Below are 118,146 nucleotides of genomic sequence, written 5' to 3'. Positions count from 1 at the left end.
CTGCTCAGCCAGGAGCCTGCTTCTCCCTCTCCCTCAGCCCCTCCACCCACCTGTGCTCTCTCTTGCTCTCTCTCTCTCTCTCTCAAGTAAATAAATAAAAATTTTTTTAAAAATTACCCAATCTGAAGATTGAAAAAAAAATTGAAGAAAAATAAATAGTGCTCAGAGACTGTGGGACAACATCAATATTGTCAACATATATCTAAGGTTTGTATCCCAAGAAGAAAAGGAGGGGAGAGAGCTAAAAGGGAAGATTTTTTTTTTTTTTAACCTGCCAACATGGGCCGCATCCGCACTAAAAGGGAAGACTTTTTAAAAGAAATACTAGTCAAAAACTTCCCAAATCTGATGAAAACATGAATCTATATATGCAAGAATGTAGCAAACCTCCAGTAAGATTAATGCGAAGAGATCCGTACCTAGACACATCATAGTCTGACTATTGAAATACAAAGAGAAAAATCATCATATACAGGGAGCATCAATACCACTGTTGGCTGACTTCTCATCAGAAACAATGGCTGACAGAAGACTGTGGGATGACAAATTCAATGGGCTGAATGAAAAATTCTCTACCCAGCAAAACTACCCTTCAAAAAGGAAGGTCACATAAAGACATTTCTAGATAAAGACAGAAAATTTGTTGCTAGCAGAACTGCCTTTAAGATACACTGAAGGAATTTGTTCAGACTGAAAGGAAATGACACTACAAAATGACTCAAATCCACAGGAATAAATTAGGAGCACCAGAAATGGTAAATATGTGGGTTAATATGAAAGACTCTAGAAATGTATTTTTCCTCATTTCTTAACTATCTTAAAAACAGATGATAAACAATTATTAAAACGCTGTATTACTGTGTGATGTGATATATATGATAATAAAAATCTTGTAAAAAACCAAATGATACAAAAAACAAGAACCACTATTTCTAGGAAGGCACAGAGAGCCATTCAATATCATTTGCAACAAAAACCAGATTCTTGGGAAGATAGAATTCTTGAGCTATTGCTGCTATAATCCATATGCTTATCTGAGGATTAAAAGTCAATAAAGGTGATAAAACCAGATAAAGTATAAAATGTGCCTTGTTTTATAACTTATACGTATCTCTTGAACATCATTTTACTTAACATACAAATTACTTATTTCCCTCTAGGTTCATGAAAAACAATTTACTTAAAAATCATACAAAAATTGGTTTCAAAAATGTCGCTTGGAGCCTTAAAATAAATAACAGTAGTGTATAATAACTGAATGCTATTATAACCACATACATACATACATACATACATACATACATACATACATACATACATTAAGGAGAAGGAAAACTTCTTACAATAGAATACCAACCATTAAAGTCAGAAGGAATAAAAGCTGGATAGTCAGAAAGTAGTTAGAAACCATTTAGTGGCGCCTGGTGGCTCAGTTGGTTAAGCATCTCCCTTCAGCTCAGGTCATGATCTCAGGGTCTTGGGATCAAGCCCCGCTTCAGGCTCCCTGTTCAGTAGGGAGTCTGCTTCTCCCTCTCCCTCTGCCCCTCCTCCTGCTCCTGCTTTCTCTTGTCTCTCTGTCTCGAATAAATAAGTAAAATCTTAAAAAAAAAAGAAAGTCACCATTTAGTAGATATCACAGTAAAAATCGATTTAGCCAAGAGTCATTATCAGATGCTAAAACTAGTTAGTAAAAGTTTGATGAGGAATAAAACACCTATATAGTTTCCAAATGCTTGTTAATTGGAAAGGGAAAACTAGTAACTTTACAGTGGAGAAACTTGACAGACACCCCTTTAAACAGGTGATCAAAGTTACCATCATTAGTAATGATACAAATTGACATCATGTTCCCCACCAATAAGAGGAACACAATATCATGTCTATGGTATTCTTGTCAAAAGTGTGTAACTCCAATTCAATCATGAGGAAGCATTAGACAAATTCCAATTGAGAAGCATTCCACAAAATAACTTTTTAAAAATGTCAAAATTATGAATGACAAAAGACTTAGGAACTGTTCCAGATTAAAGAGGACTAAAGTGACATTACATAATTTGACAAATGATCCTGGATTGGACGAGAAAATTTTTTTTCAACCTTATTGAGGTATAATTCACAAATAAAATCATAAGATGTTTAAAGTGTACAGTGTGATAATTTGATACATGTATACATCGTTAATGGATTCCCCCATCAAGGTAATTAACACATCCATCACTTCATATATTTACCTTTATTTTGTGAGAACATTTAAGTTCTACTCTTTTAGCAAATTGCCATTATACAATACAGTATTACCCAGTATAGTCATCATGTTGTATATTAGATCATCAGACCTTATTCATCTTGTAACTGACAATTTCTATACTCTTCCCAACCTCTCCCTCTCTCCCCTACCTCCCAATCCCTGGCAATCACTCTTCTACTCTGTTTTTATGAGCTTTTTTTTTCCCTTCAGATTCCCCATGTAAGTGATAACCATGCTGTATTTGTCTTTCTCTGCCTGACTTATTTTATTTAACATAATGCCCTCCAGGTTCATCCATGTTGTTGCAAATGACAGGATTTCCTTATTCCATTGTGTGTGTGTGTAGCACATTTTCTTTATTCATCCAAAAAATTATTATTTACTATAAAGGACATTAGGGGACAATTGGTGAAATATAAATAAGGTCTGTAGATTAAAGTAGCATATCAATGGTAACTTCCTGATTTTGATCATTATACTCTGGTTAAGTAAAAGATTATCCCTATTCTTATGAAACAAATACTTTAGTATTTAGGGATAAAGAGGTATCCTGTCTGCAATTTACTTTCAAACAGTTAAAAAAAAAAAACCAATACATATTTCCATAAAGATGAATGTGTATGTATTTTTGTATGAAATGATAAAAGAGAAAACTACATATGTATAAAGAGAATATAGGTGCATAATATATAGAGAGAAAAATGATAAAGTAAATGTGGTAAAATGTTAACAATTGGGGAATATAGTCCAGGGTCTATGGGAATTCTTTGTATTATTCTTGAAGTCTTCTATAAGTCTTAAATTATTGCAAAATTTAAAAAAAACTAAGCAAATTGGATCAAATGTTTTATTTTAGCTTTATTTTGTATATTTTTTACAAACCCAATTTAAAATGAAATGTCAAAGAAAAGGACAGATGATGAAGACCATGTTTTCTATCATTTTACTTACATTATTGAATGTGATGGAACCCACAAAGGCCAGAGTGGGGCGTGATATGTATAAAAATTAATGTGAATTGAGGTATAATGTTAGCAAAATTGAAAGAGCATCATACATGTGTCCAGCCTGAAAGGGCATCTAAATAAGATGTGTCTCTCCACAGATATCTCTCAATGTAGCCAGGTCCCTCTCTGTTTCCTGTACACGTGCTGATATCATCAAGTAAGAATTCTTATTTTGTGAGTCCTTTTGGAAGCTCTAAAGGCTTTGGACAATTTGAGAATGGTAAAAATATTTTTTGCCAAATAAAACTTTGGAAAGAAAACCTTCACTTTCTGCACAGATGGAGGTCTTGAGATGCTTGGTAATGCATCTAATTTTGCTACTCTCATGAAAAAGGAAACTTTTCTTATCCCTCATTGTCTTTTTTATGCAGACATACACTGACAACAAGATTTTTCTAATAACCCTGAAAAAGAAGTTTTGTCAATAGCCCTAAATGTCACCAACTTGATCTGAGGCAGATCTTTGAGTCAAATGCATTTTAAAATTTGCTATAAAGTTGAGAGCAAAATATGAATTCCTTCTCTACCATACAGAAATTCGCTGGCCTTCATGAGGATATGACTTCAAGCACTTTTTTGAACTAAGGGCAGAAGTTTTTTGTTTTTGTTTTTGTTTTTTTTAATTTAAATTTAAGTTTTAGTTAGTTAACATACAGTACAATATTGGTTTCAGTAAAATTCAGAGATTCATCACTTACATACAACATCCAGAACTCATCGCAGCAAGTGCCCTCTTTAATACCCATCACCCATCTAGCTCATCCCCCACCCACCTCCTTCCATCAACCCTCAGTTTGTTCTCTATCCTTAAGAAAAAACCATCCTCTATGGTTTTTTTTCCCTCCTTTTTCTTTCTCCCCTTCTAAGGACAGAAGTTTTACTTTAACTGAAATTTAAAAAAGAGGAAAAAATTTACCCTTGGGACATGAGAAAAAGAATTTTATCTATGTATTGTCTTACCTGGCATATACTTTTAACCATGTGAATGAGTTAAACCTTTCAATTCAATGTTACGAAGTCAACATTACAGATGCTTCCTAAAAAATTTAAAACATACCTGGTTAAATAATTGATAAAAAAGAAATTGGAGGATATGCTTGTCTAAGATGGAGTTGTGATACAAAATTCTGGCAATTTCTTTGAAAAAAGAAATCTGCAAATTTCTGGAACACTTCAGAAGTCCTTCAAAAGTTATTTCTACCTTGATGGCTCCTAAATTGAACCATAAATATGCAATCCATTTCTTTCTTATATAAGCTGAATCAAAGATGTTAAGATGACCTAATTGAAGATTAATTCATTGATCTTAGACCAAAAAAATAATTGAAGTTTAACTCAAGCATACTTGAAGAATTCTGGTATTCCCTGAGATAGGATTATTCTTGCCTTGATTTTAAAAAACACTCTAGAAGCTTTAATTCCATTTGTAACAATACATCTTTATGAATCTGCAAGTGGGACTTTTCAACACTTCTGACCATCAAAACAAAAATTAAAAATTGATTGAATGTTCAACAAAACATGAGTGTAAAGACCAGCTCACAATTCAGTTTTCTTATTTAAACTAGATAACAGCTTTCTCACTGACATACATGTATATGATATATATGGTAATTTTTTATTGAGGTAAATTTTACATCCAGCTATATCACATTGTTAACTGTGAACAGTTCTACAAATTTTGACAATGTATGTCCCTGTGTGACCACCAGTTCAATCAAAATGTAAAACATTTATAGCACCTCAGAAAGTTCCTTCACAGCACTTTTCAGGCAATTCTGTTCCAGAACCAGCCACTGTTCTGATATCACCATTGATTAGTTTCAACACTTCTTGAACTTCATATAAATGGAATCATAGCGTATATACTCTTCTATGCCTGGCTTCTTTGGCATAGTATTTTATGTTTGAGGTGATTACCAATAAAGCTGCTCTGAACGTTCATGTATAAGTCTTTTCATATGCATATGTTTTCATTTCTCTTGTAAATACCTAGAGGTGAAATGGCTGGGTCATAGAATAAGTTATTTTTAACTTCATGAGAAATTGCCACAGTGATTTCTAAGTGACGTAGGAGAGTCCTGGTTGCTCCATACCTTTGCCAACATTTGGTTTTGTCTGTACTGTATATTTAATTTTAGCCATTCTAGTGGGTGTAAAGTGGTGTTTCATTATGGTTTTTGTTGTTGTTGTTTTAAAGATTTTATTTATTTATTTGTCAGAGAGAGAGAGAGAGAGAGAGTGAGCCCAAGCAGGGGAAGTGGAAGGCAGAGGGAGACACAGGCTCCCCACCAAGCAAGGAGCCCAACACGGGACTCCATCCCAGGACCCTGGGATCCTGACCTGAACCGAAGGCAGACAATTAACCAACTGAGCCACCCAGGCATCCAGTTTTTTTGTTTTTTGTTTTTTTTGTTTTTAGAGAGGGGGAGAGGCAGAGGGAGGGGGAGAGAATTTTTTTTAAAGATTTTATTTTATTTATTTGAGAGAGAGAGAGTGCGTGAGTGGGGGGAGGGGCAGAGGGCAAGGGAGAGGGGAAGCAGACTCCCCTCACTGAGCGTGGAGCCTATCATTGGCTCTGCCTCACGATCCTGAGATCATGACCTCAGCCAAAACCAAGAATCAGATACCCAACTGAGCCACCCAGGTGCCCCTCATTATGGTTTAAATTTGTGTGTTCTTGATAACTAAAAACATACAGTCAAATTGGCTTTTTGGTGTGGGGTCCTATAAGTTTTAACACATGTAGATCTGGGTAACCACCACCGCAATCAGGATATAAAATAGTTGCATCACTCTAAATAGTCCTTCATGGATCCCATTTGTTTTATGATCAAACCTTCCTCCCCACTCCCCTTCCATTCCTAACTCATAACAATCACTGATCTATTCTTTGTCCCTATAGTTTTGTCTTTTCCAGAAGTTTATGTCGATGGAATCATACAGTATGTAATCACTGGAGCCTGGGTTCTTTTACTCAGCATTTGAAATTCTTTCATGTTGTTGCCTATGTCAGTAGTTCTTTTTTATTGCTTCTGTGGCATTCTATTATGTAGGTATACCATAGTTTGTTTACCCATCGTCCTATTGAAGAACACTTCCGTTCTTTCCAGATTTTGACACTTATGAATAGAGCTACTCACTATATAAACATTTGTATTTGGTTTTTGTGTGAACTTAAGATTCCTTATACAGGGGCGCCTGGCTGGCTCAGTCAGAAGAGCATGCAACTCTTGATCTTGGGGTTGTGAACTCAGGTCCCGCGTTTGGTGTAGAGATTACTTAAACATAAAATCTTAAAAAGAAAGATTCATTTATATGGCGTAAGTAGATAAGTGTGACTGCTGGGTAACAAGATGTGTATATGTATTAAGTTTGTAAGACACTGCCAAACTGCCAAATAAAGTATATCGAGATTGCTTGTGCCATTTTGTACACCCACCAGCAACATATAAGAGTTTCAATTGCTTTGTATTTCACCACACTTAGTATTACCAGATTTTTAAAAAATTGTAGCCATTCTAATAGGTGTGTATCTAACTGTGGTTTTAATCTGCATTTCCCTAATGATGTTGAGTATCTTTTCAGGTGCTTATTCGTCATCCATATATTTTATTTGGTAAGCTATCTGCTTAATCTTTGGCCCATTTGAAAAATGGGGTTGTTTGTTGAATATTGAGAGTTCTTTATATATTCTGGATACAAGTCCATAGTGAGCTATATGATTTGCAAATCTTTTCTCCCAGACTATAGCTTCTCTTTTCATTTTCTTAATAGTCTTTTACAGAGCAGTTTTCAGTTTTGATGCAGTCAATTTGTCAATGTTTTCTTTTATGGATCATCATGATTTTGGTGCCATATCTATGAACTTGTTGCCTAAACCAACATTATGAAGATTTCCTCCTATTTTTTTTTTCTTAAAGTTTATAGCTTTAGAGTTTATGTTTAGATCAACGATCCATTTGGGTTTAATTTTTGTATAAAGTTGCAGTTTATTTCAAGATGATGATGATTTTGCATATGGGTATTTAATTGCTGTTCTAACACCCTCTTTTGAAAAGACAACCTTTTCTCCATTGAGCTGCCTTTGTCAAAAAGCAATTGGCCATGTTTGTATGAGTCCATTTATGACCTTTATATTCTGTTCCATTGATTATGTGTCTATGTCTTTACCATCACTACACTGCCTTGATCACTGAAGCTTTATAATAAGTCTTAAAATCATGGAGTATGAACTCTCCACGTTTCTTCTTCTTTTTTGAGACTGTTTTTGGCTATCCAAATTTCTTTGCTTTTCCACATAAATTTTAAAATCAATGTGTGTGTGTATATATATATATATATATATATATATATATATATATATATATACTCCTGCTGGAATTTTTATTGGAATTCCTCTAAATCAATAGATCATTTAAGAATAATTGACATCTTAATTATACAGAGTCATCCAGTCCATGAATGTGGCATTTCCCTTTACATAGGTTGTCTTTGATTTATTGCATCAGTACCTTATAGCTGTTTTTTTTTCTAAAGACATACCTTGAACAAGTTTTGTTAGAATATTTAATTTTCTTGAAGCTTGTAGATGATGTTTTTAAAAATATGATGTCCAATTGTTAATTGCTAGCACATAGGAATGTCAATTTATATCTGTTGACATTGAATTCTGCAAACTTAAAAAACTCACTTATTAATTCTAGGAACTTTTTTGTAGCTTCTTTGGGATTATCTTTTAGATATTGTGTTGTGTGTGAATAAGATCCTCTTCTTCCTTCCTTTCCAATCATATGTCTTTTTTCTCCTGCCCTATTACATTGGCTAGGACTTCCAGTATGATTTGAATATGTCTGGTGAGAGTGTTTATCCTTGCCTTGTTTTTGACCTCAGATAAAAAAATTCAGATCTTTACTGTTAATTAGGATAAATAACATATAATTACATATCACTACATTATATTATGATAATTAATATATGTATATATATCCTTTTTAAATTAATTTTTTAAAGATTTTATTTATTTATTTGACAGAGAGAGAGACACAGCGAGACAGGGAACACAAGCAGGGGGAGTGGGAGAGGGAGAAGCAGGCTTCCCGCAGAGCAGGGAGCCTGATGCAGGGCTCGATCCCAGGACCCTGGGATCATGACCTGAGCCAAAGGCAGATGCTTAATGACTGAGCCACCCAGGCGCCCCTAAATTAATTTTTAATAATAAATGACTGCTGAATTTTGTTAAATAGTTTTTGTATCAATTGCTATCATGAGGTTTGATTTTTAAGTCTGTTAATATGATGGATTACATTGATTGACTTTTAAATATTTAATTAGTGTTGTATTCCTGGGATAAACCCTACCTGGGCATGGAGTAGAATTTTTGTTATATACGTTGCTGGATTTGAGTTGCTAGTATTTTGGTTAGGATGTTTGTTTCTAATTTTCATGAGGGATGTTGATCTGCAATTTTCTTTTCTTCTACTGTCTTTAGCTCATTTTGGTATCAGGCAGTGTTCTTTCTTCTTTTATTTTCTGGAAGAGATTGTGTAGAACTGATGTAATTTCTTCTTTATATGTTTCGAAGAACTCAACAGTGAAGCCATCTGGACCTCAATTTTATTTTGAAGTTTTTTTTTTTTAAATAAAACTATGAAGTCAATTTCTTTAACAGACATAGAACTATTTCAGTATCTATTTCTTCTTGGGTAAGTTTTGGTAGTTTGTAGTTTTTAAGGAATTGGTTGATATCGATTGGTCCATTTATATGTGTAGAGATGTTCTTACTATTCCCTTATGTTTCTAATGTCTGCAAGGTCTATAAAGATACTCCCTTTCTCATTTCTGGTAAAAGAAATTTATACCTTCTTTTTTTCTTGGTCAGTATGGCAAAAATATTATTAATTTTACTAATCTTTTCAAAGAACCAGCTTTTAGGCTTAAGGGTTTTTTGTTGTTGTTCTTGCTCTTTTTTTTTTTTTTTTTTGAGAGAGAGGGTGGGAGGGGCAGAGAAAATCTTAAGCAGGATCCCTGCTGAGTGCAGAGCCTGTGACGCAGGGCTTGATATCATGACCCTGAAATCATGACCTGAGCCCAAATGAAGAGTAGGATGCTTAACTGACAGCCACCCAGGTGCCCCTCAAAGAACCAGCTTTTAATTTCTTTTTTTTTTCTGTTTTGAATTCATTGATTTTTGTTTTTATTTTTATTATGTCCTTCTTCTGCTTACTTTAAGTTTATTTGCTCTTCTTTTTCTATTTTCTTAAAGTGGAAGCTTTGTTTTTTTTATTGCAGTTTTTCTTCTTTTCTGATATGTGCATTAAATGCATTATTTGCAATTTACCTGGATGCATGGTTTAGCTGCATCCTGGAAATTATTTTATGTTTTATTTTTATTTTGTTCAAAATACTCTTTAATGAGATTTCTTTTTGACCCATAGGTCATTTAGAGTAATTAAAATAACTACCAAGTATTTGGAGATTTTTCAGTTATCTTTCTGTTACTGATTTCTACTTTAATGTTACAGAGAGAACTTACTTTTTATGACTTCTATTATTTTAAGTTTATTCAGTTTTGTTTAATGATATGGAATATGGTTTATCTTGGTGCACATGTGTACTTGAAAGTGTATTCCACTGTCGTTGGATGAAGTATTCTCTAAGTGTTTGTTAGATCCAGTTGGTTGATGAAGTTGTTCAGTTTTTCTATATTTTTGCTGATTTTTGTCTCCTGTCCCACTGATTACTGAGAAATCAAGTCACCAACCATAATTGTGGAGTTGTTCATTTTTCCTTTCATTTCCATCTGTCTTCACTTTTATTTTGAAGCTCTGTTACATACATACATATTTAAGATTGTTATATCTTCTTGATGAATTTATCCCTTTACCATTGTGCAATGTCTTTATTTATTTATTTACTATTGAGACAGTGTGTGTGTGTGTGTGTGTGTGTGTGCATGCGCAAAGCGCGTGCAGGGAGGGGCAGAGGGAAAGGGAAAGGCAGAGAATCTCAAGCACTTCACACTCAGCACAGAGCCTGATGTGGGGCTCAATCTCAGGACCCTGAGATCATGACCTGAGCCAAAATCAAGAGTTGGATCCATAACCAACTGAGCCACCCAGGTGCCCCATGCAATGTCTCTCTTTATTCCTGATAATTTTCCTCACTCTGAAGTCTACTTTGACTGATATTATTATAGATCTTTCAGCTTTCTTTTGGTCAGTGTTTGCTTGGTATATCATTTCTCGATTCTTTTAATTTTAACTGACCCTTATATTTAGTGAATTATTATAGATAGTGTATAAGTTGGTTCTTGATTCTTTTATCCTTTATGACAATCTTTGTCTTCTAATTGATGTGTTTAGACCATTGAGACTAAATACAATTATTGATATATTTGGCTATATAGGTCTACCATTTTATTATTTATATCTGTTTGTTCTGTTTTCCATACCTCTGTCTCCCCTCTCTTGACTTTTTTGGATTATTTGAAATTTTAAAAGATTCCATTTTATGAGTGACATGTCAATCAGAGAAAGACAATTATATGGTTTCATTCAATGTGGAATTTAAGAAACAAAACAGATGATCATAGGGGAAGGGAAGGAAAAATAAAATAAGATGAAATCAGAGAGGGAGACAAATCATAAGAGACTTTTAATTATAGGAAACCAACAGGGTTGCTGGAGGGAAAGGGGGTGGAGGGATGGGGTAACTGGGTGACGGGTATTAAGGAGGGCATGTGATGTACTTAGCACTGGGTGTTATGCAACGGATGAATAATTGAACTCTACATCTGAAACTAATGATACACTATGTTAACTAATTGAATTTAAACAAAATAAATTATAAAAGTAAAAAAATTCCATTTTAATTGATATAGTGAGTTTTTGACTTTATCTCTGTGTATACTTTAAAAAATTCATATTATTTATTAAGTAAGAAATAAAAATACATCCTCTCAAGATACTTCTGACTTTGTTTTCTGATTAAGTGACAGTTATGAATTTGGCAGGGAATATAAGACAGAGAACTCTGAATGTAATTTATTTACTGTTTTTCATTTGCTTATTCCCAAAATGGATTTGAGGCAACCTTTACTGGTGCTATACATTTCTTTGTGTGGATTCAATTTACTGTCTAGTGTCCTTTCCTTCAGCTTGAAGGATTCATTTCAGTATTTCTTGTAAGGCAAGTCTGGTAATAACAAATTCTGCTTTTGTTTATCTGGGAATGTCTCAATTTCTTCTTTATGACCCCCACCCCCCCAGTTTGTTTTTGTTGCTATTTTTTTTAAGTTTTGCTGGATATAGAATTCTTGGTTGACCGTATTTTTCTTTAAGCATTTTGAATATGTCATCCTATTGCCCTTTGGCCTCCATGATTTCTGATGCGAAGTCAGCTGTTAATCTTATTGAGGCGACCTTATGACCCCGTTTAACCTTAGTTGCCTCCTAAAAGCCTTATCTCCAGATGCAGTCACATTGGGAGTTAGAGCTTCAATATATGAATTTTACAGAGGAAAATCAGTCCATAATAAGCACCAATAGTGAAATTTTCATGTCAGTTATTGTACTTTTCAGTGCTGGAATTTCTACTTTGTCCTTTTTAAAACATAATTTCTATCTCTTTATTGATGTTCTCTATTTGGTGAGACACTTCCCTCACACTTTCTTTTAATTCTTTGGACATAGTTTCCTTTAATTCTTTGAACATATTATAATAGATGATTTAAAGTCATTGTCTGCTAGGTTCAACTTTTGGGCATTCACTGGTAGAGTTTCTACTAGCTGCTTCTTCCTCCCCCCCGCCTTGAATGAGTCATACTTTATCATTTCTTTGTGTGTTGAAAACTGAATGTTTAAAATAATGTGACACCCCCCCCCACTAGTTTGGTTTTGTTGCTATTTTTTAGTGATTTTCCTGAATTAATTCTGTGAAGTTTGCATTCGTTGTCATGGATGGCCACTGAAGTCTCTGCCTGGTTAGTTTAATGATCAGCTAATGACCAGACAGATTTCCTTAAATGCCTGGAACCAATAAATCTCCTAGCCTTTGTCAAGGTTGGTGTGTGCATGTTGGGGTATGGCTTCAGTGCTCTGACAGGCAGTTTACAACTAACTCTGCCTTTATCCTCACTCCCTGCTTGTGCAGAACGTCACAGTAGGTCAGAGGTGAGAGATTAGGGCCTTCTCAGGTTTTTCCTAGGCACATGAACAGCCTTGCATATTCCTGTAGCCTTCTAGATACCTACGAATATTCTAGGGCTTTTTAGAGACCCCTTTGAGCAACTCATTCTCACATGTTTTATTTTCAGTTTTTGTTAGCTCCAACTGGTAATGCTTGTCACTGATTATTTTTGATAGTGCTTTGCAAATAGAACTGTTTGCACAGAGTAACCTCTGAGTCAGATAAAATGAAGACATGCTCTGAGAATGGAATTTTTCAGCAAGCCACCAGATAGTTAAAATAGAGATAATTCACTAGGAGGTGGGGCTTTGGAGGAGCTCCAAACCCGTTTGGTCCTGTCAATTGTTGCTAGATTGCTGGTTTTCATAGCTACCATAGTTGTGATGTGGTTGGTTTTCAAGTCTACCACTTGATAGTCGTAGATGAGCCGGTGATAAGGGGATAGGATTGGGGCAAGTTAAAATGCCACAAAATTCATTGTTCTTACTGAAATCATTTTTCCTGAGGAAACCCTCCTTCCACTGTTGCAAGTCTTTGGTTAATTTCCAAAGTTCTAAAAAAAATTGATTTTGACAAATTTGCCTGTGTTTTCTTTGCTTTTAGGAGGACTATTTTTAGAGGTCCTTATGACGCCATTCCAGAAGTTGGAATTCCTAAATCTTTTTTAAGGGGTTGCTCTAGGGATTACAATATGTGTACTTAACTTTTCACGGTCTATTTAGAATTAATATATTACAACCTTTGTTGGAATATAGAAACCTTGCCACCTTATAGGTTATTTTGCCCTCCCCCATTTATGTTATAATTGCCATACATAGAATACATCTACATCCATTGGAAACTCCATCAGACAATGTCATATTTTTTGCTTTCAACTCTCATGTGAATTTTAAAGAACTTAAAAGAAAAAAAGAGTTTATGGTATTTACCTAAATATTTGCCATTTTATCATTCTTACTCCATTCCTGACATTTCTTTTTTTTTTTTAAAGATTTTATTCATTTATTCATAAGAGACGAGAGAGAGAGAGAGAGAGAGAGAGTGAAGCAGGCTCCCAAGAAGCAGGGAGCCCAATGTGGGACTCGATCCCAGGACCCTGGGATCATGACCTGAGCCGAAGGCAGACGCTTAACCATCTGAGTCACCCAGGCACCCTATTCCTGACATTTCTGATGTGAAATTCACAGTTGCTCTAATTATTGTTTTTCTATATGTGAGACTGTTTTTCTCTGTTTTCAAGATATTTTCTTAGACTTTAGTTTTCAGCAGTTTGATTATGATGCATTTGGGAATAGATTTCTTTGAGTTTTTCTTGTTTGGAGAATGAGCTTCTGGACTCTATAAATTTATGTTTTTTTCCCCAATCATTTGGAAGTTTTCAGCCATTATTTCTTCAAATATTTTTTCTGCACCAAATATATTTTTTAAAGATTTTATTTAATTATTTTAGAGAGAGAGAGAGAGAGTGCACACTCACCCTCGCATGCACAAGTGGAGGGGAGGGGCAGAGGGAGAGGGAGAAGTAGACTCCCCACTGAGTAAGGAGCCTGTAGTGGGGTTTGGTCACAGGACCCCAGGATCATGACCTGAGCCGAAGGTAGACGCTTAACTGATTGAGCCACCCAGGTGCCCCTGTTTTTCTTTTTATTATTGAGTGTTATATATTTTTTGGGTATAAGTCATTTGTCAGATATACATATTGTGAATGTTTTTCTCTCAGTCTGTGGTTTGCCTATTCAATTGCGTAATGGTGTCTTCTGATGATGAGTGAAGCCTTTTATTTTGATGAAGTCTATTTTAACAATTTTTTCTTCTGATTAATGCTCTTTGGGTCTTTTGTGAAAAACTTTGTCTACTCCAAGTCTGCAAGGATATTCTCCTATGTTTTCTTTTTTTTTTAACTTCCTTTTTCCCCTATTAGTAGAGATATAATTGGCATACAGTATCAGTTTAAGGTGTATAACATAATGACTTGATATATGTATATATTGTGAAATGATTACCACAAATACATTAATATCATCACCTCACACAGTTATAATTTTTTTTGTGATGAGAACTTTTAAGATTTACTCTGTTGGTGACTTTCAAATATACAATACGTTATTGTTCACTGTAGTTGCCTAATATTTTCTATTACAAACTTTATCATTTTTGCTCTTATATTTAGGTCTGATCCATTTGATTTAATTTTGCATATGGTATAAGGTAGAAATCAACATTCATCTTTTCTCTATATATTTATCTAAGTGTTTCAGCACTATTCATTGATTTTACTCATATATATTAAAAACTAATTTTATCTTTAATTTTCCTATTTTTAAATGCATTGTTTAATGCTTTACACTAAAATTACAAAAAAATCACAAAATTTGTTAAATAATTATATTTCAATATAATTGATTTCCTTAGCGATTCTATATATTGTATTTTATGCCCTTCAAATTATTATTTTGAGAATGGGTCCATAAGCTTTAAGATTACCAAAGGTGTCCAAAACACACATATGTTAAGAACCCCTAGTGAGGTAGAAAAACATTTAGCTTTAGAATCAAAGAGACCTAGGTTTAAATGCTCATTTGCTGCTTCCTAGCTCTGTGACCTTGGGCACATCACTTAACCTTAATTCATCTTTCATACTTCCACAGATTCAATAAATATCTACTGAGCACCTACTATCAGCCACTGTATTAAATCTTGTGGATCTTACGGATTTAATACAGACAGACGGAGATAACCTTTCCTGTACAAAGTTTACAACTGAGTGGGGGAGGCAAGTGAGTCAAGGGGTCATTACACAACACACTGAGATAAGTGCTTTGATATCAGAAGGACAAAGCTATGGGAACTCGGGGGTGGGATTGCCAACCCAGACTTGCAGAGTCCGGAAAGATTTCCAGATAAGGATGCTAAACACATCTCAGGGGTAAGTGGACATTAGCCAAGCAAAGAGGGAGAAGAGCTATCCAGGTAGGGGGGTGAACCCTTAAGAGACATGGGGATGGGGAGAAAGGACCAGTAACATAAGGCAGGACTGCAGACTGGGTCAGACTGAAGTTTTGTAGCCATCTAAAGACATTAACTTCACCCTAAGACAAATGAAGAGTTTTAGTCATTGATAGGTTGTGACAGAATCAGAATAAATTTTTTGAATTTCTACACTACAGGCATCACCACTGGAAACAGGAACAATGATTTGGAGATTATTGGAGAAATCCTGTGGAGAGAAGGTGAGTGCATGGGTTGTGGCAATGGGGTGGAGAAGATGTATGGATTTGAGATTTGAGAAACAATTAGGTGGTAAATTCAGTGAAGCCTCATATTGGAGGCTTTGGGAAATGAGGGAGATGGGGCCATCTCAGATTTCCAGTTGGACCAACAGGATGAATGGTGGTGCCATTCACTGGAAAAAGAGCAGGCTTACAGGAAAACATAAAGTCAGATTTGGAATTTATGGGTGTGAAGTGACTGAATGAGGATGTTCAGCAGACTTTTGGCCATATTGGCCAGAAAATTGAAAGAGGGGTTTGGGATGGGAAACCATGTGTTTCCATATGGTAAGATGCCATAGGCAGCATTCCTTCTTCCTCCCGACCTTCGTTCAACATCTGTTGAAGATGTGTTATACGCAGGATGTTGGGGATACAGCAGTGAACACCACCATTAGGTTTCTGCGCTTAACCAGTTCACCGTTTACCTCTCTCAACTTGCTCTTAATCTTTAAAAATGAAAATAATAATGAGATCAAGTGAAATGAGGTGATGTGACGACACCTGCTCTTTTAATTTTTATACTTGTTTCTCGTCCCTAGAGCGAGAAGAGAAGATAACTCGGTTATTTTTGCTTTGTATCCTTCCCCCTACGCTCTTCCGCGCAGGCGCCCTGGACGGCCCTGGGTGGGGGTGGGGCGGGCCCGAACCTGTGTCTTCTTCCCCGGGGCCAGGACCCGGCCGCGCGGAGGGTTCGGGCTGCCCGTGACGTCATCAAGCTGCGCAGCCCGCAGGGCGGGACCCGAGCGCGACAGCGCGGCCGGCGGACCAGGCTGGCTGGTGGGGAAACGAAACTGAGGGAGGAGGCGGCGGCTCTGGCAGAGGCAGGGCCAGGCCTGGTGGCGGCGGCGGCGGCGGCGGCAACGGCGGCCTGAGCCCCCCCTCTCCGCTCCCAGGCAGCTCACCCTCTCCCCTCAGCGTGAGTGCCGACGCGCGGCCTGGGGGGAGCGAGCGGGCGGGCGGGCGCGCGGGCTCAGCATCCCTCTCCCCTCTATCGCCGCCTCGGCCGCGCACCGGCGGTGGTGACCCTCGCCGCCCCTTCTCTCTCCCCCACTTCCTTCAATCCTCCCCCGCCCCCCACCTGCCCCTCCAGCTCCCGGCAGCCCGAGTTGCCGCCGACAAACGTCTCTGCGCACACATTCACACACTCACGTTGTTTTCAAATGAAAAGACTGGCCGGGAGACATAGGAGCTCATCTCCTCCCTCAGTGAATAAGTGCGAAACCCACACCCTGGGAGAGAAGGCTGGAGAGGGGATTTGAAGCCCTTTCTTGGGAGAGCAGCAGGTAGAACCAGGCCTTTTGCCTTCCACGTAGAAGTTCCCTGCCTGGGCACGTTCTCCTGGCCTGTGTGGGCCACTTGAGCGGGGCGCTGGTTAAGGTGTGCGGCCTTCCCTCTCGGGCCTCAATTCTTTTCAATGGAAAACGAGAGGGTTGGAGTAGATGATTTGCAAGGCCCGCATCTAAGGTGGTTTGGAGAGGAGCATCAGTATCTCCTGCCTTTCACACAATTTACTCTCCTTTTTTTGCACCCACCCCAACGCAGTCCACATTGAGTTTCCCGTGCTTGCAGTTTCCCAGAGTCGCTAAGAATCAGATGGCCCTTTTTGCTTTCGTTATGGGCCTTTTGGGGGGGCATTTAAAACGGTGGTTTAAAGTGGAACGTCGTTTTGCTTTCTCTTTGTTCAGGGTCCCCCGTTCTTCCCCAAGATAAATAACCCCTGCCTGTGGCTAGTAAGAGGCTGCCTCCTTAGTATATGATTATGCATTGGGTTGACTGCTCATCCTTGAGCTGTAGAGAAGTGAAACATGTGATTCAGGGTTTTGTGAGGTTGAGGGGATCAGTGGTATCTTTGCATTTCATTGCTCTCTTGCTGCTGTGATCCATGTGAAAAGTCTGTTTTCTGCCTCTGCACCTCCCCTTCCTCAAGGAATTGCAGCCCAGCTGGTCACCCACCTGTTTGCTCCTATGTTTTGAGTTCTTTCTCTTTTCTGAGTCTCCTTATAGCCCATCAGTTGTGTGTAAACCACACTGTATTCACTACTACTCTTGTGTAAACCACACTGTATTCACTACTACTCTTTAACTTGATCAGTCCTTAAGGTTTCAGGATGTCATAATCACTTAATTCCCTCATTCCCCCCCCCCATGCTTACTTCTCATGTACCTACCGATGGGCGTGGATGATGGTGACATGGTGCCTGATCGTCTCCATTCTTTTTTCGTGGAGGTGTGTTCGTGCTGTTAAAATTATTTTTACACCAGAGTCCTATGATGTGGCTACCTCCAGTTTGAATAATTTTCCCACCCTTCTATTTTCTCAGTCCTGAGTCAACCACTTCCATTCCTTACTCTCATCAAAAACTGTCCCAATTCTTTAATGTTTTCAAACATCCTGAAATAAACCAAAACCAGTATTGTATCATATTATGTAATCTCTTATTTGGCAAAATAATAATGGTGATGGAGCTATCATTCTGGGATTGTCCCTTCACCTTGGATATACTGGTTGATACTCATTAGGTTTCATAATTAATGTCCAGTGTACGTTGTTGTCACACATGGCCATTGTTGCACGATAAGTATAGAATAATAAGTACCCAAGGCTTTTTCTCCCACTGCGGCTTGTAGAGTATCTGACATCAAGGCTCTTAGGCCTCTGGGTCTGTGAGCACCACACATTTTCCGGTAAAACTAACAGCTATTATTGAAGACTAGAGCTTGGCTAGCATCCTTCCTGGACCTCAATTTGAGGAAGAGGCTCTTCAAGTGCCGGCACTGGAAGCTGTTTGGAATTGCCAAATCCCATCCCACTGATGACTTATATTTTGGAATCCCTGCTCTGACAAGGGCAGCTGACTATCTGGGTTTATGGTTGCAGTAACAATGAGGAGGAGAAATGATCCAGAATGCACTGCCCCTATCAAGAAACAGAAGAAAAGAGTTGCAGAGCTTGCCCTGAACCTCAGTTCTACGTCTGATGACGAACCTCCCTCTTCCGTCAATCATGCAGCAAAAGGTATGCTTGCCCATGTGATGTGAGGCCGCTGGCCATCTGGTTATTTGAATCCCTGGTGCCTGAATTGGGCAGAACACAGTCTGCTGCCCCTTCAGGGAAATTAGGCAACTTCTACAGAGAGATGTTGACTATAGGCTGTCTTCCTTTCTGCCCATTCTACTAGGAATGGACAACTTGTTTTAAATAAAGAATTGGAATTTTTACAGTAGTGTCTTAGTTCTGTGGCTGGTCTTTCAGTAGGTGGCACTCTTTTACTGCCTTAAACCAGTTGGAAGTAGTGGTGAGCCCTGAGTGTCCTGTGCTCTTAATTGCTGTTAATGATCCTGGGGCTCTTTCACAGGGGATGGGCTCTTTGCTGCAGTGTTCTGGCCTAATTCCCCTCAGGTTTTTGCATTCTGTTTTCTCAATTCCCTCAACTGTTGTGATCAGAAACACCCAAATGAATTGGAGCATCCCTGTGTTCACTGTTGACATTAAGCTCAAAAGATTTCACTGATCTAGTTGGAACTAACAGTTTGATTTGCCTGTTTTTTAGGGTTATGGATGTACACAGTGTCCATAGGTGCCTTTCTGTGAAAGAAATTGTAGAATGCCTAGGAGCTTGCTTCAAATACTAAGCAATTAGAAGCAGCTTCATTTGCATTTACCTTGACTTGCCAGCTGTATTTATTTCCTAGGGCTGCTGGAGCAAAGTACCACAAACTGGGTGGCTTAAAACAACAGAAATTTATTCTCCATAGCTCTGGAGGCTACATGTCTGAAGTCCAGGTGTCAGCAGAGCCATGCTCCCTCTGAAGGCTCTTGCGAAGAATCCTTCCTTGCCTCTTCTAGCTTCTGGTGGTTGCTGGCAATCCTTGGTGTTCTTGGTTTATAACAGCATAACTCCAGTCTTTGCCTCTTGTCTTTCCTCTGTGTGTCGTCTGTTGCAAATTTTCCTTTTCTTAAAAGGGCAATCAGTCATTGAATCAGGGCCCACCCTAATCTAGTATTACATGATTTTAATTTGATTACATCTGCAAAAAGACCATATTTCCAAACATCATGTTCCCTGGTGCTGAGTGGACATAGCTTTTTGGAGGGACACTATTCAACCCGGTGCACCAGCATGCATTTTGGAGCCTTTGCTGGATCACTGGTCAATTGGAATGAAATTTGGCAACAGATGGGTGACTGAAAGGGTGTGAAGCATCCTTTGAGAGTGGTAGGAAATATGGTTTACAAGTGGTAGGCTAATTGAAGGGCAGGTACTCATCAGTTGCACTGAGAAGCTCGTTCAGAAAGGAGAAGCTTGACAGGCAGTACAGCTGAAGCATTTGGTGCAGCTGTGGTCCCGGCTGAATAAGAGACTCTCATAACCTTGTGTGTGGAGATATGAGTGCCTTTAAAGTTGTCACAGTGGATTCCAGGATAGCTGAGAAAGGCTGTATGTAATTGAGTTTCCTAAGTGGGAAGGCAAAAACATAGTGGCTGGTTCTAGGGACTGTTAAAGAAAGGGAGTTTTGCTTTTCACCTGGGATTTGAGCAGCTTGGTGAAGGTAGAGTCTCCTTAGGTAGAGCTCTGGTGTATTGGGAGAGATGGCCTATAAGGAAAAAAGGGAGAGCATGTCTGGGAGAATAAATGTACTCAGGTGCTGGAGGTATCTAGTTCTAAGTGGATCTCAGGGGGCATCTTCTTGGGGTAAAGAGAGGGTAACTGACAGGTAGAGGGAGACATATGGTTAAGGATCTTTTAAGGGAACCAGTCTGATTTAAATTTCAAGTTTTTAAAATTGACTGAATTGAGATTGTCCCCCCCCCCTCCCCGCCACATTTCCCTTAATTATACCAAATAGCTTTAACCTTTTCTGGAAGTAGCACCATGTGATTCAGTTAGGATTGACTATGCTGTTGTGTGTACAGAATGGAAATCTAAATGGCCAATACCTTGCATTCATTTGGCAATATGCCACTTGGTACTTTTCTTTTTTTAGAGGGAATGAAAGAAAGAGGGAGGGAGGGGCAGAGGGAGAGAGAGACTCTTAAGCAGGCTCCACGCAGAGCCCAACATGGGGCTTGATCTCATGACCCTGAGATCATGACCTAAGCTGAAATCAAGAGTTGGACACTAAACCCACTGAGCCACCCAGGCGCCCCTGGTCCTTTTTCTTTTTCTGAAAATGAGGCAGGAGGCAGTGGCAAATAAACATTGCTAGATTTCCCTGTTTTAGCTTATTTTAGCTTTTTTGTTGTCATAAAAACTGAGGGCTGGAGTCTGGTGTCTTCATCAGCAAGATTGCTCTCTGTGCCACTCCCCCTCATCCCATACCTGGCATGGAATAAATGCTCAATAAGTATTTACTGAATAGAATTGATAGAAGGCAATAGTAGGGGGCGCCTGGGTGGCTCAGTCGTTGAGCTTCTGCCTTCAGCTCAGGTCATGATCCTAGGGTCCTGGGATGGAGCCCTGCATCCGGCTCCCTGCTCAGCAGGAGGCTTGTTTCTCCCTCTCCCACTCCCCCGCTTGTATTCCCTCTCTCGTTGACTCTCTCTCTGTCAAATAAATAAAAAATCTTAAAAAAAAAAAAAAAGGCAACAGTATCTTTTCGAAGAAGCTTAAAATTCTTCACCTCTTTCATTTTGCTTATCCCTCCTCTATTCTACAGAAGATCATTTCATTAAGTACTTACTTAGCATTTATATCATCTCTGTTCTGAATTGGCTTTTCTTTCTTTTTTTAAAAAATTTTATTTATTTGAGAGAGGAGCACACGAGCTGGCGGGGAGGGGTAGAGGGGCGGAGGGAGAGAGAGAAGCAGACACCCCGCTGAGCAGAGAGCCCGATGCTGGGCTTGATCCTAGGACCCTGGGATCCTGACCTGAGCTGAAGGCAGATGCTTAACCGACTGAGCCACCCAGGTGCCCCCTGAATTGGCTTTTCTTAGGCGTCCCCTGGACAGTGTGCCCTGGTAATTTACTGTCTCACCAGAAGCTGTGTATCTGCTGAGATTTATATGCAGCTTTCCTAGTCCAGTCATTGCATTAAAGCAAACGTGTTTCCTTTTGTTTCAACCACTTCTACCTGGATGTACTGTTGAACAGATGATTGAAAAATGCTCTTTAGGGTACAAATAGAAAAACAAAAAAATAGTAGTTACTATTTCTGTCTTTCTGGGCCTTATTTGTGCTTTCACTACTAGATCAGTGTGATGACTCATTAATAGATCTGTTTAGTTTAATCAGTTTGTTTATTTTACTTTATTGACAAGGTAAGTGCATTGCCAGGTCAGAGATTGACATTTGACCAGAGTAAAGAAAAAAAGGAATGTTGTTGTAATGGCCGCTGTGGCATCATGTGTTCTTTTGAGTATTTTAAGAGTATTTTGAAGGCATTTTTAAGCCTAAATCAACTCTCGGAAATTTGCTATTAAATAACAACCTTTTGAAGTAAAAAGGGGCAGATAGAGGTCATTTTGTTCTTTCTGGTTGTTTCTCTCAGGGAAACTGTGGTCTAGACTCCCAAGACCATTTCCTTTTCTCCTTAGCTGTGTATCCAGCGTGGACTCCTGGTCCTCCCACAGCATGTTGCTTTGGAAGTTGCCAGGCCCTTTTGCAGGCACCACACTAGTAGCGCCTTCCCCTCCACCAGGTTTAATTCTTCCCTAAATAGGCTATTCTCCCTGAAACACCATTGCTTTCCTGTCAGCCCAGATTCATGACCTTAATCAAAAACTTCCTTTATCGGTATCTGTTTAAATTGCTCTAACGAGTTACCATTTGTCTGGCATGAAGGAGATATTGAGTCTTTAAACAGGAATGAGTATATTCCACAGCAGTTGTTAAGCAGGATGTGTGGTATTTATTAAAATCCATAATTTATTCCTCTCTACCTGTGTGCTGCTCACCTTGGCCATTAGTGGTTGGAGCTGCCTCTCTGTATGTGCTGTCACTGTCATTTTTAATCTTGGCATGTTTGCCCTACTGTTGCCATGTAAAAAATTTTGCCTTGCTGTTCTGTTGCTATGTGAAAAATTTTGAACTTTTCATCTTTAAAAATGACTTAAGAGTAATGATTTCTATCAGGTGGAAAGGAAATCTTAAATGAAAACTCTAAATAATGTTTTGGGCTCTCTGTTAGGTTTTAGAAGGGGAGCTCCTGGGGAGGTAAATGGGAATGCCACCCAGCTTTGGCAAGTTCTTAATGAAATGAATCATTTTAATAGACTGACCTATTACTCCTGTTAATTTATATCTTCATTACAAAATTGTCTGCTCAGTGTTTGCTGAATTCTTATCAGTCTTGGGAGACGAAATGTCCCCTTTAGTTACTGCTGCAGCCATGACAGTTGTGTCCTTTCCATCTGAAAAGTGTGGCCCCAAAGGCCCGGGTGTGAAAATGGGCAGTGGCTGTGGCTGGCTGTGGGCATCAGGACTAGTCTAGGCAACTTTGTTTTAAATCATGTCAGGCTAAGAATTGGTCTTAAATACCACATGAAATAAAAGGGAAATAAGGCTTATCCAGCACACTTCTTGATCTCACAAAGAAATGCTTAGTAGGATGGTATTTTAGCTTCCATTGACCTCACTCTCAGAACCTGTATACACATGTACACTGGGTAGCACCTAGGGAAGGGGAATGGAGTGGAACAATCTCTGTCCCAGAGTCTGGTGCTGGTATTTTGCACCAGAGTCACCACTAATTTGCCTAATGAGCCCTCCACCCAAATTTGGTTCCCCCTGTCATTTTGGTCCAAGAATGGTATGAAGACAAAGAAAACAAAAGATTTCTGTTTGAGATCTGAGGGTGGTTTGTACCGTGCATGCCGAGGAATGATGCTCATACCATTGATGAGTGCCCACGGCTGGGTCCTCAAGCAAAGCTGACAGCCTGGCAACTCCACCTAGAGCTGGACCAAGGGCACACTCTCCTTTAATAAGGATACCAGGTTTTCCTAACCTTTTCGTAGGTTGACCTATGAATCCCCAGAAAGCTGGTGAAAGGAATAATAACTGATCTAACATTGTAGCTTGTGGTTAGTCTGGACCCCAAATCCCTGGGTTACACAGAAAGAAACTTTAGGGCTGTGCCCAGGAAGCCACCCACATTCCTGGTACCCCCTCTTTCTGTACCAGTCAGTACAGATTGAAGGCATGGAAGCGCCTGAGTGAAGAGAAGCTGCACCTTTGGAAGCACGGTTCTTTAGCATGTGGGCCCTCTCTTGTAGAGTGTGTCTCTTTCCCCTGCATGTGAAATAATAGATGAGAGACCCAGGGTTAGACTTGAGCCACTTGAGAAGTCTTTCCCCTTAGATCTGCTGTCCTCTCAAGCTTGGTCTGGAAAGGAACCAAATTCTCAAGGAAGGGTACTTTATTTCTTTATAGCTTTATTTTTTTACTCTAATTTTCAAATGAATTTTATTTCAAATGAATCTTATTTCTCACACAGAAAATGCAGAAAAGTGCAAAACAGAAAATAAATATAACCTCACCTCACAGTTTCCATGGTTACTCTTATGTTAATGTTCTGGGTCTTTCCTTCTGAGTGGCACTCTCTGGCACTCTGTGACGTGTGCTGCGTTGGTCTATGTAAGCAAGTCAGGTCCTTATTGAGGGAATTGGATAGCTTCCTAAAAGGAAGGGGTACAGTTGCCTGGGTGGCTCAGTCAGTTAAGCATCTGTCTTCTGCTCAGGTCATGATCCCAGGGTCCTGGGATCGAGCCCCACATCGGGGTCCTTGCTCAGTGGGGAGTCTGCTTGTCTGCACCCCCCCCCCACGTTGCTTGTGCTCTTTCTCTCAAATAAATAAAGTATATAAAAAAAAAGAGGTAGGGGTAGATTTGGTGTCTCTCATATAGGGATATTCTCAACCAACATTTCTCCTTGCTAACTGCTTAGGAGCCAGAATGTTGGTTTTAAGTTTATTCTAATTTTTTCAAACATGTCATAGGCCTTTTCTTTCTTCTGCAAAATGTTATATCCCTAAAAGAAAAAAATGCATATTTATTTTAGCTATCTGATTTTTGTTTTTTAAAATTTTTATTATTTTAATTTTTTTTTTCATGGACCAATCTAAGTTATTGATTTAAGCCATCTCCTGCCATAAACAAAAGGATGGAAGATCAGTATACTGGTTATCATTTGACACAAGTAAAGAAGGTAAGCTTGAGGTCCCATATACTTTTCTGGTCCTCCTGCAGAGTCATGATCCAAACCAGTGCTGTGGGTAGTGTTCTAGGTTCTCTTTATTCATTTTCATAGGTGGTTGGAAGTGGATTCATGTGAGTTATGGAATACAGTGTGACTACCATCTCCCCAGGGAAAGGGCTTGGACCTGTTGCAGAGATGGGGGTAGGCGACGAACTTGGGGTTCTCCGTGCTCTCCGTGATGTGACTTCAGGATGACATTCATTATACTCCCACACCAGGATGCGCTATGAAGTAGGAGAGGGCCTTCCACATCTGAGCTGAACCTTCCTCATTGCTGTGGTGTCACTCAACGTGGACTGCCCCAGCTGTGCCCCAGACTGACCTAGCAGCCCAGAAACCCAGGACCCAGCTGCCACCACCATTTTCAACCTGGACCTTAGATATCTGATTTTTAAACTCTCTGAGGGTAGGATTATTTCTTTAGGAGAGTGCCCCATTGTATATAGCATGGACCTTTTATAGAACATGTCCTGAGCCAAAGTTGTTGTCTGATCAATTAAACAATACCAGTGTTTTGTTCTCTTGACAGGTCTGATAGATGTCCTGTTTCAGCCTACTGGCCGGAGGGGTGGGGGAATGGGAGTTCTTAAATAATAGTCCTAGGAAGGCCCAATTCTCTATTAAGATATAGGCATTTCATACTCATGCTTAAACTCTTTGTTGTTGTTTAACCTTTTTTTAAAAAGTGTAAAGACTTAAATTTTTTTTTTTTAATGGCACCGGGTTATAAAGCAGCTTTATTTAAAACTGTCTTTGTCAAAGTTTTAACACTGGAACCAAGTTAAATATACCTGAATGAGACTTGAAGCTATTTTTGGTAATAGTACAAATTTTGTCCTATGGGTATTACTATTTTCAAGTTTTCTATATGAAACTGCTGAAAGGAAAATTTAAGTATGTTACAACTCCTAGATTACTTTGTACTTGCCTCATTCTATAAACAAATGTATTAGTAATTAATATATTAAGGCCATCAATCAAGACTTAAAAGTTTTTTAAAATTCACTCTAGTGAGTACTTAAGTTTTATTAAATGGGAAGACTCAATCCAGGTGTTGGAGATGGGAAGTTGAGTGGGACACAGTTCCCGCTCCCCAGGAGTGACCCTGGCCAGTGGGATGGCATTTGTGATGGGTGCTGTGCTGCTGGTGCTGCTGCCCCTGGAGCATAGTGTGAGGGAGAATTGGGCCTGGGGGGCTAGGGAAGAGCATTTTGTTTTTCTCAAATGTTAACCCTGAACAAGTTTGTGTTCCCATGGGGAAGTGGACGGATCAGTGCAGATAGGCTTTAGAATTATGATGTCATTGCAAGTTCTGAATACCTGAATTGTGACCATCATGATCTCTGAAGAATTGTTTTACATGGCTCCCTTTCCTCAACACCTCCCACAAGCCCAGGCTTTGACTCATCAACGCAGATAGTTTAGTGTGTAGGGCAGGGTGGTGATGGAAAGAGAACAATTACTCCTATAAAATGTCATAGCTCATCTGTGAGCGAGCTCTTCTTTGGGGCAGTGCTATAGAACTACCCTCTTACCTGTAAGTTTGAAGGACTGTGAAAACAAAAGAAACTAGGAGATTAAACAATCAGAAACGGTTAGTCCCATGATAGAATTGTTGAAAATGGAGCTAGGTATCCATGTTTGGATGTTGATGTTCAAATAATAAGCAGCAGAAATAACAATCATATCTTCAATAAATACATTTTATATTTGACAGTGTACTTCCAAACACATTATTTTATTTTCATACAAACCCATGAGGTAGGTATTACCATCTCGGTTTTATAGGAGAAAAATTGAAAGGATGGGAAAGGACACCTGATATTTTGAGCTCCCATCGTGTGTCAAGTACCGTTAGGAACTTTCGGTGACTTGCCCAAGATAACATAGTAAGAGGTAGAGAATACATTTAACCCTGGGTTATTTAATGAAGTTGATGTATGTAATGCATATACTGAACACACTAGTTGAATAAATGAAACTTGGACTTCTTGAGGATACTTGGTGCCCTAAACTCATCTGAGCATTTTCTTTTTTTTTCTTTTCCAGCATCTACCACGAGCCTAAGTGGGTCTGACAGTGAGACTGAGGGGAAGCAACATAGTTCTGACTCTTTTGACGATGCATTCAAAGCAGACTCCCTTGTGGAGGGAACTTCTTCTCGCTATTCCATGTATAATAGTGTCTCCCAGAAGCTTATGGTATGTCAGTGCTTCGGTTGGGTTTCTAAAGCTCCACCAGCAGAATAAGAGAAGGGAAAATGTATTGGTGTGAAAAGAAGAAAAGCTATGGCATGAGTTTTACCTCTGCTTTCCAGCTACTGAAATTTAGTAGAGTGTGTGGTCCCCTTAATAGAAGTATCTGTCACATCTGAATCATCCATGGGAAGTGGCTGTGCAGGCCTGCTTGTCCTGTCCTGTCCAGAGCTGGATCACCCTTTGGTCTCCTTCGTAATGAAAACTTACCATGAGTACATGTGAACGTACCTCCCTACACATGGACATGTGTAGTTGGGTAAAGATGCTTCATGATGTGAGTTTTTGCTCTAGTGAATGATCTCAAGAGAAGTGACTAAAATGCTGCTCACTCCTGGGTGCCCAAAATAAATGAGAGTAGTACAATCTTTTATATGACTTTGAAAAGAAGGTCCAGTTTTCCTTCCCAACTTCTGTGCCCCATTGATATACCAGAAGGAGGAAAGTGACTAGGAAGACCTGCTCGCTTTCCTGATCAAACTTCAGTGTAAGTGCACAAAGGTTAGGGAAATCCAAGTTTGCTTTCTGGCTAGCTTTAATATTCTAGGTATTTAACTCCTCCATTTTCTTTTGGATTCATTTAAGAATGAGAACTGCCACTTCTGAGGTCAGAGGATTCTAGTTTGGGGGCCATAAATTTTGGGCTAAGTGGACAGTGGGGAGGTTTGTGACTCTGCCTTTTTTTTTGTTTTTGTTTTTAAAGATTTATTTATTTATTAGAGAGAGTGGGAGGGAAGGGGGCAAAGAAAGAGAGGGTACCCCTCAGTCAGCCTTTTTGACCTGGGGAGAGATTTGTGGCTACTATAGGAATTCTGTCCAGCTCTTGAGTTGGTAATGCCCCTTCAAAAGGGAATATAGACCTTCAAGGGGGGATTACATTTTCTTAGGATTGGAGTTATTTTATTAGACAAGGATCCTTGGGGTTTGGGATTTGGGTCTCTGATTTTGGGGGTATATAACAGGGCCCAGTGACTCTAGAGTTTAGTATGAGCTTATGGACAGTTGTGACATTTAAAAAAATGTTCCCAGGGCGCCTGGGTGGCTCAGTCAGTTAAGTGTCACTCTTGGTTTCAGCTCAGGTTATGATCTCAGGGTCGTGAGATTGAGCCCCACATTGGGCTCTGTGCTGCGCATGGAGCCTGCTTGGGATTCTCTCTCTCCCTCTCCCCAACCCCGCCTCAAAAAAAAAAGAAAAAGAAAAAAGAAAGTTCCTGTCCAGTATCTTATGGTACTTATGGGTCCATACCTCAATTTTACATGAAGTGAGTTTTCAGTTAATATCTTGATTAAGTGGGCTCCTTCAAGTCCCCATTGTCTTTACCTAATAAGGTTATTTGAGTGGCTGAGGATAAGGTAGAGTTGCTGCTTAAAGCAGTTCCATTGTAAATTATGTTCTCTTTATCAACTCAATTCTAGATCTACCTTTCATTTAATCAGACAAATTAACTGGAAGGGTAGTTGTGCAGATGTCCAGTGAGGTTCATTAAGTGCTCTTGGTGCTTTTAATTATAGCTATGAGGTGCCTTCTCATTTGTCCAACTTCTGGTTGCCCTAGACTTTCACCTCCAGAGTAGATAGCCACTGGGCCCACAGTTAAACTGCAGTTACTTACTTAAGCTTATTTTCTTCATTAGGCTAGATGGAAAACTTCCGGCCTTACTCCTCTGTTTCTCAGACTTTAGCATAATATCTGACACATGGTAGGGGCTGAGTAAATATTCATTTATATAAGTGCTCCATTATTATCTGTTTATTTATATAAATGCTCTATTTTGTCTCTTTTTCAGGCCAAGATGGGCTTCAGGGAAGGTGAAGGATTGGGTAAATACAGCCAGGGTCGGAAGGACATCGTTGAGGCCTCTAATCAGAAAGGTCGAAGAGGCTTGGGTCTGACACTGCAAGGCTTTGATCAAGAGCTGAATGTGGACTGGCGAGATGAGCCAGAGGTAACTGGTGAGGGGAGGAGGAGACAGGAAAGCCAACTTGTGTTTTCGTATGCATGGTTTAAGTAGCCATGTTAACAAACTAGAAGTCTCCAGAGGCAGTGGGAATTGGAACTGAGTTTTTACATGGAAGGTAGTGCGGATGTCTGGAATGGAAACGGGAGAAAGATTCCGGGGGAGATATGCTAGGGTGTGGATTTGTTTTCTATTAAAGACCAGTGGGTAGAAGATGCTGGAAGGCAGAGTTTGGCTCCACAAAGAACTTTAATAAATAGATACACCTTTCCACTAGTGGCTAAGGTACCTCACAAGGTAATGAGTTCCCTCTGCTGAAAGGCTTCAAAGGGGTTGAATGAGGACCCGCTCTCCCATTGGGTGAATGACTGGATTAGGTGCCCTCTAATGTCCTGCACCTCTACAGATTTATGGCACCCCAACTCTATGTAGGTGTTTGTACTGTATAGCTTTCCTGTTGGGTTTAGTCTGCTTATCTGCTTGGATACCAGTTTGTTTTAACCCCAACTACCAAAAGAGACTCCTATCCTTTTTCATGACACAGATGATGTTGAGATTTTATTTTTATTCATTTATGTATCCTAGCTTATTTCACAGAGGATTCAAAGTAGGTATAATGAAACAACTAAAAATAATGAAATATTGCCGTTATAATAGAGTTGAAACTAGAGAAAATAGAACACAAATGTCTCGTCTTCTACGTAACTGGTGTAGTTGAGCTTCACATGTGCTGTGAACTCTGGAGAACTGATATTTTATTTGTCTCTCTGATGTTCCAGTTCAGGAAAGAACTCCCGTGAATTGTACACGATAAAAGCCTAATAAGGCTTCAGAGTAAGATGCTGACAAGCCAGGAGCTAATGGCTTCTGGGGGTGGTCCTGCTGTGTTGCCTTGTAGTTGTGGGGAGTCGAGACCAGCAGAATAGCAGATGAGACAGTGCAGAATAGGGTAAATATTTGTAATTGGTTTTTACCTCAGAAATTCATGGTGCTTTTCATGTCCTCATTTGTATGAAAACCAGTAAAGAGTCCTGATCCTCATAGTGGGGCAGAATTAGAATTAACTTAGCTAAACTCAAAATCTCAAATTCACCCATAAAATCTCTACTTTTAATGGAGACAGGCTATTGAAATCCCTTTTTGAGGCAAGGCTCTCCTAATTATCATTTACCGTGAATCAGTTTTTCACCTACAAAAGATGCCCTATTTCTTGGTTAAGAGTTTGGCTTAACTATTAGTTGGTATCCACTTCAAGGGAGATGAGTCTGGGTCGCCTCAGGTGACTGTCCAGTCCTGGAGTCACTGCAGAGGAAGTGCCTGGTGGCTTCTGCAATGCAGGATTTTAGAGTGCAAGGTTTGACCCTTCAGACAGAGTCCACTTTGCAGTCCATTTTTGCTTTTGATTTTCACGCTTCTATGGGGAGATTGAGTCTGCTTATTCTCTCCAAAGGGACATCCCAAGTGTACATGAGCTTTCTTCCCCATAGAGTTTATAACTTATAACCATTTATAAGTGGTTAAAGGTGATGGATTTGACTGAGGGCGGGGGGTGGGGGCAGCCATGATTCACTGCCAGGTTCATTGACAAAAGGGCTTCTGTAAAGTTTTAAACTTTTTCTCTTGTTGATGGTTGGCTTGCCCTCAAGACCTTGCATTGTGTTACCATTTTATGCCTTTCAGAGCATGTAATATTACCTTTAATCACATTGCTTCAATTTGCAATGGTGAATCTCTTCTCCACACTTGCTTGGGAGGCAGGGTGTAGAGCTGCCATGCAGGTTAGCCACCTGTTTAGGTTTTATAATCCATGTCTCTAGCTCAGTGAACATAGTCCTGGCTGCACATTAGAATCATCTGGGGTCTTCTAAAAAATGTGATTATACCCAGTTTCTGCCTTAGACTGACAGAGTCATATACTCTGAGGGTGAGGCCTTGTTATCAGTACTTTTTAAAAGAACAGCAGAGGGGTGCTTGGCTAGCTAAGTTGGTGGAGCATACAACTCTTGATCTCAGGGTTGTGAGTTTGAGCTCCATGTTGGGTGTAGAGATTACTTAACAATAAATAAAGTCTTTAAAAAAAAAGAGACTGCAGGTATTTCTAATGTGTAATGGAATTAAAAAATTAAGAGAAAGCACTGTTGAGATGCCAGTTTCTGCTCTGGGAATGAATAGGCAAGGAATCCTATTTGTGAATAACACTTTGAAAGGCATCAGGAGGTGAGACTCATTGCCATTGGGTCTTCCTGGTATAATTACCTTTTCATAGACTTATATCCTGTGTCTACTTCTCTGTGTGCCCAGTGCTCTGATTGTAGGCCCCTGGGTCAAGGACCATGTGTTTTTAACTGCATTCTGAGTACTTAGCCCACAGTACCTATTTATGAAATAATATTGGAACAAATGAAAGAAACTTTGAAGTTTGGGAAGTTGCTGAAGATTCAAACTAGAACTGTATCTGGCCTTCCAAAATTAACCTTCAGTATCCTGGCTCAGTTCTCATGTCTGACCAGCACATTTGGCCTCAGCTTCCCAGGCCCTTCCATCTGTCTGTGTCCCTTTTGATTGTTTTGGGGAAGCCCTTGCAAGTCGGGGCATAGCCCTGAGGGGCCATCTTCCCTGACTGACTTGCCTCTTTTTTGTTTGTAGCCCAGTGCCTGTGAGCAGGTGTCATGGTTTCCAGAATGTACCACTGAAATTCCTGACACTCAGGAAATGAGCGATTGGATGGTTGTGGGAAAGGTAGGATTTCAGGAAAATGTACCCTGAATTCTTGGCACTTACCTCCTGACTTTTCTTCTTGAGTCCAGTGTGTGTGTATGTATACTCATAGTTTAAGAAAAATGTGAATCTGACCATTCTGGCAAGAATAAAGTTTTGTCAAGATGGTGTGTCAAGGGCTTTACAGATATGCTCCTGGGAGATGTGACAGGGTTTTTTTTTCCCAGTCATTTCACTTGCAAGGCAGCACAAAATGCATAACTTCTGTCTTCCTCATGGATGCTTTTTAGAGTAGCTTATTATACATTTGTGTATATTCTGGTCACTGCTGGGCACTGTTCCAGGTAGATGAAAAGACACTGTCCCTGTCCTCAGAAAATAATGAGGGAGTTGTTACAGAGGGAATTTGTTTAATCTCCTTCTGGAAAACTTAAGAATAAAGTACATAGCTACCAAATCAGTATGGTCTAGAGAGCAGTTCTCAAAGTGTGGAACCCCTAGGGGTCTCCCAAGACCCTTTCAGGGGCTCTCCAGGGTCAAAGTTATTTTCATAATGGTACTGGAAAGTTATTTGCTTTTTTTCACTCATTCTGTCACAAGTGTCCAGTGGAGTCTTTCAGAGACTGTATCACAACCAGTTGAATGCAAATGCAGAGAGGAGATTCTAGCCATCTTATGTTAAGCCAGATAGTAAGAGGTTTATAAAAATGAAAAACAGTGCCACTCTTCTCATTAAAAGTCTTTTGGGGAAATACAGTTATTTTTCATAAAAATGTTGTTTATGTTAACATAATGCGTTCTTTTACACTGAATAAATAAAAATGGTCTCAGTTTCTAATAATAAATGTTGATATGTATATATCCCCCACATAAACAAAAGCTCTTTGGGTTCCTCAGTGGTTTTGAAATATGTAAAACTTGAGAACACCCAAGTTTGAACATCATTTGTTTAGAGATAGCCTCACTCAGCCATGAGGTTGGATTTGACACCCCTGTGAGGGTCTCTTGAGCCCTTGTTATCTCTGATGCTACCAGGTCAGTGCCTGGTGTCCTACAGTTGTAGCCCTCACAGATCAAGAGGCTTCCTGGTTGAAGGACAGGTTTCTGTCATTTAGGGCAGTCTCCATCCTTCTGCCTCCATGCTCTGGGGGCAGACAGCTTGAATGTTTCCTTCCTGTTTGCTTTTCTCAGCCTCAGCATTCATGAGTCTTGTATCCATATGGTGCTCTAGTCAGAGCACCCAGGGGGCTGCTTCATCTCACAGCCATCTGGAGTATAGCCAGAGGGATTTAGGATTTTCTCTTTCCCGCCCCTCAGGGATTGATGTTCTTGGCAGAGACTCAAGCCTCTTCTTGCTCTACTCACTTAGAACCCTCGTTTCTCCCTTCATTCCCCCAACTGCAATCATACGTGGTCATTATCGATTATTTTCTTCTTTCTGTAGAGAAAGATGGTTATTGAAGATGAGACAGAGTTTTGTGGGGAAGAGCTGCTTCACAGTGTGTTGCAGTGTAAGGTAAGGCCTGTGGCTAGAGCTGGGCTGGAAAACCTTGTGTGAGGGCATGTGCCGGGCTCTTCTAGTTCTTTTGAATTGGTTGGTGGTTGGGGGCGCTGAAGTTTAGCTAAGATTTTTCTCAGAAATGTGAGATGTGTGGCTTGCTGCATTTCTCCAATGTGTCCTTTTTCCTGGGGCCTTGTGGTGTTGTGCTGTCCCTGTGGTCAGTAGCCAGGAAAGGCTCCACTTAACCTCAGTGGGTCGGTTCATCACGGTCCTGAGGGGGCCTGGCGTAGTGAAAGGTTTGGAATCATTCTTTAGTGTCAGATAGACCTGAAGTCACATCCTCGTTTTGTAACTTTCTTGCTGTGTGACCTTGGGCCAGTTGCTTTAGCTGCTCTGAATTTGAGTTCCTCATCTGTAAAATGGGGAGAAAATACTTCCTGGGATTGTTGTGAGAATTAAATGGGATAGTGTGAAGCTCCTAACACACTGGGCAAATGTTAGTCTCTCCTTGATAGCTTTTGGCGTGAGTTTGTGTCAGGAAGTACATTGCCCAGGGCGGGATGAGCCAGGGAAGCTCTGAGGAAGAAATGGGTTGGAGAAGAAGCCTCAGTCCAGCCTCACCAAATTAATTTTTTTTGCAGGCAGAGGGTTGGGAATATCCTTAAGGTGACTGGAACTCAGGTGAAGTGGGGCTTTTTTTTTCTCAGGGAGAAAATTGGAGAAGGGAAAAGGGATCCCTACTGTGTGGGTAGGTGCCATCACAAAACACTGGTCTTGGTTTGCTTTGCCCTCTTTCTGAGTGAGCCTTAATATCAGTACTCTGGTCCCTTGGAAAGTTGCTGCTGGAGTGGAGAGACAGATTTGCTCTGAGGATTTGTGATGCCAACAGGTGGCTCTGTGCCATTTATTTATTTATTTATTTATTTATTTATTTATTTATTTATTTATTTTTTACCACTTCACAGGTGAGGTAGTTGAGGGTCAGAGAGATTGAGCAATTTGTCTAGGGTCACCCAACTGGTCACTTCAGAGCTGGGATGCAGCAGTATTGTAGGTCTCCCAGGGCTGATTTGGGCTCCTCAAGCTCTTAAGTCCCCTGTCCCATCCTGGAGGGTGATGCTCACCTCAAGGTTCTGATTCTCTTTGTGCAGAGTGTGTTCGATGTCCTGGATGGGGAGGAGATGCGGCGAGCTCGGACCCGCGCCAATCCCTACGAGATGATCCGAGGGGTCTTCTTCCTAAACAGGTTTGCTGACATTCCCCACCTCTCCCCTCCCCTGACATGCACTGTTCTACCTTTTTGTCTGAGCCTCAGCTTTCCATACATCTGGTGTATTGAATTGTGTTTTTCCATCTTTATTTCAGGGCGGCAATGAAGATGGCTAACATGGATTTTGTGTTTGATCGCATGTTTACAAATCCACGGGACTCTTGTGGGGTGAGAACAAGATTCTTTGTCTGAATTCATAGTGCTAAATGGGCTTACGCTTCAGTGGCCCAGAAATTGCCATTTGTGCAATGCGAGGAGAATATTCCTGCTGTATGAGAGAGACTTTGCTTTGAGCTTCTCAAATTAGGTCCCATGGTGCTTCCTATGGTCCCAGGGATGCTCCAGTAAGCAGCTGTCTCTAGGGCTTCAGGCCCAGAATTATAGCCCCCAACTCTGCAGATCCTGCTGCTCACCCCAGGTGGAGGAGGGTAGGGCTTGCAGCAGTGGAAAGGGACGTTTCTGGGCAAAATCAGCAGTTGTGACATCTGTAGGCCTAGGGAGCAGGGAGGGGGGGATATGAGATAGAGCGTGGGCCCTTCTCCTGCATCCATTAAACTTGTATTTATCCAGCTCCTACCACGTGCCAGGCACCAGGAATATAATTTTGAATGAGATAGATGTGATCCCTTCCCCCGTGGCACTTAGGTTCTGGACGTTCTGGTGGATTCGAGAACTGGCGAGGGTGCAGGGTGGGGATGTTTGTAAAGCCTTTCTGTGGAGGCCAGTTGCTGCCAGGGTGAGTATGTGGTTATTACAGTGAACCTGTTTTCCAAATTCAAACTTGTGACATCATCTGATTTGGGTGCTGTGGCTGGTATGAGAAGGAAATGTGATATGAGTATTGAATGAAATGTAGGCACCTGGGTCCTTTCACTGGTCTATTTAATATCAGTATCCTGTCTGAAAATCTAGGCTGTGTTGTTCAGTGAGGGGTTGTGGGGCAGGAAGTACAGCACTTACATCTTAAGTTCATCCCTTCTTTGGGCCTCAGCTGCCTCATCCCTGAAATTAGCCCTACTAACGTGTCAGAGGGTTGGGGGAGGACCAGAGGCCCTTAAGATCTGTTCCAGTTCTGAGATCTGTGATTTCAGATGTGGCCACTTCCCTTTCTGCCTTTCTGAACCAGCTTTCTGTGGGATCATAATTATTAGATTTTGGTCCTTCTCAAGAAGTGGTAGAGCAAAATGATTTTCTACTCTGCTACATCTCATTCCTCTGAACACAGACACACCATAATGATAGAGAAAGAAAAAAGGACGTTTCATTCTAGCATTCCCTTCAAGGTTTCAAAGCACTTTTACTCAGTCCCAGAAAGTTAGTTCTCTTTGACAGTGAAGGGTCAGGAGCCAGCTGTACCCAAACCTGTTTCTGCTTCACTCACTCTCCTTCCACTAGGCCCCCTGATTATCCACCTGCTAGAGGAACTTATTTTCCAAGTTCTGTAATGTTTCAGTTCCACCTCCCTAACTGCTCCCCTCCATGCTGGCAAAACTGGCATTGGACCCCTCCAGCCTGTACTCATTTCTCTCCCCCAGGTCTCCCTCCCTGTTTTCCAGGACCAGCAGGCAGCACAAAAGGGCTCTTGGAATTAGCATCTTGAGAAAATTAGGTTGATATAATGTTGGTTTAATTTTCTTAGCTCCAAATGATTTCCTTTAAACCCCTGCCTGGCAGAGGAGCTCTGTCAAGCTGCTAGGAAGTCACAGCATCATTTTGGGCTCTTGAATGTAAACACCTCCAGCAGCTGGGATCTGGTTGTCTTTTGCTGTCAGGAAAGTGAAGGAGGCACCAGGTTGTACCATTCAGGTCAAGGGTGGAGATGTTAGTTACATAGGAAAAGGTAGCTGTGTTTGTAACACTTCAGGCACCTTCTTGACCTGAACTGATTGTTAGTAGCCATGGAGAATTGCCCTTTCAGAGATATTTCTCTGCACTCCACTATAAAAAGTGATTTCTCTCCATCCCTAGTGTTTTCTTCTCTCTTTTCCCCTGAGGACCTGAGTGCCAGCCAAGCCCAGCAGGCTTGGTGTGTTTTTTAGGTGAGCAGAGATGGGAATGGCTGAAGGCTCAGACATACACCCGAGTTTGCTAGGGTCTCAGTGGTTCTTGGATCAGGCAAATTTTAGAATAAGAACATGGAGAACTTGAAGCTTGGGCAGGTGTGGGGAGATTGGAGGTGGGTGGCAGAGGGGATTATGAGGTTTTTCACTGGCATTCTGGTTCTGTGGGTTGTGGTAAAAGGAGAAAAGAGACTAGGTGGGGAAACAAATTGTAAACAAGAATTGGAAGAGACAAGGGAAAGAAGGGAGTTTAGATTCTTTGGGTATGTGCTAGCATATAATAAACCGTAACATTATGTGCAGGCTTTGTGTGCCTGGGGATATTGCTGAGGTAAGTAAAAGTTGTCTGTGAAGCCTTACAGGAATCAAAAACTGAATGTGGATCTTTGAGTTGTGGTGGTATCTTAGAGGAAATTAGCACTTAAAAAGTGCCCACTGAGCTTGGAGTACTGCATGAGGTGATGGAAAAGGACAAGAGTTTTGACTCTAAGGAAGTTGATCCAGTTGGATGTTGTATCATCTTGTTTGTTTAGTATTTATAGTTTTTAAACATCTTTGACATATGATACTTCAATCCCACAATAGTCTTGAGAACCTACATTAGTCCCAATTTACAGTTGAGGGAGCTCAAGCTTAAAGGCGTAAATTGTATGCTGCCCTTCACTGCACAGCCAGTAAGTGGCAGAGGTGAGAACTCCTCCAGCTGTCCTTTCTATGAAAAGACCTTCTGGCCATGACCTGTGAGGGCCACATGTCTTGAAATCAAAGAATGAGATCATACTTATGCCCTCTTTTTGGAGGTGAGATTCTTTCATTGATTCATTTTCCTTCCTTTGCCCAGTCTTCTTCTGGGCCAGCATCTCGCTGGGAAAGCCTGGGGCTAGGCATGGCCAGTGGTAAGGAACGTTATTTTTCCTCTTTTCCAGTGTGTGCAGGCCTTAAACTTGTGACCCTTGCCTCATTACCACTGTGCTGCCTAGAAAATGCTACATAATGTTCTCAGCAAATGCCATTAGGTCTTTTTTTGTGTGCAAATGAATATAATCCAAAAATATGAATAATTGATGGCTCAGGAACAAAGAATACTGGGCTAGATTGGTGGAGAAGAAGAGAAAGAACTGATATATCTCAGCATGCCTGGGTGGGCTTGTCATAGGATGATGGAAGTTTATTTTTAGCTAAAGTTTCTCCAGAGAGTTCTTCACTGTTTTGATAAAGCTGGATAGCTATCATCAGAGCAGGGCCCTTTTCACCCAGGAAGTGATTAGATTGTGAACATTAGTATTTTCCATTTCTTTCTTAAAACTATTTCCCCTAAAGCTTTCTGATCTTTATCTAGCAGTTGCAGAACTCTGGACGAGTACTCAGCCATGACAAACCTATGGAGAGGGAAGGCCGAGCTGCCTAAGCTCCTTCTCGCTGGATGTTCCTCAGGGTCCTCTGTAGTCACCTGTTCTAGAGCTCAACCTCTTGTTACCAGTGCAGACGGTATATCCCCTCTGCCTTGGAGCCAGGTCGGGACAAGTAGAATTCACCCTTTTTGACCAGGTGTATAAAAGAGAAACACAGTATGGGCCAGTGCTGGGTTCAGCGTAAATTTCAGATTAAGAGTTAAAAGGTACCGGAGTGACCAAATTTATAATCCAGTAAAAATTCAATGATTATTGTAATTTAGTTACTTCTGAGGTGGGCGGGTACTCTGGGGTTGCCTGGAGGCTGCACACCAGGGTCTCCTTCGCCCTCTCCTTGTCAGCCTCTAGCTCTACACTGCCACCCCATGCCCCTGGCTAAGAGAGGGGCAAAGGCAGGGGAAGGGAGTGCAAAAGAGGAGGAGACTCAGTGCACTGTGGTAGCTTGGATTGTATTCTAGAACAGAACAAAGAGTAACAAAACCTGAATCAAGTCTAATTTAGTTAATGTATCAATGTTCGTTTCTTAGTTTTGACAAATGGCCATGTAAGATGTTAACAAAATTGGAATCTGGATGAAGAACATATGAGAACTCTGTCTTTGCAGGTTTTCTGTAAATCTAAAATTATTCCAAAATAAAAAGTTAATTGGAAAAAAAATAGGGAGAGCCAAGAAGGAAGGGGAGAAGGGGAGCAAGGGGCTGCGGTTTGGAAAGGTAGGTAGGCCCTGTGCCTGGGAGGGAGGTGGTAGAGCCCCTCAGGCTTCGGGCAGGAAGACCTGAGTCTGGCAGTCAGGCTGACTGGATTCCGATTTAGCTTTGTTGCACACAGGCTGTGAACAGGTTGCTTTGTGTCTTGGTGTCTTTTTGTCCCTGTCTGTAAGTGGGGAATACAGCATCTATTCTGCTCAGTGGGACTCTTGAAAGGCAGGATATGGTAAGGAAAAGACTCTGAGAAATAAAAATGCATACTCAGATTCCTAGTAAGATGCTTTTATTAGGAGTCTGAGCCGGGCCCTATGGTTGAAGGCAGCAGGGGTGTTTTGAGGTGGGGATGGGTAACTCCAGAGGGTGGGGACCACGGAGGATATCTATTCTGGGTGTTGTGGCCCCGGCAGGAGCTCTGCACTGTGCTTGCTGAAAGGCTCATTTTACTCCCCCTGCATTCTCCTTCCTGTTCCCCATTGAGCCAGACTTTTTCCCTTCCTCCCTTGTCCTCCACTTGCCTTTACAGAAACCACTGGTAAAGGACCGGGAAGCTGAGCTTCTGTACTTTGCTGACGTCTGCGCAGGCCCAGGTGGTTTCTCAGAGTACGTGCTGTGGAGGAAGAAGTGGCACGCGAAGGGCTTCGGAATGACTCTGAAGGGCCCTAATGACTTCAAACTGGAGGACTTCTACTCGGCCTCCAGTGAGCTCTTCGAACCCTACTATGGTAGGGACATAGAGGAGGAGGGTACTGGGGGCGATGAGAGACCATCCTCTGTGGGGACTCTAGGTCAGAGGCAGTTATCCACTGGGCATGTTTTCTTTACTGGGTCTCTCAGCCTGGGGTTTCCAGTCCATGTCGTGAAGGTCTTGGTTCCCTCTAGACTGTCTTTTTTTACCCCACGCTTGTAGGATGCAGGTTAAACACTGCACTAGACAAAACTCTCATCAAAACCATATTAAATCCTCTTTTCTTCTCTTGTGGTGACAGGAGATAATGAAACTGCCTGGTCTCCGGCTGAGAATCGGTAGAGTTATTAACAAATACAAACCCCATGCCCATCTCCGGCACCATGTACCGGGTGTGGGATGCACTGGGTAACAGACAGCTCAGCAGCCCCGCAACAGTCCCCTCCACTCTTTCTTGATTGCTGTGATTTGGCAGCAAATCCCAAGTTCTTTCGTAACAGTTCTTATTTAAAAAGTGATATTGGTTTCTAAATGTAGGTGCTTTAAACATAACTTCAGTCTTGAAGAGGAAGGCCCTCTGTTTCATTTGATGACTCTTAGCTGGACAACTCATTTTGAATTCTGCTTTATTACAGCAGGGCCCTGTTTTTGCCTCTTGGTCCATCACTGCAAGGCAGCTTTGCAGGATAGATCCTGCAGTGAATTGCTCCTTACAGGGCCTTTTCTCCTGGTCCTCAAGGAAAACCTGTGTTCACAGCCCCAGAGAGCTTGTGTCCCAGCTCCTGGGACGCACAGGGTGGATGAGCTAAATGTGACTCTTACGTCCTGCCAGGTGAGGGTGGGATCGATGGAGATGGAGATATTACCCGCCCGGAGAACATCACTGCTTTTCGGAATTTCGTCCTGGATAACACAGATCGCAAGGGTGTCCACTTTCTGATGGCCGATGGGGTAGGTGATATTCTCTCCATAGGGTGATGCTTTAGGGATTTATCACGTTAAAGGCTTGTTTTGTTTTATTTGGTCTTTTGCTGCCCCAGACGGTGGTGGTTCACTATTCAGATAGTAGGGATGTATGATGTATGTTTTTATTCTTTTTGCACATATTTTCAATGATTCCTTTGTCCATGTTGTAATGTTGTGGACATCTTTGCTTGGAGCAAGTGGATTCTTGGCTCACTTTCTCAGAGGCCTTGGTTGGCTGTGAGAGATGGTAGGGGAGAACCATGACCAAGATGGACCAGGCAAAACTGATGGGGAAGAACATTTCCATCATTTGTCACCTGGGTGCAGCTCCTGGTAGAGGCTGTCCTTACACCCCTAAGCCTCTGGATGGCTGACAGATGACTACATAACCAAAGGCAGCAGCTCGGGGGAACCCACAGGAGGCTCTGTCAGTGGTTGGGCTGAAGTGAATATTCAGGGAGCCTTGTTTTTTTGGGCAGCTGTTTGAGGTACAGAGGGCCTTCCGCTGTAGCTTCTTCACCTAGAAATCTGATGCTGCAGGTAGTCTTTTCTGCAGTGAGCCACCACTTACTCTAAGAGGAAGGACAGAGAATGTGGCAATTGCTCCAGGGTCACATGGCTAGAATTGAGAAGAGCCTCAGAGCTCCTTGGGTGGCTTCTCAAGCAGTAACCACATGGAAAGGTGAAGGAACGGGCAGGATGCCAGCATAGGATCTGAAGATGCCCTGGCTCACCAAAGCATTGTACACGGCAGGGAATAACAGAGACACAGGCTTGGGGGATAAAGAGGGAGGGGCTGCTCCCGCTGAGCAGATGTGGGGGCCTGATAGTGCTTGGGAGGCAGTTGGTGCCATGTGGCAGCCAGAGTGCAAACTCGAGGGTTGTCTCTCTGCTTAGGCAATGTAGACCGGTGACTTGGGCTTTTTTTTTTTTTTTTGATTGACTCTACAAATAGACATGCATTTTGAGAAACATTATAAATCTGGAGGACATTGCTAAATAATTTTGGATTCTGAGTCGTTTAGCTATTACCTTTGTAGGACTGAGTGAGGGAGACCTGGTCTGGCTGGAGCCAGCTGAACAGAGGTCAGCCTCCTTTACTTTTTAAAAAAATTACTGTGATAAAAAACACATACAGTGTACCATCTCAGCCATTTTTAAGTGTACAGTTCAGTAGTGCTAAGTATGTTCACATTTTTGTGAAACAGATTTCCCTGCTTTTTTCCTTTTTGTGAAATTGGAACTCTATAGCCGGTAAACAACAACTCTCCTCTCCTCCTTCCTCCAGCCGCTGGCCTCCTGTACTTCTGTGTGAGCTTGGCTCTCTGCTCCCTGCCAGCATCTCACAGGGAGGGAGACCACTCCAGGAATAGCAAGGCACATTCTTTGAACAGACATCCTGGCCAGAGACCCTGACAGCTGGAGGGAGAGGCTCCGTGGTCTTGAGACAGGAAGGGGGTTTTGGTCAGCAGAGAAAGAAAGATTACTGTGAGTGTCAGAGTAGTGCTAAGTTTTCTCCTGTCACCATACTAGGGCCTGTTCAGTGATCAGCACAGTGGCTGAGTAAGCCCAAGCAGAGTAGTCGCACCACTCCCTGGCTCTTGGACTGACCAGGGCGTTCTGTTTCCTATCTGGTAGTTGGCCTGTGACCAGCCAGTATTTTGCCTCTGTCCTCCCTTACTCTTCCCCTGGATTGCCGCATGGATTTTGCAAGTTTTTGGACCATCTCCTTGGAAAAATAGACTTGGTTCTATCCCCTGGGAGCGATGAAGCAGAAGAAAGGCACTGTTCTACTTGCGACGCCTGGGTCCTAGTGCTAGCTTCACCCAGGAGGCGCCTTGTGACCATGCCAAAATAATTGAAACGCTGAGCTCTGTGTCTATCAGTCAGATGGTGGAAGTCAATGAAAACACTTGAAGACATCTCAGTGAAGATGGGGTAGGGAAGAATGAAGTCCTCATCATGTCTCTTTCCCGCTCCGAGTCTTATCCTCTCATTTCAGGGTTTCTCAGTGGAGGGGCAGGAGAACCTGCAGGAGATCCTCAGCAAGCAGCTGCTGCTCTGTCAGTTCCTCATGGCGCTGTCTGTTGTCCGAACAGGTGACACTTCCTCAGCTGTCTGCACAGCCTAGGACTCATTAGAGGCCCTGTTGGGCAAGAGCATGTACAGGGCTTGGGAGTAAAACAAACAAAAAAACTGCTTATATCAGGTGACTCAATGAGGCTAAATGAGGAATTCAGGGAAGTAAGTGCTGTAAAATCCCCAAAGTCCCCTCTAAAGCTGAGTCTTCCCCTTAAATTGCCTCTTTTAATGGGCCCAGGTGGTGGGTTCTTGGCTTTGTCACACTTACTCTCTGAGATTACCTTACTGCCTCCTGGGATAGAACCCACTGACTGCTGTTGGTGTTTTTGCTCTAATCTAGGGGGTCACTTCATCTGTAAAACCTTTGACCTATTCACCCCATTTAGTGTGGGGCTCATCTACCTGCTCTACTGCTGCTTCGAACGAGTGTGTCTCTTTAAGCCGATCACCAGCCGTCCTGCCAACTCAGAGAGGTGAGGCCTTCCTCTCCGGTTTAATCAGACTAGTTGACTGCATGTTAGAACACCACATGCTGATGCACCTCTCTGGCATAACTACTCAAGCTACATTAAAACCCTGATTTTAAGGATATAGTTAGAGCCAGTAGGAGTTAGGATTTGGATCCTAATGGTTCTGTGGTATGCCACTTACAGCCTCTGCCTCCTTCTCCACAAGCCTTATTCTTCACACTTCGGTGGGGGATCCTTGGCTTGGTCCAGGAAGGAGAAGATGACCGGAAGAAGGGGCACCTTGAGGGACATGGGCTGGGCAAGGGCAAGGGGGCCGCCACCCAGAGGGCACTGTTGGCATCCCATTTGAGACACAGTATGCAGTGCTCCTGCATGATGTGAGAGAAGATGTGGCCAGTCTGAATTGCTACGTGGCTTGTTAAAAACACGGGTTTCTGGGCCCCATTCCTGTAGAGTCTATTAAGTCTATAATTGAACAGACTCCCTAGTGATGGTGATGCAGCCAGCCTGGCACAGGCCAGTTGGGAACCACTGCTACAGAGGGTAGAAATATAGCCCAACATAAAAAGGAAAGAATTGAACTGAGGTTTTGCAGCAGAGTCTGTGTGTGCTGTTCTTTGTGCATGGACTTAAGACTGTTTAGCTTTATGACTCAGCAAAGAACTGGGGAGGAGGAATGTGGGGGAGAAGCCCTTGCTCGGTGGACTGACAGGGTATCTTCTGCCAGGTATGTGGTATGCAAGGGCCTGAAGGTGGGCATAGATGACGTGCGGGATTACCTCTTCTCAGTTAATATTAAACTCAACCAGCTGCAGAACACTGATTCTGACGTCAACCTTGTGGTCCCCTTGGAGGTGATCAAGGGAGACCATGAATTTACTGACTACATGATACGATCCAACGAGAGGTAAGCAAACTGGGTGTTTTTTGCTGATGCCACTGGGGTATCAAGGAAGACCAGAGAACGAAGGACTGAATGACTAGCTCTTAGTATCACTTTGTCAATCCTAAAAAATTGGTAACTAGGATTGGTCTCCTTGTTCCAGGGCTCCTTGGACTTTGGGGACTCTCGTCCTACCCCCATGCCCTTCCCAAGGGTGGCCAGTGGGAACCTGGTTGGTACAGCCCTGCCCATGGGAGCCTGAGGATGATAGTGAAACCTGATAGATAGCCTTGTTCTGTGTCCCTGGAGGCAGGAGTAACTGCTCTTTAATTGCTTCTGTGAAAGGCTGTCATGGTTGTTGCCTTGTGAAGCTCCCTGTTGGAGACAGGAGATGGCTAGGAAGCAAGGATGCAGCATGCTTTGGAAGTTTCTGGTATTAAAGCTTTTTTGCCAGTTCGTGTATTCCCCAGACAGGTGATCTGAATGCGGTTTTGTTTTGTTTTGTTTTGTTTTGTTTTAAACCTTCTTTGATCCCCTCCTTCCCCCTTCTTGTTAGTGGTAATAATTTAAAGTAGTGACAGTGGTTCCGTTTTCTAAGTGGGCAAGCCTGAGAGAAAAGTTTTCTGAGGTACGTTGGAGAGTTGTATAGTAGTGAGTCAGTAGAAGTGCTTTCTCACAGGGCAAAACAGGTGTTGGAAAGGTCGTTTCTAAGTCACAGTCCCGACTCCCAGAGAAGTTTGAAGGTATAGGCCCTGGAGAATCACAGAAGAGGAAGTCTTTACCCATTTATCCATCATCCTACAGTATTTTAACTTTCCACAGTACTGCCACATAAGCGCTCTCATCTTGATGGGAGGTACCAAGGTGGAGCAGATACTGAGCTTCAGCATGCTGTCCTGAACCGGTCTAGAGTCAGCAAAACCAGGGCTTTGTAACATTTCCATTGTATGGACTTCTTTTGCTGAACTGTGTTGCCATCTGCTATGAGTGTGTATGGATGCATGGCAGAGCTGGACTTCTCAGGGAAGCCTGGGTGGCTCAGTCAGTTAAGCGTCTGCCTTCAGCTGAGGTCCTGGGATCGGGCCCTACGTCGGGCTCCCTTCTCAGTGGGGAGTCTGCTTTTCTCTCTCCCCCTGCCCCTCCACCCCGCTCATGTTCTCTCTCTCGCTCACTCTCAAATAAATAATCTTAAAAAAAAAAAAAAAAGAACTGGACTTCTCAGTGTTTCCAATAGTGCAGTGTTTAAGCAATCCTGTATCAAATCCATTTTCTTTCTTTGCTTAAAAAGATTGATGTATAATTCCATAATTGAAATGCAGATCTTATGTGTCATATTGACAAATGCATATATCCACGTAACCTATGTTTCTATTAAGATTAAAAAAAAATTACTGTAACCTCAGAAAATTTCTTTGTGTCCATCCAGTCAATCCTGAAGTAACCACTCTTACTTTTATCATCCTGGATTAGTTTTACTTGTTCTAGAACTTTGTATAAGTGGAATCATACATAGACACTTTTGTGTCAGTTTTTTTTCTCCTTACCATAGTGTTTTTGAAATTCTTTCATGTGGTGTTTGTTCCTTTTTATTGCTGAGTAGTATTCCATTGTATGGACATACCAAATTTATTCTTCTGTTGACGGACACTTGATATTTCTGGTTTAGGGCTGTTATGAGTAAAGCTGCTAAAACATTTTGTGCAGGGCTTTTGATGGACAAATGTTTTCATTTCTCTTAGATGAATAGCCAAGAACAGAAATTCTAGGTCATAAGTTAGATGTGTTATTTAACTTTTTAATAATGCCATACGGTTTTCTAAAGTGCTTATACCAGTTTATACACCCTCCAGCAGAGTGTGAGAATTCTGATTGTTGTACATCTTTGCCAGCATTTGGTATTGTTAGTTTTTTTCATTTTAGCCATTCTGGTGGGGGTGTAGTGTTCTACCACTGTGATTTTATTTTTTTATATATATTTTTTTAAATTGAATATTGTATTAGTTTCATGTGTATAACGTAGTGATTCAGTATTTATATACATATATGAAACGGTCACTACAATAAGTCTAGTTACCATTTGTCACCATCCAAAGTTGTTACAGTATTATTAACTATATTCCTTAATGCTGTACATTATATTCCCGTGTCTTATTTATTTAACTGGAAGATTGTACCTCTTAATTCCCTTCACCTATTTTGTCCATTCCCCACTCCTTCCCTTCTGGCAACCATCAGTTTGTTCTCTATATCTGTAAGTCTTTTTCTGTTTTGTTTTTATTTGTTCATTTGTTTTTTCAATTCCACATATAAGTGAAGTCACATGGTTTTTGTCTTTCTGTGTCTGATTTATTTCGCATAGCATAATAGCCTCTAAGTCCATCCATATTGTTACAGATGGTAAGATTTCATTCTTTTTTCATGGCCAAGTAATATTCCATCATATATATTTATCTTCTTTATCCATTCATCTGTTGATGGACATTTAGCTTGCTTCCATATTTTGGCTTTTATAAATAATAGTGTGATGAACCTCGGGGGCACATAGGTCTTTTCAAATTAGTGTTTTGTTTTCTTTGAATAAATACCTAGAAGTAGAATTGCTGGACTGTGGTAGTAGTTCTATATTTTTAATTTTTTGAGAAAACTCTATACTGTTTTCCATAGTGGGTGCACCAATTTATATTCCAACACTGCACAAGTATTCCCTTTTTCTTCACATCCTCACTAGCACGTGTTACTACTTTTCTTTTTGATAATAGTCCTTCTGTGAGGTGGTATCATTTGTGGTTTTGATTTGCATTTCTGTGATAACTAATGATGTTGAACCTCTTTTCATGTGTTTACTGGCTGTTTGTATATTTCTTTTATGATGTGTCTCTTCAAGTCTTTAGATCATTTAAAAATTGATTTGTCTTTTTATTAAATTGTAGGAACTCTTTCTATATGTTGAATACAATTCTGGTTTCAAATATGTGTGTTGTGAATATTTTGTCCTAATGTGTGACATACCTATTCATTTTCTTAATGGTATCTTTTGATAAGCAGAAGTTTAAAAATTTTTTAATCATTTTTTATTGTGGTTAAGTATACATAAAATAAAGTTTACCATTTTGACCCTTTTTAAAATGTATAATTCAGTGGCATTAAATATAGTCATTCACATTGTTGTAGAATCATCATCACTGTATATTTCCAGAATGTTTTAATCATCCAAAACAGAAACTCTAGCTATTAAACAATAACTCATTTCCCCCGCCCCAAGCCCCTGGTAATCTCTATTATACTTTCTAGTTCTATGAATTTGCCTATTCTAGGTACCTCATATAAGTGGAATCATACAATATTTCTTTTTTGTCTGGCTTATTTCACTTAGCATGTTTTCAGGATTCATCATGTTGTAGCATGTGTCAGAATTTCAGTCCTTTCAGGGCCAAATAATATATTCCATCTGTATATACCACATTTTGTTTATCCATTCATCTGTTTTTGGACATTTGGATTGTCCCCACACTTTAGCTATTGTGAATGATACTTCTCTGAATATTGGTGTGCAGGTAATTGAGCCCCTGCTTTCAGTTCTTTTCTGTATATACCAAAAAGTCGAATTGTTGGATCATGTAATAATTCTGCTTAAATGGTGTCACTGCTGAAGAACTGCCATACTATTTTTTATAGCACCAGCCCCATTTCATATTCCCACCAGTAATGCTCCAGGGTTCCAATTTCTCCACATCCTCATCAGCACCTGTTATTGTCTCTCTTTTTTTTTGTTTTTTGGATAATAGCCATCCTAATGGGTGTGAAATGGTATCTCACTATAGTTTTGGATTGCATTTCCCTAATAACTAATGATATTGTACATTTTTTTTTTAAAGATTTTATTTATTTATTTGATAAGAGAGAGAGCACAAGTAGGCAGAGCTGGCAGGCAGAGGGAGAGAAGAAGCAGGCTCCCCGCTGAGCAGGGAGCCCGATGCGGACTCAATCACAGGACCCTGGGATCATGACCTGAGCCGAAGGCAGATGCTTAACCGACTGAGCCACCAAGTGCCCCGTACATATTTTTATATGGGGCTGTTTGTGTATCTTTGGAGGAATGTCTGTTCTAGTCCTTTGCCTATTTTTAAATTGGTTTGTTTTTCATTGTTGAATTGTATTTATATATTCTGGATATTAATCTCTCATCAGATACATGATTTGAAAATATTTTTTCTCATTCTTTGCTCTTTTTTCCCTATATTGATTATGTCCTTCAGTATACAGTTTTTAATTTGATTAGTTCAATTTATTTTTTCTTTTATTGCTTATGCTTTTGATGTAATATTCAGTAAATCATTATTGAATCCAACATCATGAAGCTTTTTGCTATGTTTTCTTCTAAGAGTTTTATAGTTTTAGCTTTTATATTTAGGTCTTTGATCCATTTTTAGTTAATTTTTGTAGATGTAAGGGTCCCACTTCATTCTTTTGCATGTAGATATCTAGTTCCCCAACCCACTTGTTGAAATGACTGTTCTTTCCTCTTGGAATGGTCCTGGTACCCTTGTTGAAAATCATTTGATCATATATTTCTGGCTCTTTATTCTGTTCCATTGGTCTGTATGTCTGTCTTTATGCCAGTACCACAGTTTTGATTACTCTAGCTTTGTAGCAAGTTTTGAAATGAGGAGGTGTGAGACCTTCAATTTGTTTTTCTTTTTCAAGATTGTTTTGGCTGTGGGGTCCCTTGAAATTGCATGAGAATTTTAGGATGGGTTTTTCTGTTTTTGCAAAAATTGCCATTGGGATTTCGATAGGGATTGCATTGCATCTGTAGATTGCTTTGGGTAGTATTGTCATGTTAACAATATTGAGTCTTCCAGTCCATGATCACAGGATGTCTTTCCATTCATTTATGTCTTTTTCCATTTTTGTCAGCAGTATTTTCTGGCTTTTCATGTACAAGTCTTACACTTCTTTGATGTAACTTATTCCTAAGTATTTTATTCTTTTTGACACTATTGTAAATGGAGTTGTTTTCTTAATCCTTTTCAGATTGTTCATTATTAGTGTATAGAAATGACTGGTTTTTGTGTGTTGATTTTTGTATCCTGCAAGTTAGCCAAATCTGCCTATTAGTTATGATAGTTTTTGGTGGAATCTTAGGGTTTTTTGCATAAAAGGCTGTGAACTGAGATAATTTTACTTACTTTTCTTTCAGTTTGGATGCCTAGAATTTTTAAATTTTGATGATGAAATCTAATTTATCAGTTTTTTCTTTTGTTTGTGATTTGATTTTTTTTCCCTAAACAGTCTTGGCCTAAAGTCATGAAAATATTTTCCTGTTTTCATCTCGAAGTTTCATTCATTTAGGTCTGTAGTCCACCTGAAAGTAATTTTTGCATGTGGTATGATGGTAGGGGTCGAAGTTCTTTTTTTACCTTAAAGATACTCCATTCTAGCACCATTTGTTAAAAATACCTTCTTTTTTCCATTTAATTGCTTTGGCACTCTTGTTGAAAATTATTTGTATATGTGTGATTGATTATATCTAGAGCACTCTGTTCTGTTCTATCAATCTGTTTGTCTGTCCTTTGCCATATTTTCTTGATGACTGTACCTTGAAACAAGTTACCTTGAGGTCAGGTAGTGTATGTTCTCCAGCATTGATCTTCTTTTTCAAGACTGTTAGCTAGTCTAGGTTTTTTTTTGGAAGTTCTGTGTAATTTTAGAATCAGTTTGTCAATTCCTACGAAAAGCCTGCTGGAGTTTTGATGGAGATTACATTGAATTTATGAATCACTTTGGCGAGAATTGACATCTTAACAAAATTGCATCTTCCCATCCATAAATAAAAAAATGGCCATTTAGTTTCTTTAATGTCTCTCAGCAGAATTTTATAGTTTTCAGTATAGAAGTCTTACACATCTTTTCTAAATTTATCCCCAAGAATTTTGTGCATTTGGATGTAATGTAAGTAGTACGTTTAAAATTTCATTTTCTGGTTCATTGCTAGTATGTGGAAATACAATTGATTTTTGTATACTGACTGTGTATCCTGTGAGAATGTTTAATTTACTTATTGGTTCTATGAATTTGACTATTTCATATACCTTATATAATTGGAATCATGTGGTATATGTCTTTCTTTGTCTGGTTTATTTTGCTTAGCATTATGTCCCCAATGTTCATTCATGTTGTCTCGTGTTGCTTAATTTCTTTTTTTTTTAAAGTCAGGATAATATTCCATTGTATGTAAAGGAGTGCCTTGTTGGCTCAGTCGGTAGAGTATGTGACTCTTGATCTTGGAGTTGTGAGTTTGAGCCCTGCATGTAGTGTGGAGTTTACTTAAGATAAAAAATTTGAAAAAATACTCCATCATATGTATATTACCACATTTTCTTTATTCATCTGTCAGTGGACATTTAGGTTGTTTCTACATCTTGACTATTGTGCATAGTGCTGCAGTGAACATGGGGATGCTGCTATCTTTTCAAGATCCTGATTTCAGTTCTTTTGGATAAATACCCACAAGGGGAATTGCTTGATCATATAGTAGCTCTGTTTTTTTTTTCCTTGTCTTATTGCACTGACTAATTCCTCCAGTTTGATGTTGAATTGAAGTGATAAAAGCAGACAGCCATGCCTTATTGTTGATTTTAAGTGTAAAGTGTTTAATAAGTATGGTGTTGGTAGGTTTTTTTAGAGTCCTTTATCAGGTTGGCAGAGTTTTATTCTATTTTGAGTTCCTTTAGAGTTTTTATCATGAATGGATGTTTCTGTCAAATACTTTTTCTGTATCTATAGAAATTATTATGTTATTTTTCTTTATTCCATTAATACAGTGAGTTACATTGAGTGATTTTCAAATGGTAAACAAATCTTGCGTTTTTGGATATGGTTTGACTATGTGCATCACTTTTATATATTGCTGTATTTGATTTACTAATATTTTATTAAGTTGAGTCTGTGTTCATGAGGTATATTAGTCTCTAAATCTGTATTCTGTTATTCTTAATGAATTGAACTTTTATCATTATGAAATATTCTTCTTTACCTCTAGTAATACTCTTTGTCTTGAAATCTACCTGGTCTGGTATTAATATAGCCACATCAGCTTTCTTTTGCTTAGTATTTGTTTGGTTTGTCTTTTTATGTTATTTTATCTTCAACCTGTCTTTGTCTTTGTAAATAACATATGCTTGGGTCTTACCTTCTTATCCAGTGTGACAGTCTCTGCCTTTTAATTAGAGTGTTTAGTACAGTTACATGGAATGTAATTATCAATATGTTTGGGTTTAAATCCTCTATCTTCGTGGTTTGATTTCTGTTTATCCTGTCTTCTTTTTGTTTCTCTGTTCCTTCCTTTCTGGGGGGGGAAAGTTTGTGTTTTTTAAAAGTCCTTTATATCTCCTTGGGTTTTTTCTTTTTTATACCTTTTGTGTTATGTTTTCACTGTTTTGGAGATTACGATATGCATCTTTAATTCATCATGGTTTACCTTCAAAGAGTATTCTACTTCATGAACAATGTAAGAACCTTACCATAGTAAATATGCATTTACTTGCATATGCGTGTTCTTATTTCATTAAACCCTACTTTACCTTGCTGTTATTTTAATTTTAAACTATAAAGTCCATATTGTCTTTTAAAGAGATTTAAAGGTACACATGCCTGTACAGGCATATCTCAGAGATACTGCGGGTTTGGTTCTAGACCACCTCAATAAGGTGAATATTGCAATACAGCAAGACATTAATTTTTTTGTTTCTCAGTGCATATAAATTTATGTTTACATTATACTGTAGTCTGTTAAGTGTGCAATAGCATGTACAAAAAGCAATATACAAATCTTAATTTAAAAATACGTTATTGCTAAATATGATAAGCATTGTCTGCACTTTCAGCGAGTTGTAATCTTTTTGCTGGTATAGGATCTTGCCTCAGTGCTGATAGCTGCTGACAGATCAGGGTGGTGGTTACTGAGGGTTGGGGTGGCTGTGGCAATTTCTTAAAATAAGACAACAATTTTCTAAAAATAAGACATTTGCCACATTGAATGACTCTTCCTTCATGAACAGTTTGTCTGTGGCATGCAGTGTTGTTTGATAACATTTTACCAACCGAGCCTCTTTCAAAATTGGGAGTCAGTCCTCTCAGACCCTACCACTGCCTTATCAACTAAGTTTATGTAATATCCCAAACCCTTTGTTGTCATCTCAACAATCTTCACAGGGAGTAGATTCCTGCTCAAGAACTACTTTCTTGGCTTATCCATAAGAAGCAGCTCCTCATCTTTTAAAGTTTTATAGCAATTCAGTCTCATCTTCAGGCTCCAAAGTTCGCTGATTGCACATCACCATAACAAATACAAAAATAATAATAAAAAGTTTGAAATATTGTGAGAATTACCAAAATGTGACATGGAGACATGACAGAGCAAATGCTGTTGGGAAAGTGGCACCAATAGATCTGCTTGACACAGGGTTGCCACAAACCTGCCATTTGTAAAAAAAAAAAAAAAAAGCATCTGTGAAGTACGGTCATGTGAAGCGCAATAAAATGAGGCATGCCTGTGTTTGTACATTTAATTTTTTTTTTAAAGGTCCTTGATACTGACTAGCCTATTTACCTGTTCTGGTGTTCTTCATTCCTTCTTGCAGAGCCACGTTTCCATTTGGAATCATTTCCCTCTTGCCCAAAGAATCTCTTTTAGCCTATTTTTGTTGGGCAAGTGTTGCTGGAGTAATTCCTTCAGCCTTTGTCTTTTGAAAATATATTTATTTCCCTTTCATCTTTGAAGGATATATTCATTGGATATAGAATTCGAGGTTGACTATGTTTCTATTTCAGGACTTGAAAGATAATGTTCCATTGTTCTCTGCCTTCCTTGTTTATGATGAGACGTCAATCATTATTCTTACTGTTTTTATGCATGTTGTGTGTCCTGTTTCCTCTGACTGCTTTAAGATTTTCCCTTTATCTTTGTTTTCAGCATCTTGACTGCGATGTGTTTATATATGGTTTTCTTTGTATTGATTCTGCTTGGGATTCTCTGACATTGGATCTGTGGATTGATTTCATTTATCAGTTTGGGAAAATTCTTGGCTATTATCTTGTCAGTATTTTGTCCTAGTCTTTTTTCTGCTTCTGAGACTCTACTTATTCATGTTAAACTGTTTGCTATTGTGCTGTAGAGCTTCAGTGCTGGTGTGTTTTTTCACTTTTTTTCCTCTATGTTTCAGTCCCCAGGTTCACAGATTCTTCTGCTGTTTTCAGTCTTCTGTTAAGCCCATCAAAGTCATTCTTCATCTCTAATATTATATATTTCTAGAATCTTTGGGGGGTTTTTTTGTTTTTTGTTTTTTAAAGATTTTATTTATTTATTTGAGAGTGAGAGCACATGGGAGGGGGAAGGGTCAGAGGGAGAAGCAGACTCCCTGCCAAGCAGGGAGCCCGATGCGGGACTCGATCCAGGGACTCCAGGATCATGACCTGAGCCGAAGGCAGTCGCTTAACCAACTGAGCCACCGAGGTGCCCCATAGAATCTTTGGTTTTTAGAAGTGTGGTTTCTACATCTCTGCTGAAATTCTCTATTTTGCATGCACATTGTACATCTTTTCTGCTAGATCCTTTAACATGTTTTTCAGTTAGGGCCCCTGTCTGATTAATTCCAACATTCGGACCATCTTCTGGATCTTGTGCTGTTGGATTGTTTTCTCTCTTGCTAGTTGCTCACATTTTCTTGCTTTATCACATGTCACATACTTTTTTATTTAATGCCAGACATTGTGTGTAAAAGAACATTGGGGATTAAAGTAGAAAGGGCAGCTGTTAGTATAGGGTTTAGTCTGCAGTTGAACTGGGTCTGGATTTTGTTGTTGCTTTATATAGAATTAGTTCACTACTGCTTTCAGATTTGTAAGGATGGGATCAGAACCTTTTAGCAGGACCTGGGAGCTGAGTGTCTGGAGGGTTTGACTCAATTCTGCTTTATTGTAAGCAGGCCCCATGTAACTGTACCTTGGGGTGTGGTCAAGGGAGTTCTCTTTCAGGACTCTAGCCCTTCTCCCCCAAATATAGATAGCACTGCTCTGGCTGAACTTCTCTTTTTTGATGTCTTTTGGCTGTCTTTTTTGGTAATCCTTCTGAAATTAAATCTTTTTTCCCCCCTGCCTCTCTAGCCACTGTAGTCTGCAGATCAAAGCTCTGGCCAAAATCCATGCCTTTGTTCAAGACACGTAAGTGTTGCCCACTCCCCAGAATTCACCTGCTTCAAGGAAAGATCTTTTTATTTTGCTCTAAGCTCTTTGTTTATTTCATTTCAACAAATGTTTTAAAACATCTCCTCTTTTATCTTCTACTCTGCTGTGGTCTGTGAAGCATGCCAGAAAAGTATATGGCATGAACCTGGCCTTCAAAGACGTTGTGTTTGTGTTTGGGCAGAGAAGAGTGACCCAGGCAAAGGATACAGGCAGAGTTATTAGCAGCGCATCAGAGGCTGTAGAGCGGCACAGTATGAACAGAATACATAATGTTCAGGGGGCGTGGAGTAAAGAGTGATCAAAAGAGGGGAGATAGGACTGGTCAAGGAAAACCAGCCATCTGGTAGGGGGCGAGCATAAACAGAGTCAGCTTTCTGGGACATAGTGACATCCACTGGGATGGACTTAATGTGGCCTGTCTCAGCACAGGAGGAGCCAGAACATGCTGATGGGTATTTGAGAGAAGGCTGTGTGGGGAATTCTGGCATCCAGGGTGATCAGGAGGGTAGTCTCCCTTCCATTTGTGGTGGGAAGGGGAGGTCACCCCGTTTTGTGTACCTCTGAGCTCCCATCTTCAAGGGGCAGAGCCGTGTGAGTCTTGTTATCATCCTGAGCTGATGGCAGTGTGGCCTCAGTGTGTGCACACACGTTTACTCATGTGGGCTTCCTCTCTCTGGGGTTCTGAGGGGTTCACCTCTTGGAGGTTTTAATCACTGTTGGCTTCATTTTCTCAGGACCCTGAGTGAGCCTCGGCAGGCAGAGATCCGGAAAGAGTGCCTTCGACTTTGGGGGGTGAGCATCTCCCCAGCCCCTTGTTGCTCCAGGGCAGGGAGGCTGTAGAGAAGAATGGATTGACCAACCCTGTCACCTTAGGGTCTCCTCTCATGTGAACACGTCTGCCTATCCTCATGGTGTTCCAGAGCCGGCCGGCTCAGCATCATCAGGAGTTACCTTTTTGGCCCTTTCACTGTCCATGTGGTCCCGCAGTTGGTTCAGAAAGGACAAGGGTGGTGGGTGACCAGGCTTCATTTTGCTGCTGGGGCTCTGTACAGCAACACTGCCCACAGAGAGCCCCAGAGAGAGGGAAGTGGCCTTTGTGGTGTGCAACCCCAGGGCCCGAAGTGGGACAGTGACTGGATTACCCACCCCCATCTCCTGCGTTAGGTGCCATTCCCTCTTCCCCCATCTGGACCTGTCCCCTCACCTGCATATGCTCACACACAGCCTTTGTGGAAAGTGCATTTGAAAATCAAAGCTCGTTGCTGTCTCCTTTCAGATCCCAGACCAGGCTCGAGTTGCTCCTTCTTCCTCAGACCCCAAATCTAAGTTCTTTGAGCTAATCCAGGTAAGTTTGGTATCTGGGGAAAATAAAAAGTTAGAAAGGCCGAACTTTAGATGTGGAAGGTATTGCTGAGATCCCCCAGATGCCTGGCCTCCAGAGGGCTTGTGCAGGCACCTCCTGGGCTCTGAGGGACTAGGCTGAGGCCACCATAGGTGGGAGCCTTTGGTGTAGGGTGTTGAGTTCCCCAAAAGCCCATCGGGTTGCCTGAAGATTCTTGTCCTGAGATGTGATGTGCTCAGCATTCCCACTCGCCCGAAGGGTGGGGTTGGCTACCACTCCCTGGCAAGTTCAGGGTCGCATGAAATTTGCCTGCAGGGGAGACAGTGAAGTGTGGGATGATCTCAGGCAGGGGAGCTGGGCAGAGGCCAAGAGGGGCTGTCGGGGGCTCCACAGTGGGGCTGGCCTAACCCTAGATTCCCTGTTCTGTTTCTGGTGAGCTGGTCCTTGGAATTCTTCTGCCCTGTTTTTTTCTACCACCTGACTTCCAGCTTTTCTCTGGGCTTATTTAAATCTGGCTCAGATCATGGGCCATTGTGCTGGTTTTGTGGGGTCAAGGACTGGAGAATGTGGTTCAAGATGACCTCGAAAGAGTAGCACATGTACATTTTTCTAAATGGGGTGGAGAGGTCACTTAACTGCTCTCAAACCAACTACTGATGAGTCCTCGCCTTCAGTTTTATTGAAGGGGTGCCTTTTATATTCAGGTGACATTTCCTTATGGCTCTGGTAAATTGATCTGTACTCAGGGACTCTGTGTTCTTTCCCTTCCCAGCCTGTCCTAATAGGTCCTAAAGGAACACTCCAAGCAGATGGAATTAGATCCCAGTTAGCGCATGGTTAGGTAGAGCAGGGGGGCGGGGGGGCATGTTTCAGAGAGCCAGTGCTGCCTGTCCCTCGCTTCTCCCAGCCTGCCCCCACCCCCATACAGGCACCCCTCCTGAGCGCCTGTCCGTTCCCCCAACCCAGCCGTGTTTTCTCTGACCCGGGGCTGCAGGGCACTGAGATTGACATCTTCAGTTATAAGCCCACACTGCTCACCTCCAAAACCCTGGAGAAGATCCGCCCAGTGCTCGACTACCGCTGCATGGTGTCTGGCAGCGAGCAGAAGTTCCTCATTGGCCTGGGGGTAAGTCTGCCACTGGCTTCCCATCTAGTAGTTGAGGCGTAGAACCTTGGTCTAGGTCTGTGGGAGTCTGGACAGCTGCTTGCCACAGTTGGTGCATGTTCTCTTGGCACCAAGGAGCTGGGGCTTTGACCCCAGGGAAGGTATTTCTTAAAGCTTCACTTCCTTTCTTCCTCTGAGTTAGCCAAGTGTCATTCATCCATTCAGTTTTTAATTTATTCACACATTTGCTTACTCTGTGCATTGCTAAAGGGAACACTGCTTCTTTTCTTGTGATACTAAGCTTCCTAGGCTAGCAGGATGGCCAGCAGGCTAATGTGGCTTGAATCCATGCAGCCAGTTCTTTGCAACACCATCCCTTGTCATCCTGTCTTGCTCCGGAGCCCTTGGAGTCTAAGATAAGGGAAAGCCTTGTCAATTTTTTTTTTCTTTTTTCTTTGCGAGAGAGAGAGGGCGTGTGTGCGAGCAAAGGGGGAAGAGGGGGAGGGAGAGAGAATCCTAAGCAGGCTCCACACCCGGGACTGAGCCCAACGGTCTCACGGCCCTGAGCCGAAACTGAGAGTTGGATGCTTAACTGACTGAGCCCCCCAGGCGCCCCAAGCCTTGGCAATTCTGTATCTTAAAGTCATCATTACTCTTTCTTTCCACTCTGCTTTGTATCTCTGTGTAACTTTATCTCTGCTCCCTCACTTATTTTGTGTTCTCTCACACTTGATCTTTTTCTCTTTTTACTTTCTGCCCCCACCCCCACTCCTACCAACTCACTGGACCCTTCTGTAAGCTCACCTCAGAGATACATACACCAAGCTTGATCTTTCCTGATGGCCACTCATCGTGTGTGGACTTAGGCCTTTTGAATGGTGCCCTGGGCCTGTTCCCTCCCACCAGGACCACCAGATCCCTATTGCTGAAGTATAACTGGCTAATCTCTCCTGGACATTTTCTTCTGACATTTCCCAGCCCCATCAGCTTTTAGCTGCCAACTAAAAGCCCTTTTGAGAACTGAGGCTCTCACCCCTCGATCTCCATACCTGCCTGATGGGGCCCTTTCTCTCTGCCCACAGAAGTCTCAGATTTACACATGGGATGGCCGCCAGTCAGACCGTTGGGTCAAGCTGGACCTGAAGACAGAGCTACCCCGGGATACTCTGCTGTCTGTGGAGATCGTCCATGAGCTGAAAGGGGAGGTCAGAGGTGGTTCCGCTCACGTGTTCTGGCCCTGCCAGCTAAGCTTTATAGCTAAGCTCCCCACTGAGTTAACTGGATTATGTTGTATATGGTGCTTCACAGGGCCCAGGGCTGGGGAAAGGCTTTGTAATGATTCCTCCTCCTCGAGTAGTTGCTCTAAACCATGATATGTTCAGGTAGGAAGGACCATAGTCCCCATGTGTGTAAGAGGGGATCTCGGTCATCTCTGGGCAGCGAGGGCCCTAGTGGGCCTGCTGGGTAGTTTTTAGCTGCTGATTTTGTTTTTACCAGGGATCCCTGTGCGTTGGCCATTATAGCCATACACACGACTTTCAGAACGGTTAGTGGGGACAGTTGACAAGATTGGGAAGCTAGGCTCCGGCTGGAGCACCATGGCGGCTGCCTCTCCCTGGGTTCCAGGGGGCTTGTCACCCAAAGCTTCAGATCTCTGCCTGCTCAGAAGTCTGGGCCAGTGTGGTGCTGAGGATGAACTGGGAAGGTGGGGCAAGAGAAGTATCCTGTGTTTGGAGTCCTTCCCTTCTCCGGCTGTAGGTAGAATGGAGGCCAGCACACCATGGTGGGCAGCGTGGGCCCCAGGCCAGGGCCTGGCAGGTGGGCAGTGTACTTGTCCTTCTAGGGGAAGGCCCAGCGGAAGATTAGTGCCATCCACATCCTCGATGTCCTCGTGCTGAACGGCAGCGACGTGCGGGAGCAGCACTTTAACCAGCGGTTTGACCTGGGCCCTGGGTAGGGAGGGCGGGGTAGGCCAGGGCAACTCTGTGGCAGCAGCCCCTGGGGCTCGGCCCCTCACCTAGGCCTTCCTTGCCTAAGATAGCCTTAGTTTCCCTTTCCCACCCATTGGCTGGTTCCAGGGGCAGGGAGAGGAATTAATATCGGCACTGCAGAGTGTGCTAGGGCGTGGGCCTTGATGGCCATGGATACCAGCACATTCCATTTTGCCACAGCTGTTCAGATCAGAAGTGGTGTTTGTGTTAAGGTTGAGCAAGACAATAACCTTACAGAGAGAGGAAGGGTCTCTAAAGAACATGCCTTAAGCATGGGTGGTCCCATTTCAGTCAGTTCATCTGGATCCCTCTTGATTGTGGATGGACGCCTGATCAGTTGGGGGGAGGGGACAAAAAGGAGGGACATCTGACACTGCTGTGTTGCTGCCGTCACTCCTAAGGCGGTTCTGTGGGGTGTGCTGTGGTATCAGTGGTTGGGGTGAGCGGACACGTACACTAAAGACGATACTTGAGGTTGTAGTGGAGGGAACTGGGCAACACCTCGACGCACGCTTCGGGAAAGCCTCCCAGGACAGAGCAAACGGGGTGTCAGAATCCAGAGAGAGGGCGGGCCTGCAAAGGACGGCAGTGGAGAAGGGCGGGGTGGGCTGCCCGCGGGTGCTGGGGGTGCTGGGGGTGCTGGGGGTGGGAGCTGCGCGCCTGCCAGTGCTCCTTCACGGCTGCCGTGGAAAGGCGCTGGGGGCAGGGGTGCTAGTCGAGGCGTCTTTGCTTGCCTCTGAGAGCCTCTGTTTGAACTGTAGAATTCAGCTTGCTGAGAAATTTGTGAAAGCTGTTTCCAAGCCCAGTCGGCCTGACATGAATCCCATCAGGTGAGCACATGGTCTCCACCCCCCCCCCACCCCGTTCCCCATTGCTGCTCGGTGGCCAGTGCCAGCTTCCTGTCCTGTGGGGGATGGGAGAGCTCAGTAGAGGGGACCCGGCAAGGCTGGCTTTAGATAAGACTGCCCTTGGTGAGTGTGAATTGTTGGGGAGGGAGTTGCTAGAATAGGGGTCTCCACCCCAGCGTCTCTCCCCTTCCTGCTCGTCCCAGTGGGCCAATATCCAGGGGAGAGATTCATTCCTAGTGGTTGAGGTGGCCCCGTCTAAGATGCACGTGCTCCTGAGGGTGCTCACACACCTTGTGAATCACATGCTTTCGCTCGAATGTCATTAGCATATCACCTGGCCTTTGCATTTTTTTTTCAGGTAAGAAAAGGGTGCTAAGGGAATGGGAGTTTTTGAACACGAAGAAGAGAAAGTTTGTTGCCATGTTAGGTGGTGTGAAAGTTCTAGGCCCCCAAGGGAGCGGGGGTGGATGAGGGCAGTCAGGGAGCCGACAGATGGAGAACAGACTCTCCAGGCTGCGCCCGGGTCCGAGGTTATTACCTTTGGGGCTTCATGTGACTAGAGACTGAGGTATCTGTTCACACTTTATGTAAAATCCCGTCTGCCAGGTCCTGAGGGCCACCTTCCAGGGACCCTCCCTGTGTTGCTGGTGGTCTGGTTGCTGGGGTCCCTGGGGACCTTACCCAGTAGCAGTTCCAAAGACGTATTCAAGGGCCCCCAGAGGTGGGGGAGCCCTGCGCCCTGGGTAGGGGGTCCCCCTGCCCCCTATGGTAAAAGCCTTGTTAGAACTGCTTGGAAGTAACTCTGCTACAGAAGCCCTGAAATCCACGGCGACAGACCTGGGCATGAGCGTTGACCTTGGTCCTTCTGCTCATGGCGATGAGGGAGATGACCTGGGGTGGGAATGATGGCAGAGACAGCTTCATCTGCCCGACCTTGCCCTCTCGGCCCTTCTTCCATAACCATGGTTGTGCTCCCCAGTTGCCCTGGGGCAGGCCCAGGGTGGTGTTTGGTAGCTCTGAGCTTGGGGCATGTCTGTGAGGGACGGCAGTGAGCCAGGCTGGGGGCCCTCCTTCTGGTGGGTCGGGGGTACAGGGGCCCGAAGCAGAGGACAGGCACCGCCTCCTGCCTCCCAGCTGCTTCCGGACAGGACTGTCCACCCCAGCCCCTAGGAAGCCTTTGTCCTCTGTCTGTCCCTCTGCACACAGGGTGAAGGAGGTGTACAGGCTGGAGGAGATGGAGAAGATTTTTGTCAGGTGAGTGACTCTGCCTTAGCTCAGGATTTGGGAGGAGTCGGGGTGGGGGGGTGCAGCAGTGTTCTTTTTTGCAGCGATGGGTTGGGGGGAGGCCCTGGCAGGCTGCCTGTGAGCCCACTGCTGCAGCTGGGAGCCCCCGGGCCGAGAGCTGACTCAGCAGCCTGGCGGGAGGGGAGCAGGGCGGGTGCGCGGCAGGCCGAAGTACGGGCTCATCGATGCTGTGACAGCTCCGATTGTCCCTGGGAGGGGCAAAGCAGCAGGCCGCTGGGGACGCTCTAAATCCCAGCTCCCGGCGCTGACGGAGATTCAGCCTGGAGGGGCGCAGAGGGCAGAGCTGCTTCCTTGTAGCCTTAGTGCTGTGTGGGGTGCTGCAATCTGTGGGCCTCGTCCTGGGGTGTGCGCCCACCGTGGCCGCAGCTGGGCCAGGTCTGCGGGGGCTCGGGTTAACTCTTTAGTGGCCACTGTAATGCCTTTGGTGGTGGACTGAAGGCCCAATGGCACCTCTGGTCTCAGACCGTACTCTTGCTGGTGTCACCCTGAAACCCCCGACAGCAGCAGCACAGCAGGGCCGTCTGTCACTTTCCTGCCTCCACTGCTTGGTGGAGAGTTCAGAGCCTGAGTCCTACGTCCAGCTCGGCACAGGCTCCCTTGCCGTGTGGCCTGGAACAGCTCCCATCTCTGCCTCAGTTTCTTCCATTGAGCGGAGATAAAATGCTGTGGGTGGTGAGATTTTGATATTAGCTGGCAACTAATGTGAGGGCGTGCTCGCTTTCTCACGTACGTACTCCCACTTCGTGTTTACTCATCTCGGGGCAATCAGGTTGGAAATGAAGATCATCAAGGGCTCCAGTGGCACTCCGAAGCTCAGCTACACAGGGCGGGATGACCGGCACTTTGTGCCCACGGGCCTCTACATCGTCAGGACGGTGAATGGTAGGTGATGAGGGATGGTTCCCTGCCCTTTCCCGTGGCCGGGATGCCTGGCCCAGAGCCCAAAGCTGCCTGCTGAGGGCCATAGTAGCCAGCCTGGCATTTCTTGGAGGTGTATTTTGGAGAGGTGGGGACTGCGTTTCCCCCTGGGGATTGGGTTGGGGCTCGGGAGAGAGGAGCCCAATTGGTCTGTGCACAGATGGTGTCCTCATGGCAGGAAAAGGGCCTTCTCAGGGGGGCAGCAGCAGTTTCAGAAAGTCAAGCTTGGCATTTCTTCCTTGGTCCCGTCCCTTTCTCTTCAGTGCCCTCTGGTTAACAGAGCCCTTGCTTTGCCGGGCTCCCAGAGTTGTCACCCTGGTGGGGTTGCTGAGAAGTAATTATCTTAGTTGTCCTTCTTGAGCGTCTTTGGGCTGGTGATTGAGGCTGCATCTTCACAGGCTGTTCTCTGCCTGCTTTTTGGGAGAGGGGAATGGAAGAACAGGAGTGCAGGAAGAGACACCCCTATGTTGGTCTGCCTCTGGCCCCCATGAATAATGAATATCCTTTATGACCTTTCCCTCTTCCTTCTGTCAGAGCCGTGGACTATGGGATTCAGCAAAAGCTTCAAGAGGAAGTTCTTCTACAACAAGAAAACCAAGATCTCTACCTTTGACCTCCCTGCAGACTCCATTGCCCCATTTCAGTAAGTGGCCCTCCTCCATGCCTTCCCCCTCTGCAGCATCAGGTGCTCCTGCCAGGATACCAGCCTTCTTGGGGCACACCCCAAGTCCTGAGAAAGATGGCTGCCCAAGCAGGGGCTCCCCTGAGCATGGGCCGGGTTCCTCCCAAGGGTGGGGATGTGGCCCCCTTCTGGGTAGAGGCTCAGTGAGACGCAAGGGATGCCAGGACCTGCTCTGATGGTTGGGGATCCTCAGTGGGCAGGGCCTCATCCAGGCAGGGCGTCTGCCCCTTGGAGCAGCCACTGCTTACGTGACTTTCCGGTACCGGCCTGATGGTGGGAACATACTGAGGGCCTGCAGCCCTGCCCCTTGGGACTCAAGGTCCTAGTCATCCCTCATGAGGACCCAGTGTCCATGTGCCAGATTGTTAGTCCTAGGTTTTGACAGTAACCAGCAGCCCCGATATGCCTATAATTAGCCACTGACACTAGTTTCTGTCGCCACACTAATACTGTTTTATTAAAGCAGCACAGACAGATAAACCAGGAATATCAGTAATTGTAGGAATCCAGTTGGACACAATTAGCAGCAGCAGCTCTTTGTTGGGAAAAGCTGGTTCCGGAAGTCAGGAAAGAGGAGCTGGGGCCTACTGGTTACCTTTTGGCCACCAGAGGGAGGACCCTCACCTGGAGTCAAATGTCCCCCCCCCCCCCCGACACCCCCACCCGATCCAACTCTGAAGAACCAACCCTCTAAATCACGGTCGCCGGGGCTGGGGTGGTGATCTCTTGGTCCTGCTCCACCTGGGTACAGCCCTCTGACCTCCTTTCTCTTCCTTCTCCCCAGCATCTGCTACTATGGCAGGCTCTTCTGGGAGTGGGGGGATGGCATCCGTGTGCATGACTCCCAGAAGCCCCAGGACCCAGACAAGCTGTCCAAGGAAGATGTCCTCTCGTTCATCCAGACACACAGCGCCTGAGGGCGTGGGGATGCCCAGCCCTGCCGAATGACCTGTCGTTCTCTGAGTCAGGGCGCTCTGCCTGGGGCTCACAGTACTGGTTTTTTCCCCTTCAAGGAGAGGGACTGGGGAGCGCAGTCACTGCAGCCTGGCTATAAGGGGTGGGTGGTCTCCTCTCCATTCTCCCTGAAGAACTCAGTCAGGGGCCTTCAGAGGACTCTCACGTTCCTTCTGGGACACCTTTTGAACTTCCCTCCCCGGAGATCTGCCTGCCAGGGCTCAGCCTGAGGATGTTGCTCCTACAGTGGGTTTGAGGTCAGGGCCCAGGGAACGTGCGGCCAGTGGAGGACGTGTCAGAGAACAGCAGGGCCTTGGCTCTGCCCTTCTCTCTTGTATCCTGTAGACTCACTTTTCTGAGTTCCGTGCACTGCCCCTGAGGGCGGCCATGCTCCTGCTCTGCCCAGCTTTTTATTGGGCCGACCCTAAGTGGGTGTAGGCCAGGGGCAGCTGCTGTACAAATCAAGGTTTTGTTTCTTTGAACTTGCTCTGTTTTGATGTCAAGTTGGAGAAGATTTTGCCTCCTGCCCTGACCCCTGTCCGGGTCTTCCCTGGAGTTCTTCTCAGCCGGACCTCTGACAGTCCCGCAGGCCGGGAAGGGAGGCATGTGGGCCACACATCCCTGACACTGCATCATGACACAGGTAGTGTCTTGGCAGTGGGTGTGACTGCCTCCTGGGGTTGTAGAGCCTTCCTGGGCCCCATCCCCTTTCGATCTGAACCTTGGGCAGCTCTAGAGGAGGAAGCAGCCTTGAAGACTTGCCTTTTTCTATGCCCCAGAGCAGTGGCGCCCTGGCAACACAGGGTACCTCTGGGGTTGGGTCACACCTGGCCCTTTGGCAATCATGGCACCCCCATTTGCCCATGGCACCCACCTTGCTAACCCCTCCCTTCGTTTTTCTTGCCCAATAGGAAGTACAGTCACTTTGTTTGTCCTTCTGTGGTCACTCCATTTCCTCTGTCTTGGCAGAGGGGGAAGAGGGGAAGCTGGGCAGTAGCTTTGGGTGGGGGAGGGCAGCTGTGGTCGTTTTTAATGGGAAATACCTCTCAGAGATGCTCCTAGGGGCTCCCTAGAGCCCCATCCCAGTGCTGGGCTGGTTTCCATGGAGATAGGGCACTGAGACTCCCTGTGAGGTTGCAACTGTATCCGGGGGGAGGGTCTCCAGCCAGCACCCGACCCCTCCCTCCCCAGGTTGGCGGCAGCACGGCTGAGAAAGCTGTATTTCCACCCAGTTCTGGGTGTTATCGGTGTGTCTTGCAGAATCTTGGATCATTAAAGATAAACATATTTTTAATGCCTGTGTGGCTCTGTGCTGGGGGCTATTGCTATTTGTCCTTGGTGCTGTGTGGCCTGGGATTGGCTTGGATGAAACTGCTTGGGCTGGAGGAGAAGTGGGGGAAGCTCTGCTTAAGAAGAGGGGGAAAAGCCGTTGGTATACTCAGAACCTGTGCAAGTTCCTGGGCCCCGCAGGCCCTGCTGCTTGCTTCCAGAGGGGGGCCCTGGAAGGGTCCAGAAATTAACGCAGCTCCTGTTGAAAGCAGGGACTGGAGAATGAATGAACCTACAGCCCAGGGCACCTTTCCCCCTCCACATAAATCACACGGCTCACTCCATGGTGGCACTGTGACAATCCAGGATCAGTCTGTGTGACTAAAATAAGAGGCGTCAGACCAATTAGTGTCACTAGACCGGAGAAAGAGAGGAAGGGAGAGACGGTTTCACTGACCCCTGGCCAGCCTCCCCTCTGTTCTGGGTCTGCACGGGGGGTGCTGGGGGGCTGTGCTTGGGGGCTGTGCTTGGGGTGAGGTGTGCAGGTGCCGACGGCACCTCCCTCTCGGCTCAGGGCTAGAGCTTCTCCACCAGCTCCACAGCTCTGGTGCTGGCCTCCCACAGCCTGCCTCTGCTTGGCTCCTTCTTTCGCCCTGGCCCTGAGGGTTCTTCCTTGATGTCTCACAGCCTAAGCTTCTGGGGTAGCTCCTTTCCTCGTTTTCACTTTCTTAATTGGTACAATCTCCATGCCAAGCCCTACTGTGCTCTGCCTTGCTCCAGCCTCCCACTCCTGACCCTCCTGGTCCCAGGGCTGGGAGCACAGTTGGTGGGAGGGTACGTGTTTGCTGCTCTTGGCCCCCACTCCAGTCGGCCCTGCCCCTACTGCTTCTCCCAGCGAGCCCTGCCTGATTTACTGGCCACTGTCACCATAAGTCTGGTCATTACCGTGGTTCTTGCTGCCCACTCCCTCTGCCAGGCCTCACCAGCCCTGTTTGCCTCTTGAAGATAGATTAACTCCATGCTCCCATGGGACCTCCACATGACCACTTCAAGTCTCCAGTCACCCTCTGTGCACAGGCTGCACTTTTTCTGCCATAATTAACAGGCAGTGGCACTGACTGGAGGGCAAGACAGCGTGTTTGGGGGGCAGTGGGCAGGGGGTGCCATGCCTAAGCCCTGGAAATGGCTCCCAGAATAGTTTTGGCTTTAAAAATGCTTTCTGTTGTCTAACTCCACTTAAGCTGGGGACTCACCTTCGCAGTGTCCCTTCCCCCATCCTGAGTTCTAAGCCAAGCATTTCCCCTTGAACATCTTCCTTGATTCCTGAGTGCCACCCCCACTGCCCTCCAGCTGCAGTCACACCTTGACATTTACTCAGCAGACGGGAGCAGCCTGGCTGTTCTTTATTGCCTTTCCCTTGGGCTGAGGGAGGAACCAGCACACAGTCCTTCTGGAGACCCAGGCCCCACAGCAGGACCAGGAGGCGAGAGGGACTGGGCTGACAGGAGGCCCTGCTCCAGTGTCTGGGTTGGGGAGAAATGCTCCTGTACCTTGGTTGTCTTGAAGCTTATGGCCTGGTTGGTGGTGACCAGAGGGCCAAGGGGAAGCCTGTGCTGACTGTGTAGAAATCTGAGGCTCACATGGTCCAGTAGGTGTAGATGAGGGTCAGGAGGATGAAGATGGCCACAGAGAGCAGCATGTTTTTCCGGTTCTCCTGTCGAAGCAACTTTAGCTCCTTCTCTGGGAGAAAACAGGGTGGTGAACAGGTAGTTGGGGCCCATCTGCTACTCTCCTCCGCCTCTGCCTCTCGTGAATGGGTGTACACGCTGTTGAGAGCAGAGGTGTTCCCGCCCAGCTTCTCTACTTCCTTATCCACAAAAATGACTGTCCTCCTTGATCTGCCCAGATTCTCACCACCTTTTGGCTACAGATCCTGGCCCAAAGGAATCCCATCACCCAATGCTGCTCAACCATTTTTCTGCAAACGCAGTGGAAGTTGAGGATGGAGTGTGTGAGGGGGTCATCAAAAAGGCCACACCTGATAGCCAAGCTAGGTGTTGGCATGGCATCACCAGGTGAGTCCTCTGGCCTGTCACTGCCGGTGGGGGGTGGGTGTGGGGTGCTTCATGGTACTTATCCTTGCAGGGGGTCTCATCTGGCCAACTAGAAACTCAGGGCAGCTGGGACTTTTTGGGCCCGACACTGGAGTAGGTATAGGGTGGGGCCACGCCATTGGTGCTTCCGGTCTTGCCCCCTGCTGGGCATCCAGCTAAGCAGGAACCAGCGACGCTAGAAGGCAGGGAGTGCCCACAAGGTGGTCGGGCTCGCCTCTAGAGGAAGTCAGTCCTATTCTATGGCCACAGGGCATCTATTCATCCCCTTGTGTGACATGCAGGTGGGCAGTACTATGCTACCTCTCGGGTGAACTGAGGGCTGGTGCTGCAATTGTAAAAATTGCTAGGTTTGAGACATAACGGATATCCCTTCCCTACTTGTGTGGACGGGCAGGTACCTGTACATCAGCTCTAGGCAGGCCAGACAGACTGGGGCCCAGGTAGGGGGGTGTGTGCACACACATGTGCTGTGCATACAATGTTGATTCAAACTCGTCCCTCTGGGAGATTCTCCATCATGTGGACTGTTCTGGGGCTGATTCTTAGCAGGTCTGCTCTCTCAGGGGGAGAACAAAACCGAGAAGTCTGAGGAACCTCTGCAGACCATCTTCCTCTCAGGCTGGCTGGGGCAGGGTTGGGGTAGGGGTGGTAGTAGCCGCCCTCCTGCTCTGCCCCCAGCGCCCAGAAGGTGGCAGCGTTGCTCCACCCACATAGCCCCTCCTTTTCCTGGGAAGGAGTGTGAGGTGGGAGGGGAGAGGGGGGCGGGGGAGGACGGATCTCCCAAGTCTGGGGGGATGTGAGAGTCTCTTCTGGACCTGACTACAACCATTCCCCTTCATCCCACAGAGGAAGAACAGACCCATAGGCCTCTCCATCTCCCCTGGAACAAAGGAACAAACCTGCTCTTCCAGGCTTACAGTGGGTTCCTATAGCCTTGGCAGAGGAGCGGGGAGGGGGGCAGAGGGGATGGGAGTGGGTTGTGGGGTGGGGGGGGCGGCTCCCTCCCAAAGAACCCTCTTGATCCCCATGACTTGGTGGGCTCCCTGGGCTGTCTGTCCCCTCCTGACCCTGGGACTGGAGGATGGGGCTGGTAAAGGAAGGGAACTTTCTTACCGTAGTTGGAGGCTTTGTTCATCAGGTGGTTTTTCTCCTTCTCCAGAGACTTCCTGTGAGGGGAGAAGGAGTATTATGGCTCAAGCCCTTTTCCGTCCTGAAGGGCAGCTGACCCACGGGGGCAGGATGGATGAGGGGAACAAGGGATCTCCCGTGGCAAGGGGTAGGGTGAATGGAAGCTCAGGGCCAGGGCCCCAGGATAAATAGGAGGGGCTGGGGGAAGGCGGGAGTCCAGGGCAGACACGTTACCTGGCCTCTGGGCTCAGCTCTGCCCCATAGAGCCTGGAGTTTACAGCCTCCAGGTCTCTGCGACACTGCGACAGCTTCTCCTCCAGCCCATCGATCTGAAACACAAGGCGCAGCCGGCAGATAGAGATGGGTGGCAGAGCCTTTAAAACTTCCAAAACAGTTGGGATCCTGGGATGGGGAGGAAGGAGCCTCCAGGAGTCTTCTTGGACCGCGCCCTGCCTCCCCTGGCCCCGGCCCCACAGCTGCTTTGTTTCGCTGTCCTCCGCCTCCGCACGGTGGAAACAGCTCTCCCGGCGGCCCCGCCCCTCCGGACCAAGCCTGGGTTGGGGGCAGGCAGGAGCAGTCCCTCAGTCAGCCCCGTCTCCCCAGCACACGCCCAGCTCCACAGGCCTAGCCTAGGATGCAGTGAGGTGCTGCCTTTCCTCAGCGCACCACACACGGGGGGGATGGGGGGATTAGACGTCTAGGGGACAAAAAGCAGAGGTATTTTTTGCATTGACACACTTCTTAAGGTAGTCTTAAGTTGCTAAGAAGATATGTATTTTCCCATGAGAATCAATAAAAATCACTGAGTGTAAAAAAAAAAAAACAAAAACTGCACAGCTCAAAAGCTTCTTTCTGACTTGGTTCTTGTGCAAAAACATTATCAAGGCAGCTGTAACTTGTAGGGCAAAATAGCTAAGCTCCTCAAAGGCTGGCTGCCAAAGGTATCAGTTTTCCCATTTGTTTTGATTATAGTTTCAGAGCTGTGTTCTTGGGCAAACAATGTGAGTTGTGGGAAAATATTCTGTAAAATACTGGACTGGATCGTCCAAGCCTGGTTCCTGGTATCACACATGTAGCTTTGAAAGTTCGTCTGTCTCATCGGCCACCTCTCTGGGCCTGGGTCTGTTCCAGTATCTCTGCCCTGCTGGCGGGAGCCCAGATTTCAGTGGGTGGGAAGGTTCAGAGGGCCTTGTGTCCCTCATGGCAGCTGAGTGAATAGTGCTTCAGGTCCCGGGGATGCTTGATTCTCCATCTGACTTCACTCACTCTCACCCCGTCCCTGGGAAGAATAGCAAATATGACCTCTATTTCACAAATGGGAGCCTGGGATCCCCAAAGGGAATGACTTTTCTGAGACAGACTGGAGTACCTCTCTCCTCATTGGCCTCAGCCAGTTCTTTATCCAGTCCCTTCCGGAAAGGCCCCTGCGGAGACGGTAATCAATGATTGCGAGTGCGGATCCCAGAGTCCCAGGTGGGTGTTCTGGAGCCCGTGTCAGGAGAGATGCACTTGAAGCCTTTTGCCCCTCTCCCTGGCCAGCACCTACCCAGCCACTTCTGGGTCGGCCACTGTGCCTTGTCCCATGCCTGCCCCAAATGACACACCATCTAGTCCCTTCCCTACAGCCTCCGCTGGCTGCCAACTCCAGGTGCAGAAGCAGGGCCCTGTGGGAGGGAGCAACTGAGGAGCCCTGAGTTGACTGCCTGGTTAATTGTATCATTTCTTTGCTAACTGGCACCAAAGATAGGGCTGTCCTGGGAAACAGCCTCAGCAAGGAGCTGGGGCCTGTGCCTGGGGATAGTAATAGCCTGATGTGATGGTCAGTGGGGCGGGATAAGAGCAGGTGCTTCAGGCCACCACATGGCCCACTTGTCACAGCAGCACATTCAGCCCAGCCCCTGGGGACCGTGCCACCCCATGGTGTAGAAACCACAGGCAGGGCACCAGATTCCACACTAGGTCCCAAAGCTTAATTCTTGAAGTGCTATCTCCTCCCCGAGGCCTTCTCTGCTGCCCTTGGCTGGAGAGGTACTACCTCCTCCCCTTGGCAAATGAATTAGGCCTTCTCTCATAAGGCTGACAGCACACTAGGTCTTCCCAGCTATAAGCGTCCTACCTCACCTTCCTAGACTCTGGGACCCCTAGGGCCTATGGTGTAAACTTGTAGCCCAGGGATCGAGTGTCACCCAGATTGACCCATTCCACTTGTGTATGTGACTGCCTGGCTCCTAAGGATGCCTGCCTTTGTAGCTCCTCTCCTAGAATGGTGGCCATCAGTCTCTCCTTTGCGGTCACCACAAGGCCTGGCCTGCTGCAGTCTTCGTGTGTGTAGCCATGGAGGAGTGACTCAGGTTGGACATGGATGGGGCTGAGGAGATAGTGACAGATCTAGACCCCTCGTAGCAACTCGGGCCTGAAACCCTCCCTTAGGGCCCAAAGCTCGAAGAAGCTAGAAGGAGAAACAACTATACTTGCACACAGATTATGTGCTTTGTGGCTAACCCAGTGCAAATCTTTAGTCCTAGGTAAGATTTCTTCCTGCAGCCCCTTGGGCCAAGTCCTAGTTCGCATGTCATTCTGGAGAGAAGCAGCTTGGGGATTTCCATCTCTAAACACCTCTGGAAGGCTACCAAGTGCCCAGACAAGTGGTAATTGGCCCAGAACAGGGCTGGGAACTCATGCTAAGCAAAATCTTTAAATTGAGGTTGGCAAACCACAAGTGGCCAAGCCAATCTGCCTTCGTGCTCTGGGCAGGGCCTGCGGAGCTGGCCGTCGGGAGGCCTTTATCTGAACAAGCCCAATTTATCTGCAGTTCCACTGAATATCCCCACTTTCATTTACCACTTTTTAATGAGGCTTAAACGGACGAACACAAATCAAGGTTTTAGGGACTCAAGTTCTAACCTCCCTCTATGAATATTTATGTCCTGCTGACAGCTCTCTCTGATTCCCTTCTAAATAGCAAGTTCCCCCCCTTTTTATAACCCTGCTGCTTGATGTGGGCTGAGTGAGGGGAGGCTGAGACCGTCAGGAAGCTCTTCGGTAGGCCGCAAACCCGTCCTCAGAAGGTGACCCCGCTGACGGTCAAACGCCCTGCAACAGAAGCCGGCTCCCGAGCAGCTCCAATAATGGGTGCAGATTCAGAGGGACCCGGCTGTGGCAGGGAGGGGAGGGCAGGATGCACCTTTTAGTTGTGACTGGGGTCAGGAGTGGTGCCTACAGAGTGGGGCTGACTCAAGATGGGCCCGAAATGGGGGAGAGGACCCAGAAAGTGGGCCTTAAAGGCAGCCCCTCCTTGGGTTTTCAGTCAGCTCTTGATGGCATGCATGTGGATTATGCACTTCGCAGATTCCTCAGTGCAAATCTATAGTCTTCGGTAGCTTTCTCTCAGCCGCCAGGCTAAAGGCAATAGAGGACAATATAGCCAGGACAGGAGAGAGGGCACAGGGTTAGGACCAGAATAAGAAGACAGATGTCAGAAAGATTCTAAAAACATTCAGTCAGAGCTGGGCAAGGAGTTCGGAGCCCAGGTGCCCAGAAGCCTGAAATCGTGGGTCCTGAGAAGTGTGGTAGTGAGAATGGGCTGTAGTCGGGTGCCTCAGCTTGCTGCTCACTTGCCCTCTAAAGGACTTCCTTAATTCTGTGCCTCATTTTATTCATGTGTAAAATGAAGTTAATGTTTCCTATTTCAAAGAGCTGTGAGGATGCTATGAGGCAATATGTGTAAGGTGCTTAGAACAGTGCTGAACACGCGCATAGTAATTATGAGTTAAGTAAGTGTGTGCTGTCATTATTAGCAGAGGATGGCTTTCACTGGTTCTTTGGGGAACAGAAAGAAAAGTGAGTTAATGTGAGGTTAGAATAAGAGAAGGAGACAGAAGTGGGGGTGTGTGATGGAGAGGAATCTCCACTCATCATCACTGGCTGGCAGCAGCGGCAAGGGGAGACCATCTAGCTGGGATATGGCCATCCTCTGAGTCTATGGAGGGGCTCAGCAGTGAGGTTGGGGGGGTAGGGGGCCCGCAGGGTAGCCCTATCAGTACAGCACTGCCTCTGAAGTTAGCTGGCTCAGAACACAGCATGCTGGGAACCTCCCGTTCCTGCCTGGGATGAAGCTGGGCTCGGCTCCGGAGCCAGCACCAACTTGCTGAGGCTGGGCCTGGTGGCACCCAACAATGAGGCCCGGAGCAGTGTCTAAGGGCAGACAGACTCAGGTGCGGTCTGCGTGTGAATGGGCATCTGAGGAGACACAGAACGGCAGGCGCGGCCTGGCAGGTGGAGACCATGTTTACCCGCACCACGGCTCTGCAGGGAGCAGGGATGTGAAGCCCTGGGACTAAGGCAGAAAGAGGCCCCACCAAAGAGACTAGACCAACTCCAGCAGGAAGAGAAGGTTACACTCTGGAGGCCACAGAGGCTCCCAGGACTCTTGGCCAACAGGCTGGATACAGGGTCAGCAGGCAGGAAGAGTGGGGCCGGCCCAAGAGTGGCTCGGGTACAGAGACTTTCCTGGAGCCATCGGGGGCAGCCCTGCTGGCCGTGACCGTCCGCGGCAAAGCGGTAACAGCCGAGGTGGGGACTGAGCCAAGGCACCCATTCAGGCACAGTGTAGGAGCGAGAGTGGCTACCCCCAATGTAAAGTTACATTACAACATATCCGCGCGTTACATGTGTATTCGGGAGACCAAGTGTCCCGTTTTTATACAGGGACAAAGGACACCGCGTCTCTTGGAGACAATGATGAGCAGGTGAAGCACGGCTGCAAAGGGACACGAGAAGTCAGAAAGGTGGTGGTGTGAGCTCTCTACCAGTTAGCAAACTGTGCCTTTTGGCACTTTGCAGAGAGTTGAGGGCTTGGTAGGTGTGAAAACCCACATGCCGTGGTTCAGGGGACTGAGAGGTAGGTGGTGAGTGTGCAGGGTGTCCTGGTAGGACAGCTGGTTCTTCACCCCGAGCCCAGACCATGGGGACTGCTGGTCTGAGCCCAGAAAAGAAGACGCAGAGCGGGAGGGGAAAAAGTATATAAGGCAGGGAGTGGGAAGGAGCTGAAGGTCCCAGAGGCCCTGAATCAGGGATCCAGGAAGTCTGCACTCGATCAGGAAAGGCCCACGAGTGATTGTACCGCAGACAGGATGAGACCCGCTGCCTTTCTGCTCCATGCATGGACTGGGGAAATAGAGCCTGGAACCTGGTGGGCGGCTTCGAGAGTGGGCAGAAGAGCAGGCTCAGTGAGAAATTTAGGACCACGGAGTCTCCATGGGGGGGGGGGGGCACGGGGGGCATTTCCTGCATAAGAATGTGAAGATCGGAAGTCAGCCCAGCAGTCGAGGTCCGCAGAAGCCCCACCCCAGCCAAGTGCGGCCACTGATCCTGTTGGCAAGTGCCAGGGGAAGCGAGGGCTTCTCCGTTTCCAGTCACCAGGGGCAGAGACTTCCTGCAGCCCTCCTCAAGTGCCCTTTGGATGCGGCTCGGAGTGCCGCGTGCTTCACGTGCTGTACCTGCCGGTCAGGAGCCCTGAGCCAGCTAAGCAAAATCCCCTCTGCCACCTGACTTGGGGAATAACACCTTATTCTCAGAGCTTTAGGGAAGTCTCCCTGGGGTCCCCTAATGTCATAAAACCACTGTGTTAAGAGAAACTGTAAAATTCGTCTGAAATCCCCGTGAGGCATCTTTTCAGGTGTGTGGAGCCTCCTGGAATTGAAACCCCGAGTGAGGCCTCTTTGGGGATGGTGAACCCGAGTGTCAGCTCACGCACGGATAACTGCCCAGCACACTGGTCAGGTCGGGCCCCACAGGGGTGTAGGGGCCCGCTCCAGGTCTGGCGGCTGCTGGGCCCTCGTGCACAGCTCATATCCTGCTGACAGGCAAAAGCCACACTCCCTGCTGCAGGTGCACCCACTGAGGGTGGCTGAATGGTGCTCCCGTGAGCATCTTGACAGCCTGGGAGGTGGCTCCCCACCCACCCCAAGCCACTGTCTAGGACCAGGCTTTCTTCTGGGAAAGTGCAGAAAGCACCCTCAGGACTTAGAGCTCTGGGTTACGCAGCCCACTCTGCTTTCTGGTTTAGGAAGTTATTTCTGGTTTTCCCAGCCTTGCTCTCCAGAGCTTCTGGCCAGTGACTGCCAGAAGTTGCTGGAACAGGTTAACCTCAGGAGTCAGGCAGTGGTCATGGGGCATATCCTACAGCTGCCTGGCCAGCTACTTGCTAATAAAAAGCATGGTGTGGGGGTAGCTAGATGGCACAGCACAAGTCAAAGCAACTTCCAGAAGCCAAAAGTCCATGCAAAACTAAACCACACTACCAGCACCAGCCAACACTTCTATAGCATGCACTATATGCCAGGCACTGTTCTCAGCACCCCACTCATAGAATGCTCACAATAACCCTATGAGGGGGCAGTAGTATCATCAGTCAGCGGTCCCCCCATCTGCTGGGAACATGCTCCAAGACCCCAGTGGATGCCTGAAACCACAGATAGTACTGAACCCTACATATACATATATATATATATGATGTTTTTTCCTATACACATATACCTATGATAAAGTTTAATTTATGTATTAGATACAGTAAGAGATTAACAATAGCTAATAACAAAACAATTATGACAAAAGGCCATATATAAAAGTTATATGAATGCAGTCTCTCTCAAAATATCTTCCTGTACTGCATTCACCCTTCCTGTGCTGATATGAGGTGAAAAATGCCTACGTGATGAGGTGATATGAGGTGAGGGACATAGGCACTGTGACACAGCGTTAGGCTGCCATCCACCTGACAATATGTCAGAAAGGGGATCGTCTGCTTCCAGGCTGAGCTGACTGTGGGTAACTGAAACCTCAGAGGGTAAAACCATGGATAAGGGGGAACTCCTGTATTCCCCTTTTGCAGATGAGGAAGCTCGGGCCATGGAGATGAAGTCATCTGTCCGGGGTCACAGGGGGTACATGGGGGGGTAGCTGGGCAGTCCGAGTCTGTGCTGTTAGCTGCCACCCCACATACCGGCCCTAAGCCACTCAGCTCCTGAGAGTAACCACCACTCCTCGTACCCCAGGCTAGGCAGGTTGTGGCAGCTTCGTGTAGGCTACCAATGTCTGCATCAACTCTGCAAGGAGGGACTGTTTCCGTTTTAGAGAGAAGCAAACTCCCAGTGTAGAGATTTTAAGCAAGGTCATGTAATTGGGAAGTGGCAGAATTGAGGGTCTGAATCTGAGGTTTTCCTGCATCAGAGCTTATGTTCTTTCAAACACTTAAAGCTCTGTCTCCAAAATCCCTCATGAAAACAGTCATGACAAAGAAGGGTTCTGTGGAACAAAGCCATTCCACATCTCAGTCGAAGCCAATCTAAGCTTGTTGATCTGCTTTCAACAGATTCTCTACTCTGAATAATCTGTACAAGGGCTTTGCCTGCTCTCTGTCCAGGTAACAGATACTCTCTGTGAGGGGAGAACCCGACGGAACTCTGCTTGGAGACAGTGAGACGGGAGCAGAGCGCATGTCCTCATGTTGAAGGCAATTACTCCCCCCTCAACTTCTGGCTTCTCGAACATCCCTGGCACCCTCCCCCAGATTGCCTAAACTGCCACAGCACCCTCCAAAATTCACAGAAAACAGACCGTTTTGAGAAGGAGAAAGGAGAGCTAGGTAGGCTGGAGAAGCCCTTCTTTCCCCAGTGGGCAGCAAGGCCTTTCTTTTCACATGCCAACTCAGCTGTTTTATCTCCAGCCCCAGCAGCCTAGGAACTGGATTTCTGGAAATTTTCACACGTCAGGGAGGCCCCAGGACATTATGGGTAAAGAGGCCAGAACACCTGCCCAGATGGTGTGGCAAGAGCGCTGGGGCTTTCCATCTGAGGCCATCAGGCCACAAAGCCAAGTCACATGAGGGTCATGGGCCTTGATTTTCCAGGTGACCAGCCTCAAACCCCAAAGGGCAGATTGGCCTGACGCTGCTGAAGGGATGTTTTCCTGTGGAGGAGGCTCAGGGCTCTGTGGGGACAGAAGACAAAAACCTCCAACCATGTCTCCCCCAATCATCAGAAGTTTGTCTCCCAGGCTGAGCAGATGAAGACCATAAACCTTCCCAGTTTTTAATCAAGGAACAATTTTCAGGAAAAGCAGAGAGCCAAAGGGCTTGTCATTTCTCTGGAGACTCACCGCCCCCTCCTCCACCGCCCCAGGTCAGGCACATGAGGGGCCCTGCTGAAACGCTTGCAATGCAAGCTCTGAGACCTTGTGAGACCTTCTGGCGCCGTGCTGAGCAGCTCCACAAGGAGAGCCATGTCAGTCCTTGCCTGAAGCCTTCAGCTTTCCCTGGGCCAGAACGTTGTTTGGGGTTTGTTTTCTCCTCTTTCCCTCAATATATATTTTTTGATAAATTACCAAAGCTTCTTCATCGCTGAAAGGCTCAAAGCACTATTCAAGAACTGGCATCCACCCCATGCCTTGTGAATTCATTAATTAAGATGCTGGCAAACAGCCACTCCACACATGCTGACATCCAGCCGTGTTAGGTAATGAGGTTTTAGTCTCCTGACCCCCGTCAAGTGGAATGGAGCCAGACACAGGCTGCCGAGAGAAATCACCTGCCCAATGGCAACCTGTCGCTTGCGCGTGGCAGCAGGTGAGGCTCATTTAATGGTCAGCGGCCCTTGCGGTGTCTGCATGCCATGAGCCCTCCTCCCAGCCCCTGGATGGGTGGCTCCCCCGCAAGGTGGTGTCCAACTGTCTGCCCCGGCATGGCCTCCTAATCTCTGGCCAGTGAACCACTCAACGGGGCCCAGACGGCAGGGGCGAGGGTTCAAGTGCTTCCTCCAGCCACTCAAGCCAATTCAGTAAATATTTATTGATGGTCCACTAAGCTGCTTCTGCCCCTTGTCTTAGAAAATTGGTAGATGCCTCCCAGCCTTGTGCACAGCCTGTTCCAGAACTTGTGACTGTCTTCACCTTTGCGTTGGAGGAGTAACGAAGAGGACGCGACCACCGGTTAACCTGAGTGCGGGACCAGGGCAATCGGAGGCTCCTCACCCTCCACTGACCTTGGAATGTACGTTCTGCCCACTGTTCCCACAGTGGGAGCTGTTCCAAGGACACAGCCTTGAGAGACCATGTGTTATGGAGACCATCTGGACAGTATACGTGACTGAACCCAGTTAAGGCCTCTACACAAACTTTGAAGATTTGGCGGGCAGATGCGGAGGTCTATTCTTCTTACTCATGGCCCAAGACAAGCCTCACCTGGAAGTTCCCTTGCTTCCTAAACCTGCCTCTGGAGTGACTTGCCTCTTTCTTGGGTCTCTCTCTGTCGTCCATGGAAGGGGACCAGTTTGCAAACCAACAACTTGGTCCTTCTGCCTCCCTATGCAGAGAGCTTACAGCAGTGGCTTAAACTGAACAAATAATTACAACGTCAAGGTTCTTTCCTCCTGTGCTCATCCTGCCTAGGTAATTTTCTCCCCTCAATTTACCATCTCTTTTTCTGGTTAGGATTCTGGTGAATTTAAATGACTCCCATTCACTTTATTCCCTATAGCAGAAACTATTATTTGGCCAACACAACACTGATTCCTAACCCCTCTTCCTTTGCCCACCTTCACTACAGAGGTTAGAAAAGCTCAAGAGATGCTTTCCCATACTCATTGCAGCCAAAGATGGTCATGATCCAGTTCTGGCCAATGAGATGTTCCAGAAGTCAGGTGGAAGACTCCTGGGGCAGCTTATGCTTTTCTGATAAAAGGGACAGTGTTGTGGGGCTCCTGGGTGGCTCAGTCGGTTAAGCGTCTGCCTTCAGCTCAGGTCATAATTCCAGGGTCCTGGAATTGAGCCCCGCATCGGGCTCTCTGCTCAGCAACCAGTCTGCTTCTCCCTCTCCCTCTGTGAGCTCTCTCTCTCTCTCAAATAAATAAAAAAAAATCTTAAAAAAAAAAAAAGGGACAGTGTTGTAGTCCCTTTATCCTTCTTCCTGACTTAAAGTTGGGTATGATGACTGGAGCTGTGGCAGCTATCTTGTGAATATGAGGAAACAGCTAAGAGAATGCAGAAATACCAGCCTTGAATTAGCTGAGCTTTTGAACCAATGCCAGTGGCCATTTACCCCAAATTTGTTATGGGGAAGAAGGTATATTCCTATTTACTTAGGTCAGCTTTCTGTACCTTGTAAAGTTTCCAAACTGACAGATTTTTGTACTAGGGGCCAGATCTAACCCAGTTATCCCTCTTAGGGTGTTAGCTAAGACACCACACACCTGTTAAGACCCACTGGCTGTTGAAGCATCTAAAGACACCAAGCTGAATGGTCTAGCTGTGAAAGGAAAGTACAATGACCAAGTAACAGCTCATTACTATCAGAGGTTACAAAAACAGAAACAGGGTTTACATCAGCCAAAATCCTATCAGTTTAGACCAAAAATGCAGCCTTTCCCTCCTTCCACACATTACAATCAGCAAAGCTGGTGATTTCTCATCTGAATGCTCTCTCGTTATTCAGAATTAACTCTCAGAAGCTAAACTCGTAGCCAGTCTTTTCCAACTCTGAGATCTTACAGGGTGGCAAATGAGTTGGAATAAAAAGACCTTGAGAGGAGACATGAGTGAAGGCTGCTAGGGGGTGCCTTGGTTGTCCTGGGAGGTGACTACCCAGGACAGCTGGCCCAAGCCAGCCCTTGGGGTGAGTGCTGCCTGCTTGGTAATTGCTTCATTACAACAAGTGGAGACTGTTTGTAGGTGCTGAGATCACTCACTTTGTGTGGGTTTTATTGCACTCGTCAGATTAACAAACATTTTGATTAAATCACCACTTCATTGGCTCTGAGCACATGACTTTTAATAAGAGGACAATATCCACTGCCTCTGAGCATCAGTGCACATTCAATACTCAGATCTGCTGGGGGCAACGGAGGACCAGGTGGGGAGACAGCCAGATGCCAAGCTTTTTCTAAAGTGCAGTTATAGATCTCGAATCTTAGCATATCCAAGCAAAAAGTAACCTTAGAGACCAAGATCACAAATGTAAATTATCTACATTGGTATTGACAGGAAAAAAAAGGGTGAATGTGACTGGTAAAGGCACTAGGAGAGCATATGTCCACCAAATTTAAAACATTTTAGAAACCTGTGTCAGCCAAACAAAAGACATCTGTGATCTGTATTTGGATCACGGTCAATGAACTTATAACCCCTGATGAAATTCAAGGTCTTCATGTTACAGAAAAGGAAACTAAGTCCGAACAAGGGGGCTGGACTTAACCATGATAGAAGACTGCAAAAGAACTATAAAGGCTACTAATAAGGGCACTGTTTGTTGCTTATCTCCACCCTGAGCCAGGCGTGTGCTACATATTTCACACATATGGTCTCCTCAAAACCACACTTGAGTCTGGGAAAGCATCTCTTGAGTTTTTCTAACCTCTGTAGTGGAGGTGGGCAAAGAGGGGTTGGAGACCCACTGGCTGGTATTTTACACATATGGTATCCTCAAAACCACACTTGAGGTTACAAATCAAAACCACAATGAGATACCACCTCACACCAGTCAGAATGGCTAAAATTAACAACTCTGGAAACAACAGGTGCTGGTGAGGATGCAGAGAAAGGGGAAGCCTCTTACACTGTGGGAATGCAAACTGGTGCAGCCACTCTGGAAAACAGTATGGAGGTTCCTCAAAAAATTAAAAATAGAACTACTCTATGACCCAGCAATTGCATTACTAGGTATTTACCCGAAGGATACAAACATAGTGATTCGAAGGGGCACCTGCACCCCAATGTTTATAGCAGGAATGTCCACAATAGCCAAACTATGGAAAGAGCCCAGATGTCCATCAACAGATGGATAAAGATGTGGTGTGTATATATACACACACACAATGGAATATTACTCAGCCATCAAAAGAATGAAATTTGGCATTTGCAATGACGTGGATGGAACTAGAGGGTATTATGCTAAGTGAAGTCAGTCAGAGAAAGGCAAATACCCTATGATTTCACTCATGTGGAATTTAAGAAATAGACGAACACAGGGGAAGGGAAGGAAAAATAAGATAAAAACAGGGAGGCAAACCATAAGAGATGCTGAACTATAGGAAACAAACTGAGGGTTGCTGGAGGGGAGGTGGGTGGGAGGAAGGGGTAACTGGGTGATGGGCATTAAGGAGGGCACTTGACATAATGAGCACTGGGTGTTATATACAACCAATGAATCTAAATTCTACCCCTAACACTAATAATACAGTATATGTTAATTAAATTGAATTTAAATAAAGAATTAAAAAAAAAAAGCCACCACACTTGAGGTAAATTGCAATCTGCAGTAGAGACTGCGGGCTGTCCACTAAACATGCTAGGCCCTTCTTCTGCAGGGATTGAGCTGTAGCTGGGCACGTGGCCTCCTAGCCAATGAATGCATTTCCCAGCAGCCCCAGCCCCTTGCAGTTGGGTGAGGTCTCGAGTCTTAGCTCGCATCTTTGCCATATGGTATACATATGGTATCCATATGTTTTTTTTTTTAAAGATTAATTTGAAAAGAGAGACAGAGTGCATGCAAGCGAGCATGTGAGTGGGGAGAGGGCAGAGGGAGAGAGAGAATCTCAGACTCTCCACTGATCCCACAACCCACGATATCACGACCTGAGCTGAAATCACAAGTCAGATACTTAACCAACTGAGCCACCCAGGTGCCCCTGGGCCAACGACTCTTTTTTTTTTTTTAAGATTTTTTATTTATTCATTTGTCAGAGAGAGAGAGAGAGAGCACAAGCAGAGGGAGAAGCAGACTCCCTGCTGACCAAGGAGCCCGATGTGGGACTCGATCCCAGGACCCTGGGATCATGACCTGAGCTGAAGGCAGACGCTTAACCGACTGAGCCACCCAGGCGTCCCTGGGCCAACGACTCTTAAGACAGTGATGCTCAGGGCACCTGGGTGGCTCAGTCATTAAGCGTCTGCCTTTGGCTCAGGTCATGATCCCAGGGTCCTGGGATCGAGCCCCGCATCAGGCTCCCTGCTCAGCGGGAAGCCTGCTTCTCCCTCTCCCGCTCCCCCGCTTATGTTCCCTCTCTCGTTGTCTCTCTGTCAAATAAATAAATAAATTCTTAAAAAAAAAAAGACAGTGATGCTTATGCTTCCTTCACTCTCTTTCCCTGCCAGTGGACACGTCAATGGGATGTGACTTAGTTTCATTCATGAGGTGACATTAAGGCACTGAAAGATGGCAGCGTCACAAGATGAGGGGACTATGGCAGAACCACTCTAGGCCAGGAATTGGCAAACTATGGCCTGGGGGTCAAATACAGTCCACTGCCTTTTTTTTTTTTGTAAATAAAGTTTTATTGGAACACCCATTAATTCACATATTGTCTACGGCTGCTCTTGTGCTAAGATAGCCTATCGAAGCACAGCTGATTCTCCTTATTTATGGTAGTTATGTTCTGTAAAGTTGCTGCCAACAATGAATTAGCAAACACTGTGAAGCAGGTCAGATTCCTATGAGCCTCCGGTCACAACAATTTTATCAAGTGATCAATACAAAAGCTTGTTTTTTGTGTGTTTCTGTTCAGAGACCTTATTTAATATATATTATTGATTCATTAACAGTGAACTCACAGCCAACAGCACTATAACTCAACGCTGAGCAAAGCCTATCATATATTTTCTCTGTAAGGCAAATACAGCCTTCTTGCACTTGAGGAAAACTAGACAGCACTTCAGCACTACACCTGAGGGCCATTTTAAGCAACAAAATCACCAACAAAAAGCACACAGACACAAAAAACATGGCACTAAATAGACCACAAAAAGGACACCCGTTTACAGTACAAGCTGAAATAAGATGGCAGAGCGTTACTTTGTTCGACCTTAGCTGCACCTCAGGTGACTCAAAGTTTTCACTGGTTTGTTTGTGAATTACTGCAAAAGCAGTGCAAGTACTGATTTGGGGGTTACAAATACATTTTAGCAGGAAGGCAAATTCACAAATACAGAATCCGTGAATAATTAGGATTAACTGTAGTTACAACAGAGACCATATGGCCCACAAAGCCTAGAAATGTACTATCAGGCCATTTATAGACAACATCTGTCAATCCCTGCTCTACCCTATTAGAAAAAAATAAGCTTTCTGAAGCCACTGAATTTTAGGGTTTCTCTGTTACAGCAGCTTATTGTGTCCTGATCAGGTTATAAAGTCTATGCTTTTCCCCCCACACAGTGCCACCTCATTTTACCACTCATATTCTCTTTTAGAGGGAGGTTCATATTTCCACCAACCTTTTTTTTTTGGACCAGGTAGGCCAATATTTCTCAGGGGTGGTACTAAAACCTCCTGCATCAGCATGGGTGCATGTAGCTGGTTAAAAATGCAGATTCCTGGGGGTGCTTGGCTCTGGCTCAGTCCATAGAGCACGGGACTCTCAATCTCAGGTTTGTGAGTTCAAGCCCCACGTTGGGCATGGAGCCTACTTAAAAAAAATGCAGATTACTCGTTGAAAACGTACATCCGAAGTCTTACTGAATTACTCGGGGTGGGAGACAGTTCAACTCTCCATTTTTAACAAGCTCTGCAAATTATTCTTAATGCATTCTAAAGTTTGAGAACTACTGAACTGGCAGTAAGCTCACGAAGACTATTACCCTGTATCTCTCTGGTAACTACTGGGACAGTAATCGAGGGAACTGTAACACAGGAGAAAGAAGATGCAGTAGAGGGCAAATCACCTGTGCTGCATCTCAGCTCCTCCACTGGTTCAGTCTGGGCTCTGCCTGAAACCTCAGTTTCCCCACCGGTTTAAAACTCTCACAGGCTTGTAGGGAGGGCTGACTGAGAATGCAAATAAAGTACCACGTAGCAGTAACTCAATATGCCTCAATTTTCTTTCCCTTCCATATGCAGTACATTATTTTTAAGCTCTTTGGGAACTTCATCATTCCAGAATTCTCTACAAACTCCCACAGATTCCCAAAGTAATTTCCTGGCTACGAGCTTCAGTACCCCAGAGGAAAAATTTCCCATCTCGGGGGATGTTTAAGCCATTTAGTAATATGCTAAACAATATGGGCTCTCTCATTTTTGGGGGGCCCTCATCCACGGGTATCTACCCTTTTGGGGTGCCCCTACCTCGAGGGCCCGCCCCTTTTGCGTCCTCTTCGATCACACGTCTCCGCTCAGGGCCTCCTTATTTCCGCGTCCCGTCCTCTTCGGGGCTTCCTCTTCACCTCCACGTCTCCTCCCCAGGGGAGGTCCCCTCACCTCTGTCCCCACCTCTGGTGCCCCCTCGGGCTCTCCAAACTCCACTTCCCCCATCCCGCCCCTCACCTTCGGGTACCCCACGAACGCTCTCACGCCCCTCGCGTCCCTCTCCCAAACCCGCGTCGCCCTCACTTCCTCCCCTCAGCCCCTCCTCCAACCTGTCGCCAGGCCGACCCACTGTACCCCGCCGCGGGGAGAAGGCAGCTCACGACGCGGCCCACCCCCACTCAGCCCCTCACCTCTAGAGCGACGCCCAGATTCTCCCGCTTCTTTTTGGTCATGTTACTCGCCGGGATCCCCAAGTCATTATTGGACGCACCCACTGGTGGCAGCACTCATGCGCCAACCTCGTACTTCCCTCTCATTGGCCGCAGAGGCGGCGGGAGGTGGGGCCACTGGAGGTCACCACCTCGTTGAGGGGCGTGGCCAGTTTGGCGCGGCCATGTTTATGAGGGGCAACCTCTAGTTTGAGGGCCCTGGCGAGGTGGGGAACAGGATGGTTAGATTGGCCCGGGAGGAACAATGGCCCACCGTCCAGAGTTGGGGCTGCTCCTTTCTTTCCTAGTTCAAAACCATTTTACGTCACGGAGACATTTTTTTTTCACCCCATCTTATCCTTCTGCACCCTTCATCCTTTTAGTGACCACCCTACTTATTTTAAGGCCATCCCCTATGCCCCATTCAAATTCTGTCCAATATTTAAGGCCCATCCTGAAGCATTGTTCCTCCAGGAAGCCCCACCTTGAGCCTCTTGGTTCTGTGGGCTTTGATAATGACCTGTTGGTATTCCCCCCCCCTTTTTTTTTGTCATGTGTTCTTACGCATTTTTATTGTTTTATTGTAAGAACCGCCCAGGGGCTCCTGGTTGGCTCAGTAGGTGGAGCGTGTGACTCTTAATCTTGGAATTGTGAGTTCAAGGCCCATCTTGGGTGTAGACATTGCTTAAAAACAAAAACACAAAGAACAAAAATCCTGCCTACAAACACCACAGAGAACTTATAAATGAAAAGTAACACTCTTTCTCCTACCATGCCTAACACAGTTCCGATCTTTGTTCCTGTGTAGTCCCTTCTAGGCTTGGTCTCAGATATAGTATTTTACACTCTTGTATTCCTATTGTACAGTACACTGTAGGCCTATGTCCTTAGAGGTTTTTTTGTTTCCTTTCGTTTTTAAGATTTTATTTGTTTATTTGACAGAGAGCACAAGCAGGGGGAGAGGCACGCTCCCGGCTGAGCAAGGAGCCCAATGTGGGCCTCAATCCCAGGACCCTGGGATCATGACCTGAGCCGAAGACAGTCACTTAACCGACTGAGCCACCCATGCGCCCCCTTTAGAGATGTTTTAATTGTGACCCTATGATACAAAGTACTATGGGTATTTTGGCCCAGTTATCCATATAAGCGAAATCGGTTTCCTGATAAACACCTTTACTACCTGTGATGTACTCTGATATTTTCTATTCTAGTCTATTTCATTTAAAAAAAAGAGTTGGTGGCAGGAGACCTATTAAGTTTATTTCATGACCCATTAATGGATACTGAATTGCAATTTGAAAACCAGTCATAGGAGCACCTGGGTGGCTCAGTTGATTAAGCGGCTGCCTTCGGCTCAGGTCATGATCCCAGGGTCCTGGGATGGAGCCTCACATCAGGCTCCCAGCTCCGTGGGGAGCCTGCTTCTCCCTCTCCCTCTGCTGCTCCCCCTGCTTGTGGGCACACTCTCTTTCTCTGTCAAATAAATAAATAAATAAATAAATAAATAAATAAATAAATAAAATCTTGAAAAAAAAGTCTCATGTCTTTCAAATCATCCTTTGTAAAGGATAGGTGTATATACTGCCAAGTGAGTCATACCGTTCTTGTATTAGACATTATTCTATGGGACATTACTTCCAAGAAATGCCAAAGCAAACATCTTTGTGTACATAGGTCTTTAAGATAAACTCACACAAGTGGAATTATTGGGTCAAAGGGTATGATACCAGAATCAAACGCCTTATTTTCTGACCAGTTACCTCTCTATTGGAGCTTGTGTTTCTGTGTGTGAATGATAACCCTGACTCAAGGTTTGTGGGGTGGGGGGGGAAGGTTTTCAGATCGTGTTCTCTTCTTGATAGAGTCATTGAGTAATGGAGCTGGAGGGGACCCGAGATATCATCTTGCCTGGCCTAACTGAGGCCCATAGAGGGAAAGTGTAGTAAATTCTGTCTGAACAGGAAGCAGGCTGTTGAGCAGTTTTTAGAGCAGTTCTCAGCTTAACACCCAGCACAGGAAAAACTTGCTCAAGAACGTTGTCCATCAACTGTCAATCAACAGCATTTATTGTCAGAACACTCTTCACAGCATTGGTTCCAATCCCAGAAAAACCAGACTTTGTACTTCCCAATTATCACAGGCACAGGCTCAGGGGAGGTGAGAAGAGAGGGGGAAAACACTGTGTTCTTTTAGAAGTGGCTTCTTATGCATGTGTTTGGCACCCAGAAAAAGCCACGGAGATCTAAGTGGGCTTCGGTCCCTTGTCTCCCCCCCAGCATTCCCCTGTGAAATATTGGGCAAGCTGTCATCTTTCTCTGGAAAAGCCTCAGATTTTCCACACCAGACCTTGTCCCATGGTTCTGGTCAGGGGACAAATACTTGAAATGGGGCTGGAATAAGAGCATATGTGGGTTGTAGCATAAGAGGAGTGAGGGAGACCGACCTGGACTCCAGTCCCCAGCTCTGCCACTTAGCAGTGGTGTGACTGGGGACATGACACTTATGTTTTCTGAACCATAATTTCCCATGCCTGCAAAAGGAAATGAGCTCATGAGGCCAGGCTTGTAGGGTCATTGTGAGAATTACGAAGTGGTCGGTGCTGTGCTTTGTGAATGACCAGCAGGGACCCAGCAGGATTGATGCATTTGCTGTCAGCTTTCTAGTATAGGGTTTTGCTTAGCAACTGTTGCCATTTGTATTTTTTGGTTATTATTTTGATATTGGTTTCAATCCGCTTTGACACTGTTGTAAAATACCTGTTGCTAGGAGTTTGGGGCAAATACTTGGGTGGTTTCGGGCTATCAAGTGGGTTCACAGCAAAAGGCAGCCCCCAACATACGCAACATACACAAGTGTCTCTTTGTGATGCTCACTCCACCTCTTTACTCATCCTTCCTGTGGAAGGACCCGTCAATCATGGGTTTCATGTGCCCAGACATTACAGACAGTGTGATCTCATGGTGCTGGGGAGGCTGAAAAGCCCCAGGTGACCCACTGAGGTCCTTTCGTCCCCCTGGTACATACAAAGACCAACTTTGATTCCCATGGGGGCTGTCTGGCGAGCCTACTTGCAGCTTGGCCTGGCTTTGTGCTGGAAACTGCCCACATGCAGATCGATCACTGTGGGCCGGCTGTCTGTCTGTCTGTCTTTGTTCTCCAGTGGGCTGTGGTTCTGAACTGTCTATTTGTGAGTTTTAGAGCTAAGTGTTTAAGGGAAATAGGGCACTGCATTGGCAGACAGGAGAACGGGTTCATTCCTGGCTAGGCCAGGTTCTCACCGCATGACCTGGGACAGATAAAACCTCTTCTTTGGTTTTCAATTTCCTCATCTGTGAAATGGGCACAGGGACCAGGAGGGTGAACTAGCTAGCTTAGACACCCTAAGATTCTGTTTTAATGCCCTTGTTATATGTAAAGCGTCTAGACATAAGGCGCCCTCCTTGGCTGTAAGGTAGACATATAAAATAAGAACCAATCATTACCCTCAAGCTATCTTCGATCTAGTTAGAGACAGACTGACAACATGAAATAGTGAACACCAGAGATCATATAATTAAACGCCAGCTTGTCTGGTACGTACTGTTGATGCATTAGGAGCTCAGAAAAAAAGAGAATGCTGTGGGCTTTGTGGAGGCTACGGGTCCCGGGGCTAGACAAGATTAGGTTAGGGGAAGAGGGCACCCCAGGTGGGACCCCAAGGGGCTTCCTATGCCTACAGGGTCGCCCTTTCACCTTTGCACAAAATCACTGTGTAGGCTAGCCACAGCCCTGGCGTATTTGTCATGGAGACCCTTGGGTCGATTTTTCTACCCCTTGTTCCATCCTGGGCTTGTCCTGACCTGGACCTGGACCCCAGCCCTCCCCTTCCCACCACTGCCTTGAGGGCACCTTCTCAGAGCAGGAGTGGGGGAGAGTGGAATCGTTCACTGTCAGAAGCATTTCAGGCAGGAAATGAAGAATTTCGTAGGTGGTTAAAAATACAGTGGAGGCTGATTTATGTTTGAATTTTGTTCCAGGACAGCAGATTATAGCCCAAGTTCTGAGGCAAAGGCAGCGGTGTCTTTATGGCCTGCTTGGATCAGTTTTATGTCTTGGTGATTTTTATATGTTTCAGTGAAGCCAGGATGCTCAAACTTTTTTGTCCTGTGCTTCACTGGGGAACTCATGTACCACTCCGTGCACCCAATCTCATTTTACCAGAAAAAGAAAAACAAAAGAGATGAAAGGGATGTTTTTGCTTGCTATTTAATTGATATCTGGTTTTTAGCTAAATGAAATCAAATCATAAATGATGAATCCACATGAGACCCTGAAGTAGATGTCTAGTGACGTCGTGAAAACGAAAGAACAGAGATCTAAATAGTGTTGGTTATGCATATCCATAATATAGTAATATCAATAATATCCTCTTGACCAGATATTAGTGCCAAGATAAGCTGTGTGAGCTTTCCCAGCATGCTGTTATGTTTTTACCTTAATGGCTGCTGTACCTTTTGTAACCGATCCTGCTTCCCACATTTTTGTTCCTGCGAAAGCTCAGATCTGAACTTGTTCAGGGATTTGGAGCATAGGTTTCCATGTACCAGCATTTTCTCTGGCTTTATTTTATTCTTCTACCCTTGTTTCCCTTTGCTCTACCACTTTATCTATTTTTATCCCACTGTATTGTGTACATCTTGGTAAACTACCTCAAATCCTTTTTTGGAACACAAATGAGCATAAATAAATCAATAAATACATCCTGTGTCTGTAAATATGGCACTTCGTTCTTTCTAAGGCAATTTTCACATCCATTAGCTCTGTGGGTCCTCACACACCCCTGTAAGGGAAGTTGGGCAGATGCTCGATCGGCTCCATTCTGCAGGCAAGGAAGCTGAGGTACATCCATGACTGAAGTGGCTTGCAGAAAAGGACAGACCCACTCCCCCATCTATCTAGAAGACCACCTGAACACCTTTGAAGAAAAAGACAAGACTAGGAAACTAACAGCCCACCAGGTGACTTTTATTACTACATGTGGGTTGAGAAGGAGGAAGCCAAGTTTGGAGTCACCAGCTGGAGAGGACACAAACTGGGGTGGCCACTGGCTTCAGAGCTCTGCCCTCCTCCCACCCCACCGCCCCCCCCCCCCCGTAGAGTCCATATCTGTGGTGGCCAGCTCCACTGTCCCTCACTCCCACTGCTCACACGGGTGGCATGTGACCCAAGCTGGGCAGCCAATCATAGACTCCCATGCTCTTGGCTGTCGTGATTGGCTCAGGGGAGAGGACACATGACCTGAACTGGGCCAATGGAGTGCTTCAGTGAGATTCTGAATCTCTAGCGGGGAAATGAAATTGCATCTCGGCTCTGGTTGTAGAGCTGTTGAGATGTGATCCTGGGACTGCTAGGGGCTGTACTCTCTCCCGGGAGAAGAAGCTCATGTGAAGTATAAGAGAAGGCAGGCAGCGTGCACAAAGCAGTAACTATGAGAGACAGTGACAGAAAGTGCCTCGCAGATGCGTGGAGCTCAGCTTCCAGGTTCCTCACCCTCACCACCTCCCAGGATGGCGGCCAATAAATCCCCTTTTTGGAGGGAGCTAGTTTGAGCTGAGTTTCTTTCATTTTCAGCCTAAAGATTTCTTAATTCATATATTCTCTAGACTTTTTTTTTCCCCCCCCTGAGGGAAGAAACTCTGAAGTTCTGTTTCTCTGGAGTCCAAGTTTTGGTTTCCTAGGTCCCATGTCAGGAAACTCAATGTTAAGCTTGACCAAGGGGGCTTAGGCTCTGGTAATAATAATTACCACCACATAGTCATGCATCTGTTTATAGCTGGGCCACTGACAAAGGCCGTGGAGCTTAGTGGTTCAGAATGGCTCTGAACCTGGCTCTGTTGCTCATCAACAGTGTTGAACTTGGGCAAGTTACTTAACCTCTGAGCCTCAGTTTCCTCATTTATAAAAAATGGGGATAATAATAGTAGGTATCTCTTAAAATTCTTATGGGGATTATACGAAAGCCTCCATTTTAGCACAGAATAACTGTAGTTCAATTATTTTGGATAATTTTACGTGCAGTATCCCTCAAGCTCACTCATAGGAGTGAGGCAAAACAAATACTCTCATATCTGTGTGGCTGATGAAGACTTTGATGTTCAGAGTGGTTAAGTGACCCACCCAAGTCATATAATAACTGGAAGAGTCTGGACTCTAGACATTGGAGTCAAATCCAGGGTTAAAAAAAAAAAAATCCGGGGTCATCTCTTTAAGACCATGTTTACGAAAGGACACTGTGCTGGCTATTGTCAGGAAGCCAATTTAACTTATAAAGGGCACTAACTCTCCAGGGGCAGAGTCCATTAGAGAAGCCAAATTCTGTCCAGAAGCCTGCTTGGTGAGGACAAAGGATTGACACTGGAAAGATGCCCAGAGAAAGGACTGCTTAAACTGGCTTCCCTGGACACCTCCAGCCAGTGTCTGTCTACCCACCTCTCCCTCTTCTTCCTCACTGTCAGCTCTCATAACCCCCACAGCTCACATATAAGCATTCTAGAAGACAGACTATCAGAATCAGAAGGTAATATAGATATGGCCTGATCCCATTCATTCATTCAACAAACATTTGTTAAACATCTACTATGTGCCAGGCATAGCAAATATAATGGTAAACAAGACACAAATGAGAAAACTGAGTCCCGGGAGGGAAGATGGCTTCACTAAGGTCTCAAGTGAATTTGCAGCTTTATTAGACACTTTCCAGAGATAACTGCCTAGCTCACAATGATCCCCCTTGCCTGAGGTTTAGGTGATCTCACCTTCCTCACCACAGTTGATTGGACCTGAGGAAAACACCTGACTGAAGCTGGACCAATCAGATTTCATCACCCAAGAATTTGACCCTGGAATGAGATGCTGGTCTTAAACCCAGAGAGAAAGGCACAGAATGGTCTTATCAATGCACCAGTTCTTGGATCAACACTCGGGTCTCCCACCAGCAACACCCATCCCTTATAATACAGCTTTTCCCTTCATTTTGGGAATTTTGAAGTTATTTTTCTTTCTTCTTGTAACAAAAATAACCTAAACTAAGACTGTGGCCAAGAGTGGATTAAAACCCAAGTCTCCTGGCTCCCAGATCTGTGTTCTTTCTATCACTCTGACTGGCAGCAGAGATGCATTTTCAAGGATCGCTCAGAACTCTGACTTTTGAATATGACCTTAGATATATCAAACACAACCATGCCATCCAAAGGGGTTCTCAGTGTTTCAGGGAAGGGATCTCTGGGAGGTACCAAGTTCCATGATCTCTAAAGCAATTGCCTTCGGGGTATGTGTGGTTTCCAGAACAGCAGCAGAGGTTGGTGATTAAAAGTTCAGGCTCTGAAGCCGGACTGTCTGAGTTCAAACCAGGCGAGGTCCTGCACTCATCAGCTGTGTGCCTCAGGCAAGTTGCTTTTCTCAGTTTTCTTCTCTGATATTACCCCCATAGGGTTGTTGTAAGCCTCCATATATGTATAAAGTGTTTAGAATAGCGTGCAACAATAGCAAATTCTAGCTATTTACCATTACCTGCTTTTTTTAGATCACATTTACCCACAAAACATTGGGTTTAGCTGTCACTCACTTCTGTAGCTGCTGCTACTCTCCTGAGATCCATCTTGGTCTGATTACATTTTCAGCATAAAAACCAGCAGCATTCAAAGTCCAAATCAGATACCCACAGGAAAAGCAATCAGTCTCTGACATTTTACACACTTGTACCTGTGATGAGTCAGTTGTCTCAACTTTACACTCCGGAGCTGACCAGCTTGATTAAAATTTCTCATCAAACATTCATTCAACAATTATTTACTAAGTGCCTACTAAGTGCTGATCTCTATAGTGGGGCTGGGGGACAGGGGTTCGGTCTGGTGATAGATTAAAAGATAAATATAATGCTGTGTTACCAGCACTGTGAGGGAGGCAAGCATAAGGAACTAGGGATGTGTTGAGAATGCAGACCTAGTTCAGACTAGGGAGTTAGGGAAGGAGGCTCAGAGGAAGGGAAAGATGAGTGAGAGCTAGACAGACAATGCAATTTCACACCCATCAGATCAACAGACATCTGACAAAACCAAGTGTTGACAAGAACGTGGAGCCATGGAAACTCTGATACATTGCTGGTGCGTTGTAAATTAGTACAAAATTTTGGAAAACAAATCAGCGCTAACCAGAAAAGCTGAAGATACACTGATGCATGAGGTGACATATTACAAGCATGTGCCTTGTTGCAATAGCCAAGAACTGGAAACAACTTAAGTGTCCATTATATTAGTCAGCTACTGCTGCAATAATGCTGTGTAACAAATAATCCTTTAAAAAATCTCAATGACTTACAGCAACAAACATTTACTTCTTGCTCATAGGATTTTAGGTTAGCTGGGGTGATTCTGCTCAGATTCACATCTGCTCCATGTCTCTCTCATTTGGGGACTCAGGCTGATGAGACAACAGCTTGCTGGGAACTTCTTCTCCCAGCAAATGGCAAGACTGCAAGAGGCCAAGCTAAACCACACAAGTACATTTAGAAGCTCTGTTTGCATCACATTCTCTAGTAACGTAATGCTAATGTAATATGTCACTGGTGCACCAGTTGGCATATTACAAGCGTGTAATTCTGTCTTGGACTAGTGGATAGTGTAGCCATTTGCTGGGACAGGAAAGCCAGGTGGAGTGGCTGATTTAGGAAGAACAATGATGAGTTCAATGGAGTGGTAATCCTGAGGGCTGGGCTCCAGGGTACAAGTGAAGGGATCACAGATGGGGTGGGAGGGCAGGTGGCTTGTTGAGGGAACCTGAAGGTCTTTGTTTTCTTTGTGCTCCAGAAGGGGTACAGCGGGGCCTGCAATGGGCATGGTAGACACTACCCATCACCTACCCCACAGCATTTCTCCTCCCTTGCTAAAAGAGCCCCAATTTTCTCCACCAGTCAATGTGCCTAGGTCCAAGATGAATCATGATTGGTACAAATCAATTATGACCATCTATTCCCTTCTGCCAGTGATTGGCTGAAGACTAGACATGTGACCCCATTCTGGCCAATCAAACAAAAAGTCTGCTGGGTCTTCTGGGAAACTGTTTTCTCCATGATAAAAGACATATGCGAGAAGAAAGTCTTCCTGTTTTCTCACTATACACATACATTTTTTTCTGCCGGAGCCTTTCATTTCTACTTGGGAAGCTGTTGGGACAGGGTGTGAGGCTTGGAACTGCAGTAGCCATCTTGTCACCATGAGGAGACACATTGAGGGTGGCAGAATGAAAAAACAGGAAGAAGCTGGGGCCTTGGTGACATCTGTGAACTGTTAAACTAGTTTTGGGACCCACTACCTTCAGACACTTGTCCAGTACATAATATATATCCTTATGATCTGAGCCACTGACTATTGGGTTTTCAAATACAACCTAATTGCCAAAAGCACCCTAACTGATACAGGGGATTTGAAATTTTGAAATAACTCAAGTGTGGCTTGAAAGAGGAAAACCAAACATTAAGGCCTGGTTGAGGGTGAGGGTCTTACAATAGCCTCCAAGGCCCTCCACAACTGGATCCCCCCACTAACTCTGACATCACCTCCTATTACTCTCCCTTGCTCACTCTACCTCACCTACACTGGCCTTTTGCTCAGATAGGCCAGGCACAATCCCACCTCAGTGTCTGTGTACCTGCCGTTCACACTGCTTGGAATACTCTCCCTCCAAGTGCCCACATGTCTTCCTCTCTCACTCCCTTCAGGTCTTTACTCAGAAGTCACTTTCGGGAGCCTGGGTGGCTCAGTTGGTTAAGCAACTGCTTTCGGCCCAGGTCATGATCCTGGAGTCCCGGAATCGAGTCCCACATCAGGCTCCCTGCTCGGCGGGGAGTCTGCTTCTCCCTCTGACCCTCTTCCCTCTCGTGCTATCTCTCATTCTCTCTCTCTCAAATAAATAAATAAAATCTTAAAAAAAAAAAAAAGAAGTCACTTTCCTGATGAGATATTCTCTGGCTACTTTCTTTAAATTGACCTCCCTCCCATGTCCCCTTATTCTCCTTCCTTTTCCTCCATAGCACCTCCTATATATTTTGCTTATTTATTTTACTTGTTGTCTCTCTACCTCATGACATGGCTCCATTTCATTCACTGATGTCTCCCCCAGGGCCTAAAATAGTGAACATAAGTAGTAGATGTTCAATAAAGATTTGTTGAATGAATAAATGTGCGAGTGAATGAATGAATGAATGAATGAGTGAATGCATTTGTAGGAACTCCAGGAAATAAATGTGTGAGTGAATGAATGAATGAATGAATGAATGAGTGAATGAATTTGTAGGAACTCCAGGACTAAGAAGGAATTACTTTCTCTGGCAGACATCAGCAGTCTGGAGAGTGAATGTGGACGGCTGGACTAATTTAGGGATGGGGCTTTGCTCAGAGGAAGTAGCAGAAAGACAGCAAGAGGGACGAAGCTTTGGAGGGGCTTCTCCTGGGTAGGGTCTCTACCTCTGTGATTATTAAGATGCATGGTGTGGTGGGGCACCCGGGTGGCTCAGTAGGTTAAGCATCTGCCCAGGGTCCTGGGATCAAGCCCTGCATCGGGCTCCCTGCTCAGTGGGGAGTCTGCTTCTCTCTCTCCATCTGCCTCTCCCCCAGCTCATGCTCTCTTTCTCTCGCTCTCTCTCTCTCAAATAAGTAAATAAAATAAAAAAAAAAGCGTCCAACTCTTACTTTCAGCTTAGGTAGTGACCTTAGGGTTGTGAGATTGAGCCCAGTGTTGGTGTTGCGGTCCGTGCTCAGCTGGGAGTCTGCTTGAAGATACTCTCCCTCCTCAAATAAATAAATAAATCTTTACCAAAAAAAAAAAAAAAAAAAGACACTGGTGTGGTGTTTCAGAGCATGGACTACCCCAGCACCTGTATGTGGCCCTTCCCACAAGCTCCCCCCAGAACAGAGAGCTCCCCGTTTCATTCCGCCTCCCTCCTAGGGGCTGTTCCTGCTCCAAGCTCCTCCTCCTACCTGGGAGGCTCCTCTCACCTGGAATATTGACTCCAGCACTGCTTAGGCACACTCCCTGCCCCCTCTGACCCAATTTCCCCCTTCCCAGAATTGCCATACACCGAACTTGTGACCACCCCCACTCCCAGAGTTCCCACGCTTTATGTCTGTGTGTGTCTGATCTCCAGCCCAGCTGCCGGCCTCCCATCCTCTCCCCAGTTCCAGGGCAGCCCACGAAGCGGGGTGGGGGGTGGGGCATGAAGACAGTCAGTAAACCCGTATGGGGCTGGGGAAAGGTCCTGTTATTTCAACAAGACATATTTAGAATGAGTATTCCTTTTGGGTATTCCATAAAATGGCACTTGCCCACCATCCTCCGTTTCTTCTGGTGAGGAACATATGCTGGCACACGTGTTGTTGCATTTACTCCTCCAAGAACCCCGGGAAGAGGGTGCTATGACTGCCACTTTCCAGATGAGGACACTGCGGCCCAGAGAAATGCAGGAACCTGCCCAGAGCCACACAGAAAGAAGCGAGCTGAGCGGAGCGGGGTCTGAGGGGGTCCGAGCTTTCCCAGGGATGAGGGAGAGAGAACTCCCTTCCCCCTTCTCCGCCAGCTGCCTCCCCCTTCTCCTCCCTCCCCTCTCCTTCGCAGCCATGCACGCCAGAACCCTGGCTCCAGGGGAAGCAAGAACCAGTTCTGCGTGTTTGCAGTGAACAAAAGCTCAGGAGCTCTTCCTAAATGGCTTGCTGGAGGCAGCAGCGTTTTTATCTGTGGCCTCCCCTCTCCCTCGCCTCCTCTCTTTGAGGCTGTGAGGAATCAGAGAGATTCTGTCCATCCGTGTGCGGGATGCCGGCTCAGGCCTGGAGTTAGCCAGATCACTGCTTAGCTGTCTCCCACCTGCCTGCCAGGAAGGCTCAGACTTCTTCCTCCAACTTTCCGCTCATCCTCCAACCTCTGCTTGGGGTGAGAGTCCCTCCTGCTCCCTACGTGGACGGCTGTATGGAGCTGGGCTGTGGTCACGCTGAGCACCTGGAGGACCAGGGGCAGTGGGGGGAGGGGGGGGTAGCAGCAAAGCCTTTTGGGAACAGACGTCATTTCTGGTGCTGGGCAGGAAATCTTCCCTTTGTCCCTCCAGATCCAAGCCCCACCTCTCCACACCCCACTGTCTGGCCGCAAAGGTTGTTGTCTCTGGATGCATCCAAGGGCTCCCCTGACCTCTGACTTCCTATTGGGTTTGGAGGAAGACAGGGAGGTTATGACCCCAGTTCCCTCCGGGTGAGGTTACCATAGGCTGTACCCCTGTTACCCTGTACCCACAGTTACCCATGTCAGGCAGACTCCTCCACACTGCTCCTCTCTCCGGGGCTCTCCACTTGTGCCAGCCCTAAGCTACTACAGTACCCCTTGTGGGTTTCCCTATCCTGCTTACACCTCTGTAAACCAACTAGCAAACTCCCCTCACCAACAAGAAATGGGGACTGAGGGGCTGCTGGGTGAACCGGAGGGTGCTTCCGGGGCAAGACTCCCAGATGTGGGAACCCTTGGTGAGCCACAAGTGGGAGTTTGGTCCAATCCATCTCCAAAGCGGACTGAACATCTGCTGCTTCCGAGCTGAGAGGGGGCAGCAAACACTGGAAATGGCCACCTTCATCTCTCTTCTGGGAGGAGGAAGACTGCCCTGATGGGTCCAGATTTCTGGGCAAACAGACTACGCAGTGAACTGTGATCTCCAAATGTTTTGAGCACATACTCCTTCCTGGGGGTAAAACGTTTTTGAGGATGTGCCTGTGTATCAGCCAGGGTCCCAGCAGGAAAGAGATGTCATATTCAAATCAGGATAATCCAAGGAAGTGTCAATACAAAGGAACCACAAGGGACAGTGAGGTACGCAGAGTAAAGGCCACCCTTCCGTCCACAGGGGAGGGGAGGGAATGATTGTCAAAATTTGGAGGGAGAGAGCCAACCTGTGAGGAGCTGCCCAGTGAGGGACATAGCCGTCTGAGGTGGCCCCATAGGGAGGGAGGCCTGAGAACAAATTCCCTCACTGGCCTGTCCCACTGCCAGCCCTCAAATTCGCCAAATCTTACCTGAAACCCCAGGGCAGGGTGGGGGAGGGCCAAGGGAGCCTAGGGGCCAAGCAGGAGAGATATTCGGTTCATATCCCCAGCAAATGTAAGTACCTATTAATTCTAAACATGCACGGCCGTGCTAATGTATTACATGCATTATAAAGTACACACACAAAGTCAAACTGAAAAGGATGAGATAAAACAGAAGTGGCACCCCAGTAGATTCATGCCTCCTTGGCGTGTGGGCTCCCTGCTTCGATAAAGACTGTGTTAAAGGACATTGTCCCTCTAGGAACATTCTGGGGTGATAGAAATATTATCCTGACCTGCGTAGTGATTATACAAGTGTACACATATGTAAAAACTGACCACGCTGCAAGCTTAAGATTAGTGCATTCAACTGTACAAGAATCTCTCTCTCTCACACACACACACGCACACACGCACACACACACACGCACACACACACACACACACACGCACACACGCACACACGTCAGAGCCCATGGGCACCCACTTGTCTCCCACGGTTCATCCAGCCTTTTTTTCCAGGTCCACTTGTCCCCCTTTCTTCTCTTCTTTCTTTTTCTCCCTTTGCCCAAACTGCCGAAGCGGCTGGGCCCGGCGCACCTGCCTCAGGAGGAGGCCCAGCTGTCTTGTTCTCTCAGAGTAACGGGTCACGCTTACATAGCTCTTACTCGGCCTTGGAAGCTGCTCTAGGCACTTCACATACGTGCACGCATCTAATTCCCACAACAACCTATGAACATTGGTACTATTTTTACCTTCATTTTACAAATGAGGAGACTGCGGCACCGAGAGGGGAAATGACTCACCCAAGGCCATACACCTAGGAAGAGGCAGAGCTAGGATTTGGCCGCTGGGTCTGTGCTCCATTGCTATGTAGCTTTCTGTTGGCTTCGCTGGGGTCGGCAAGGAAGCTCTCTTGGGCCTGATCTCTTTTCCCACTTGCATTTCCTCCAAACCTTGCTCTCTTCCTCTCAGGTGGTGATTGGTATGGGACTAGTCTGCGCCTGGGCGAGCTGGGCAGCGGCGTGTCAGTTAATGAGGAGCCCCTCGGGGCAAGTGGCCTAGGAGGTAGGTGGCAGGCCCTGGGCCTGGGCCCTCTGTCCTTCCCCCTGACCTGGAAGAGGGAGAAGTTTATGTTTGCCCCACACCCTCACCCTCTGGGCAGGCTGGCTCCTCTTCTCCCTCGAATGGCTGATCCTGGCCTCTGCCCTTTGCCGGCCTCCATCCCACCCTCTGCAACACATTCTGTCCCCTCCCCCCAGCCGTGCTGAAATCCCACCCTCACTCTGGAGAGTACCCTGCCCACCCCAGCCCACCTTTTGAATCTGGAAGCCAGGCATCTTCTTACTGCAAGCTCAGGCAGGGTAGGAACCATGTCTGTCTCGCTCACTGTCACCACCGGGGGCTTGGGACGGAGCGGGCACCCTGTGACTGAGTCAGCAGAGGAGTACTGGCATGTTTGTGAGTCTTGACGTGGTTCTGTGAGCCAATGGCAGATCATCGGGGGTCTGTCAGCACGTGTGTTGCATGTCCAGAATTCTCCCAGAGTCCTGAGGTGTTTGGGGCTGGCATCCTCCCTCCCTTCTGAAGAGTGTTTGCTGAGAGCTGTAGCAGCTTGACAAGACCCCTCCCCAATGGCTGCAGAAGAAGGGGTGGGCCCGGGTTCATTAGCAGCACGAGCCATAGGCAACCAGGCAGGGCAGCTCTTACAAGGCCCGTTTTGCTGACTGTGGGCACCATTTGTGCCCACCCGGTGGGGGAGAGCCTGCTCACACGGGCCTCCTCGCACAGCCTCATGTCAGAAGGCCTCGGGCAGACTGAACTCTGTCACTTCACAAGACAGGTCATTTCCCTCCCCAGCTTCCAAGCCTTTACCGGAGCTGTTTTCTTGTCCCTTAACTCTGTTGGTATTGAAGTCTGGGCGGCCTGACAGCCCTGGCAGACAGCCCAGAGGCCAGCGCCCCAGGCAGACACTCTCTCTGCCTTATTATTCAGCTTCAGTGGCCTCGCCGCGATTGGGTGGCATTTGTGAGCACAAAAGAGAAGACACGAGCATTCTGGAGGCCCTTTCAGAAAAGGGCGCTGCAGGCCTCCTGGCTGGAGTTCTCTGGAGGTCCGGTGGAGTCTATTTTCAGCTGTCCAGGCATGTCTGTTTGCATCCTGACCCGGGCCCCTCGGCACTTGGGGGGGCGGGGTGGGCCTCTGCAGCCTGGGGAGGGGGTTGGCCCGGAGATTGCTGCCAGAGCCAGAGTTACGGACTTCCCCAGGCACTTGCACACTTTCTCGCAAATGGGGTTGATGGGGGTGGCGTCCACGGGGGTCAGACCCCTGCCACAGGCACCTGCATCCGCCTGGCTTCCCTCTGGCTGCCGGGCCCTCCCCTCCCCTGCGCAGGCCCCTGGAGGAAGTGAACAGAAGCCCCTCTGCTGCCACTATTGCGGGAGCTGCGAGTCAGCAACAAAGGGCCAACTCCCTTAATTGGTGCCTCTGTGATTCAGGGCTCCTTTGTCACCCACATCACCCTCCGTGGGATCCAGATCAAAGCTGCCGCCGGCTGTGCAGCAGGACTCCCCCTCGGCGGGAGACCGCGGACCAGAGCAAGTGAGGATGAAGGTGAACTCAGGATGCAAAGGGGCTTTCCTCCAAAACAGCCTCTGTCCGGCTTTGCTCCTGGCTGGCTGCGCCCCCGACCTTGTTTCTAGTCCTGGGAGCCAGGGGGCGGGGGGGTGGGGTGGGCTTTGAAATTTCCACCCAGAAATGGTGCCCTGGTTCCCGGCATGCCCTGTGGCCGTCTGTTGTTGATTTGAAATCTGTTCGCCCGGGAGTCCCAGTTCGGCTCGGCAGACAGCAGTATTTGCTTATTAATTTGTTTATTGATTTACTGGGCTGTACTTGGGGCTTCTCCCGGGAAGAACTCCAGACGTGTGGGCCGCCCAGCAGCCAGCCAGCTCAGCCTCAAGTTGGGGCTTCAAATGCCACAAGGTCTGCAGCAGGCCGGCCGGGAGCCTGGGCAGAGCCCTGGAAGGCCGGCCGGCTGGGCCGGGGGGCACCGAGGGGCCGGGGACTGGGGGACCGAGGCCAGCGGGTGAGGGGGGCTGGCTGGCCGCCCGCAGCACCGGGGACCGAGGCGCGCTGCGCTCTGAGTGAGCGGCGCCCCCTGCACTGGCGTGACGCCGCACCCCTGCTCTGGGCCTCTGCCCGCGGAGAGGTTATTACAAATCCGTGGCCAGAGCGGGGAGGGGAAGCGCGCACCTCCCTCAATTCTGGAGGCGCCCTTCCCCAGCTCAGCGCGGATTTAAGAGGCCCCCTAACCTGAGGCAGGCGATGGAGGAGGACCAGTCCAAGGTCTTTGGTGCCCCAAGGCACCCAGGTTCCTGTTTTAGGACGGGTTTTCCAAACGTGCCAGGACTGAGTAAGGCAAAGGGTGTTTCTAGCAATGATTCTCTCAGCTCTTGCATAATACTACTACTTTAAAAAAAAAAAAAAAAACCTCTGAGGACGGCTGTGGCTTTGTCGCCTTTTCGAGGCATATGTTGACTACAGATTGTGGTAGCAGGATGGGAGGGGGAGGGGAGGGTGGGGAGGGAGGAGGCAGCAGCATCTGAACGGAATTCTGTCACAGATATAAAGATCTCTGATGGAGAACTCGTAAGAGCCAGACGACTGGGAGTGGACTTGGGGGTCACACAGACCGGCCCCATCATTTATGAGCTGGGCAACCTCAGGCAAGTTACTTACCATCTCTGTGCCTCATCTTGTCTGTAAAATGAGGGTGAGGGTAGGAACTTCATAGAATTGATGTGAAGGGATAAATGAGAACACGTAAGAAAAGCATTAACGTGTAGATGGTCATTACCCCCCTATTGTACAAATGAGATTATATACTCGATGTTTCCTTTTGGAAATCTCCCCCCTAAAATGAAAGAAGGACCCTGTCTGAATAAATCCGGGTCCGCCTTTTCAGATGTGCCTTTCTCTCTGGCTGCCCTGGACTTTGCTGCGCCTCCCTGGAGCCCCTTCTCTCCCTTTCCCTTCAGGGCCAAGACCAAAATCTCCCAGCATTGCTGTACTTGGGGCAGGCACCAATATGAGCCGCAGAGGATGCCAGGTGTGGATGGGGCAGGGGTGTGCCGGGGCAGAGGTGTGCCGGGGCAGGTGGAGGGAAAGGGCTGAGAGTATCAATCCCTGTGAAGGCCACAGCTCTGAGAGAATGCGTAGGGTCTCGGGGGAGCATGTAGGCTGAGGAGTCCCACGACCCAGACTCCAACCTGAACCCTGCCATTCACTGCTGTACAGTCTGGAGCAAGGGGTTTAAATCTTCCTGTGCCTGGTTTCTGCATCTGCAAAGGAGATTCTAAGAGTGCTTGCCTCACCTGGTTGTAGTGAGGTTGAGGAAGTTTATACATATCACACATTTGAAACACTAGCCACCTGGTACGGAGCTTTCCAGTCTTACTCCAACCAGAGTTGAAAACACTCATGACTCATCACCATGATTCCTACCTCATCCCTATGCACACTGTGCTCGAACCACACCAAACTATCCCTGTCCCTCAGCCATGGCCTCTTTGCCTTTGCACCTGCTGTTTCTTAGCCAGGAATGTCCTTCCTCCCAGCCTTGGCCCTCTCATCAGAGTCTGGCTCCACTCACTCTGGAAAAGCTTCCTTGGTGTCTTGGGACAAAACTCACCTCCCCTCTCGGAGTTCTCCCCATTCCCCCACCTCCCACCGTCTTGAAACCTCCTCCCCATTCTTTGAAATCCTTTCCCCCTACATCCTCCTCCCAGCTGGGTTGTGGTCCCCCATCCTCTATGTACTTCCTACAGTAAGCACCCTGTGCATGTCCCTTACCACCGCACTCGGCAGAGTCAGTCTATTTCCTTGTGTGCCGTCCCTAGTTGACTGTGAGCTTCCAGTGATTGGGGAGGTATTGTTAGGATTGAGATGGGCTGCAGGTAATAGTAAACCCCCAAATATTGGTTTATACAATTTAGGGGTTTTAGTTCTTTCTCTCTTGAAAGTCTGGCATCCAGGGCTGATATGATGGCTCTGCTCCATTTTGTCCTCCGAGATCCAGGCTCCTACCATCTTGTTGCTCTGTGACAGATGGCTTTCATGACCAATGTCCCCTCACAGTCTAACATGGCTGCTCCAATTCCAGTCATTATGTTCACTTTCCAGTGAACCAGGGGAAGAGTGAGTGCCACCTGTCTATTAAGGAGACTTCCAGAAGCTCTCATTTGACACTTCCCTTTAAATATTATTGGTCAGAATTAAGTATGTGTAGCTGCAAGGAAGGCTGGGAAATGTAGTTTTTATTCTGTTTGGCCCTATGACCTGCCAAAAGGTCTAGGAGTAGGAAAGAAGGGGAGAAAGGAAAGGAGTTAACTAGCAGTCTCTGCCATAGGGCTTCCTTCATCCCTGTGCGATACCCCTGCCACCCCATAGCACATTGCCTGGCAGAGAGTGAAGGCTCAGTGTTTGTGGAAAGACAGACTCATACACAGTCACAGAATGTGTGTTTGCTTCCCTCGAGAGTGGGCGTGTGGCAGCCTCTGATTGATCTGTGTGTCTCCCCTCCCCACCAACATTTATTCCTTCATTCATACATAATTTGTTGATGTCTCCCATGTGCTTAGTGGTATTCTAGGTGCAGGGACAAAGCAGGAAATCAAAGAGATGGGAGGCTGCACCCTTTTGAGCCTTCATCCCAGTGGCTTTTACAGTGATATGAAGCACTGGGCTAAGTGCTTTCTGAAGATTAACTCACTGGGGGAGGGGGTGTGTGCCATATTATTCATCTCTATTTTACAGATGAGGAAACTGAAGCACAGAAAGGTCAAGTACCTTGTCAAGGTCATGCAGCTTGGAAGAGACAGAGCTGGGAGTTAAACCCAGGCAGGCTGGCTCCAGAGCCTGTTCTCTTAGCATCTGCTGGCTATCGCTTCTCAACATTTTTTACACTATGGTACTCTCATTGCACATACTGTGCTGTGTCCTGCTTTCCGCACTTAACTGTGCCATAGATATTTTCCCATAGTTTTTGTAATTACCATTTGTGGTGACCACCTGGCGGAAGGCGGGCAGAACAGCTATGGTCTACGTGTAGGGGGATGGGGGGATCTCGTGGTCCCTGTGTGGGGCCAAGAAGGATCTGTGTGTATCTGATTGGGAGGGGCCAGTGACTAGTGGGACTAGGGCCCTACTGGCTTGGGGGACCTCTGCTCTCTATCCCTCTTTGACCCTCCAACTGGGGTCTGTCTTCTCAGCCCTTCTCCACTTGACCTGGCTTCTCAGGGAGGCCGCTGGGCCTTCAGCCTTCCCTACCTCCCTTGACTTGTCCTATGACTGACTTCCAGGCCTCCAAGTTGTCTTCCCCCTTCAGCCAGTGGAGGCCTGAGGGCTCCCCTGGCCCCTGTCTTATGGACTCTGTAGAGCACATCTGTCTTCCCAAACCCTTCCTTAGCTCAAGTGGGGGGGCGGATAAGAACTCTGGGAGCACATAGCTGGTTCATTCGGTTAAGCATCTGACTCCTGATTTCAGCTCAGGTCATGATCTCAGGGTCGTGAGATCAAGCCCCACAAAGGGCTCCACGCTGGGTGTGGAGTCTGCTTAAGATGATCTCTCTCTCTCTCCTTTTGCCCCTTCCTCCTTTTCCCTCTCAAAAGAGAGAGAGAGAACACTGGCATATGGCAAGTGGAAGTGGTACCAAAGGTAAGATGCAGCATCTCTCCCACTTCCCCCTCCCTCACCTCCTTCCCAGTTACCCTCCACTGTGCTTCAGGGAGTAGGACCAAAGAGAAGGGAGCAAACCCTCTCTGAACACCTGTTCCCCTTTGAGAATATTACAGGGGAGGACCCTGGGGCTCAAGGAGGCCTGGTTCCTGGCCCTGTGTTTCTGGCTTGTTGGTGGCAGGGTGGAAATTGAAACTCTGTCCCTTGCTTGGTGGGCAGGGTGGGAGGGGGCAAAAAGTGGCTACCTATTTTGCAGATGGCACATCAAGCCCCAGAAATTTAGTTAAGCTGTGCCTAGGCCACAGGTTGCACGTGAGTCAAGGACAGAATATGGGTCAAAGGGACTCCCGGTCCAGGGTGGACCCCTCTGAATCCATCTTTGGCCCCAGAGTTTTGGTTTCTAAGACCCCAGAGATCTCAAAACACTTGTTGAAGCCTGTAGAAGGCCTCGTAATCAGCAAGTGCTGTGGCCAGGCTGGGTCTTGGCCGGAATTGTGTGAAGCGTTGTGGGGGGGGGGGGGTACAAAAAGAAACGAGGATGTGATTCTTAATTGGAAGCGATGGTGGGGTGAGGGTTCCAATCACGTTGGGGAGATGAGCACTTGGAAATAGGAAACATGCTAAAGGCACAGGTATTTCAATATGCGGTAGTGGCCTTGGGTGCCTTGAGAGCTAGCACAGACCGAAGCAGAGAAGAAAGCTGTTTGGGAGAGGGGGATCCGCACTGGACTGCAGGAAGTAGTAGGAATTGAACTCATAGACAAAGGATGGAGAGATGGCAGGAGAGTGGGGGTACCAGCTGGAGTAAAGGCACAGAAGCTGGACTGAGGCTGCCCATGCCAGGTATTGCATGAAGCCTGGTGTGAGAGGGGTGGCTTTGTTGGAGTGAAGTGAGTGATGACACTAGACAGGGGCCAGACGGGAGGGATTTGAAAGAGCAGCAGAGGTATTTGGACTTCATCCTGGAATCCAGGGAAGACAGCTCTTCAGCATGGGTGCTTCTGATCTCCCGCCTTCATCCATGGCAGACCCTGCCAATCAATCACTATACTCTCCCTGCTGAGCCCTGCTGGACCTTGGATCTCTATCCCTGCCTATGGTTTGTGACTGAGAAGAAGCTTAGTTGCTCTGGGTAACTGGGAGCTGCTGCAGGCTCTTGAGCAAGAGAATGAGTGTCAGAATGGGTTTTGCATTCTTGGACCCTGTGTGGGACCGCTTGCCATGATCCCAATCAACCTTGAGTCATAACTGGGGTGGGGTCAAGGCCTCTGAAGATCACAGGGCGGTGGGGCCTCTGCCTTCACCCCTATAAACCCCTCTGGTCCAGGCTTGCCCCCTGAGGAGAGGGCCCAGCTTTTCTCATTATGGAAACTGAGCAGAGAGAGAGAAGCAGTCACGCCACTCAGGTGAGACTGAATTCTGAATGAAGCCCTGGTTGGCTGCCCCCCAACTGAGGGAGAGAGGAGCCCAGGCCGGGGCTGGGTGGGTGCCACCACTGACCCAGATTCTAATGTAGTGAGTTTAAATGCACCTTTAAAATGCATAGAGGTCCGAACAAAACTCATCTGTCATGGTTTTCAGGGTGAGAGGGATCCATCCATCCACCATAGCTATATATATATATATATATATATATATATATATATATATATATATATGGGTGTGTGTGTGTGGTGTGTGTGTATTTCTTTCCCAAAAGTAAGTATTGATTCTCAGTGACTATAAACAGGCCATAAGAATGCTCTCATGCATCTCACCCTCAGATTTCAACCATGCAGATATGACTCTGAGATGACATTCCTCCTGTGGTTCTGGTTTGTTTGTCATTGCTGGTGTGTGTGTGTGTGTGTGTGTGTGTGTGTGTGTGTGTGTGTGTAGGGGTTGGTAAGAAGCACAGGGACTACAAAGGTGGGGATAAAAAGGGAGCCATTATGCCTGCCCCGAGCTGCTGTGGACATCGAGGGCAGGTGTTTGTCTGTCACGAGGCTTGGAAGCCCGTGGGTGGGAGGGGACCTCCGACACACCTGGAGTGGGGAACCGGAGGTCCCCTGCTTTGTAGACCCCTAGACCCCCAATGCACCTCCAGGCTGCAACTTCATCCTTGGCTGGGGAGGCTTGTTGATAACCTAGCTCCCTGGTGAGTGCCAGGTCCGTGAGCAGCTGAGAGATATGTTTATTTCGTTTTAATGTTGTTCAGGGTTCAATTTACCCAGTGGCACGCTAGTAAATAAATAAGAAAACCAAACCTTTGACAGGGGGAAATATGGAGTTTTCCTCCTACATTCCTGAGTAATATCTCAAAACTTTTGTGACTCACGAGGGCCTGCAGTATTTGGCTAAAGGAAAAAAAAAAAAAAGAAGGAAAAGTAAACCATCTTGCTTCTTATGTATTTGTAAACAGCTTTATAGCAAGTGGAGAATATTTTATATAATGTGGCCCCATGCACCATACGTGCTGACACCAGTTTCCCTGAGGTCCGTGGCTATGTCTGAAGCCAGGGAAGTGTAACCTGCATAATTGTATCTCTGTAAAGGGGGCCGTTTGCTACTGCCCAGAACCCATTACCCACCAGATCTCCTGACACTAATCTCCCAGGCCTCCAAGATCTGGGCGTTGGGGGTGGGGAGTTATTGCACAAAAATCGTTCAAATGCTCCGGCTCCGAACACAGCGGCAGTTAAGGAAAAAAAAAAAAAAGGCAAATGAGGGAGAAGCTGTTACAGGCGAATGAGGCCGTAGGAGGCGAAACCAGCGAGGTGAGAACGACAACTCTACATTCTGTTATGTGTTTACCTGGAAGGCTTTGAGACCCTATGTGCCAGGTATTGGGCAAGGCACCAAGAAAGGAGGGCACAATAACACTAATAATGCAATCATGACACTGGTAATAATAAAGGAGCCATTTATTAGCAGGTGCTAGGTGCTAGGCACTGTGGGGAGCGTATTATCTCAACGTTGAGTAAGAGAGCTCCTTGTTCTCAGAGAGTTTATAATCTGGTGGAGGAGAGGGGAATGGGATCAGCTGCCCACTGAAAATCCAAGGATGTTTCTGGTCTGGGAGGATAGTTGGGAAATCCCTGAATTGGAGAATTCTTGTAAATTTTGAAATTTGGGCTCTGGTTGATGTTGGAAACCTCAACCCCCTCTCTTTGAGGGACTTAGGGCCAAGATAACCAGGAACCATGGTAATTTAGGTTTTCATGGGAGACCTGGCTAAATTTAGGATGAAGGGAATGGGCAGAGTGTTAAGGAGGGGAGGGGACTTGGGAAAAATGACAGGGAGAGAAGGGGACACTCAGGGCACAAAGAAAGGCAGGAGGCAGGAAGAGGGGAATGGGGTGAGGAGATGTCTGACCACTAGGATGTGAAATGAATAAAGTCTATGACCTGCAGATGAAGGCTGGGGGACTTGGAATCCCCCAGCCCTAGGCACAGTTTTGAGAAGGAGGGAGATGAGGGCTGTTGGCTGTCTGAATGGAAACTGTGTTCAGTGGTGACTGAGGTCTTCTGCATCCTGAAAGGAATCAGTGAAAGTGACTGAGAGTGAAATTGCTCCTTCAGTTGCAGGACAGAGTTTGAAGATGTGCCTTCCAGGGAGAGAAAGGGGGCGAGAAGGGGGTTGTGAGTGGAATTCAAGGGGAAGCTGATGGAGGGAGATGGTGGCGAAATCACCATTCTCACCTGTTCTCAGCAGGCTCCCCCACTGTCTCACGCCTGGGTGGTAGAGAAACACTGAAGGGAGATGCCAGGAACTGTCCAAGACCCCAAGTGCTGAAGTGCATTCCCAGAACTAGGTCTTTTTGGTTCACAGAAACTGAGAGCCTCCTACCCAGTGGTTCTCAAAGTGCACTCCCTGGACCAGCAGCATGAGCATCACCTGGAAACTAGCTAGAAATGCAAATTCCCAGGCCCCACTCCAGATTCGATGAATCAGAATCTGTGTGGGGAGAGTGTAAGCAACAGCAATCTATTTTTAGCAATCCCTCCAGGGTATTCTGAAGCCACTCAATTTGGAGAATAACTGCTCTAACCAATAGCTTTTTCTGTTCCCAATCTGAGGCCCCTGGTCTTTCCTCCACAGTCAAATCCTGTACACAGCTCTACCATGGCACTTGCCACCCTGCCTTTAAGGCCTCTCTATGGCTAATTCTTTATCAGTGCTGAGCTTTAGGAGGGGAAGGTAATGTCCTACTTAACTCTGAACTGCCAGTTCCTGGCACAGACTGGCACACAGTAGGTGCATGGTAAATCTTGTTAATGAATGGATGGAAGGATGAATGAATGAATTCTGGAGAGGTAGTTAAGGTGACCTTTTTTTTAAAGATCTTTTTTTTATTTGAGAGAGAGCATGCAAGTAGGAGGAGGGGCAGAGGGAGAGGGACAAGCAGACTGAGTGGGGAGCCCAACCTGGGGCTCTATCCCAGGACCCCGAGATCATGACCTGAGCCAGAAGTCAGCCGCTTAACCGACTGAGCCACCTAGGCACCCCTAAGGCAACCTTTAAAAACAAATGAGATTGGGTCACTTTCTTGCTTAAAACTTTTCAATGGCTCCCAGTGCATTTAGAATGAGATCCAGCTCCTTACCATGACCTATGAGACCCTTTAGTCTGGACGTGGTGGCCTTGTGACTCTGATTTATCCTTCTGTCCCCCTCAGCCACTGCTTTCAGTCTTCCAAATACCCCAAGTTCATTCCCATCTCAGGGCTTTTGCATGACTGTGCCTTCTATCTGGAGTGCTCATCACCCTGATGGCAATGCAAAGGGCTTTCTCTCATTTCTCAGAGGTTGGCTCACATGACACCTTCTCAGAGAGGTCTTCCCTGACTACCCATCTAAAGCATCACTTCCTTCCCCATTCCATTAGCATCTTGGTTGTTGATTGGTTGGTTTTTCCTCTTCATGGCACCAGTACAGATTTGTATTGGGAGAGATTCTCCTCCATCATTTCCATGTGTCCCTTCCCATGTCCCTTCATATAAAGGAATATTATCATTCATATAGACAATCGACATTGCCTCAATTAAAAAGAAACTTTCCTATATTTATTTAGATTTTAAGTAAAGTCATTATGAATACTTAGCAAACTCAGCTTCAGGATGAGATCCCTTCTCATCATCTTGCTGCCTCTAAGTCCCTTTGGGATGGAACTTCTGGAACAGCCATGGACCTAGCCACTTTAATCCCACCAGTGGGAGTTATACACTTAGGGCAAGATGGGTCCTGTAATCTGGGGTGTTCTGTTGAGCAGGAAGCAAAAATGGGCCACCCAAAGAGGACATAAAGATTATGGCTGAAGACTTCAGTGTATTCAGAGAAATGAGGGAAGGATGGGGGCTTTGGGACCGGGGTGCAAGTTTTGTTATGGTTAATCAAAGAAGGCTTCCTGCCTAACTGGACACTTGTGTTGCACTGGGAAGATTTTAGAGGGATGAAGATGACTAAGATAACCATAATAATAGTAATTTTCTTTAGTGCTTGACTCCGTGCCAAGTGCTGTTCTAAAAACTCATATTCAGGGCACCTGGGTGTTTCTGTCAGTTAAGCATCCAACTCTTGATTTCAGCTCAGGTCTTGATCTCAGGATTGTGAGTTCAAGCCCTGTGTTGGGCTCCATGCTGGGCATGGAAACTTCTTAAAAAAAAAAAAAAGTAAAAACTCATATTCATTTAATCCTTATAAGAATTCTTAGAAGGTGGGTGCTCTTTCCCCCCATTTTACAGGTGTGGAAACTGAGGTACAGAGAGGTGAAATAACCTCTCCAAAGGTACCCAGATAGTTAGAGGTTGAGGCAGAAAATCTAGTTAGAGTCTTAATCATCATGTTCTACTGCCTCTCTAATAATGATGCCAGCAACACTTTGTTTCTGTACAGTTTCCCAAGCCGTTCCCAGACTGTAGCTGGTGCTGAGAGCCCATGAGGTAGCCAGGGCAGGCGCTTCGTCTCCATTTTCCAGGTGAGGGTGCTGAAGTTGGCAAGGTTAATTAAGCAAACCACTCGGGGATCCACAAAAAAGAAGAGGCCAGAAGTGGGACTCACATCCCTACCACCAAGCCTGCCTGCAAGAAAGCCTGGGGGTTGTTTGTCCTCCTACCAGCCTCCGTCCATAAGCGCTGGCCCCTAGCAAGCAGAGGGCATTTGGGAGATGACATTGAAAGCCAGCAGGCAGGCAGTGTTCCTGATCCTTTCCCCAGCCCACCCTCTCCCAGCCGTAAGATATATATAGCACCAATGGAGAAATGAATCGTGTGTTTGTCTGCAGCCCCTTCTGCAGATCCATCACAGAGCAGCGCTCGGTGCAGATTTTGCAAACAGCTTGAGATTACTGAATTAATTAGAATAAAATTAATCAAAACACCCACCACAAAGGAACCTGAGCGTGTGGAGTGTGACTTGGGTGAAGGAGGAGGTGCCGCAGAGAGATGGCACTGCAGCCTGCACTGGCTGGGTGCCCAGAGACCACTGGGGCAGGCCAAAAGCCACTGGGGTGGGGCTCTGATTCCTGCTGCCACTTCCATGTGCTCCCCAGGCCCCATTTCTGCACACCAGTTCTAGAAAAGGAGAGGACGCTGCTCCTTCTGTCCAAGCTGTACATTTTGTTGGGGCTGAAGCTTGGGTCCTATGAGAGGGTTCGAAGTGATAAATGGGAGGGAGATGGGAAAGCAGGGATAATGCAACAGAGCAGAGGTCAGAAGAGCTGGATTCTCCAGGCATCATGATTCCAGTTGCCCAGAATGCATAGTTTTGACTTTACTCGCCTGTGTTCAAAGCTTAGTTCCACCACTTCCTAGCTGTGTGACCTCAAGCACTTCCTGGTTGTGTAATTTCTCTGAGCCTCAGTGACCTCTTCTGTCAAATGGGGATAATAATAGTACCTCCCTTATGGAGTCTGGTATACAGTAAGGGCTATATAAGTGTGAGCTGTTATTATTCTATCTAACCAGTCAAGAGGTCTTATCCATCTTCCTTCAATTTGGCTTCATATTTCCTTTTTCTTCCTGCTGCCACTATCTCAGTCAGGTCTTCATCACTTCATTCATTCATTCATTCATTCATTCATTCATTCATTCCATAAGCCTTTATGGAGCTCTCACTATGTACCTAACATTGGACCAGAGCCTGGGGATGCAAAGATAAGACCCAACCACTGCTTTTGGGGGTTCCACATCTAACAAAAGCGTGTGGATGCAGACTCCTAGGGGTCAGAAGATGCTTCACAGAGAACTTTCAGCTATAATTCTCTAAGGGTATAAGGGAGAAAAGGCATTCCAAGCAGGGGGAACAGCATGTGCAAAGCATTGCCACCAGAGTTAGTGGGCTAAAACGCACATTTGATGAAGTCATGTCTTGGTTCAAGAATCTCAAATCAGCCCTGTTAGTTCACTGCTGTCCATGTTGTCAGTGGCATGCCCTCTGCTCGGGTTTCAGGCTTCTCCCCAAATCTGTCTCCGCTTACTTATCCCTGTGTTCTCCAATTCCTAGTGCACCCCATCAGCTGGGGAATGTAAAATGATAAGATTATTGTGGAACTTAAATGATTATGTGTATGCAGCAGGTGCTTGATAAATAAGCCCCGTATCCACACACACTAAGCTGCTGAGTCTGGCTCTCTTTATTCAAGTGTGTGCAGGAGGCAGCTCCACGGAGCATTCAGAGCACCGAGCTCTAACCTGGAGATCAGCAGAGCAATTTCTAGTCTTGGCTTTGCCTCTAACTGGATTGGCCATACTCCCGTCCCTGCCCCCAAATGAATTCTCCCTTTATTTCCTCATCTGCTGAATGAAAGGTCCCAGAGTTTCTTAATAGGGGTGCTATGGGCATTTTGGGGGGAACAATTCTTTGTGAGATCCTCCCATGCAGGGCAGGGCAGTTTAGATCCCAGTAGTGCCCCCAGGCACCGAGGCAACCAGAAACCACCCTTTACCGCCCCATTTTCAACCCCTCCCTTCCTGCCGCAGGGCAGAGATCCCCTTTTGAAAAGCATTTTCATGGTGTTTTCCAGCCCTGACCTTCTATCTGTCTCTAGCTCCTCAAATATACATCTAATGCCTTGAGGGGACTCTGCTTGTGTACCCCCACAGTGCCTAGAGGAGTTCAGGGCACATGATAAGGCAGCAAATAGGGAGTCTGTGAGTGGCAGCAGGCCAGGCTCTGGAACCACACCGAGAAATTTCAAATCTGGTCTGCCACTTACTGGCTGTGTGATGCTGGGAAAGCTTAATCTCTCTGAGCCCCAACACTTGGTTCATCTGTAAAGTGAATGATGATGGTAAGAGGAAGTGCCTCATAGTGTTATCGGGAGTGTTAAATACGATAATGTATGTAAAGCACTTAGCACAGAGCCTGGCATGCAATTAAATGCTCAATAAAAGGTTTATTGGGTCATCTTAGGCAAAGTTGAATCTCTGTCAATTTTCTCATCAAGCAAGGATAATAATGCCACCCTCCCAGGGCTGTTGTGAGATCAAAGTCAGCAATGCACATGCATGTCTGGCCCAGTTGGCCCTCAGCAGGGCACATGGCTGGCGGGAGCGTAAACGATTCACCAGGTTTGGAGGTCAGTTTGGCAGCATCTTTCAAAATTACAAATGCACTTATCCCTTGTCCCAGCAATTCCATCTCGAGCTAATTTTCCTCTATATTCCCAAGTGTGCAAAATAACATATGTACAAGGTCTGTGTTAGCTAAGGATCAGAAATGGATGGCCATATCCATCCATTGGGGCTTGGTTAAATCAATTATGGGACATAAATACACTAGGATACTAACAGCTGTAAAAGGGAATGAAGTTCTTTATGTACTCATATAGAAAGATCTCCAAGCAATATTGTTCTGGAGAAAAAAGAACGCTGTGCTATAATGCCTACATTTGTGTGCTTGTCTATCCGTAGAATATCTCCAACAGGATTCACGGTAAATCAGCAACAGCGCTGTTGTCTTCAGGGAGGGCAAGTGGAGTGCAAAGAAGGGAGGAAGTCTTTTTGAATTTGGAACCATGTGCATATAAAAGCTATTGATAAGTATAAAACCTGACTTAAAACATCAGGGACTGTAATGAGCCCAAGTGTGAAGTGAGGGCTTCTGTTGGGGGACAGCTGTGAAGCTCGGTTCCTCCCATTTCAGGCATATGGCCCATCGCTCTTGCCTCCGGCACACACTTCTGAGGCCAAGAAGGAGTCTCAGCTGGGGGCCAGGAAACAGGGCGCTCCCTCTGGACAGGCACCCTGGGAGGCCACTTCCTTTCCCCGAAGGGTCTCCACATATTTGCGCTTAAACTGGGGCTGCGGTACCAAGCGCCTGATGGCTCTGCCCAGGACTGAGCCACCCAAGGACTCTGTGGGTGTCCATGTGATTGGAAAAAGAGTCCTTGGGTGGTCTCTCAGTGGCTGCCAGGAAGGAAATTTCACAGATGGCCCTGGCCCTGGGCCCCTTTTCCTACCGGGAGCAAATGAGCAGCCACCGTAGCTCTGAAGGAATGAGGTGTCTGTCCCTGGAGCAGGATTCGGAGGCAGGCAGGTGGAAATGCGGAGGCGATGGAGTCAGACACACTTGGGTTCAAATCCCAGCTGGGCCACTTACTTACTCGTGTGGTTTGGGGCAGGGCGTTTAACTTTCATGGGCCTCGGTTTCCATATCTGTAACACAGAAGGATCACACGCACTTCACAGAGTTGTTGCAATGCGTGAAGGTAATGTCTATAAAGTACTTTAGCACAGAGTAAATAACTGAGGGAAGGACTTGTGTACAAGTAGCTTATCTGGAGGGTGATCTCGGGAAGCACTGGGAGGGAGGCAGAGGAAGGAGGAAAGCTGGTAAAGGGTGCGTGGAAGAGCAGGTCCCACCCTGGGTCCTGGGTTCAGTCCTGCTGGGCCTCTGGGGAACCGTGTGGAATATGCCTCAGAGTTGCCCCAGTGAGGGACAAGGCTGCTGGGGTTTTTATATGCCAGCTCCCCTAGGGAGCCTGCCTGGAGCTCAGGGCAAGCAGTCTGGGGGTCAGTTGGGGGGTGGGGGAATCAAAGAAAGCTGTCAGGCGGAGAAACACAGGTCCTTGGAGTTGGAGCAAGTCCAAGGGCTATGCGTGGTGAGTGCGGAGGGCATACGGTAGGGGCACTGATCTCTGTCACAAGTGCTTTAGTATGTGCTTGGCACTGCTTTAAGGACTTTACAAATATTAACACACTTACCCCTTACTACAACCCAATGAGATAGATGAAGATACTGAGGTACGGAAAGGTTAGGTAACTTGCCCAAGTTCACCCACTGCAAAGGGGAAGCCAGGATTTGAGCTGAGGAAGTTTGGTTTATTAGGCCTATAGGGACTTTAGAGACCACCTAGGCCAACCCCTTTATTTTATGGTTGAGGAAACCGAAGACCAGAGAGGGGAAGCAATGTGTCCAAAGGTACACAGCTAGCTAGAGACAGAACAAGCCCTTGATCTCGGATCTCCCGTTTCTTTTCTGATATCCCCTTGCTTAACCTTACCCTTTGCTCCTGTGGCTTGTCAGTCTCAAGTAGGGCCCGAGGCAGTTGGGGATGTGTGTGGAAGGTGGCATTCTGCAGAACTCTGGGTGCTGCAACACAGAAGCCAGGGTGCCATTAATCGGCTGGGAAGGCGACCATGGCAAAATCAGATTATGATCTTTAAGATGCGTGCTTTGAATCTCAAAATCAGCAAAGGAATCAGGACCCAGAGGAGGTGTGTGTTGCCTGTCCCTGCTTTCTAACCCCAGGCTGGCATCAAAAAGGAAAAGACGAGCTGGGCTCACTAGGGTGTGAAATTTCCTTTTCGTCTCCTGAGGTGGGGAGGGAGAGATGAGAAACTGCAATGCACCCCGTGTGTAATTAAAGGCCCTGGAATTTCTTGAGGATTATGTTGCTCAGAGACACATGGGGCCTCTGGGTGGTGTAGCTGGACCCTGGCTGATGTGCCTCTGGAGGTAAGGAGGGGTTTTTTGTGTGTGTCTGTGTGCACACACATGCATGCGTGTGCTTAAACTGAGGGGAAATCATGACTGACAAGATGTAAATTCACTCTTACAGCTTCGTACTTCTCAGAAAAGCCAGAGCAGGTGTTGGCTGTCCTTGCCTGCAGATAACCTAGACTCTTCACCTTTGGGTTGTCAAGGGGTGTCCTTGCCAAACTCTCCTGGGTTGCTGCACAAGGGTGTCCATGTCCCAGCTGCCAAGGACGGGCTCAATTTTTTTTTAATTTTTTTATTGTTATGTTAATCATCATATATTACATCATTAGTTTTTGATGTAGTGTTCCATGATTCATTGTTTGTGCATAACACCCAGGGCTCCACGCAGAACGTGCCCTCCTCAATACCCATCACCAGGCTAACCCATCCCCCTGCCCTCCTCCCCTCTAGAACCCTCAGTTTGTTTTTCAGAGTCCATTGTCTCTCATGGTTCATCTCCCCCTCTGACTTACTCCCCTTCCTTCTTCCCCTCCTGCTATCTTCTTTTTCTTTTTTCTTAACATATGTTGCATTATTTGTTTCAGAAGTACAGATCTGTGCTTCAACAGTCTTGTACAATTCACAGCGCTCACCATAGCACATACCCTCCCCAATGTCTATCACCCAGCCACCCCCTCCCTCCCACCCCCCCACCACTCCAGCAACACTCAGTTTGTTTCCTGAGATTAAGAATTCCTCATATCAGTGAGGTCATAGGATACGTGTCTTTCTCTGATTGACTTATTTCACTCAGCACAATACCCTCCAGTTCCATCCATGTCGTTGCAAATGGCAAGATCTCATTCCTTTTGATGGCTGCATAATATTCCATTGTGTATATATACCACATCTTCTTTATCCATTCATCTGTCGATGGACATCTTGGCTCTTTCCACGGTTTGGCTATTGTGGACATTGCTGCTATAAACATTGGGGTGCACGTACCCCTTCGGATCCCTACATTTGTACCTTTGGGGTAAATACCCAGTAGTGCAATTGCTGGATCGTATGGTAGCTCTATTTTCAACTGTTTGAGGAACCTCCATACTGTTTTCCAGAGTGGTTGCACCAGCTTGCATTCCCACCAACAGTGTAGGCGGGTTCCCCTTTCTCCGCATCCCCGCCAACATCTGTCGTTTCCTGACTTGTTAATTTTAGCCATTCTGACAGGTGTGAGGTGGTATCTCATTGAGGTTTTGATTTGGATTTCCCTGATGCCGAGCGATGGAAGGAAGCACTTTTTCATGTGTCTGTTGGCCATTTGGATGTCTTCTTTGGAAAAATGTCTGTTCATGTCTTCTGCCCATTTCTTGATTGGATTATTTGTTCTCTGGGTGTTGAGTTTGATAAGTTCTTTATATATTTTGGATACTAGCGAGGACGGGCTCAATTTTAACACTGAAAGGACTACATTCTAAGAACCCTCTCGGTTCTGGACAAGTCAAAATGGTTGCACACCCTAGGCATGACACTTTAGTTCCCATCCTTGCTGGGGCTGGACCAGGAGAAGCCAGCTGGGTCAGAAGACTGGGTCTATGGGGGCTGGATGAAAGCAAATCCATGGCAAGTGTCCAAATCTGTCACCACCCTGGCTAGGTGTCCAAATCTGTCTCCAGCTCTTGTCTTTGGTTCCCCCTGCCTTTATCTGGCTGCTCCCTCCAATCAGGTCACACTCCTGTCGGAGGCCCTTCCTGCTCTGGGAAAGGAATCCCTGACTCCCTCGTCGGCCCGGCCCGTTGAGCCTACTGGCGGGTCCCTGGGCCTGGGAAGGAGCCTGGTGTGGGAACAGGAGCAGACAGGGACTGAGGCCCAGCTGTGAGCGCAGCACAACCTGGGATCGTCCCTTTCCCTCTCTGGGCCCAGTTTCAAACGTGAAGGGATAGGGATGGGAAGGGATTCTTTCTTTCTTTCTTTCTTTCTTTCTTTCTTTTTTTTTTAGAAAGATTTGTGTTTAAATTATGAAAGCAATGCAATTGTTTGTTGAAAAAAATTGAACAGTACAAGAATTTAAAAGTAAGAGGTTAAAGTCCCTTTCTCCTCATCCCATGGGACAACCACTGTTAACAGTCTTTTTTATCTTCTCAGCCATTTCTATGCATATGCAAGCATGTGAGTATATATAGCCTTTATTTAAAATGTAACACAAATGAGATCGTTCTCTACATGCTATTCTGCAACTTGCTTTTTTTCTGTTTAACAATATAGCCTGGACATCTTTATGCACACACACACACACATTATACACTTTACGCACACACACACACACACACACACACACAGATCTCCTTCATTTTTTAAAAAATATTTTAATTGAAGTGTAATAAACATACAGGGTTAGATTAGTTTCAGGGGTACAATGTATTGATCTTGCCGGCTGTAGAATGTTCCGCTGTAAGGGTACACCACGGCTTGTTTAACGAGAACTGTGGTTTGGAAGGGCCCTACCAGCTCCCAAGCTCACTGCCCAGGCAAAAGAGAGAAAAGGGGCAGGGGTGGAATGTGGGGGGGGAACATCAGCAGATTGTCGGCCCAGGAAAGCTTGGTGTAGGTCACATCTCTTCACCCAGAGATGGAAATGATTTGGAGGGGGTGGGGAGGGAAGAGAACCCCTGAGTCCAGACAATTAGGCGTGGGGTGGGGCTTTTAAAGAGACACAAACAGCCCCTCTGGCACCTAAACGGAACAGGGCCACATACACGGGCTCTCTGCTAATGCAATGTGACAGGGCTGCAGGGCCTGATAAGTTTTTCCATTTCTTTGTCTTTCCTGAGAGAAGCTCATGATTATCACCTTCTAGGTCACCAGAAGTAGAGCGCAGAGGGACAGCGCGGCTCGGGCGCTTCCAGCTGGCTCCCATCAAGAAGTTAGAAGGGAGCCTGCAAATACATTTCCTATTATCATCTTTCCACCCCACAGTGACTTTCCCTGGCGGGGCTCGGGACGCAAGGCGGGCAGCAGACCCCTGAGGAGGACCTGGGCAGGAATATTAATGCCCGACGACTTCCTAGCTGGGGGAGGAGGAGTGGCCGCAGCCCAGCCGGGTCCCAGGACAGTCTGGAAGCCGGTTGCTGGGCAGCCCGTGGGAGGGACGGATCCGCCCGCTGGCGGCAGGGGCCGCCCAAGTCCTAATGAAAACATCTCCGGGCTCCTGGCAGAGTGCCCCGGACACACCGCCCCGGCCTCTCTCGGCCACCTGGGAGAGGACTAGCGCAGCGCGCGGGCGACCAGCGGGTCTGGATGTGCGCGCACGGCGACAGCGCTTTCCTCCCGACCCCGCATCGGTCTCGCTGCGTCTAGATAGACAACACCATCTCTCTGCCCACACCCCATTTGCTGCGCTTCTGACAGCCTGGGCTTCTGAATTTTTTATGGCCTCACTTAGCTTGGAGGAAATCCAGAGGTCAAAGCCGGCGCAGACGCTCCAGTCACCTTGCCCGTCCCGGCGCGCAGCCTTTCCGAAACGGGCTCACCCGTGGGGCCCTAAATTACGGCGATTACACTGCAATTCGCGGCGCGATATTACTTTGATACACTACCTGCTGCAGCCGGGACGGCGAGGCGTGCATTATTTACCAGGGAGGCTGCTCGCCCCAGAGCCGCCAGCGCTCTGCGGGGTCCCTCCTGCCCCTGCGGTCCCAGCCCCGCCCTCAGGGTGCGGGGTCTTGGCGGGGAGGGGACTGGAGCAGCCACCCTCTCGCGGAGTGACGCTTTCCTCACTGCAGTATACAGACCAGGAGAGGAACGAGTGACAGAAGTGGCAGCTTGCGATGAGTTTGGGGGGTGGGTGGGTGGGGAGAGGTGCTGAGCCCCCGGCTCCTCCTGTTCTTAAGGGCACGTCGGGTCCCCTTTAGCCAGCCTATAGGAGCTTTTGTCGCTCGCGCCTCGGGAACCGCCCGGGGGGGCGCGCCCAGGGCGCACAGCTGGCTCCCGGACCCGGCCAAGAGCTAGCAGTCCATTAACCCCTCGGGCAGGCTCGGCGGCTCGGCCCTTCTCGGCGGGTGGCAGAGATGAGGGGAGATCGGGCTACCCCCTTTCTCTAGGTCGGTGGAAGCTGAGTCGGCCTCAGCGGAAGCC

The 118,146-nt window shown here is 46.1% G+C and overlaps 2 protein-coding genes and 1 pseudogene across 4 annotated transcripts; 1 reads left to right on the top strand and 2 right to left on the bottom strand.

Moving 5' to 3' along the window:
- The first annotated feature begins 16,482 nt into the window (after window positions 1-16,482).
- CMTR1 (cap methyltransferase 1) lies at window positions 16,483-64,565 on the top strand. 3 transcript variants are annotated; one of them, XM_028120486.2, is made up of 24 exons: window positions 16,483-16,632; window positions 18,595-18,732; window positions 26,964-27,115; window positions 28,957-29,115; window positions 31,774-31,866; window positions 33,290-33,361; window positions 34,498-34,592; window positions 34,712-34,784; window positions 39,319-39,517; window positions 40,313-40,431; window positions 42,449-42,545; window positions 42,869-43,001; window positions 43,726-43,905; window positions 54,046-54,102; window positions 54,861-54,918; window positions 55,403-55,471; window positions 56,463-56,594; window positions 57,656-57,778; window positions 58,417-58,526; window positions 59,326-59,394; window positions 60,619-60,666; window positions 61,487-61,599; window positions 62,170-62,278; window positions 63,102-64,565. In XM_028120486.2, the coding sequence occupies exons 2-24, from the start codon at window positions 18,600-18,602 to the stop codon at window positions 63,232-63,234; spliced, it is 2,526 nt and encodes an 841-aa protein (XP_027976287.1). In that variant the 5' UTR covers window positions 16,483-16,632; window positions 18,595-18,599; the 3' UTR covers window positions 63,235-64,565. The 3 variants fall into 3 exon arrangements, with proteins under 3 accessions (XP_027976287.1, XP_027976288.1, XP_027976289.1); XM_028120488.2 differs by lacking the exon at window positions 16,483-16,632 and adding an exon at window positions 24,782-24,863 and having other exon boundaries at window positions 18,646-18,732; XM_028120487.1 differs by lacking the exon at window positions 16,483-16,632 and having other exon boundaries at window positions 18,585-18,732; window positions 58,417-58,508.
- LOC148164128 (cytochrome c oxidase subunit 6A1, mitochondrial pseudogene) lies at window positions 24,950-25,276 on the bottom strand (annotated as a pseudogene).
- Window positions 64,566-65,903: 1,338 nt separating the features above from the next.
- Window positions 65,904-83,357, bottom strand: CCDC167 (coiled-coil domain containing 167). Its single transcript, XM_028120489.2, has 4 exons — window positions 83,263-83,357; window positions 68,017-68,111; window positions 67,768-67,820; window positions 65,904-66,280 (listed from the first exon to the last, which is right to left on the bottom strand). Exons 1-4 carry the CDS (start codon window positions 83,302-83,304, stop codon window positions 66,177-66,179), a joined length of 294 nt encoding a protein of 97 aa, XP_027976290.1. The 5' UTR covers window positions 83,305-83,357; the 3' UTR covers window positions 65,904-66,176.
- Between the last annotated feature and the right edge of the window lie 34,789 nt (window positions 83,358-118,146).

This window comes from Eumetopias jubatus, unplaced genomic scaffold (genome assembly GCF_037043125.1).
Source record: "Eumetopias jubatus isolate StellerSeaLion01/CBP00866 unplaced genomic scaffold, mEumJub1_p1.0 scaffold_6, whole genome shotgun sequence".
Taxonomy (NCBI): domain Eukaryota; kingdom Metazoa; phylum Chordata; class Mammalia; order Carnivora; family Otariidae; genus Eumetopias; species Eumetopias jubatus.
Note: the sequence above shows the minus strand (reverse complement) of the source record. Positions and strands in the feature narration are given on the sequence as shown.

Coding starts and splice junctions, on each gene's coding strand:
- CCDC167 (XM_028120489.2), bottom strand. CDS start 83,304: ATGACCAAAAAGAAGCGGGAGAATCTGGGCGTCGCTCTAGAG. Junction 68,112..83,262: donor ATCTGGGCGTCGCTCTAGAG/GTGAGGGGCTGA, acceptor CTTGTGTTTCAG/ATCGATGGGCTGGAGGAGAA. Junction 67,821..68,016: donor GAGCTGAGCCCAGAGGCCAG/GTAACGTGTCTG, acceptor CTCCCCTCACAG/GAAGTCTCTGGAGAAGGAGA.
- CMTR1 (XM_028120486.2), top strand. CDS start 18,600: ATGAGGAGGAGAAATGATCCAGAATGCACTGCCCCTATCAAGAAACAG. Junction 31,867..33,289: donor ATTGGATGGTTGTGGGAAAG/GTAGGATTTCAG, acceptor TTCTTTCTGTAG/AGAAAGATGGTTATTGAAGA. Junction 59,395..60,618: donor CCTGACATGAATCCCATCAG/GTGAGCACATGG, acceptor CTCTGCACACAG/GGTGAAGGAGGTGTACAGGC.